General features: G+C 46.7%; 3 protein-coding genes across 3 annotated transcripts; 1 reads left to right on the forward strand and 2 right to left on the reverse strand.

Moving 5' to 3' along the window:
* The first annotated feature begins 9,713 nt into the window (after positions 1-9,713).
* F9 (coagulation factor IX) lies at positions 9,714-25,751 on the forward strand. Its single transcript, XM_075720672.1, has 8 exons — positions 9,714-9,780; positions 12,803-12,966; positions 13,572-13,596; positions 15,472-15,585; positions 17,330-17,458; positions 19,618-19,856; positions 22,132-22,249; positions 25,204-25,751. The coding sequence occupies exons 1-8, from the start codon at positions 9,714-9,716 to the stop codon at positions 25,749-25,751; spliced, it is 1,404 nt and encodes a 467-aa protein (XP_075576787.1).
* Positions 25,752-29,314: 3,563 nt separating this feature from the next.
* On the reverse strand, positions 29,315-87,905 carry MCF2 (MCF.2 cell line derived transforming sequence). Its single transcript, XM_075720382.1, has 30 exons — positions 87,806-87,905; positions 74,849-74,917; positions 74,171-74,285; positions 69,496-69,586; positions 62,124-62,243; positions 60,914-61,030; positions 58,791-58,940; positions 55,851-55,975; positions 55,261-55,375; positions 54,771-54,890; positions 53,394-53,585; positions 51,739-51,930; positions 51,417-51,588; positions 48,193-48,281; positions 47,535-47,623; positions 47,225-47,291; positions 45,273-45,388; positions 45,089-45,158; positions 44,642-44,734; positions 44,223-44,315; positions 43,105-43,230; positions 42,069-42,290; positions 38,384-38,476; positions 37,363-37,441; positions 36,771-36,834; positions 36,185-36,291; positions 35,990-36,102; positions 35,596-35,708; positions 34,046-34,146; positions 29,315-29,355 (listed from the first exon to the last, which is right to left on the reverse strand). The coding sequence occupies exons 1-30, from the start codon at positions 87,861-87,863 to the stop codon at positions 29,315-29,317; spliced, it is 3,312 nt and encodes a 1,103-aa protein (XP_075576497.1). The 5' UTR covers positions 87,864-87,905.
* An 8,169-nt stretch (positions 87,906-96,074) lies between these two features.
* Positions 96,075-142,476, reverse strand: ATP11C (ATPase phospholipid transporting 11C (ATP11C blood group)). Its single transcript, XM_075720373.1, has 29 exons — positions 142,435-142,476; positions 133,349-133,468; positions 131,391-131,480; positions 127,353-127,433; positions 126,240-126,347; positions 125,501-125,629; positions 122,927-123,030; positions 122,215-122,265; positions 120,733-120,797; positions 120,064-120,145; positions 119,549-119,699; positions 118,730-118,927; positions 117,090-117,251; positions 116,736-116,893; positions 115,729-115,800; positions 114,741-114,814; positions 113,937-114,040; positions 113,166-113,347; positions 112,343-112,606; positions 111,818-111,992; positions 111,019-111,121; positions 109,803-109,948; positions 109,363-109,422; positions 108,185-108,312; positions 105,492-105,627; positions 103,615-103,680; positions 102,670-102,773; positions 101,118-101,271; positions 96,075-96,351 (listed from the first exon to the last, which is right to left on the reverse strand). The coding sequence occupies exons 1-29, from the start codon at positions 142,474-142,476 to the stop codon at positions 96,235-96,237; spliced, it is 3,426 nt and encodes a 1,141-aa protein (XP_075576488.1). The 3' UTR covers positions 96,075-96,234.
* Positions 142,477-143,819: the final 1,343 nt, after the last annotated feature.

Genomic DNA, 143,819 nt, shown 5'->3' on the forward strand with positions numbered 1-143,819 from the left:
GTCTTGTTATCATGGGGCTAACCTGAAAGAGGAGTCAGGGAGCTGGATTAGCTCTCTAGAAAGCCAGAGCTCTCCTCTATCCTGGCTCTGGCACTTTTTCATTGCCCCATCATGGGCAGGCTATCGTACTGTCTCCATCTCCCCTTCCTCTTCTCTGTGGGTTCCTGGTGGAGACGTTTCCTCTCCCTGTACATTAGTACAGATGACCACTGTGAAGCCCTTATTTCCACTGAATCCTGCATGCGTTGATGGAGTGCATGCACTCCTGAAAAAAATTCAGGACTTTCCCATAAGAATAACTTCTTAAACATTCACTATTAAGTGATTAAAACAACCTAGCATGGACCTTCTAGCTATGGTTAACCCAACAACCTTTACAGAAGATAACCTTGCAGAGATTTACAATTGAGACCATTTCCTACCATGAGCTAATTTTCTCTGGGAACTCACATTTTAAATTAAGGTTTTCATCATTCCCCTCTTCCCAGGAGGTACCAGGCACGTCCCCAGGCAAAGCAATGCCAGCTCCATGTGCACCCACCATTCAGGGGGTTCTTTTCCAGCTGACAACTTGATGCAGACTAAATGTGAAATCCTATTCAATAATTACATCTTTCTTCACCACTGTTTACTACTGTGTAGAGAATGATTTTAAAGATTTTAAGCTTTTTCTTTTTTCTTTTTTCGAAGAAAGAAAAAGTGCAGGTGGTTCGATCAGTGCATGGGGAGATAAAGTTTCCTCAGATTTCCCAAACATCAAGTTATCATCCTCTGAAATTACAGGAGGCCATTTCCTCCTCTTAGCTAAAGCAAGAGAAAAACAGAATTGAAAACAGAACAATAAGCACCCAAGGGCCCCATGTCTGCAAATGAAGAACATGAAGCTCATGAAGAACTCAATTTAGGGAGCAACTTGGTGGATCTGCCCAGAGAAATACCACCATTGCTCCTACAGGGTCAAGCCATGAGAAAGAGCCACTAAATTTGTAGGGCAAAGGAGGTTTAAGGGAGGAAACAAAACCAAAGCCCAAACCCATTTCTAGCTGTACCACATAGAAGACAAAAGTGCGAATCATTTTTCCAAACACTGTAATCTGACTTGAAGGCCTTCTTTAGAAATGGCATTTGCTCTTTGTTTTTAATCAAATGGATTGTTTTCCTCCTTAGAGTGGGGCTGAGCCTTTTAACATTGCTGCAGAGCAGGGACACTGCTAATAAATATTTAAAGACTCAAAGCTTTAAGTGAAAAGAAGGATTTGTTGGATAATATTTCACTTTCCTTAAACTGTTTGTTCACCATTAAAATTGAAAATTTTAATTTTATGGTGATTGCTCAGAGAGCTGATGTTCAGACACTTCCTCAAGAAACCCGAGAGCCAGGAAGGTAGTCTATAAATAACTGTCTTGGAAATAAACTTCTGTGAATTGGACATAACCCAGATCAGATTTTCAAGCGTGTTGTAAATTACCAACAGCTAGAGCACAGGTCAAAAATATTTACTACCATTGAGCTTCATTCCTCAGATTCACCTCCCAGGAGTATTTTAAACCTGGAGCAGACAATAGGTTCAGTTCTGCTCGCCCTCAGCCCCGGGTGGTTATTTATTCCTGTGCTGACACAGCAGTATTGTCTCTTGGCCTCGCACTACTGCAAATGTCCATAACAACCAGAAGTATCATCTGAGTTTTCTATTATATTAATATGGAAAGGATTGCTTGTGATTGAGGACTGCTTACAATTAAGCTAACTTGAAAAGTACTACAGTAGCCTTAGAGAAATGCAGGAGAGCAGAATTATAAGGGAGGAGAGAAGGGAGAAAGGGAAAGGGAGGGATTGCACCATCACTCTCCCAAAGAGGAGACAGAGGGAGCTGACAGATCTCCTCCTTAAAAGGAGCGGAGTAGTGGCAATGTGGGATAACACATGCTATTTGAGGTGGCATTTTGTACCATGGTCATTTAGGCTGTCCCTGTCGGTGGAGGGTGACCCAGAGCACTGCCAGGGGCTCCTGGGGAGGTTCACTCCAGTTACTTGTGCAAGGCACAAATAGACTTGGCTTTTATCGATTAGCGCCTGAACTCCCTCTGAAGTCTTGACTCTATGAGTACATCTCTCCATTCATTTTTTCCAGGCTGCAAGTAATTAAGGTTGTTGCTTTTATAAAAAGTCCCACCTCCCCAACCCCTATCTGCTGTGCCTGTTGTGGAGCTCTCCTTGGACACACACAGTCCCTTCTCATATGCCTGGGAAGTTCCCGGAATGCTTCAGACACCGCAGCAAACTAACCAGAGAAAAATACTAGAAGGAAAAAGAGGTGGAGACCATTCAGAGGTGGTGACCTGGATAAACTGCTGAGGGGAGGATAGGTCCTCAGAGGTTCACTGCAGAAACTACCAACTGGGTTGGCATGAAGACTGTGAAGTCCTGCCAGCTGGTTTGCTTACTAGCCTGGTTTTACCCAAGGACTGAGACAGGCAGTGCTATCAAGGCTCCAGACTCCCAGTCACAGAGTTTTGCAGCAAGGTGGCCCATTAAGAGATGGCCAAACCCACAGCCCCATTCCAGTCAATCAAACTATGCTGGCATGAAGGGGTGGCAGAATTTGACCCTAGATCTACAAGAAGATCAAGACGAGGTCAGTACTTGAACCACTTGAGCAAGATGAATTGTTTTCCCATCCTGCATTCCTTGCATGGTGCAACCTTAGCTGGAAAGCTCAAAACCTTGAAGAGAAACACTCAGGCCCATATTCATTTATAGGAAGAGCATACGTAGCACTTACCTGTCAAATCAGGATTCATAGCTGGGAGCTGTGATGCTTTTTAGAAGGAGCACACATCACAAACATGTTTGCATGAGTTTGACATAGCTTTCAAGATAAAAAGCTGATGTGAAGAAGCACCCATCAAAAACCCTTGGGAGATGCTTTTTGTGATTTCTGACATAATCCTCTGCAGTTTCAAATTATGATCTAAGCCCGAGTTGCGGAACTCGCACATTTTTTCAGAGACAAGCCTAATTTAGAAAGAGTGTGTCATATATTAGACATCACATCTTTTAGCTGGTTGTATTTCCACGAATGTGAGATATTTCACTTGATTTAAGAAGCTTACAATATGCTTCAACTCACAGTATATTCATAATTAGTCATACAATCTTAATTGCAAAGAGTGCTAGCCAGACCAAAACAGAGAATTTTCCTAAGGTAGGATAAGGATGCTGCTTTTTAAGATTATTTTGTATTAGTTTAAATGCAAATCTTTCAGGACATCTGCAGTAAAGTTTAAATTAGCAACTTCAACTACAAGTTCAACAAGCGCAAATCTGATGAAGCACCATTGCATTCTGTACAATCACCTCGGGTTCCAGCCCTCATCTGCCCCTTTGCATCCTACTGTCCATCCATCCTCTTACTGTCAAGGCTCCCAACATCTTCTGAACAAAGCACAGCCCTGACACAGCAACTCTACAGGCACCAAATACATATGGGCACTGAGGTGTCACTTTCCCGTTGCACTTGGAGTGTAGGTGTGTACACTCGCCATGGAATCAACACAGGAAGGAAGGTACTTCAAACCCAGCCATAGCCCCAGTGTCTGATCTTTTGGGTCTCTGAGCCTCTAGAAGTGTATCTTTCCTGCAACTACAAAGTCTGTGCCAGACTTGGCAATTCAAGTTAGGAGATTAAATTCAGAAAGATGAACACCAGCTTCTGTGCCTGCTTTGCACCAGAGACTGGAAAACCCACTTGCAAACAGTCATGGCAGATCTTTATGTCAGCAGGTTCCTTCTATCAGGGAGGTGACTCCACTGTACACCAGTGAAAATCACCCCCCTGAAGCAACCACTGGATACACAACTACCACCCTTCTTGGGCACTATTTTGAAAATTCAATTAGTGCAGAGGACTTTGGCTAGCTCTCTTGGTGAATTTGGCTGCAAATTAACCTTCGTAGCAGAGCGCTGTTGGCTTTGTTAGAACTGGCAAGTCAGAGCATCCAACCATCCATTAGGGAATGCTGTTAGCCAGAAAAGTGCTCCAGGGCACGAGGTCAGGGGAATAGAAGAGAAAACACAAGTAGGTCAGACTCACTAGAAAGGCCAATTCAGTCTTAACTATTCATCACATCATATGCCTCTGATGGGCCTGGGATTTCAGGAGAAAAATTGCAGTTCTCCCTCTGGAACCAGAGCGGTGGTTTCATCCATTGTATGTGTTGATGTGAGCAGACAATGGAGACTATGAGGTCCCTTTCTCTGAATGCCAACTATGGACTGCCTTTGCAGTAGGTCCAAGAGTTATGGGGAGGGCTCTCAGCTTTTCCAGTTCCCTCCCAAATCAGCTGGAAGGGGTGTTCTAAGACCACATTTATTAAGCAGAGGACAAGCTTTGAATGCCCCTGCTTCAAGTACCTATGACTCAGGGAACTGGCTGGTGGTATCAATTAGGGATACACAGATGAGAAATATCCTTATCTCTTCTCTGCATATCCTCCCCTTAGATTTTAATGTTAATACCACAGACAGTTTTGTCCCTAAAGGGCAAGAAGGCAAATTATAAAGATAGCACAAAGAAAGGGAGGTGGAGAAGGTGAATAGGGCACAAGGATGCTCTGGTACAAGGAGAAGACAGAAACTGCAGATGGAATATGGTTGAGGCAAAGAAAATGAACAAGGGTATAGTCACAAACGTTGATGTAGAAAATAGGCAAAGGGAGAACACCAAATGTTATTACTTTAAGCTCAGTGTGGAGTTAAGTGCAAAGGCTTTGACTATGGTGGGTTTGGAAGTGCTGGTTGACACTCGTTTCACCCTGGTTTTAACTATCCAAAAATAAAGTTTGACATATAGCATAAGCTGTCAATCAAGGCTCATTCTCTAGTCAACAGAAGGGGGGGGAGAGAGAGAGAGAGAGAGAGAGCTGCTGCCTCCAACCACAGGCATCAGAGCAAGGCAAGATGAATCCTTTCCCATGAGTGAAGAAGGAAACAAGCTCCCTCTGCTTAGCTGGATGCCACTGGCTGGAGTTAACCTGTCTCTATTAAGAGAGTCCCACACCAGGAGTATTTCTCTAGGACACTACACTACTAATACCATCAGCAGATGGGAACAACAGGTTTGCTGGAGGAGAGAGAAACATGTCTCAGAGATCTGTTTCAAAGCAACCTCCAGAACTCACATTCATGTCAGCAAGCCTGGGGCAGGACAAGCATCTATCTCACACCTGTGCCTGGCCTATTACAGGAGTTGTGTCATCTCGTGCCAAGACACAGTGGCAAGCCAGCATTTGTGCTTATATTTAATTTAGTTCTCATTCTGTACGATGATGTTTGAGCTTGGTGATCTACCTGACCCATCAAAACCTGCAAGAGCTGCTGCCTCCTCTGAGCTCTGTTTCATTGCTTTATCTGGAGTTTGAAGTGAAGATGACAAAGTCTAAATTTAGAGTAACTTCAGCAATACCGTGCGTCTATCCGTGTTTGCACTCCGCTTTCTGAAAAGATGATGACGAAACCAAATCCAGATTTCCTTTTAATCTGGCCTATTTTAAATCAAACAGCAATGAAAGATATTAAAGCTGCTACTGTGAAACGTGCTGCTCCATGCATTAGTAATTGTGTTTACCTTCTACATTGGGAATTTTTTGCCCCTGTTGCTGTTTCTTACTGCCACTCAACATGAGGAGCTTTTATTCGAATGAGACTATTTCAAAGCACTTCTACACTCACGTAGAGTCAGGGACTTATTTACTTTCTAACAGTTATTTACTTCCCATAAATATTTCACAGCCACAGGATCTCCCAGATGAAAGCAGAGTTTGCTCTGTGCTCCTGTTCAAGAGTCTAATTAAAAACTGAATAAAATGGAAGGGATGGAGCTTAAGTGCTAACTGCGATGAATGTGTCTGGAGGGAATTGAGCAAGGGGAGCCTGTTTCTTGGCACAAGTATTGAAGCCTCTGCATAAAACCAGAAGAAAAATGCCCAACACAGGAACCGAAAGCCCTGAGATGGGTAGGGGGAGTAGGGGAGAGGCTTTCAGAGATGGGAGAGCTATGAGCCAACACTGCTCCTGCACAAACTGTATGTTGTCGTCACTGAAGAGTTGGTCCTGGGTGCTATTTCACATCACCAAAGCCAGCCACCTCCTTTTGCCTGAATACGCCTCGCACAGCACAGAATTGAAGTCAGCAGCAGTGTCTCCCTGCGCCTCCAATCCCTCCAGCCCGGAGCCACCGCCACGGGGACAAGGTTTCTGCATCCCACCTGTGAAAGCTGAAGACATATCCTCACCTGGGGTAGGTCACTAACACCACTGATGTCCAAATACACCTTAGTATCTCTAGAGGCTATGGAACTTTTAACAGAATTGGTACTTTCTGCTGTATGTTAATCATTACAACAGAATGATAGGCACTGCAAAGGACTCTATGGCTGTGCTGCCTCTATATTTGGGTAACTTCCCACAATCACTGTTCCAGAAAAAGCCAGGGACTTCAAAGTAATCAAATAAAGAAGAAAAAAAAATAAAGATCAAGCATTACTTTCCCTGTTTTTTTCAGAAATAGCTTGTTTGCTGTTGGTTAAGGAAAGATTACTTACCATAGCTGTCTAGAGGGCAAGGGCAAATTGCAATTTGCTTCGGGTTTTGAGCAAGGATTTTTCACTTGGAAGAGTGCATTTGGAGACAAGGGAGATTATGAACAATCCTTTAACAAGATCCTCAAGCCATCAGGCTGTTTAACATCATCGATCAGTGCAGCCAGAGCACATTTAAAAAAAAAAAAAAAATCTATCAGATTAAAATGGAAATAGCTTTCTTGTTCTGACTTCTCATAAACTTCATTTCACTTTGCAGCAGAAAGCTTCTCCAAAAGACAGGCAGTCCCCAAGCCCGAGGTGGTGGCCCTGCTGGGAACACACTGCCCTGCACCCCTGCCAGCTCCTTCTGCCTTTGACACAAACACATGCCCAGCAACCACATGTGTGTGACGGTTCTGTTCCAACAAAAAAAGGGATACTTGAAACAAAAAAAGCCCCAAACCTAACGCCTCAAACCAGAAGAGACATCTTCTAACAGCTCATTGCTACAGAAAACCTTTTTAATAGGAAGGAACATGACTTGGGTGTGTATTTTAAATAGCCTTCTTTTGAGAAGGTAGAACACTAAGTCAAAATATACCCAGATCCGATTGATGTCATCCACCTAAACAGCAAAGCTTTCATCTCCAAAGTGCTCACAATGGAGATTGCAATTCTGGAGATTTTGTTTGCAAAATAAATAAAAAGAAACACTTTGCTTTCAATTTAGTGCCCCAGAAGATGAGAGCAATAGTAGTAAACAATAGAAATTATTTGTATTAATAGCCTTGTTTATTCTAATAATGTTGGCATGTTCTGCAAAGATTAATTAGCAATAATGTGAATACTCTTACACGTGAAATATGCACCATAAACCAAAAATAATTTGACTGACCTATGTTCTAAAGTAAAATATTTACAGTAATGAGATTCTAATTATCCTTTATTATGGCAGGCCATTCTCTACACTCCTCTTTATTGATAGGAGATGTATTGTTTCAGAATTTTAGCTCAATTTATTTTCTCACATTTGCATTTTCTTATGCAGAGAAAATGAGAGATGATCATTACCTTCTTCACTTTGCATTCAATTTACATCAACAGCACATTACCTCATCCCAACTCATTTATCTACCACAGAAATTTGAGAACAAAAGCTACTGTCAGTGATGAATAAAGATCATTTCCAATGGAGAAAGAAGAAACAAGATGAATTATAGGTTTCAGGACCTTTTGTTTGCTCAAGAAAGGGAAAATAAAGCATTTTTTCCACCTAGGCAAAACAGATCTCACAAGGCTGTAACTCACATTCAGCATCTCATATTTACTTGCAGCTGATCGGTCCTTTCTGCATACAAAAGTAACTCCAAATACCCACGCAATCATAAACGTCTCTCCCATTTGCTGCACAAAGGAACATTTTTAATTTTTTTGGACTGAGTGCACAGAATTTATGGTTCATAAGCTCAAGCAAACACTTTAACCACCACCCAAGGGCTATTGTAGCCTCATAGCAACTAATAGCTCTCCAGCCTGCGAGACACAGGCACATCCAACACAGTACGTACTCTGCGTCTCACCGGATGGCGTTAGCCTGCTTGTGAGCACTCGCGGCACTGTGAAACGTGCTGTGGGATCCCCTTGCATTGACAATAGAATATCCATCTTGCTTTGCTGGGAACTAGTGAAACCTGTCAGCTCCCCTCTTGCAGCTCTTCTGCTTTCACAAGCCATCAGAGCCTGCTAGCCTCTGGCTGCTCTTCTTCAGCAGAGTACTAGAGCTAAGCCAATACCAAAAGGCAGTAGCACCACCAACACACTCAGGAATGGAGTTCTGCTTTAAAATGCCTCTGTCCGAGACCTTTTTGTAGTTGGGCAGAGCACTAGAAGCCCCAGATGTGCACAGGGGCAATGATGGATTTCTCTGCCCTGTGCAAGGGGGAGTGGGGCGAGAAGGAGAAACTGGGAAGCGGGTTTTGAGGAATAGGTCATTGGCACAAAGCCCACAAGACCTCCCCAGAGAGGGATGAGTGATTTTGGCATATTTTCCCTACAACTCCTCAAGGAAGGGGAGTGGAGGGATTTCTGACCTTTTCAGAAGTGAATGTTTCATTTATTTTTTTACAATATTCAGTATTTTCCCAAAAGCAATTACTCACCTTGAAATAGGTCTTCATACTAAGGGAAAGTCAGAAGGGAAGAAACGGGTTTTAAAAGTTGTAAGTAACCCACCATTAAATATGAATGGTTTCATATGAAAACTCATTCTTCCTTTTCTGTGTGAAAACCTGCTTTTCTTTTCCTATTTCATTCCCCCCATCTTCCCTCCATTTCAGTCCGCTCTTTGACCAGTGTGGATCAGGAACAGCCTGTGAACTTGCTCTGGGCAAAAGCTGCCATGCAGCCAGGAGCCTGCACACTCTTCCTGCTCCAGAGCTGCCATTTTATCAGCACATCCCTATGCCAGCCCACTGTCCAAGCCCCCAACTAGCAGGTTCCTTCCTGTGGCCTCAGGTACAGCACCTAGGAAAATCCATGTGTTTCCAGGGTTTGCCCCAGCACATCTGGATAATGGACCAATAGTCTCACTTCACTTCATCCAGGTTTTTAATTAGATAACCCACGTTGGACTGTGCTGGCTGACACAGCCCTGCTCCAAGGGCGCCTGTTCCCTGAGAGGAAACATCATCTGTAGGGTCGTCTTCAAGGGAATTGTGCCAGCTCTTTTGGACAAAGCATGGACCATGCTGAAGCCTTTGAAAATGCTACTGTGGATTTTTATATGGCCAACAACATCACCTGGATAGGAGCGGGAAATCCAGTGTTTTAAAGAGGTTCACTGAAGCTGAATTAATTTGTTCTTGTGCTGTGCTCAACCCCCCAACATGGCAGTAATATCCTACAGGGCAGAAGATGAGCCCAAGGACTGCAACCTAGCACGTTTCTTATACGTGGACATGCCCCCTCCAATAACACCCATGCTGCCATCTCAAGCTTCAGCAATGGCACATCTGGGGACCTTAAATTAAAGGGTTACCCAGAGTAAATAAACAAGCACTTGCACTTTGGAACTATTGACTGAGCTCCACCATCCGAACAATTTGTTAGCAAGAGGTTTGGACAGCAGGAAGATGGCAAATATCCCCCTTGTACTCTCCATTTGTCTTCTGGGAGCTTGTCTTGGTGCCGAAAGTACAGGTGGGTTCATTTAAAACCTAGCAAGTCCTTCACTTTTGGGTGTGGGGGGTTACTGGCACAGGTGAAGGGACAGTTTGTCACTTGACAGTGGGACAGCTTGTGCAGTCTCGTAAGAGATGAGAGCTCAGAGATTGCTGTGTTTCATAGCTCCTCTCTTTAAAGCTCCGGTTCTTTTCTTGGGAATGAAATAATAGCTTTTATGCTGATTTTACGCAGAATATGTCACAGGGATTAATTTTAAGAATGGAATTTTTCTTAAATTTTTGCAGCTTTTAAGCTTTCAGAGCTTGATTCAGCCATTTTAGAATGCACGCACACACACAGAGAAGTAAAAAAAGGGGAGAGTAACATCCACACGTCTGCATGTGCCACTGCTTTGTCCTGGAGTACAAACAAGTACTCACATCCATAAAACAGCCATTGGATCTGCCACTGAGAGAATTGTTTAAAGCCAAACCCAGCGTGAATTTAACAAAGACTGTAAGATGCAGCCAAAATTGTAGACAAGATAGAGTAGTTGATGGATGTGGGCAATCACACATAGTAATGCAGGCTGTTCCTTGATTTATCTGTAGCAGCAACAGTTCCAGCAGAGGCTGGTTCGCATCCAGTGTGAGTACTTGTTTAGTGCAAAGCTAGCCTTTCTTTTTTCATTAAAACATTGCAAGCAACAGGTTAGAAAATGGCCCTTTCCAAAATGTTTGCTTAGCAATGAAAAGTGAGCAGAACCTCCTATTGGTACCACCACCCACCCAGGTGTACCTCCTAGAAAATACCATACTCAGCTGGCAGGACAGGTCTGCGCCCACAGTCCCTTTGCCCAGAGACCCATCTCACTCTCTCAGATGCTGGTTCAGAAGTTGATAAGTCATGTGTGAGTATATTCTTGGTGTGAGGATGGTTTCCAGCAAGGGTGAGTACCATGCCTGTGACCCCATGGGGCCTGCAACCTTCAGTTCAGATCAAGTTTTGCTTGTAAAGCAGCATGTGAGATCAGTAAGCAACTGAGAATGCCTAGAGGGATCTGAGGGAGGCAAAGCTGCATTCATTAAAATGAGTTCTCTCCATTAAATGGGTTAATTACGGCAGGTGCCTGGCACATCCCACTGGGAAGAGGTGAAGGAGTGGGTCTAATGCAGCTGCCTCATTTCACGCAGGGCTATGTGCGGCTGTGCCCACATTGGGTCCCCCGGGCACATGGAGAGCCCAGCAGGGTTACAAAACCAAGGAAGGCTGCTCCATCATTCTCACCTGAGCCTTTTCTGCCCAGCCTGGGGACAAGCTGGAGGCTGCAGCCCATGCCATGAGGAGAAGGGGGCAGGTCTCCTCCAGCAAGGCTGTGCTCCCCAGTGCCTCCACGCTCTCAGCACCCCGCTCATCCGGGGAGGCTCGCTTGGGGGTGTACATTCATGTCCCACACATAAACCACAACTCTGCAGCCGGGAGGGGACCGGCCACCCCACAGGGGCTGCAGTGTTTGAAATAAGCCTGGCTTCTTCAGAGGTCACTGCTTGACCCATCAATATCTACCGCCAAACAATTAGATTAAGGTCAGGATTTTAATGCACTCCCTTTTTAACCAAAAACACACTAGCATGAGGAAGGCAGAGGTGCAAGCTCGCTGTACAATGATTAAAAGCACTGCAAAAACAATTAGTTCAGTCTCTTGCAGAGAGATCTTTAGGTGAAGGGGCTGGTTACACCGTCAGTGGCATGGCGTAAATCAGAGCAACCCGCCTGGGGCTCATGAGAGTTCAACAAAACTGATCCTCTGCAGGCTTGGAGAGGCGGGGATCTGCTCTGGATCGAGAGCAGAAGTTAGCCATGAGAAGGAACGAGCGGCTGGTACTTGGCCCTCACTCTCCTCTCTGCCCACCTGGCTGAGAGCCTGAACCCCTTCCAGCACAGAGCTCCCAGATAAGGGTCCGTGTCCAGGATGGCCACCAGCAGCTCCAAGAGCAGCTGCTCTACCGTGCCATCTGGTGACAAAAAGGGACATGACTGCGAGCACTAAAGGAGGGTGGAGAGAAAGGAGGCTGGGGAGGCAAAGCAGGAAGCTCCTCTGGGTGAATAATGTCTTTTCTAGAGTGGTGGGATGGGGGAAGAGTGCTCAGCAGAGGTGGAGTTCTCCAAGAGGTGGGTCAGGAGCAAACCCCACCAGGCAGCTGCCATGGGGAGGCTGCTGCTGACCCTGCCCCGACAGCATTCATGGCAGCACCATGACAGGTCTGCATGTCCTTGTGCCCTTCACAAGGCAGCCACCATAGGAAGGCTGGTGGCCACCGTGGACATCCCACCCAGACTGGGGGTCCCTGCAGCTCCAGCAGCTCTCTGCTGGTGGTTTCTGCCCAGAAGCTTGGCCAGTAAGTTGAAGGTGGATGCACACCACCTCATTGACGTGACCTGGCCCAGGGGGTGAGGAGGGCTCACATCACCCCTCCTGCCGGCAGGAAACAGTGGTACCCAGGCACGTGGGCAAGGGTGAGGAACAGGGAGAGAAGCAAATGGCCTGTGGCTTCCAAGGGCTGCAGCTGCTTGCAGAGGCAAATGGCCTTTCACAGCCAAAACAGGCAGAGGCAGCTAAAGCAGGACAATTTCTGTGTCCAAACAAGACCTCAGCAAGCAGCAGCATAAAAAAGCCTATTATTTTCCCCTCTCAAATAGCTTATTCTAGTCTGTGCATCTATGATAGGCGATCCTCACACCATCTGCTTTAGGGTATTTTAAGCATCAAACTTCAGTGCTCCTAATCACCCTCTCATCATCAGTTGTTTCTGCTTATCGACTATGTTGACTCTTGGTTCTCCAGATTTGATCCTCTAGATTGCACTTAAGTCAGACACCAAAGAGACCCCAAGTAGATGATAACAGTCCTGAAACATCCTCAGCCATGGAGCAACAGGGGGGTGAACACATGAAAAGGCCTTGCTTTCTGGGAGAACAGAGCCCTGACAGCCCATCCCAGTGGCGTCACATGATGGCGCATGCTCCTATCTAGCCCCTATTTCTTTTCAAATTGCAGTCTTCATCGAGAACAAAGAGGCGAGCTCGGTTCTGCACAGGCAAAAGCGAGCCAATTCAAACAGGCTGGAAGAGGTTATTCCTGGGAACCTTGAGAGAGAATGCATGGAAGAAAAATGCAGCTTTGAAGAAGCCCGAGAAGTGTTTGAAAACACAGAGAAAACAGTGAGTATCATAGAATCATAGAATCATTTAGGTTGGAAAAGACCTTTAAGATCATCCAGTCCAACCATTAATCTAACACTACCAAGTCCACCACTAAACCAATTAAGGGTAGAGTAATAATTTCATGTTTCTTGGCTTGGTGGCTGGATTATTTTTTAATGAAAGTAAAAACTAGGAATCGTTAACGTTGGAAAAGACCTCTAAGATCATCAGTCCAACCATCAACCCAACACCACCATGCCCATTAAACCATGTCGCAAAGCGCCGCATATCGCTGCTGCAAAATGGCAACATCTTGTTCCCCCCAGCCCACACCTCTATGAGCCTTTCAGGTGAGGCACGGAGCGGGGAGTAGGAGTGAACAGCAAGGGGAAAACCTGCAGGGGCCAAGTGCAGCATCTGTCATGCTTTATTCTCATTTGGGATCCATCAGTTGGGCTGGGGAACTGCTTTAAAGGTTTGATCATCACCGTTGGGATTACAGAGGTGGATGTTTTCCTGCACATCTTTTGCTTTAGCCTTGGAGCGATCCTTTCACTGTTTCAGTTATGTAGTGCCCAGAAATTAGAAATCAAAGGAAATCTTTTTTTTCTTTTCCTTTGCAGATGGAGTTTTGGAAAACGTACATTGGTAAGAGCTGTTTCCTTCATGTTCAAATGCATAATATTCATCTCTCCATGCATAAGTAGCAGATGTTTAATACACGGATTCCAGCATTTAGAAACTGTTTTGTGACAGAGCTAGTCAGTCATGCACCCTAAACCCTGCAGCCACCCAGCTTGGGCCTGTCCTGTTTGTTTACAAATTGCAAGCCAAAAAACAACAAAAAACCCCCTTAACATTTTCTTTCTTCAAGCAGTTTTTTTGAACAAACTTCAAAAACCTCACAGAACAAAACCAGTTCACACAGACCACTGGATCCACTGAGCCCAGGTCACGCTCTGGGCTTCTGGTTCCAGCTGTGCTATAGAGTAAAACACAACAGCAATAATTAACACCCCTCCAGCAAACAGCAAATGCTCCGTTCTCAAGCAGAGATCTCCAGATGAGGCACAACCTTGTGCAAGCACAGTGTAAATCCCTGGAAATGCCATATTAAAGTGGACCCTCAACATGATCGTAGCAAACAGCTGTTTGCAATTCACCCCAGTGGTCCCAAACCCTTGCTTCTCCACCATTTTCTTTCCACCATCTATTTCTTCCCTTTCAGTCTCCATCCCTAACGACTCCTCAGTCCCTTACCAAAAAGATTTCAATGCCCACTAAAATATCTGAAACTAATTTTAAGGACATTTCAATAAATGAACTGCTTTGTAGATTGGCTAAGCGCCCAGAACATCTCACTAAAAAGCCTTAAATAATTCAGATTATTCAGTCCAGACTCTAAAATAAAAAAGTTACATTTGCATTGTAGGACTGTCCTCTGAAAAACCAACTGATGAAACTCAACACTACATTTGTTTCCCTGCCACTGTAACCAATTAGCTCTTCAAAAATAATGAAAGCTATATATTCCTCTATCATCCAAACAAGTTTACTGTTCAGCTTACAAGCTGCTATTCCCAACACATGTAGCCCACAGGAGTTCAACCCTTGCACAGCACCCAAGTGGTACCAAGCTCTGAATGCCCTCACCAAGCAGCAAGAGCAGCCGCAATCCACACCTTATGTGCAAACCCCGACACCGTGCCTTAGACAAGACAAAACCATTTTGTCCATGTTCGCAAGCTGCCTTCTGCATTCCACTCCGTTCCGCAAACCACTATTAAGAGCCACGCTTACTGGCAGGACATGAACGCATCAAGACATTCCCTTTCCTCCTTGTCTTTGCATGATCATTTCAAAGTGCACTTCCCCATAATTTAACATCACGGACTTACAAAGTATTAGATCACTAATTCTGAAATACTTGGTATTTTTATTAAACCCTCAGCTTCTCAGCTGTAGGCAACTGTGAAAATAAAAGCCCTGACATGTAAAGAAAAATCTAGACCAGTTAACAGTAGTACAAGACTTAGAAATAAAGAGCAATGACTGAGGCTCTCAATCCCAATACACAGAGAGGTCTCCAAACCCAAGTGGACAGGCAAACCCTTCAGAGAACAAAGGCAGTAGTGTTAAAATACTTCAGATTAGGAAACCGTAACCACTCTTGAGGAAGCAAACCTTCTGACTTTGTCTAACTTAGCCAAGACATGAGGTCTTGTTGAGATGCATGAGGGGGACTGGAGTTCTGCTGAAACAAGCAGAATTAACCCACGTGGGACAGGGTACATAATTAGGACTCTGGGTAAAGTACTGCTACTGATGTTACCCCAGCACTGACGTTGTCAGTTGTGCACTTTGGTGTCAGGAGCTGACTTATGCTCCATTACAAAGAAGGAAGCTCTGCAGTCTTTTGCTCGTCTTTAACAGGAGGCTTGCACAGAGCAAGGCTCCAGCGCTTGGTCGGCACCAGCCATGGTGGAATCTCATGTTTGTTAATTCTCCTGTCTTCTCTCCAAGATGGAGATCAGTGCAACCCTAATCCATGCAAAAATGGAGCCATTTGCAAGGATGCAGTAAGTTCCTATGTGTGCTGGTGCCCAGCTGGGTACGAAGGCAGAAATTGTGAGATAGGTACGTACTGGGGGCTCGGTCTGTGGTTGTTCTGCCCTACTTGAAATCCCATAGGATCAAAGTGGGTGTAGAATTTCATCCTACTCAAGGGCTATTTCGGACACACTTTACCTTGCTGTAAGGCACTGTACGAACGTGCAAATTCAGCAGTGGGATTACAGAGGGACATGCTTGGGGATATACGAGCGGATGTCTCTGTCCTCTCCCGTCCTTGGTGGAGCCCAAGCCCCAGCTCCACCTCCCCTGAGCACCGAGATGCCTGCTCTTACGCAGGGTTCAACAAAGACTCAGGCTCAAGGTCTTTTGTTCAGCATGCTGCAGCTGCCAGCACAAATGTTGACACAGAGACCTTCCCTTATCTCCCCAGCACAAGCCTTTCCAGGGCTGCTCGTCAATCACAGACAACGTGCTCACCCACTGAAAGCAACACTTTTCCACCAACCCCGATGGGGCCCCCATGCTCTCACTCCTCCTCTCCATTTCTCACGCCAGGCTGGGCAGCAGGTGCTGAGAAGGGCAGGATTATTGCGACCTCCTCTCAATGGCACTCTGCTAAATTCGTAATTATAATTATCACCAGAAACCTTGATTCTGAAGGCAAACAAAAGGCAAATATTTTTCTGATGGGTTGAAGAGTTTATGAAAACCAAACAGCTGATAATTTAAGCAAGAGGGATATTCAGCTCTTATATTTATAATATAATCAGGGGCTGCGCGACTCACATAATGTGCTAGACTCACTGCACTAATAAAAGATTCTCTTTCTAGTTGTGCTTCTGCTCTGGCAAGAGAAGAGCGTACGTTAAAAAGAGCATTTCAAAGCTGCATCAAATTTAAATAGTCTCATTGCAGATTTCTCGTGGAAGTGAGACAGGAACAAAAATAGCACTAGAAGTGAGGCGTGAAAAGGAGCTCTGTAAAAATAGTAAATGATGGCATTAAAATGGCTACAGGAAGGGAGGTGTCCTTGAGGAAGTAGGAGTGGAGTTAATCTGCTGTGAAGTTATTTGAAAACTCACTGAGAATTAAAAGGGTGTCTGTGGATTAGTGGTTTCCCACCTCCAAGAGACAGCGCTCCCACCACAGAGGAGTACGAGGTGGGGTGGGAGAAGACATGCGCAAGTCATGGGATTCTCACCATGCCTCACGGTGGGACACGTTTCATCAAACGTCCTGCTGAAATGGGTCTTCCACGTCAGTCTGTGATGATTTTTGGTGTGTCAGGAAGAACTTATGGGTCTGCTTGATGTTTTCAATTCGGAGTCCAGCAATAATCCCGGGACAAAGCCCTTCTTGGGTTCAGGGTTTGCTCCCATTTGACACATGGCATTCTCTGCTAGCATCTGCACCGGGGCTGGATTGCCGTAAGCACAGGGGGGAGGAGAGCAGCACGATGGTGGGGAAATCATGTGGCTCATAACCAAATATTTGCAGAAGTCCTTTAGGGTCAGGCTGCCAAATTTCAGACAGCACGCAGTTGTTAGAGGCAGGAGGCTGCACCAGGGCTCGGCAGGACCTCTCAAAGGGCTGTTCCTCAACCTGCCTTCTTGAAGAGGTGCCCAGCGCTCACGAGCAGGGACGTGATTTGGAAGGAGGACACTCTCCTTGCAAAAGAGCATCATTTTCCATAGTCTGGAACAACCAAAGCAGGTTATAGGCTAAGTCCAAAGGCCCAAGTCCCAACAAATCTCTGACCAGCTGTATTTCAAAAGAGCTTTCACGGTTTCATTTTAATTTCTTTCAGACTTCACTTGTGCTATTAAAAATGGAGGCTGCAAGCACTTTTGCAGGCATGACCCGCCACAGAAAGTTGTGTGTTCCTGTGCTGCTGGCTATACACTTCATGAAGATGGAAAGTCCTGTGAACCTGCAGGTTAACTTTTAAAGTGTTTTTAAGAGATTTGGGTGAAAGTTTCCAAGGTCTTGTCCTGGATTTAGATACATGAAACTCATGGAAATGCAATAACCTGTTAGAAACCAGCCTTGTTTTCCTGATTAGCAAATTAAAGAGCCTGACCTTGCATTTTCCCAATGGCAGATGTGGGGTCAGGCTTATAGGATGCAATTTAAACACCTTTTTTTTAGCCTAGGCGGGTGGAGAAGGAGGGTAGTTGTCCAGGAATTTATTCACAAGGCAAATGCTCATTTCAGATGGCTGCTCACACAGGCACCCCTCCCACTTGCAGCCATCTTGTATTTCTAGATATGGATCAGTAGTTTTCTGAAGGCAGAAACGTGATGTTCAGCTACACCAGCATACGTGGTGTATGTATGTATGGTGCATGCATACATGCTGGTGTCCAGCCAGCCAGAGCTTGCTCCCCTGTTCTTCCAGTAGGAGCTACTATTTAGTTACTGATCCTATGTCAAGGATGCTCTGGGCTTTTTCAGAATAAAAGACAATCTTTCTTACTGTGAATCCTCCCGGTGGTCCGTTTCATGGCTGGCCATCACACGGTGTCTTATAATTACCTGAGCTGGGTGGAAAGCAGTGAAGCTTTGTGGTGGTTCCGTCCTCCCAACAGTGTGTACCTGCACACGAAGACCCTCACCAGGAACTACACTCTGGTTTAGCTGCGGTATTGAGTGGGGTGGAGAGGAAATGCATTGCTTGAGGTTGCAACTTCATAAAGGGCTAAATAATAGCTGGTTCTTGTTATATTCCCCAACTTTACCCTGCTCCTAGGCTGTTACAATATCTCTAACTACACCAACACATGCAGTCCCAACCCACCACAACATAGCAAGTTAATTGGGCATGAACATCTCAGAAGCACATCTGGCAAAGGAAAGGGGAGATTGTATAGAGAAATACTTTGTCATCTAAGGTCAATTTAACATTTGATGCTATCATATTTCTAACACCTGAGAGTAACAGATTTGCATGCCTATGCTAGCATGCAGGCACCCGCACAGGTGAGTTAGTTTCTGAAGGTCCAATAGCTATAGCCAGGAATGCTTTGAACTCCTGAAAGCGCTGACTTTCAGCAACCATTGTAGGAAGTATCTTAAGCTGGGAGTTTTTCCATTAATGGAGATCATTAAGAGCTCAGGCCTGTGTTGCCCAGCATGCTGTATCACTTTCACTGGACCAGAAAGTTTTACTGTTAGCAATAAGACCATCTTTCAGGTTGGGTAATTGCCCTTCCTGCAAAAGCTTAGCTTTTGTTGGCTCTGAAACCTTCATTTCCTAGTCTAACCTCACAGGTAGCACTTTCCATCACTCAATGCTTATTTAAGCCCTATTCCTAAAGTGGACTGGTTAAGAAAAAAAAAAAAAAAAAAGAAATCTCAGTAGGCCACACTTACATCTGATTTTACACTAATGTTTATTTGCACAGTACTGTCAAAAGCTTTTCAGATGAAAGACAATGCCTGATGCTATTTACTATTTTGACTGCCACTATCAGCAGGAATTCGGCACACACTGCGTAGGAGAGAAATGGGAAGAGCTCGTCTGAAATGAGCCTACAGATGAGGTCTTCATTAACAGGGAAAATCTACAACTCTAGAAGGAGTTTATTAATATTTTCCTCACCTTGGTGCCAAGCAGGATTATCTGTACAATTGGCAGATATTATTTCCTGCCCTCTCCCAGCTGGACTTTTATTGTACTGGAGTTACTTGCTGTAGAAATGTCAGCCAAGCACCCGGCTGCCTGCCGCAGCAAGCCTCCCAGGCACGCACCTCAGCATCCTGCGAAATAAAGGCACAGCTGCACCGTCCCGTCAGACGTGCAATCTATCTCACAAGCTTTCTTCCTTTCAAAAACTGTTCAGAATTAATTTCTAAAGCCCAGAAACAATTTATGCTTTTGCTACTCTCACATATTACCTGCGCTGCTGCTCAAAGGCACAGGCATCTGTTTGCACAGAGAACGCACGAATCGGCCCATGGCCCTGTGTCTCCCATGTCAGTCCCGAAACAGGGTGCTGAGACAAGGCAGCATTTGCCTCCTCGTCTGCTCCTTCAGTTGCTGTAACTCTCGATGTGAAGCACAGCCAGTCATAACCGTGACTGTTTCTCTCGCAGTGCCGTATCCCTGCGGGAGGATCACGGCTCCTGAAGCAAAGAGCAAGCTCACCCGAGCCATAAACACCTTTGAGCACTGGAACATCACTGCCGATGACCACGATGATGCTCCTGATGAGGTGCTCAGCAACATCACCGAAACCAGCACCGCCACCACCCCGAAAATCATACCGATAATTAAGACGGGCACCCGGGTCGTTGGCGGTTCAGACAGCATGAAAGGCGAGGTGCCTTGGCAGGTACTGGCTACTTCTGCAGCTCTCCTGTAACCCCAGCAATTGCTCTGTCTATTCATTTCCTTCTGAATGCAGGAGCATCTTACTTGTACATACCCAAAGCCCATCTCTGAGGTTAGTGTAGCAATAGATCTTAAGACTAACAGGAACACAGCTGCTTTCTGCACACAGTTTTATGCCACAGCAACAAAACTTGCCTGGCTGAGGGTCTACCCTGGCAAGAAAGCTAGAAGTCAGAGTCACAGCAGCTTTAGCTGGTGGGGCACAAAGGATCCGGTTTTGAGCTATAGCAACAGATTCCCCAGCAGTCCATGAATTTACCGGGATTAAGCTGAAGGCTGAGGGAGGGGAGCTTTGCAAGGAACAATGCAGCTCCATTTTTGGCTCCATCAGTTTCAACAGATCCATGATAATTTATATCAACAAAGGATCTGTCCTTGTACGACATCTACCAAATCCAGCTGTTCTTTCTTTATCCAAGCCTACATCCTACTTGCAACATCCTAGTCATCTCTACCTCACCAAAAGTGACATCACAGGCAAGGGAGGGCTGCAAAGAAACCTCCTCTAACCCACTGCTCTGCAAATACTTTAAAATTGGTGTCAAAAGGAAAATTAGCTCCTAGCTTGGGTCCTTTTCAAAGTCATCCACTGCCCTTAAACTCTACCCTGGCTTCAGCGAGCGCAGAAATCTCAGTGGCTGAGAGTACAAAATAATAAATTCAGATGAGGTTTTAGGAATGGCAAATCTCTTTCTGTTGCAAGCTCTGGCACGGAGCGACACAGGTGACGGAAATGAAAAGTTGCCCACACAGGGACGTAAACGCCCATTCACGCAGATCAGCCGATCCCTCTACATCTGCTGAGGGATCGATGCAGCGAGCAGGGTGTATGCAGATAGGTCAGGAGCAGGCACCTGCCCTCCATTTCAGAGCTAAAAAAGCCAGTAATGTCTGGGGACACGGACAGGCACCAGAAGCAGCAGCAGGAGGTTTGCTGGGAGGTCGTGTTTTGTGTCTGAAAGGAAAAGGCCATACCACTGCCCCAGCAGAGCTTTCCAGCACAGCCTTTTGTGGGACAAACCACAGGTGACGCTGGCACCCACCACACGTTCACAGAGAGTCAAGAGGAGACCCAGAAAGTTTAATATGAGAAACCAGTATCCATAAAGAAAGTAAATTCACAGGCTACAAGCCCACCAAGTCTGACTAGTTGGCTGTGCTCATGGAGACCTTTACCTCACCAGGCACCCCCCCAAAAGTCTTGGTTTCCCTTTTGCCAGCTGGCAAATGAAGATGCTCAGCCTGTTGGGGTTCAGGCAGCAGCCAGGAGGGGTGCTGCGTTCTCCCTGGGGTTTGGGGGTGGTTGTGGGGCTCAGATCCCAGAGAAAGGCCTTACAAACCACATCACTGTCTCCTCTCTGGCTGCTCCATGGGCAGTCTCACACCCACAGGCACGCGTGGGTGCCGGGCTCTGCGGCGGCAGCCGCCACCGGCAGCCTGTGCTGTCCTCCTGCGGCCGGGCGGCACCGGCAGCCACGGGCGCCTGGGGCAGAGCCCACGCAGGACACCGGGGATGGCGACGGCTGCAAGTGTGGAGGCACTCCGGTTCATCGCCGTGGGCAAGCTTTGTCCTCTTCCTTATGGATATTGAGCTCCTTAAAATGCAGCCGGCTCTGCCTAACAAGGCGTCAAATGAGTAAATACATGGGAAGTATGAGGCAGATAGACAGTGACAAGCCACGTCGTATGAAAGGAATGCAACGGGTGAATTATATAGAAATCCCTCTTTTAAACACCGTCCAAGTCAGCTGATCAATTTAATGAGAAGTTTTAGCATAAGGGATGTCCTGGCTTGTGCCCCATAAGTCCTGAGGCAGTTAGATGCCCAAATGAAATGGGCAGTTAAGATTCTGTCCCTAGTTAACTAGTTAAGCCCTAGTCACCACCAAAACACTTCTAGGAGGTATGTGTGGAAGCGCTCATATTTTGGACACTCTGAGTTTTATGCTGAGGTTTATGCTGGGGCTGCCTGCCCTCCCAGCCTGGCAGCGAAGGGAGGAGAAGTACAACGGGGTACTAACACACGTGCGGAGCAGTGTTGGCCATCCTCTGCGACAGAGCGGGGAACGGAGGGGCAGGGGTTCCCCGAGGAGCAGCACCTGCTTTGTACGACCTAAACACAGCCCGTCCTACAGCCAAACAAAACCCCTGCGCCCACTCTTCTTCCCCACCAATTTACACAAACGCACGGGTGTGATTTCCTTCTGCTCCCACAGGTTTATCTGGTGAACAGCCACGGGGTGGGCTTCTGCGGCGCGTCCATCATCAGCGACAAATGGCTAGTGACGGCAGCGCACTGCCTGCAGCCAGGCGACAACGTCACTGCCGTGGCAGGTGAGCACCTCGGGCAGCATCGGGCCAGCGCAGGCAAGGGACGCGGGGCAGGGCTTGCACTGGCCAGGCAGAAGGCACCGCACAGAACCCTGGGACCCATGCCACCGCGATGGGCAGCAACGCAGCACAAGTTGCTTTAGGGCACGGAGGCCCCAGATCGCAGCATTTCGGCAGCCTGGTCTCTGCAGGTACCACCCCCTCCAGTGGGAGCAGTGAGCTGCGTCTTGGTCCCAAAGCCACAGAACTGCTGGACCATGTTGCAAACACAGCTCAACCCAACCGCAGGCAATTGTCTCACCCGGGCCAGACAGAGCCCCAGGCTGCTTAAAAGCCCGGTGGGCTGCAGTTAAGATGCTGCTTCATGAGCTGGCGTGATGGATTTTTATCTCTACTAGCCACATAGGACCTCACTAGGGATTTCTGCTCTTCTTGGGGGTCACACTAAGTTTTTACACAACACAGAGAACGGATTCGCATGGCTGGTGCAAGAGGGGCACCAGCAACCTGACTAACTCCTTGCAAGGAGAAGATGAAGATGACTACTTTTTCTCCTAACTTCTTTAGAAGTAAATAGAATTTACAGATTGAAGTAGAGAAACCGGGCTGGCATGTGGGAAAGCGTGCTTTTACAGCAGGGTGTCTGGAAAGTTAGGCCAGACTGCACAGCAAGTGATGCTGCTCCTTTACAAAATAAATGTATCTCAGCTGAAAAAATGGTGTTTCCCCCGACTCTTGGTACCCAGCTGTTCCAGACTGCCTGCTAGGCAGCCTGCTGATAACTCAGCACGGGGCCTTGGCAGGCCTCATGGTGCCATGTTTCACAGCTGTGGCAGAATCAGCTTCCCCAAATTATTTGTTGCTGCCATGTATGAATATCTAGTATAGGAAGGTTACACGGATAGGTACAGGAAGGGAACGCTGATGTGGTTAGTAATTGCTACAAGCAGCACTGAGGGGAGGCATGGAAGCATCACGCTTTCTGTTTAAACACTATGAGATGTATTAGTGACAAAAATGACATTCTACCTGAGCCTTGAAGCACTGAGTTTAAATCTACAGAAACACGCTCCAGCTGCATCTTCATCTTCCGTGCTAACGTGGCCAAGCTCCTGGGTGTGCCCGGTGGGACCCTAGAGACTGAGTGCTGTGGGGCTGGGCACCCCCTGCCCGGTGCTCGCAGCTTGCACGCAGCATTTTTTGCCAACTTTTTGCTATCTACTTTCAAGCAGTTTTACTGGAAAACACAGCACAAAGCCCAGCTTTGCACCCAGTAACATGAGAAAGTACAAAAAATGCCCAGTGAAAAAACAGTCTCCCTCCCCAGGAAAGCTCTTTTCCACCTGGACCGGTTTGCGTTTGCTGCATCTGCATGCAAACTGCCTCTCCTTTCGGGCGCTCTCCTGCATGTCACACACCCCTCCACTTAGGATACGTTATCAGCCAGGTCCCCTCACACTGCCTTCACAGCGCTCTGCAGCACTGCTGGGTTTCCAGGGCAGGATTTTGGACCCGCAACAAGTCAAGAAAGCAGAACACAATTTTGCAGAGCTTCAGGGACTGTTGGATTTGTGCCTGCACCATGCACACTGCATGGGCAGCATCTGATTCCTTCATGTCCATTCATACTAAATGTTCAGCTTTATATATAGCATCCTAGGAGGCCCCAAAATCGATAGCAGGGGATGGAAGAAGCATTCACCACCACCCCCCCGTTCCTTCTTTGCCTCTCCACTTTCATCGCTGAAGCATATTTTCAGGTCCCCAGCAATAGTAAGCAGCTATAGCATAAAAAAAACCCCTCTCAAAGTCTCCCCCATAGCTGCCTTGCATTTACACTGTAGAACCACAACCTGCGAGGAAGCTGACATTCACACTCTGCTGCAAAAAACCCTCACAGAGCACATCTGCAGCACCAGCCACCAAACCCGCCTTCATCAGGCACCAGCATTAACGTGCACGCAGAAAGCTGCCTCACCTCTCTCGCTGGGCTCCGTGCCGCTCCTCGCAGGCGGATGCAGCAGACACAGGACACTGCCAGGGCCAGGAGTGCCGCAGATATTGCTTAGAGGAGATCGTACATTCTGGAGATTACAGCAAAGCATGTAGAAATACCGCAGCAGGGGTTAAACGCACCCTGCACCTCTTGGGCTGCCAGAAAGCAAGCGGGAAAAGTCATCCTGCTCGCAAGCCTTCAACACAGCCGGTTCACAGGCAGGAGAGGGGATTCGGCTACAGGCAGACCCAGACGCTGCCCGTTTGCCGACCCGAGACCACAGAACATTTTCCCTTCCCTCTACCTGTTACACAAGCCGGGAGGGGAGGTAACAGGCTGCCAGCAACTCAATCACAGGAACCCGAAGCTGCCGGCAGCACCCTGCAATCCACCCTGCAATCGCAAGCAGCTGAGCCTCATGCGGGCAGCAGGGACCCAGGGACACCTGTGGGCATCGGGGGGGGGGGGGGGGGGGGGGTGTGACATTTGATAGCCCCCTGGGCCCCATTCTGCCCTGTGGCTGTGTGATTTTGGAAAAGGGGCAGGTCAGGTTTCTTTTCACTAATAAACCATTTATATTCAACAAAGATTTTTAATTCTAGAGGCTTTCCCCCTTTTGATGCGAGGGCAACATCCCTTTACATCTCTTTGAGGCTGCTAAATCCTGAGAACGGCCCCATTGCTGATAACCTTGGCAAAAGCATCTGGGCCTTTGGCACTCAATGTGCCCAGTGTCACATCTGGGGGTTCAGAGGAGGTGTTGCCATGGGGGATCCTCCAACGCCCGCCGACAAGGAGCAAGCAGCCTTGCCAGCACCAGGCTCCCAACAGCCCGAGGCTGGGGCGTGCAGCGCTCATCCCTTTGCAACCACCCAGCTGGGCTGGTGTCGCGTCGGGATGGCATCGTCAGGGCACGGTCGCCGGTCCGGCCACGGAGCCCAAGCCGCGCTTGTCTCTGCAGGTGAATACAACACCAACGAGGAAGACAACACGGAGCAGCGGTGTAAAGTGGTGAAAATCCTTCCCTACCCCCTGTACAACTCCACGATCAACAAGCACCACAACGACATCGCCCTCCTGGAGCTGGACCAGCCGCTCAGCTTCAACAGCTACGTCACCCCCATCTGCATCGGCAGCCAGAAGTTCACCAACGCCCTGCTGAAGCACGGGATGGGGACGGTGAGCGGCTGGGGCAGCACGCTCTTCCGCGGCCGGCCCGCCACCGTCCTCCAGATCCTCAAGGTGCCCTTCGTCGACCGACCGACCTGCCTGAAGAGCACCTCCACCACCATCCTGAACAACATGTTCTGCGCGGGCTTCCCGGCCGGGGGCAGTGACACCTGCGGCGGGGACAGCGGAGGTCCCTACACCACCGAGATTGAGGGCACCTGGTTTCTCACGGGGATCACCAGCTGGGGTGAGGAATGTGCCAAGCCAGGTAAATACGGCATCTACACCAGGGTCTCCAAGTACCTGAAGTGGATAAAGGAAATCACGAAGCTTACCTAACCCACGGGAGGTTATGCCGTGCTGGGGATGGACTGGTTTGTTGAAGAGAGACCGTAGCATCCTACGTGTTTTTCAGAAATCATTGTGCTTTAATAAACATTTCTAAGTGAACTAATTTCTGCTCTTGGAAGGCAAAAGTTGAGAGAAGGCAGTGGAAATGTGGCAATAAGGAAATAAAAAGCCTTTTTAATTACCCATGACTGCATTCCTGAACGCACTGGCACTGCTGAGATGGGGTAAGTCCCCAAATCCCAAGTGCAGAGGCTGGTGTGGACGAGCTGGGGCACGGCTCGCACATGCCCTGGGCCAGCGTGCCACCAGCACGCCCACAGCTGCCGCACAGCCCCGCGGGCAAGGGGACCCCGGCAGGCACCAGGTGCCTCGGGCACCAGCGTCCAGCATCGTCCCTGTAGCAGGAGCCCGCGAGGGCAGCGAACGTGTGAAACATTGTGCCCGCAGCACTCTCGGTCAGACGTTTTCACGTGAGCCAGGCTGAGATGGATCGTGGGCAGCAGGAAATGCTCCTCTTGCTTTAGGCCAGCATAAATCGGCTGTACAAATGACCTAAAATCTGTATAAAACTCAGCTAAAGATAGTGGCAGGCTTTATGCAAATGATTTCAGTGCAGCCTTGTTAGGATTCTAAAGAGAACTGCTTAGTGCTCATTACCTGTTCTGGTCTCCGTGTTAATCATGTTAAATTAGAGACTGCAGCCATGGGCGCTGCCAGTGGTGATGGAGACGGAGCATTGCCCTCCCCGAACGAGCCTGTGGGATGTCCCCTGAGTGCAAGACGGCGTGGGACACCCGTGTCTGGTCTGAGCGGGTGGGAGAAACCTCGCTGGGAGGAGCCTGCCCCATGCCCAGGGTGGGTGCTGGCACCGAGGCACGGGGAAGGGGAGGTGGCATCCCGGGGAAAGGCTACGCTGGGCAGAGGTCCTGTGCCAGGCTGACTCAAATGGGCTTAACGCGCTTCCCAGCTTCAAGGGAAGGCAATAATCCCAGAGGAAAGGAGGTTTACCTCTGATCAGTGCTGGTTTGCCTCACAGCTTCTCCCATGGAAAACTCCAGGGGTGCACGGGGAAACAGCGTGGCCTTTGGGAACTGCACCCTGCGATGCCTGGCGCGGGCAGCTCATGCGCGGGCTTTGCCCCGCTGCAGGCAGCGCACAGGACCACGGCACGTCCCCAGCGGCAGAACCCCAGTGATGAGGGTCTCCTCCCTCCCGCCTGGTGAGACGTGCCCCCAAGACCACCTCTCCCCCCACACCGCCTGCAAAGGGGCTGTTGATGGCTGCACGGTCCCCGTGCGCCCACCCGCAAACACGGCCCCCGGCCTGGGGACCCCTCCTGGCAGCGCTGCCCGGTGCTGGGATGCAGGGGAGAGTGGTGATGGAGACGCCCTGAGCCAGGGCAGGATTTCAAGAGCTGCTATTTCAGACATCAGTACGAGTGCTAAGGTGCCTCTCCCAGTTTCATTGCCACTACCTCCAGCAAGAAGCTAATCGGATCATCTGCCACTGCTTATTTTAAAATCAAAATGCATGTAAGAAGGTTGTATTTGCTCCAAAGAAATTCAATAAAACCAATGCTGTGAGAATTTTTTTTTTCCCCTCTAGAATTATACCAGACGTGTCTTTGGACAGAATTACATACTCTCGTATGAATTTATTTAACAAGTTTTTAATCTTTAAATATAGATTTAACACATTTTTTTACAGGTACATATACAATATAGTTCATTTAAACTTGCAGTCAGAGAAAATTCTCTACTGTAATTTATAATAACATATACATGAAGAGCCTAGTTCAACAGCATACTTAAGGTAACATACCATGTCGTGTGCAAAGTTTCAAATGTTAAAAATCTCAGACTGTACATTCAGATTTGCAGAACTTATCAACCTCATAAATTAATAAAAGCTTAGATTTAAAACTATGGAAGACAAAAAAGATTAAAACCATTTAATATGCAATGTGTGCTATGTTTGAGACAAATATTTACAGTTGTACCTCAAAATGTGTACTGTTACCACAAGAATTGTTACCACTATAAACAGCCCCGACAGTAACTTAAGAGACTCCTACTTTTCCACCTACCAAGTGCATTGTGACCAATTTTTAAGTAGATGGAAATAACCTTCAGTGACTTAAAAACTCCCTGCTCTGATTCCAGTGGCTGAAGAATACTGGGATCTTTCTAGGTCTTGCAAAGTTGCTCAGTTCAAACTCAGCTGGTCACGTTTTTGGGGGTGTACGGGGTTTACCTGCAATACTGGCCACCCGAACTGGAGAAATGCCCACCACTGCGTGCCAGCGCGGCGGGGAACCCCCCAGGCCACCACAGCCATCAAGTGGTTCAACAATTCCTCCGTACAAAAATGGTCACCAAAAAAACCCCCACCCCGGTATGTTTTAACTTAACAACTTGGGACTGTGTCTATGAATCCATGGTTCACAAATCAAAGTCAGATCATAAAGGTCCCTCTTTAGTCCACAGTATAAAACGTTTCATTTTGACGGGACAGTAAATTCACTACCGCATGCATACTATCAACCCTGTTCTCAGCACAGCCAGATGCTCTTTGCACACATCTGCTTAGAAGTCAAACCACCTGTACCTATGTTCTACAAAAGCAAAACTAGACAGAGAAACACAAAAGTAAATTATGAGTGTTCAATATTCTTTCTCAAAAATTCAATAGATACATTATTGTTAAAGATGCTGAAAAGTACAGTCTTATCACAAGAACATCCTTAGTGCAAACATGGACATTAAACTTTGATTTATGGCACATGTTCCAAAAAGTACATACATTTCATGTAAACTTCAACACTTGCTAGATACAGGTTTCAGCCTTGGGACACTTTGGGACCCTAAGTGATTGGTGACAACCCTGAGTTGTCAGTTTGACCTGATCCAAACCTCACTGAAATCAATGGGACTGACTGCAATGGGCTGGAGTCAGACCCTAAGTGCAAAAAGAGGATCTTTAGCGTTATTGCATCTTTGCATGTGAGTCAGGCAGATGATGCTCTTACAGAACATTACATTCACATAGCTGAAGTAGATATTTAAGAAAAATCCATTCATAAAATCAATTAAGCAGGACATACAGCTTCTTTGTTTGGTTTTGGGGGTTTTTTTTTTTGGTTTACCAAAACTCAACTCTTTTATTTGCAACTTCAACAGTTGTCAGCTAATAAGTAGGTAAAGCCTTCAACCTGTAGAGGAAATTTCAAGCATCTAAACAAAGTATCAGGAAACTGTAGTGTACTTCTTTGATGAAACGTGATGGATGTCATGGAAAAACAGCAGGTAAAATTAATAAAATACTGTACTTTCCACAGGAGAAAAAAAAGAAAGAGCAGAGAATGGCTTCCTTTATGACTATGAGAAGCTGCTTAGGACCCCAGTCCCGTTCAGTGCAGATGAAGCTGTGGAGGTCTGTGAATGTGATGAATAGTACAGGACAACTCCAACTATTGTGCTATTTCTCTGTAACACTTAGTTGAAAGCTTCCAAAGAGCATCGAAAATAGGATGCTACTAGTTCACCCTCAATTCAAGGGGAACTAAACTTTCTCGTGTTACACAGGGCAGCATCTATAAAGTAATGAAGATTGATGTTAATATTAAAGCATCTTATTCCAAGAAATACATTGTTCCCTGTAATCATGTAACATTTGTATAACATAAAAAAAATAAGTGCACTCCTGCAGTTCTCCCTAAAAGCTGAACTCCCACTAGCTTCTGTGAGAGCCTTGTCTAAGGCAGGACCGCAGGGTTTGACTCATTTCCATCATCTATCACTTGATTATCGCAGCGCAGCCAGCTGATATCTTCTCTAGACGCCTCATTTTGTCAGGCTCAAAATGATTTTCTACAGCATTACAAAATAGCAGTTCTGTGAAGCTGGCTGGCATACAAGGAGACCCTGCTTTACGTTTCAAAGGCCAAAAAGAAATCAACATTACCTTCAATGGACCCTGCATAAATACAAAAGCCTGTGGCTGCAATCGTTAAAGTGCATGAGCAATAGTGCAGACAGCTGCGCTGCATCTTCAAAACTACAAGCGGCATTTGGAACAGAACTTAGACAAAACTCGCGCATTTCGGCTAACATGCTTACGCCAGCCTGCAAGAGCTCCAGTTCAGCCACGTACGATACTCTTATCGGGCAGATTGAAACCACGTGGCCTAGGGAGCCATGTAAAGGGTTGCCTCAAGCTCCCCACAGTCGAGAGGACGATCCCCACCGCCCTGGGCAGCAGGAGCAGAGGACGTGCAAGCTCGGTCCTTCGGGCACTACCAGCGGGCGAAACCTTTACTCAGCTTTATTGCATGAAGAGCACACACAGGGGATCCCCGTAAGGAAGAGATAATTTGGCAAGTGGGGTGTTAAAACAAATTAGGGGAGGGTCTGGCGTGTAGAACAGGAGCCTGCGTCCTCCTTAAACCAAGCGGGTGTGTGCGCCTGCCCTGGCACAGAGCATCCTTCCACGCCTGCCCCGAATGCTCCTTGCCTTTGGGCTCAAGTCAAATTCTGCCGTAAAACTTTTTTGCTCTTTAAAAGAACTTGAAAGTTGTAGCAATATTCCTTTTAACTATATAATCTAGTAAGTAAAGGCATTTATCACTGCTTCCATTTTTCATTTGAATCCCTTTTTTATTCAGGCTACTCTATTTCATGCTCCCTCTAACAGAAATCAGTCTCACGCAACCTCCACGCAGCGAGTGGAAATCGGAAACTTGCCCTTCTCTCTGCCCAGCTTTTAAAGGTCAGGTGAAAAAAGCTGAAAATGCTTTGGCCCCATTTTGCTCTGACGTGAAAATTCGGGAGCAAGCAACAGGTTTACTTTTGCTTGCATCCGTTTATCACTGCTGAGAGAAAAGAAGAGCAGGGACAGAGCTTCCCCCTCAATGAGAGGGGAGGCTGCGGTGCTGCTGGACACGAGCACTGGGTCGCTGAAGTGAAACCGAGTCACACATCTGCTCTGGGTGACAGCAAGGACCTCATCTCTGCCATCCCCCCTCTCCGTCTGCCATGAAGTGGGTGCTGCAGCACAGCTGAGAGGCGAGATGCCTTCTCCTTCACTGACACAGACACTGCCAGGGCTGTAAATCACGATCTCTGGCACGTTAGCAACCAGGGGACTTGCAGAAATATTTTGTCTCCTGCTCCGCTGTGGAAGAGGAGTTGGGATCATAATGCCGCAGGCCTCACCGCCCCCGAGATGTGCGTCTTGCACAAGGGCAATGAAGAGATAATCTTATATGAATTAACAAGGAGGTGCAAAAGTCAAGTCAGTTGACGAGGCAATGTCTGACCACTTTAGCAAGGCAGCTTAAACTAGCAACACACGGCTAAATCTCAGCAGTAGCTATTTTCTGAATATTGCTTTTTCTGAGCAGAGTTCTCTCCAAACCTTTTCCATTTTGAGATGTGTGTTATCACCTGCAATACAAAACTATTCCTATGGCACACACATAAAAAAATCCACCGTGGATTTGCACAGGAGGCAGAATAAATCTATTCAGAAGAAAGCAACAAGGACTAATCTCAGAAATTAAAGCTAGAGGCACACCAGAAGGAAAACTGGTTTTCAAACTGACCTCCAAGCCAGCCATCTTCCTCCCAAAAAGCCTCCTGGCTTATATCCAGGACAAGATTTACCAAAAGTTTAATAAGGTTTCCCCCACACACCCCTCTGCAAAACAAGATTTGGACCAAAATACTTGCTTTATCAACAGTTACATGGCATTGCCAATAGTAACCTCTCATCTATAAGGAAAACTACCTATGCATCCGTGTGAGGAAAGGAAGCAAAATCATCTGTGGATTCATTTGGATGTTGCAAGTTCAGCTTTGCACATAGGCTGTCCCTTGGCAAGCCAGGTGCAGGAGCATGGTGGATTTGCAAAGCTGGCAATGGTGAGGGAGTGGGGCATTGATCAAATACTCATCTGATAACTTAAAATGGGCAGCAAAAAGTTCCCTGTAACTTCATTATGATTTGTACTGGCCCAACACTGGAATAATTAGCAGGAGGGGAGAGGAATGGCTCGTAAGCATGCAGGTACCAGCCATCCTGTGGTGGGAGATTTTTGTCAGGGCCACAGTATAAATCTAAGAAAAAATGTTAAGGTAAGGGAACCATTTCATCTATTCAGCTAAAGACTTTGCACTGAAAAAAAAACAAATCCCAGATTTGTATGAATTCTGGTTATGAAATTCTGTGATTGGAGCTAGATTTTTATTTATTGTGGGGACTTGGAGTGAGCAATAACAGAGGCACTACCTGCCGCGAAGGGCCAGGACTGCCCTCCCCCAGCTCTGAAGCGACTCCGGCACACTCTAAGCTCTGGGGGACCCCACAAAATGTTAATCAATCAAGTTTACCCTGCTTACGTGCAAAACAGCATTTCGGCACAAGCAGCTAATGATATGTGAGGGTTATGGTGCTCCCTCCTGCCCCTACTTTGCTCTACAAGCTTGGCTGCCTAAGTCTCCCTCTGCTATATTGGAGCAAGAGCTCCATCTTCTGAAGAAGCAGAAAAGAGCCCAATCCAGACTGCAATCCTGAGCAGTCAGTGGTACAAAGTCACCTGCAGCATAAAATGACCAGTCCGCAGTGGAAAGGGAATTGCTAAATGCAAGGTACTGTTTGAAAATCAGTTTTCAGAGTGCAAGTACATTATGGCTATAAGGAGTTGTCACTAAAAAGCTCTAGGAATAGCTCTAGGAAATAGCAAGAAAACATCCTACCTCATCCTACAACACTGCCTGGAGCGCATGTAAAATTAGAATCACGCCTAGAGACTGCATACACGATCAGCAATTGCGAGAGAGAACAGAGTTAATCTTAACAGGGGAAACAGAGCCTCAGTGCTGCGACTAGACCCTGACAACATGACTGCAAAGCATCTGGGCAGTGGCATGAGCTTACAAGAGGTTTCTGTGGTTTTGCCTTGTGAAATTCTCCTTAGTTTGTACTCAGAAACTTTGTAAACCAGCCTGGAGCTGCGAGTCTCTAGGCTTTGGAGGATATGAGTACTGGCAAAGCAAACCAGTGTTCAAAGTTTGCTGGCACCCTGTTTTCAAGATGCATTTATGGCTGGAGAAACCTCCTGCACAGGCTGCGGTCCAGGACCCGGCGAGATGCGATATCCAGACTTGCTGAGAAGACAACACGTGGTGCTCCAGGGTGGGAGCACACCAAGGGGAACCCTCTCAGCTGTGCTGCTAGCCCGCTACGAGCTACCCCTTACGTAAAGTCAGAAAACCTCCAACCTGTGAAATTTGACTGCTCTGCAACAAAGGGGATAAAAAAACACCAACCTGTATAGGAAAGATTTCATTGAAATATACTGGAAAACCATCAAGAGCTGACTGGAATTTTAAGCCTTTCAGAAGGCTTCCTTCATATTCATCAAAACAATAGATTTTGACAAGAAGGAAGTACTTAAAAAAGAAATCTACTTGCAAAATTTGTTTCATATGGCCATAACTGGTGGATTCTTCTTTTTTTTTAATGGACTAAATCTATGTGGGTTTCCTGAGCGGCTCCCATGGCAAACCCTGGTCTCCCGTTTCCAGTGGACAGCATGGTGATGAGGCAACATGTGGAGCGGTGATGCTGCATACATGGCAAAGGCGACAGGTTCCTCTTAAGGCATTTTCTTGTGTCATCTGTTATGCTTCCCTATCTATTTCTATGTATATTTACAGCGAGAAAATGAGAAATACGATTTTTCAGACTAGAAGCCTTCTGCTGAAACCTGCTAACCTGTTTATAAACTTTATTCTAACAATGAATTTACAAGCAGGCAGCAATGAGGGCAAGAGAGAGGCTGCAGAAATGAAGTATTGCCTTGAGAGTTGTGGGGGTCAGGCCACGACGTCTTTTGCAGCAGGAGGAGATTTTGCCTAGGGACCTCCTATTCACATGGGGTTTGAGCTACAGCAGCGAGTAGGCAAAACAGTCACGGGAATCCCTGATCAGACTCCGTCTCTTCTCCCCAATCTTCTACCCAGTGCTCTTGCAAAGAAATCTACATTTTTAAATGCTTGGTTTTAATTTACTAGTGCCTAAAGTCACAGAAATGTCTTAAGGTATTAACAAACAAAAAAAAGCTTAATTTACTACTTTTGCATGGTTTTTGGAGTAGCTGCTTTCTTGTTTTTCCTGCAGAGGCATATGCAGCCAGATTTAGTACATCAAGTGTAACGCAAATGGCTTAAAAGACCTGATTGGAGTTATGAAATATTTCTGCTAGGTGTGCTATATGATACCTGCGACTTTGGCATTCCGAAATCTGCAGTCACCGACTACTATCTGCAGACTGTGGACAGGAATCCAGCCTTCTTTTCTTCTGTTTAGGTTTTTCACCAACCTTTGAATGACAACGGTATTAGTAAAAGAAACAAACCAACTGAGGAGCAGTTTGGTATGGGCACACGCTACACAGCTGCTGGTGCAACCAACAATTTGTTCAAACCAGGGAATCATTTTAACAGGAGCTGGGCATGCATTTAAAGTATTCTTCCCACCTAAATTTAGGAACCTAATTAGAAAACCCAAATTGGGAGGACAGTTGCTTTGGGCCCCTCTCTAGTCAATGGAGAGGAACAGGACTCTCCAGAGCATTGAGTTATCCTGCCCAAGACCTGCATCGCTCTCCAGAGGTGCTGGTTTCCCTCCATTGACTACCAATAGAGCCAAGGGCAATTACTTTTCTCAATCCTCTGCTACTAAGCTAGACTGGTAGGATGAATTTAGTCAGGGTACTATAAGTAAATTCAAGCCAAGATGTAGGCAGCTGGAAATACTCATGCTCATAAATGACATTTCTCAGTCTCACTCATGCAGTGAAATCTGCTCTAACAAATAAATTTGGTGTGAGAAATCTTTGCCTGGCACTGGCCGAAACCACCGCAAGAGGTGCTGAGCATTCAGCAATACCAGGATGCTTTACACCTTGCTTTTGCTAACAACAAACTGAATTTCCCTTGAAGTGCAAGGGCTGTAGATGTCAACCAGGAATCCTCCACAGGGCATTTGTGTCTGTGCATTTACGGGCTAGCGCCTGCACATATCTGATTCAGGCTCCTGCTAATATCACCCTCTCCGCATCCCGAACAAGGTATTAGCGCGCTGCGCTCTCTCCTACTGAGACCCTGGGCTGGCTGATGAAAGCTAGTCAGAAATCAACCTGGAAAGGAAAGACAGCCAGAAATCTCAGCCAAATTGCTTCAAAAATCAGAGGGCACACTGCTCTCCAAGATGACGAGACGAATGGTTCAACAGGCAGGAGGCTGGGTATGGTGATTTCCCAGGCAATGCTCCCAGCCATAAGGAGAGAACCAGCTGTGAAGCGTTATGTTGCGAGCCACAGCTTTAAATACAACAGAAAGCTGGTCCACAGCCATTAACCGGTTAACACTCATACAGCTGTTCAAGGGAGGAAAACATCTCGCAATTACTCAATATTGCTATTAATAAGCCCAGAGGAACAAAACCAACAGCTGAGCTGGGGTGGGCAAAAAGCTCTCACTTGAAGCATCACCCAAAGCAGGGAGGGCGTGGCAGGAGGGGCTGTGAAGGTGCTGGTAAAACACAGCTCACCCGGACACCCATGGCAAGGGAGGTCCTCACATGTTTTCCCAGGCCAAGCCAGTGCGTTTGGCCTCTAGTCTTGGCAAGGCAATGAATTCTCCAGCTTTCTGGAATAGTCTAAAACTTAATCAGAAGCTGTAAGAAGCGTATCGCCAGGCAAGCAAGCTTGCACGGGGCTGTCCTGCAGGCTCTGAGAGAGAAGGCAAAGTAATCCTAAAATACCTACCACTGTCCCTCACCATCTTCATGCAAAAGCTGAATTTCATCCCCGTTTTTCACCAGCAGGTCCTCTGATCCCCTCCTCTTGCAGTCTGCAAGGGCTTTATATTTTCCTGGAGACTGTGGTAGTAAGAAAAATTATCTTATTTAGCTACATTTCATATCACGCAGCTGTTATTTCTGACTGCCCCAGGGAACATAACAGAGCCTTATCAGCTACCTTAATTAAAATAATTTCAAGAAACTGTGGCTGAGCCATCTCCTCATTCCCCAAAATTGAGATATGGAAAATCTGAGACACATGGACACGATACATCCATTATCCAGTCAAGCAAAACAAAGCAAGATGACCAAAACCGGCAGCACCCCGAGCTTTGGGACTACTGCGCCTCTGTACTAACCAGCTGGTTCCCGTCCTCCTCTTCGGTGTCCGAGCAGTTGGAGAGGTACTGGTTACCCGACCACTCCTCCAGCCCCTCGCAGATTTCCAGGGACTGTGACATTCCCGGCCAGCCTGCAAGACAGCATGCAGCTCAGGTTTGGGGGTACCCCAGCACCCGCAAAGCGCGCCCCGAAGGAAGGGGAAGGGTCCGTACTTCTGTGGGGCTTGTTCTGCGGGGACAGGAGCCCACTGTCCAGCATCACCGGGCTGGTGCGCTCCGAGTCGTTCTCTTCTGAGCTTATGGAGGCTCTCTGCTGCTTTCTGAATGATTAAAAAAACAGAAACCCATCTTAGTTTTACTTTATGAATGAACGTAAACTCCACAAGGTTTTGTAAAACAGGGTCAGAAATAACAATGGTACTTTTTAATTTATGTTTCTATAAAAGTAAAGGACTTTGTGACTGGTTTTAATTTTGGGGGGAGGGGAAATAAAATTGCTGCAGTATCTCTTTCTCTGAATCTGAGCACCATCTTTAATCTTCGTCTCCATTTGCAGAGGAGCTGCAGCTCGGGCTGTGCTGCCAGGTGAGCGCTCGAGCGTGGCCCTTGCAGACCCTGTCCCCAGACCACCGCCACCAAAGGACCAACTGCAGCACATCCCTCCTGCACCTACCCAGAGGTCTCGGACAGAAATGGGGTGAGGGGAATAGCACAGAGCCAGGATATGGCCAGAAGGCACTGGGTGCCCAGTGGCGGGAGGGTACCAGCAAGAGCCTCTGGTCCAGCTCCTGGGACTCACCCATCGCTCAGCTGGGAAGAGAGTGGGAGCTGGTCCGTGCATGAGCCAGGCTGCTGCTTCTCCACTGCGGGGAGGTCAAACACCAGCTTAAAATCCGTTTTTTTAATTAGTAACCATCACGCTTGAAGCATTATTTTAAAAGTTAGACCTTTTGTACAACCCTAATGATTTCTGTTTAGAGAAAAACAGACCTAGGGACTCTTGCAAAGCACAGACTTAGTTATGATTAAGATGGTATGTTAGCACAAATCCAATAGTGAGCATTCCACTGAAGACTCTAATATGCTTAAAACTAGGCATCTGCTATGTATCTTGTTGAATTAAGCCTATGATAACAAATGCGAAATAATCCCCAAGGTAATGACAAAAAAAATGTACTTCTGTAATTCATTTTCACATAAGCACCTGGCCTTTACTTCTCTAAGTTACGTTATTTCTCTGTAATGTAAGACGTCACTTCAGTATTTTGCTACTAGGCTTCTTCTGAAAATCAATTCTCTGGTGAGAATTAGTGGATATGAAGATCAGCAATGTAAAAATAGGAAAGGTTCTGCTGCAGAGTGAACGCCACAGAGAAATTGGTCAAATGTACCTTTTATAAGTTCCTGCTGCTTGAACAAAATTTTTCTTATTTCATTCAACCATGCCATCTTCAGATCTACTGTTTGGGCCTGGAAGAAGAGAAAATTGTCTGAATTTTGAATTAAGATTCATCCATTATAATGTATGAATAAAATCTTACTTTTCTATGCTGTAATTATCTGAAATCCCCTTTTATCCAAAGCCACCACTACGTTTTAAACATTCTTGATCTTTTAAAATTGATGATGCCCACTACATCCAGGCAAAACACAGTGGAAATTGTGGAACCATCACTACAACGCAAGGAGTGCAGGCAAAAGCACACGTGTGCATGCATCTTATCTCTTTTACAAAATACCTAAAGGGCCACATCTGCCTTTTGAATGTATGTATACTTGGCTACATACATCCGCTTTATGAATTTAAGTTGGCTACAGTGTTGTAACACGGAGAAAAAAAAGCTAGGCAGAAGACTAATTAAAAAAAACATCAGCCAACAATATTTTCACACTGGGTTTTCCTGTGAACACCCCGTTAGGCAAACATTTCACCATCATAAATTTCTATTCAAAATGCTACAAAAGGCAAAAAAAAATCAGGGAGAAATCAGGTCAATCGGGCTACTATTTTGTAGATGAGTCAAAAGACTACTGGAAATGGCACCACAGAGGCTCAACCTTTGCTCTGGGAGCAGTTCTGACATCTAACTGTAGAGGAGCACATGTGGCCCGTGTCTATTAAAGCATGAGGCCCATTTCCCAGCTCAATTCACACAAGCTATTAAGCACAGTAAAACTACTGGTCTGTTTGAGATTTCATCTGGAATACAAGGCTCTATTTCCAAGGAGCAGTTCTGTCTCCACTTTAAGATGACTTCTAGTCATCATCCAGTTCTGGACTGGACACCAAGGACCAGCCACTGGGACAGCTCCGTGAATGCTGACATGGGCAAAGAGGAAGAAGAAATGCAAGTTAAATGTCTGATAATCCCGTGAGGATGTACAAATATCCACATTTTTGAAGCTACAAACCTGCACAACGTAGACCTCTTCTCGCCCACTATACCAGATTTCAAATTTTCGATGATCTCCTTTCACATTCTCAGTTATTCCAACTGCATTCATCTGCAAAAGAACCAAAAAATTAAACATACTACAAATCTCTCCCTCTTCCCTATGTTTCCAGACATTTTGCAGCATGTTAAACAAGCCTGTTTTCACCCAATTTAACACATTTCTTCGACTTTAATTTCAGTAGCAACTGAAAGTCATTATCTAACTTATCCTCCCTGACTTTCCGCCAGCTTGCTGTATTTGCAAAAGCTTTCTGAAACCAATCAATGGACCTTAGGGGTCTTTTCATTTGGGAATCAGCAGGACTAACTGAAAAGTCATCTCGTACCTCTTTCAGCATGAAATTTCTCAGGTGAGGCACATGAAGCTTTATAAATACATGGCCCATTATTTTTCCACATTATTTCTGCCATATGATTCTTTATTTACTCACTGAATTCTGTGTTTCATTCTTTCAGCGATCTTTAAAACCCATTTGTGAAGCCCTCAGCTCCTTTAGGAATTTCAGTTCAATGTCCCTGACCATCCTTGTAGTTGAGACATTATCCCGAGGTCTCCAAAAGAAGGGTTCATTTTTGGATATACAGCCCGAGCTGCCATAAACCTGGCTTTCAGGAAACACACAGACTTCAAGCTAGACGTGGCTGAATGCTGCTGTACCTAGGTACCCGTTATCACAGACCACTTTTGAAAAGTTGGGTGGAAATGCCAAAGGCCCAAGTAATTCAGGATCTACACAACATGACCCAACTGAATCAATAGCTAAAACTATGATTAGAGACCAAGAAACTCTTCAGCAATGGGAGACCTCTGACCCACCTGCTGGAAATTCTTTAATACCTGATATCGTATAAACCATCTTCTCCCTTAAAGCACAGTTTGCTAGCAATTTATCACTGATTAACCGACAGTCAAAAATAGCTAAAGTACCCCACTTTCATGTTTTGAAACAGATCTAATAATAATGGTATCATCTATCATAAATTATTGACACAGACTGCATTAGATAAATCAGTATAGATACAAATAAGTCCCTAGAAGGAACATCTGTTTAACACAGAATCATAGAATCGTTTAGGTTGGAAAAGACCTTTAAGATCATCCAGTCCAACCATTAACCTACACTACCAAGTCTACTCTAAACCAGTCAAGGGTAGACTAGACTAAACCATGTCCCGAAGTGCCACATATACCCATTTTCTGAACACTTCCAGGGATGGTGACTCCACCACCTCTCTGGGCAGCCTGTTCCAATTCTTGACCACCCTTTCCGTAAAGAAATTTTTCCTTATTTCCAACCTAAACCTCCCCTGGCGCAGCTTAAGCCCATTGTTCTTTGTTAATATGTGCATCCTCAGAGCTTTTGGTCTGAATGACTATGAGGATTTACAGATTAGGTCACCTGGGCAAACTTTCTGTTCCTAGTTACTTTTTCAAATGTTGGCACCCATTTGCAATGGCTATGAACAGCCTCAGGAAATAGGAAGCAAGTTGCTAATTAGCTTTCCTCGTTTCTTCACTGGTATGAACAGCAGAGCTCTTATGAACTTCTGAGAAAGTGTTTGCCTCCAGAGGCAGAAAGGCCCATCACTGCACAGCAGTCAGTATTTCCTAGTTATATTTTATTTTTTAATTTTTAGATTTTTTTTTTTAAATTATTTTATCCTGTGCAGTATAGTGCCATAAAGCCTTAGAAAGGCAGATCAGGCTCCATTCTGATTTTATGAAAACCTAAAAAACTTGAAAAAAATGATTTATGAAAGATGCTGAAAGGGCAGCCTAGAGAGCGCCGTATCCATATTCCAGAATTTCCAGTTCTGTGTCTTCTGGCATGGCAATTTATAGAGAAGCTCCTACAAAACTGCCCAGACATCAAGATACTAGAAATTACAGGTGATCTACTATGAGGATGCGAAGGAAAGTGCCAGGAATAGACATATTTAAGGTCTGTTCATTCCTGTTAGTGGATTTTGAAATTCTAGTTCCTCCCCCTGACCAGGATTTACTGTGCCCCAGCTGTTGGTTCACTGCAACGCAGACAGAGGTGGGTTAGTGTAAAGCTCTGGGCTGGAGTTCATCTGCATCACCTTCCACAGTGGTAAGAGGCAGACTGATTTACCTGGCGTTGCACTGAGTTATGAACCTGTATCCTCTAAGTTACTGAATCTCAGCTGAAGAGATATTTACCACTGGGTATTTTACATAGTATGTGGAATATTATCCTGAGGGGTTCTTTGTTTTACAGACGTCCAGTTACACAGCTTCAACCCAACAGCTTGCTTTAATTCTGAATCCCCAGAAAACATTCTTGCAAAGAAAAATAATTTCCTGATACTATCACGAATGAAACAAATGTCAAGCTCCAGAAACATGATTTCGCCCTCAGGACGGCAATTCTGAAGACGTGCGTGTACAGATGTAATCCTGCAGCATCTATGGATTCTATAACCCCAACCCCTCAGCGTGGCAACACAAACAACTGGAAAATGAGCCCTCTCGAGGCAAAGAAAAACCCCGGCCCCATTGCCTGGACTCCTGAATACGAGATTTTCTCTCTCCTCCGAGCAGGCTTTCCCCACACCACCTCTTCAGTTCTTTCAAAAGCATGTATGGTAAAACAAGTACTGCAGGGAAAACAAGCTCTCCAGAAAGAAAATGATGATGCTTGGGAAAAACATTTGAGTACCTAAACATATGGCCTGGGATTTGGTTTGAATACACAATTTGTAACATGCACTGGAGCTGAACAGACTTATCTACTTTTACATGGCTTTCTGAATACTCATGGCATCTCTCTCTCCAGACCCCGCTGAGATCAGGGACCTGCAGCACCCGGGCCTGAGGGCTCTGCCTCCAAGTGCCCAGTTTTTTCCATTCTAAGATATACCCATATTGGGGTTTTATTTACCAAGAAAAACAAGGCAGAGTACAGAGACAAAATGCTCATCACACGCAGCATGCCAGAAGGTCTCGTATAGAGGAGTATTTGGGGATTTTTATTGATAATAGTTGGCATTTATAGGCTTGGGACAGTTGTTTATGTCCCTCATACTTTGCCACAGGCTACTCTCTTCATCTGATAATTGTACTCTTAGCTGCAGTTAGAGCTGCCAAAGAAGAAAGGCAATGAGAGAGGAAGAAGAGTTATCTCCACATCCTCCTGGCTGGGAAACAGGGCTCAGGAGCAGCCAGGCTCCTCCAGGCTGTGCCCCAGACAGACCCCAGCCCAAGGGGAGGGGACCAGGGGTGTGAAGAGCTCCCTTGCTCTCCCAGGTGGGCTGGGCAAGATGCAAAGGGCCTCCCCAGTTTCATGCCCTCGCTCCTGCTCCTGGAAAGCGGACTAGGGGAGGGGGGAAGGCACGTTCTCATCCCCGGGACTTGTCCACAGCACCACTTCCCTGGCAGATGCCATCACATATGTGACTTTGAGTCCATGGGCTCTCCCAGCTGCTACTTCAGCTACGGGGGTCCTTACAGCTTATCACAATCAACAGCCTTTCATGGGCCTGGCACTCCATATGGGGCATTACAACCCTTAATAGCAGAAAACAAGCCACTGTGTTAGAGGAAAAATGGTCTCTGGGTCTGCAGAGTTATTGGTTTACAATATACATGGCAATGGCCCCAACTAAAAAGTCCTTACTTTCAAAAAATGCTTAAAACTGTAAGATGAGGTTTTGTCATATCCATCTCCATGCTCCTCTCGCTTCTTGCAGAAGACCAAGGCTTTCTCGTACAGGAACAGATGCCTCTGCATTGGCTTGAACCTGGCAAGATCCTTCATTTTTGTTGGACCTTTTCGGTGTCCTGTCCAAACACTGAAAGATCCTTGCATCAATACTTTCCCCAGTTCACTCAGGTCACCCTGTTGAGAGTACGACGTATAAAAAAAGAAAGAAAAAGACGTCAACTAAAATGTAAGAGGACTGTCCAAACAATGACAGGCGATGGGGCCAGCCATGTCCCAAGGCATGTCACTCTCAGAATAAGTCTTCCTGGAAGGATCAGATGATCTTTTGGGATTAACGGCATGGTGCCAGGAGGGGAGCAGAGGTCTTGGACGCAGGGCTGCAGCTAGTCTATGTGAAGGGATACAAGTCAGTAACTGGAAGAACTAGGAAAACTCTCCAGCTCCTACAGAAGTCCAGGTCAAGGGCTCTGGCTACTTCAGTGGGAGAGGGCAGATGAGATTTGAGCCTGAACTGAGGTCTCAGAGGATGGACTTCTCAAGCAGGCCAGGACTGGCACCAGTAGCTTTGGAAGCCAACCCCTCACCCTTCTCTGAAGCCCTAGGAAAAACAACCACTTCAATGGGCAAGGATCAAAACCAGCCTCAGAGAGTATTTAGTTAATTGTTGAATGAGAAACGCTATGAAGACACCCCAGGTGAATTGTAAGGTGAGCCATGAGAGAACTAAGTTGCATGCTGGAAAAATACTCTCGAAAACCACAAGGTGGCAAGTGTGGGCACCATGCAACTTGGCATGTCCTTTGGATGCGGATATTTTTTCCAAAATCCTGCAATCAGATGGAAGACTGTCACCTGTAAGAGCTTCCTGATCCCATTCACTTTGTAGCTGTTCTAGTATAGTTTTTAGCTCATACATTCTGGGACACTATCCATTCCCAATGCATCATCTGGCCTTGTGCAAGGTCTCTCATTACCCAAATCTACTCACATCATATCCTGTTATTGAAATCTGATGCATCGAGTCATTGACTGACTTTAGCAAATCCAACATTGCAACCAGAGCTTCTTGAAGTTCCTGAACTCCATCACAGCTCGTGCTGTACTTTAGCAACTCCTGAAAATAGAAATGGAAGAGCACGTGTTTGCACTTGAACAAAGCAGATTTTTCCATCTCACCCAAAGTTTCCTATGCCCAAGAGCAACCTGCACTGCCTGAATTCTTCATATGTCACCAGAAAAAACTTGCTCTAAACCACAGTCAGTATGAGGTGTGGAACAGATCACTGAAGCACGGCCCATTTTTTCTAGGTTTCCTTAGGGATGGTGTCAGCTTATAGAGCGGCATCACGCTCATCTGAGTTCTTTGTGTTGTGTTTTCCTGCTTGGTAAGAAATGGAAAATAAGGCTCAGGTTTTCCATCAGCTGCCAATATGTCATATATGCCTTTAAATGAGGTTGCAGCAGATGATTGTCTTCTGACTGGCAGACACAAGGAACAGATTTTATAAAATCCAGAGCCTTCAAGTCAATAAGCAGAAGACAGAGTTGGGAATTACACCACTGATACAAAATTAGTTTCACTTCAGACCTCCTCTGCCCACTTACAGCTTCTTGTGTAACTCATCCCTCATGCAAGAAGCTGGAAGGTGGAGCTCAGAAGCCACCACCCCACTGTCGTTCACACTCTGGAAAGTGGGAATAACAGCACTGCCCTGCCTCAGACGGGGGACACAAGAATAAATGCATTAAAGATTACAGGCACTATAACAACCTGAGGAGAAGAAGAGATGTATCAATATAATATATTTCATTCATCATACTCTTATGATCATCTCTGGTTCAGTTTTCTTAGAAGTGCTTCTGTCATTTTGCATCCCTGAACAGATTCAGTCTTTCTCCCCATAAAAACAGCTTGTTAAAAGCACTTGTTCCTTTTTCAGGTATGCAGATTTTCATCCTCACTGAAAGTCACAACAGAGGGCCAAGATAAGCAATATGTAATCTAAGGCTTGGTGCTGATTTACAGGTAACCTTTTAGTGAAAAATAAAACAAACCGGAAAACAAAGGTATCTCCTGATGTCCTTTCAAAGCCAAATATGAAATACCTTCAGAAGTAACTGGTATTTTGTCAGGCGCTGCACTGGTTTGAGCAAATAGGAATCCAGCCCAAGTTTGTGCTCTAATTTTCTTTGGCATTCCTGGAACAAAGAATTCGGATCAAGTAAGTTCTATACCAACTATAAGTAGTTATTCCAGCAGCATGACTAGTATGGTTTGATAACTTTGAAGATTTCATGTAAAAATGTCATATGGTGCCTATAACTTAAAAAACATGTAAAATAGTATAATGAATGGATCTGCCTTAAACTCCTTGTGTACAAGAAACTCCAACCGCTATTTTTGTGAGGCTTCCATGCAACGGTAAACAGAATATGCCACAAAATCACTGGGGTGCTGAGGAGGGTGTTTAGGACAAGCAAGTGCCCCAGGATGATGTCTGCCCTGGTAGAAAAAACCAGCTCACCTGGAAGAAGGTGCTTTCGGAGCATTGCCTCCACAGGGACTCCGACCGGGGCTTGTTCTGGCAGTACTTCTCATACATCTGGAAATCCTCTCGCTGTAAGGCAAGCCAAAAAGCAAGTCACATGCATGCACGCAAACCTGCTGGGCAGTCAAATAAGGTGAACACCCAAACTCTAAATTTGCATTTATCTCCGCTGCCAACTGTAGTATCTAAAAGTCTTGGGTAGAAGAACCACTGCTGGGAATCACAGCAGACCACAGCATAGTCATGACTGCTGCCCTCCCCCTTCTGCTGCTGGCCACGTACCTACGCTCCCTGCCTTGCTGCTGGTATTACGTATCAGAAGCATCTTACTCAATTGACATAACTGAGATATTGCAGAGTGCGACAAATCAGGAGAAACATTGGCCTTCAAGTCTGCTTTATACGTGAAAATGAGTCACCCACCCTGTCTAGGAAACAAAATCCCACTCTCTCGGGTGCTCCCAGGCAGCTTTCCAGACTGTGCAGGAAAATTCTGCAAGAGATGGGAGAAGAGACAAAATGCAGTGGTGAGCAAGGTACAGCTTGGGTATTTAACCATTATAGGAAATCAGCCTGACAAAAAGGGGAAATAGAGCCAGGATCGTACTTGTTGTGGAAGTCGTATATCTCAGGCATGTTTCCAAAGAGGACATCCTTCCTGTTCCTCAGTACAGGAGGCATGAGGATGAGCATGGCGGGGTTATCCATCTCAGCTCTGTAGCCCTGAAGGATGCAAAAGGGGCTCATCACTCAGTAGCTAAGGCCTTGGCTTGGCATCTCCTCGAAGGCCGATGACAAAGGGACGTGAACAGACTTTCAATACCATCTGCTTTGTTTCAAAGTGCAGCATCCCTTTTATTTCCTTATTTTTGTCCCTAAACCCCTGTCTTTCAGTCCCTGGGCATGTGGGGGTTGCGGTCCTGAAGGGGATGGCTTGGGATGGCTCCCACAGGGCTGGCCAGCACTGCGGAGATGCTCTCTATTCACTAAAGGCAAATCCCAGCCACTTTCTCCTCGCTATGGCCTGACTGCGGGAGAGGTCCCGGAGGAATACCTGTCTGGGTTGAACACATCTGCTGCTACGACTGTGGGACACAGGAGTGGCAACGTGTTTGTATGGGGTACGCAGTTACACGCAACCTCATGAGAACCAGTGCACGAGGTGACTTGTTACAAAGCAGAGACAGTTTGAGATCAAATACCAAAATCAATGGGCTTTTTGCTCTTGTACAAGACCTGCTGAGCCCTAGGGTCTCTCTCTCCTCGATGCCTCAGGATTTCTGTCCTCTGTGGCTCCACCTGCCTCTTGGAATCACAGCCTCCCAAACTGGGGGGGAGCTGGAAGGGACACCACTGCACTACAAATTCTTGGGTAGAACTAGGGAATAATGCAAAGCTCCCCTCAGTAACACCACATGACTCCACCAACATGGGAACATTCACCAGATATGGTAAACATCCTAACTGTAGGGTAGGGAGAAGGCATGGCCGGAACTCAGGACTGTCACTGCAAAGAAGACATCAAGAAGGCCATTAGCCACAGCTCAAGCTGGCCATGCTAGTCACCAAGCGTTGTACAGAACCGAGGTCCTTTTAACACGAACAGCAAAAACATTTGCAAAAATGTATTCAGTATGTACGGCATATCTTCTTTGACTTTCCAAATTCATCTCTCACACTCACTATGGTTGGAATCAGTATTCCTTATACTAAGCAGGCATTTTGTAGTTGATTAAGGATGAAGTAGAAGATAAGTATCTGGAAAATTAGTCATTTATATTTAACCACTGCAAGCAGGCTTCCCTCTTTAAAGGAAGTACTATCTTCAGAAAACTTAAGTCTATCTGTCCATTTTTCTCTATCTAGACTTGATATGCACAGTAATAAATCTGCGTACTTGCCAACCACTTTATCATATAGAGTGTGGTTCAACCAAAAAAAACCAATCAGTGCAGGGCAATTACGTGTAACTACCTGCAGTCCAACAGATTTATATCCTGCTTGCTCCTGGGTGAGAGAAATGCTAGGGGAGAGAGCTATTTAACAGCCAGCTTGTTTTGTCCATCAGCAAGAGTTATTTTGGAATAAGGCAGAAGTGTCTGAAATGGCACTATGAGAAATTATAATCTGGTTTCTAAAGAAATGAGCTTTATATGTTCACGAACTTCACAGTATTGAGACAGAATCCTCCCAAGGATAAACCACAAGCTGCTTTCTTTTGCCTCCAAAAGGTAAAAGAAATTAGGGAACAGTTAAAAATAACAGCTTTTCGTATATTTTTTCCAAGCACTGATAAAACTAATTACCGGTGCTTTTGTGTACAAACAGAAGGCTTCTCCCTCCTTCTAGATGAAAAGCTCATCCTGGCACCAACTGTTCCTGCAGATGCTTCCAACAAAGAAAAGCTAGGGAGAAAACTTGAAAATTTATGACTAGCTTGGGATCTAACAGTTTGGTAGAAACCTGCCCCATCACATTTTTGCTTTTGACAGAGTGGCAGGTGCCCTTTTGTACAAGTCACTGGGGAACAGTAATGAGCAGTCTGAAGAAGTCACTCACCGTCAAAACAGTGAAGAGTTCCTCTACGTACACTCTCTCAGTTTCTATAAGCTCATTTATGACATGGCTAAAGTAAAGGAAAAAAAAAAAGTGTATTATTTTTATGTCTGTAAAAAACGCACATGCAGTCAGCGTGGTTCAACTAGCCCAAAACATAGTGCGATCTCATGAACAGCCAACACAGGGATAATAAAACAGGTAAAAGCACAAGAGATAGCACCTAGGTCAGGTTGGAGGAACACATGGATGGGGCAAGGACTGGCAGGAAATAAACATCATTTTGAGTGATGTAAATAGGGTGAAAGCTTACCCTTTTAGTATATCTAAGTTGTCGTCACTGTCTGAAATAAAAGACTGCAAGGAATTCCGTTTTTCCTGATAGTCATGCATTACTTCGATCTGGAAGAGAAATGGGACGCACTGGGAAGAGCTGCAGGGAGGTCAGTGCAGAGGCAGGCCAAGCCCAGCCCCTGATGTCGGCATGGGAACTCCTTGGGGAAGGATGAAATACGCTTCCTTTTAAGAAATCCTTTGTGACACAAAACTTTAAAAGGGCATAGCGTATAATGGGTAGTCAAATATTCCCAGAAATTACTCTGCTACATAAAATCTGGAAATACTGGTAACATAATTCATTAGTGCAGAGACCAGAGAACAGTTTCCACAGGGAAAATACCTGTGGATGGGGAGTTTTCCTAATATACATCACTGTTATGCAAAGAAAACATTCAGGGAATAACACACAAGAAATCAATATCTGTGACTTGGAAAAACAACCCAAGACAGATCGCAGGTGCTGGGCTAATCCAGCTAAACCATATGGATATGAAAGGGGGTTTGGGTATTTTTGTTTAAAAGGGGAAAAAAAAAAGAGCATCTTAAAATCCAGTCTTAAGTACAATCACTTTTTAGAAGGGTTTCAGTTTTTCAGTGTATAAAACTCATTCAGATTTCATAACAACTTTTACCTTGCGAGAACTTAGAGTTTTTCTTGATGTTTTCTTCCCAGGGAGAGAGAGATCAAATGAGAATTTCAAACTGGAATTAAAATCCACACCTTGGGTAGAAAAAACCCATAATTATTAATGTACCTCTATAGTGAAGGAGATGGTTCAGACAGAAACTAATAAGTCACAAAGAAAAATGGGATACATTTTAAGAATGAATAGTTAGTTAGCTAATACTACAAGCAAACTGACAAAATAAAGGATATCTCAAGCAACAATACTAATACCAAATAACACAAGTCACACAGATGGTCATAAAGGCCATAAAGTAAAAAGTAATCAGAAAAAACAAAATGTCCATTAAGTGAATACTGTAATCAAAACCTAACAAAGTCTGTGAAGCCTGTGCAAATGATAGAAAACAATAAAATCAAATAAACTACCAAAAGGAACATCACCTACTGGGATACTGTTTTAAAGTCCTTTTATGAACGTAGGGCAAGATGCTCAGCTGGTATAAACTGTTCCTCCACCTTGGAAGAATTTATTGATATTGTCAGTAAATAATTACAAGTTGTAATACTTTGGGTTGCAGAGGTAAATTGGAAGCTTAACAATAAAACATCAATCTCCCCAACGAGTTATGTGGCATCTTTCAAATACTTCTTACTCCTGAATCATCAATATGGCAATTCTTCACCAAAAGGGTCTTTTCCCCCAGCATGAATGGCAATAATTAATTTCACAGCATCGTGCCAGCTCCAGCCTCAGCAACAGCTCCACGTGCCAGGCTGCAGCCCCAATGGCTGCACCAGATTCTGAGATGGACCAAAAATAAACACATTCTGATGCGCAATATTCACCTTATTTACAAACAGAAAAAAGAGGCTAGCAAAGTAAAGAAAAAAAAGTAACTGAACTAATGAACCATTCCATTTCCATTAATTTCTAAATTAATTCCTAATTTCCATCAGGGTGAAAAAAGGTAACACAGCACATATGAATGCAGCAGCAGCTGTGTCTAGAGCGACGGTTTGAGCAGTGCTGACGCTGAAGAGCCGCCTTTTGTGAAGCAGAAGATGTAGGGAGAAAAATGGATGGAGAGGAAGGCAAACCCACGTGGAGAGCAGGCGCCCCATCTGCAGATGGGGCTGCTGCAAGGTAAAGCTATTAGATATTACCACACCGAGGCCTCAGACCTCCATGTGTGAACACACCAGATGAGGAGAGAGGTCTGGATGCTGGAGAGCGGATCAGAGGCATGCGTGGGGTGTGACCCATCATGGACAGGAAGACCTAAAAGAAGTGAGGACTTGCCAGTGGCCCTACTGGGAGACTCCCGCTGGAGGGAAGGGAACATGGAAAGGAAGTTAGACGGGAGACGGCCACCAGCTGCAGCTGGTGTTTTCTTGCAAAAGCAACTTTACTCCAGCACCCGGACTCCGCCACAGCCTGCCACACCGCTTCTGCACATCTCACTACATTTTACGGCTCAGGACAGGATAGGTTTGCTCTTTTTTCCCCCAAAAAAGTGGTTTCAAAATTAGAACCACATTTATCAGACAGGCTTCAAATCTAGGGCAAAGATGAAAGAGGAAGTGTCTGTCCTCAGACAGAAAGAGAAGGGGGGGGAACAAAAGAAAGAAAAAGAGGACAAAAGTGATGTGCTCAGAGGTGGTGTGGTTTCAATCCACGCCATAAAACCCATCCATCTCAAAGCACTCCCAGCGGAGCCCAGCATGCCTCTTTGACACTGCACATCCCGCCAGCAGGCCCGCAGCAGTTTGATGTTTTGTGTCAAACAGAGGCCCTATTAAAAAGCTCTCTTGGCATGATCTATCCAAAGAGAAGCCTTTTGTCTTTCCCCGCTTGCTGGTTATGCTCATTTCAACACACTTGATCATCTCTTTGAAAAAGACGATTAATGGAAGATACCTGCGCTTTGCAGGCAACTGAGGGCCGTAGCTAGAAAAAAGTGCATCCCATAAAGGCGTGAAATAAGTCCAGCCAACTGATGATGGTCTCACAACATCCCACGGAGGTGGCCACCCATTTACACCTTCTCTTTAAGTTAATAAATCCTCCTTAACACTTTCTTGTTTCTAGAAAGCTGGAAAAGTTACATTAGGTAAAATGGGGAGCACTCCAGTTTAAAGACTCAGAGATTTTTTCCTGATTGAGGAAAGGGGTTCAGATGGCCATGTGGTTTAGTGAAGGTGGCATCGGCCTGAGGAAAAGGAAATTTGGGATTTACGTGCTTCGCTGGCCTGCATTTTGAGCAGCTTAGTTCCCCTCACTGCATCTAGCTTCATTCCATCCCTCCACTAGCTTGGTTTTTTACACTAGTCACTCCCTGACTTGGAGCCACTTGTACTGTTTGCATGACACCTGCCACAATTCACCATAACCAATATTCATTAATTCATCATAAAAAAATTTGTGTTAAAACACAGATGTTTAATTGCTTTATACAGTCAGATCACTGAATTTAATATTCCCACATAACTCAGCATGTCCCTAGTTTAAAATATATGGACGTTACCTTGGAATACTTTTTAATTCTGATACATACAGCACTGCCAAGGATGAAAGTTTTAATGTTATCATTTAAAGCTAACATTGTGCCACATCCCATTACCACAATCAAGGCAGAACATTCGGTGACCTCAGTTCACCAGAATTTGTACCTTTATGGGCATTAATTATTCCACAATTGGGATTTAAGGAAGACATTCTCAAGGAATCAAAGGGAGTTAAGCATCCAGCTCATTTCTGTTCATGAGATTTGAGCTCCTCATTTCTCCAAACTCCTTTGCAAACATCAGTCTAACTCTGTGTCAGTTCCAGCTCAAGACAGTTATGGAGACTGCCACAGAGAATAGGTATGCTAATAAATTTATAAACCTTGCCCTTTTTCCCTGTAGTACTAATTCACCATTTTTCAGCCAAGTAGGATGCTAGTAAAGCAGAACTGGAAGTATGTGCTGTTTACAGCTTTCTTTTTTCACTGAGTAGGAAGTGAAAATAACTACCAAGCAGCCAGCCCCATTCTTCACACAGGTATGGGAAGCTAGACACAAAAATTGGAAAGATAAGTAACCATCTCAGGTACATTTAGCATTATACAACAACTCTGTATCAGCCAGCAAGGTCTAGCTGGTTTCTCAAAACAGTCCTTAGCCTTACTCTTCCTGCCTCAAAGCAATATTATAATCTGAAAATACCATAAACTTAAAATATTTTACCATGTTTAGGAGAGAATAATGGTGATTTTGATCTTGGTGGATTTTCTGGCCGAGGGGCTACTAATTGGACGGGCCGCACGTGTTTATCCAACAGCTTCTTGAAGCAAGACTGCCGATTCTCAAACATGCTTCGAACATTTTCAAGCTTGACCTGCACTGACTGTATCTGGCACTGTAGAGAGTGAAAAAGACTCCCGTGATCAAATAACTACCATTATTTTGCACTTTGACCCAAAACAGAGGACTATAAAGCTGACAACACTGCAGCACAGTCCGATCTTGCTCTTTACTTGTGTAACAAGGAACTGGAGGGGTTGCTTACCTTCAATTCAGATGTTAAGACTGACTCAAAATCATAGTGTAGGGCTTGGGGATCATAGTTTAAGTAGGCTGAAGAGCTTTCAAGAAATCTTTCTATGTCCTGGAGAGCTTTCTGAGCGCCTTCTTTAGACTGGCACTTATCCATCTGCTGGTTGGCGAGCAGGTAGGCACCTTCATCACAGCACTGCAGAGCCTGGTTAACAGCACAAGGCAAACACAGGGTGCGAGACCATCAGCCACACCCCTACTAAATCAAGGGCCCCATGAGGAATAAATATCATTTACCGGATCTGTATTTTCAACATGGAGATAATTAGTACTCCTAAAGAGCTCAGCAGCTATTGCATTTTGATCAGAAAGTAGAAAGGCCACATTTTTTCTGGAGGATGACTGCAGTCCTCAACACACCCAGCCAAGACGCGCTCCCACTTGTACCTGGATAAAACCAGTGGTATTGTCATTATGTTGTGTCATTTCAACAGCACTATTTAGTGCTTAGTTGAACCAAATGATAAGCAGATCTTTATTTCTCCAACTCAGAAAGCTGAAGGGGGCACTACAGAGTTCACAATGAGACAGGTGGATTTCTTGAGATAAATGCCTGGCTCAGTGCAGACCTGAACTGCGAGAAATTATCAAAGTAATTGCATTCACGTTTCAAAAAAAAAATAAGGATTTTAAATTGCATTTTAAAGTTGTACATTTAACATGCACAGGTAAAGCTGAGCACCAGGCAGGAGTTCAGTTGGCACTCGCACACTGTGGTGTGCACCAGTGTGAGAAGATGCTGCAGCCAAGAACAAGAGGACCTCCAGTGCTGTGAATGGGAAGGGAGACCATGGAGAGCAGGACCACGGTGTGCTCCAGCAGAGCCCATGAGCTAGACCACCAGCACCAACCAGGACTGCAAGAACCCCAGGAGAGGACACAGCCCTGCAGCTTAGAGGCTGCCGAGGTATTGTCCGCCCCCACAGGTTAATGCCATATTGAAGTGGAGCATACAGAGAAAAAAAAAACAAGTTCCCTAGTCCCGCGAAACAGTGAAATGGAACAGGGTCAAACTTCGCTGCTTCTCTTAATGGCCTCAAGCATATTACAGTCGTGTGCCTTCTGGCCTAATTAGCATGAATTTCCCTAAATGATTTTTTGATGCTGATTAAGATATCAAAGAGCATTGGAGCCACATGACTCCACTTCCATGCTAGCACACAGCAGCTGCGCCTATCTACCAATCTGTCACCTCATTTTACAGTCAGCTATGTTCATGCTTAATAAATCGCTAACAAAAAAAGGCTGGAGTTTATCTGAAAGCATTACCTCTATGCAGGTATGAAAACCTCAAAAGGCAATTAATACATGGATGCATCATGAAAGCATGAGCAACAGCAGCAGCTGAACTCTGGTGTTCTGAATTGTCCCCTGGAGATGCCCACCTCTTTCTGCTCACTACTCACAGCACCAGCAGATACCCGTTTGCTAACTTAACCAGCTAAGTGAGGGATGAAGTGCTCCTCCAGCCTCTGGGGAGCACTCTCCTATCATGAACTGTTGAAGCAAAGCTGCAAATTCCAGATGCTTCCAGCTATGAAGCGGAGAGGCTAACCCTACGGACAGGTAACTATCTACTTCTCAGGGCACCGTGCCTCTGAGCTCTACCTGCTGAAGGCGCATATGAAGATCCAAGGTCTTCTGCAGCCGCATCTGCTTCCTTTTGATCTCATCAGACAAGACATCAGAATGGTGCCGCAGCTCGTTGCATTGCTGGCAAATTAAGTTGAGTGCGTAGTGATGATTTGCTGCTAGCTGGTGTCCATGTAGTATCACCACCTGAGTCTTCCCTATCAGATCCTTCAGTGAAAAGAAGAAAATGGATTGCACACTTACTGAAGTAATGCCAAAATATCTACATGTAACAACATGCACTGTCTCGTCTTACAAGATTTCAGGTACCCGTGGAGATGACTGCCATTAGGAGTAGCCAGAACGGGTGGCTTACACAGGATAAAATGGCACCCATCATCTGGGGAAAAAAAAATTTTGCTATCCAAAAGGAGGATGAAGAAGAAAACAGTATTTTACCAAACTAGCAATGCTGTGAATGGCTGCTGGCAAGGTATTGCTGTCATCTCCAGGAACTGCACTCTAAAAAAACCGCACCTGATGTCCACTTTAGGCACACTATGCTCATAAGCATGAAAAGGAATTTGAGCAGTTAAGGTTTATGGTGAAAATAAACCAGGCTCTTTGCAGCAAAGCTTGATGTGAAGAACATGCTATCTTGTCGGCACATCTTGGTCAGTGTAATGGTTACATCTTCTCCAAGGCTGGCTTTCTGCTGCAACTGCTTCCCTGTTGCACCCTGTCTGCCTGGCCTTTTGTTCCTCCTCCTTCTCTCCACAAACATTTCTTCCAAATGGCCAAAAAGCATTAGACCTTTCCCCTAGGACTCTTATTTTCAAAAAAGCCTGTGGGCTTTGTGTCCAGATCCCTCAGGATTTCTCCACTGACCCTGGCCCACTTGCCAAGCATATCCCTTTACAGAAGTCACATCCTCAGTTGGGCTCCTGTGAATCATCTCTCTTCACTCTTCTTTCCCCTACATCTCTTAGTCTTCATCCATATGTTATGTTCAAATCACAGACACGTCAAGATAGCAACTTTTTTTGCCTCTCCATGTGCCTGGTAACAAGTCTCTGCCTATTAGCACTGCTAAAGCACTTAACATATAAATAATTCTTCTTCCAGCTCATTAACTCCCACGCCTCCCCTATGTTCAGGCATTTATCTGTTCTGGATTTTCACGGTGGCTCAGCAATTTATTTTAACTATGATAATTAAGTACCCTGTTCCTGGCTTTCAGAGTGATCACAGCATTGCTGCACAGAGCAAAGACATGAAATCAATCCTTTTGTGCAGCCACTTACCAATTAATTCCATCAGAACCAGGTAATTTCAGAAAACACCTCCTACCACAAATACAGAATGTGTCTCTTGTGTTTCATTAGTGCCTCTTCCTGTGAAAGATTATCTCACCTGAGCCATACCATCAAAATGACCCAAGTCCTTGAGCCTCTGTTTTACTTGGGGGACACTGTCACCAGTGTCGGGCAGCTCCGCTTGCTGACCCATTAAAAATTCAATGGCATTCTTGACCTAGACACAAAGAAGAAGACTGCTGCAAAAGGATACAAAGCACAGGCAGAAAATCATTCTCAGACCAAAATTAATCACACTTTAGCTAAGACTGCTAAATCCAATAATAAAACTAGTGTCCAAGAACTAATTTCTAAATTCAAAGATGCTTCTATCAGCAAAATCTATGCGACTGCAGGGCAGTGATACCTAAATTAGCTCTGAATGAGGAAGCACAGTGGTCTCCCCAAGCTAGCTAGCCCTGCCAGAATCAAGGAAGAGCAGCATAAATTAAACAGTCTCAAAATAAAAAGCATAAAAACTTCTCTGCTCTCCCCTCCTTTTTGTCTCCAACTCTTCCTTCTGCGAACAGAAGTGCATCTGATCATACCTCTTGAAAACTTTGCTCAAACTTCCACAGTTGTAAATATTGCTCCATTTTTAACTGGTGTTTTTCCCAGAAGCCATCAAAAGCAGTCTCCATCTCATGCAGCTGACGAAGTAACCTTGAGCACAGAAAAATGACAGGATTGGAACAATTTGCAAACACAGGACAAGCAGAGATGGACAAGCCCTAGAGATCACCTATTCAGGTCTTCTGGACCCAAGCTCTCAGGAGAGGTCAACGGACATGTATATATGACTTGTGAAGATCTCAGAGAGAATTTTAATGAAATCATCACTGCAGATGACAGCACCTGTGTGTAGCAGTTGTTGCCATCTCCATTTACCTGAACAATATTTGGGAGCCTGGCATGGGAAAACTCTGCTCCACAGCCTCAATGTATCAGTGGGGGAAAAAATCAGAGCAGGTCCAAGTCATTTGACTGAAGTCACCCAACAACTTGAAGAGTCTGGAGCAAAACTCCAGTATCTTTGTCTTTACCTGTTTGATAAGTGACCTAAACAACACATCTACACTTAAGTAACTTGAGTGTTTCCACTCAAAAATCAAGCAAATTAGGAACATAGTGCACTCACCGATTCACAGTCTCCCAGTCCCCAGGCCTCTCGTGGTGTTGGTCCTGACTGCAGTCCCCGGAGCCAGGCTCTTCAAAACTGCTCAAAAGCAAGTTTCCCTCTTTTGTGACTGCTGTAATATCCTCCTGTATAATGCAAAACATTTCTGATTCAGGCTACTTTTTTTGTGAGGTAAGGATAAGCCATTTCATGTTTCTCCTGCCTTAGTTTCCCTGTATGAAATGAAGCACCAGTCTCCATCAGACCAAAGGACTCCAGCAGATGTTTTAGTCCCCTTAATCTAGGGTTAGCCCCCGGAGCTGGAGGAGGCTGAACCATGGACCAGTCGCCAGACTGGGTGGAAACTGGCACACATGAAAACATCAGGCCACAAAATGATTCAAGAGGCAGGAGGACAGCACTACCACAGGTCTCTCTTGGTGAGCACGTGGGTTTGTGATAGATATCTACCTACAAGTTCATGTATTCAAGCAAGTATTTCTGCAGCTTGGAGACTGCTTCTCCATCAAGGTCAGCACAGGAGGTTGTAGGAAGAGCATCCCATAGTGAGACAAAGCTGGGACCGAGACCATATGGCACCACTTACTAGAGCCTCTATGTATAGAGGCAAGTCAGCACTTCCAATACAACCTCCACTTAGGGAAAATTTAAACCCTTGGTGTCTTCATTATCATCAGCTGAGGTGCTTTGTGCTGTGTGCAAGCAGGTGCATTTAGTCAACTATTTTCAGAAAAAAGAGACCAAACACAGAGGTGAGAAGGAAGGAGAAAATAGATGTGGCTGATGAACTGAGTTGGAAGAAGCCCTGAAGGAGAGACCTGTGCACGGCTCCATTGGAGAGCCAGCTCCTGGAGGAGTAAGCAGCCCATCCTAGGAGATGGCCAGACTTCCATTGCAAGAGAACCGATGGCAAAACCACTTTAGGGAGAAGATTCAGAAAGCACAGACTTGCTTAAACGCCTGCCTGCCCCAGACAGCTCACAGCAACCTAAACATAACAGCACCTTCAGGGCAGCAGCCCAGGAGCAGAAGGACACGGCCGCAGGAGCTTCTCTTCTCCCACACACAAAGTGTCTGCTGCTGGTTTGCATCCTTATCACTAAAACTTCATGGAAGATGACCGCAAGGCAAAAACCCCATCTCCTTTTGATACTACCACATCCAGGAGACTCAAAAGGGAAGAGGAATTAAGCAGCATGCTTTAGACCGCAAGTGACTGGTATTTCATCATCTTACATCTCACTCTCCAGAGCCCTGTGTTCGCCTTTTGATTCAAAGCCTTTCATTATACGTACGACAAAGTAGCCCAACTGTCAAACAGGTGTTAACTTGATTTTTTCCCATTCAGTATATCAAAGAGGTTAATTTCTTAGTTACTCTGTTAAATTAATTTCTGTCATTTTTTCATTGTGTGTGCAACCAGCTTCTGTTCAGTATCACAGCTACATAAATTATTCTGATTGACTCATTATCTGAATTCAGGAATCAGCTGTACCAATCCTGGGGTTGTCATGAGAGAGACAAGGATCCCATGTCTTGCTGTCACCACAATCTGTGCACAGTTTCTCATCTGCTTTCATCTTCATGGTGTTAGAAGGAACAAAAGAAAAAAGCCAACAGACTTCATTTCAGTCAAAAGCCAATGAGTGGTTTTGATATTTGAAATTAATAGATAAGGCATTAAAAGCAACAGATGCCTTGTACTGAGCGCTGCTGTGCTTTATATGCAAATGAAAACACATGATGTCTTTTATTTCTCCACATAGTAAAGTGTGTATTAGTGACTGGTTTATACACAGGACTACCTTGTATAACTGATATTTGCCCCCTACACTTTGGCTATAGTCCTAAGCATGAAGTTTAAGTCAGTCAGTCATATTGCAATATATGCAGCTGCGCTTTTATACTACAGCTCTCTTCATTGTCAAAGAAGAAATAAAAAAAACTATTGGCAGTACCTATAGTGATGCTTTCTATACATATGCACATACATTTATGCCTACACACAGCACACTTTGGATATCATTTTGCCTATTTTGTACAGGCAGCCTTCTGGGAGCTCACTGTCACGTGAATGACAAATGATTATAAATGAAAATAGACACACTTCTTTGACTTATGTAAACAAATCCTGTCATAAAGCAAAGGAGCTCATTCTTCAGCCGCACAGCATGGCTATCATTTCTGAAGTGAGGGTTTGGGGACAGATCTGTGCCGTCCCCAGAAAGATGCAGGAGCAGCAAAGACAACAGCTTGATATAGCAGCAGCTGGCTGCACTAAAGCTTCCAGTAACTCCTATAATAATTGCAATCACAATCACGAATAGTTGAAAAAAAAATCTTAAAATATTAAAGACACAAACACTAAGATGAAGCACGAAGGTTCACATGAAGACAGGGATCTCATCACAAATGCTCACAAGAAATTGTCACCTTGGATGCTCTCCAGCACAGTTTCCTTAAGTCCCCCCGGGGAAGCCGCATCAGGCGGAGGGACATGGGGACAAACCATCCCCCCAGACCCGCTGATGATCTTTGCATGCAGCTTCCTCCCACCGTGGGGGTGAAGCGGAGGGAACCCCACCAGGGGCACGAACCCACAGGCAACGAAGGCTCCCACCCGCCCTCCTGCCAGTGAGACGTGCAAAGCCCGCAGGAGGAGCACGCTACAGGCACCAACTTCTGCAGCCAGCAAGGAGGCGGCAGCTGAGACAGTTTGCTGGATGCTGGCAGGGTGATTTGCTAGAGTGGATGGCAAATGTAAGGGTAACATACAGAAATAGTCAAGCTGTGTTTTATTTTGTCTGTCAACACGTACACATGCATGGGAGGGAAGAAGGAGTGGGCACCAAACAAACAGGCAGTCAAACCCCAGAAATCCCATCTTGCTGTGCAAACAAGGGGCTGGAAACATATGGTGGAGCTGCTGCTGAGACATACCTTGAGCTGGTAGTACTTTTCTGTGCGCAGGGCCAGGATGCGCTCAATTGAATACATGTCGTCCGGTAGCTCGGTCTCTGCCAGCTCTGTGCCAAAGGATTGTAACATCTGTGCAATTTCCTTCACGGTTAGTGCAAAACTCTCTATTGCCTGGTAGGAAAGGATAATTGCAGTCAGCTTGGGATTCAGGATATTCCTACAGCTCTTTAAGAGTGTGCAAAGAGCCAAGTCTGAGATCTGCAGGGGAGCCCAGCAGCTTGCTCTGAGCGAGGTGGGTGGGATGTCCACTGCAGACGGAGCTGATGTGTGCTGCGGTGCATGAGCTAGTGCTACCAACACGTGGCCAGGTGGCTTTTAGTGCAGCTGGAATCCACAACAGGGACTTAAATAAGGACAGTATTGGGCAGAGATACCTCATGCTTTGTTTTCTGCTGCCTGTTCTTGTGCACTCTGAGAATTTTCCTAGCACATATTGGAGGTCTATAGTAGAACCCAGCATAGGATCCATCTCACATATTCCTGTAATTCCTCTTCTATCTTCCTTCTCCTCTGGTTAACCCACACTGCGAACCACCTCCAGGCAGTAAGGCTTTGGAGGTGTGTTTGGTTTCTTGGTGATGGACGTTTCCAGCTTTGCAAGCCCAAACGGCGGGTTACAAGGCAGTCTGGCACCACGGCCACCTCATCCACAGCTTCACCAAGAGGACAAAGGAAGAAGCTAAGCAGCGTGCTGGAGACAAACTGGAGACAGTGGGATGGAAGGGAGTGCTGCTGGTACCTCCGCAGCACATCCCAGACAGCCACCGGCAGCTCTGGACACCAGACAGCTCCGACACCATGGGGTGAGGTGGGGCTCTCCCAGCCCCACTCTTTGCTCTGATCTTCTCACCGGTTGCAGGAGGGGAAGAGCATGAAGCTGTTTGCGGCCTGGACTGTGACCGGACAGTTGGATCAGCAAGGGGCTTCCGGTCTCCTGCTCAGCTGGCAGCAAATCACCGCAAAAGCAGAGGACACAGCTTTGCTGAGGCTTGAAAACTTGTCCCCTGGAGGACACACAAAGAGCTCCAGCTCTGCTCTTGGGAACGGGGTAATAAACTCAAATGTAACAGATCGCTTTTATGTTTTCTTTAAACAGCATGTATTTTCCATGGAAATTTCAGGAAACGTTTTATGAGCACACTACAAGGTCATTTTGAGAGAGGTTCTTCATACGGACGCTTATATACCATATGCAGCTATGGTCTAGAAACTCATTCTTTTCTTAGATTAACCCTAACATTTTTTGTCATTCATTTTCTCATTTTTGCCTCCAAGTGTGAGACCTATGCCATTATCACTTTAACACATCATGCAAAAGAATAAAACTAAGAGGCAAAAATTTGAAAAGTTCATTAATTTGGCAGTGCATCAGTGTAAAATGGCAAAAAGCTAATGGCACAAGCAATAGCTTGAGTTATTCCAGCTACAATGTCTTGTGCTTTTGTCTTTATACTGAGCTCCACATCTGCTGGTGTGGATGATGTTGCAGGACAAGGGGCACTAGAATGTCTGGTTTTCATTATTTGATTTGTTGGGAAGGTAACTAGGAATCCAACCTGCCGTTAATCTGGGAGACAAAGTCACAGTGAAAACTAAGAGTGTACAGGAAGTATAAAAACACACAGCAAGGCACGGCTCAGAGAACTAAATGCCTGATTCCTGGCAATATTAAAGGAAAATTCTTGCAAAGAAAAAAAAAAATAGCAAATTTTCTGAATTCTCTGCACTCAGTCAGTATGCAGAGAGCAGTCTCATTGCCCTGGTTCCCAAATACATTTGTGATGTTAATCACATGAAGCAACCATTATTAAAAAAAAGCCTATTTGGTATCTACTGTTAAGGGAATTTTAATATAGACTTAAGAAGACGGATCTTTCAAAAGGAGCCTGAGGGAGTTAATCATCCAATTCCCTTATAAACCCACCAGGTGCCTCACGCCACTTGACTCCTTTGCAAATCTGATTGAGGAAAGGTAGTTGGCTTCAGGGGTTACTTTCAGCTACCCATTGCTCATTGCCTTACAGAAAACCTTCCTCAATCGATCCCAAACACCCAAGAGCCCTGTGCTCAGCCCCGGTACGTACAGTCCTGAAGATGACCCACTCGCTGTGGCAGTACTCCAGGGTGCCTCCAAACTCCGGGGTTAATTGCTGTTCATCAATGTATGTCAGCAGGTCGCTAACCGAGCTCAGCATAACAACCTACAAACAAAGCCACACCATTAGTTGGTTGGTTGATCATCACTTCTACCCAAGTCATACATAGATCAAGCCTACAAATCTTTTATGTATCTAAAAACCGGGTTTGCTCTAAATATTGTTCTACAGCATGGCTTCCTTCTTATGCTTATGGCTTAACAGGGCTTTTATTTGATGTATTTGACCATTTTTGTAAGCCAACTCTGATCTCCCAGCTGCGTTCTTCCTTAAATGCAAAGCACAGTGAGATGCTGCAGTACCTGACTGCAGAACAGAGCTGAAAGCAAAAGCAATGCAGGTTTTTGCAAGGGATGACCAGTAATCTGGAAAAAATACATATATTTTAATAAGTTATGAAACACTGGCCAATTTATATATACTCATGAGTTTTTGTGTGTCTTGATCTGCCCTGGGATAAGTCATGAATTTTCAAAACTGTGCAAATGACAATCATTTTAGAGTGAAAAATGCAAAGTTTGTGAAAATTATATTATTTCCTAAAGGAAAACATCAGTTTGGTTTGGTTTATGGGTTTGTAATGCGTCAACCTTAGATTACACAAATGTACTTCTCTTAATTATTCTCATTATGTCCTATAACCAAGGTGGCTTTAGAAGTCTTGGAAACTTTGACTTGAGAATATAAAGCCATTTCAGTTGCTATTATACAAAGAAATACCAACATGATGCTAGTATGGAGTTTACATTGAGATGAAAATGGCGATTATGGGTGGAATTCATAGCAAAAGCTTCACTAGACATGTCTTTCAACTTTTCAGACATTAAACAAATTCCTGGGCATGGATTTATCCTCCACAGAGGCATGCAGCCTACACGGGGGTGAGGACAGGCTGAGAAGCCCACCACCCACTACCACGGACATGCTCTGTGGGGAGCAAACTATGCACAAGGGAGATGAAAAATGCTACAGGAGAGATTTGGTGGAGAGAAATTTGGCGGAAATAGGGCATCACTGGGAGAGACACTCCAGTTACTCTTCACACAGGTGCCTGCAGAGTGCGACACTGACACCTTCCCAACCCAAGGTGCGTGGGCAGCCTCCGATCACGCGCAGGCACACCTCTGCACGCTCGTACCGGTAATTTGAGCAGAAAATCCTCCTGACTGAACCGAAATCCAATGTCAGTGAAGGTGCGCTGGAAAAACCCCGTGGGACGAAGAACCATCACTAAGTGCAGGTTCCCTGGGAAAGACACCTGCAAGGAAACAGAGACAACATTCAACCTGGGGATGTGGCAGGTCCAACAATGGCTTTCAAACGCCTTGAAAAGAGGAGAAATTGTTCAGATCTTAGTATTTTTTTCTGCTCGCCCTGATAGTCTTTTCTTATTTTCAAAACAGGAGGGAAGTGGTTTAGAGATATGGGACATAACTGCAGGAGGGTTGTCCAGTCCCACCTCCCTTTGGAACAGGCAGGAGGTTCAGCCATGCACCTTGGTGGGCCACTTATTATAAACTTTAATACTATGTATTGTGTTCATCATTGTAACCTGGGGAGTGAAATTACGATTTAGCAAGGAACAGAGGGCTGGGGCATCAAGGGGAATGACAGACAGATTGGGGAAGCAAAATTTATTGCCAAACTCGCTAATCATCCCATAACTGCATCAACCATACTCTTCTTGTCCCTGGTAATTATCAGGCAAAGTTTAATTTGTGGTAAGAATTTGGAATTTCCTGTCTACGCTGCTGGAGCCTTTTTACAAGCCTAAGGTTGGCAGGTGCGTTTTTAAATAGATCTGTGAAAAGGGTGCTTGAGAATGAAAAAGAATTTTTAAGAAAGTAGGATTCATATCATTAAATTATGGATAAGTGCATGATGCAAAGAATTGGGTTAATTAAGACACGCGATTTTCTCTGAGATCCTGCCAGGCCAGGTTAGGTTTCTCCATATATTCCTCCTTAAATTATCCTCCTCTGTTATCCTCCAAGGGTGAGAGTAATGAATGTGTTTAGGTATTTTGCACAGCAGGGCACAAGCCATGCCTTCAGAACATAAACATGCATGCGTGTTATTCAAAAAAGCCATGAATTACAGTTGAGATCCGACATCCATGAACTGCACTGTAACTCATTTGCTATGTTTTCTTGTGTGGGAAAGGTCAGGTTGTGGCTTCCATTGCCCACAACTCCACTTAGAAATGGACAGTGACTTTTAGGATCAAATAAGCCACATAAATTCAATATATTGATCTGCTCTTATTTTAGGCAGAAGCAGAAAAAAAAAAAAGCAATTAATATGAATGAAATGCCAAATTCATACCCTTTGGAAGTCAACAGGAATGGTGCCAGGGACAAAGATTTGGCATTAGAAACAAGAGCAAACCATTAAATAACGGAGACGTTTGTGCTGGCTCCAGGCCCGGGGTGCTGTACCTCTGTTACACAGCACCTGGTTAGCACACAACGTCTCTGAAATGGCTGCCAGCCCCAGACACGCGGCGATGGCTACAGTCACTCGAGACCCAAGGAACCAATTTCCAACCCCATCAAACCTGCAGATGGGCCAAAGGTATAAACGTGGCCATGCAATCACCAGACCGTCGCAGCTCTGAGACAGGTCTTGCCCAAGAAAGTGTGGGTGAGAGGCTGCAGGAGATCCAAGTTCAGCTTCCTGCGTCAATGCCTGTTTAATTAGCTCTACAAGGAAGATCAGCTCTCCTGCAAGACAACCACAGGCAGGACCTCCAACAGCCCAGCTACTAGATGCAGTTCTGAAGAGAAGCCCGTGTTGGAGACCCTGCTCAGCTCAGGATTTTTAAGTTCAGCTTCCCATATTACTAGAAAGAAAATCATCCACAGGCTACTGGGTATCTCTGAGAAGTTGGAGTGGTTCCTCACTTTGAGAAGAATCTCTGCCTGGGGTGCAGAAAACATTCACTGAGGAAAGCACCACCAGAACTGGCACAGGCTTGTAGACATTTTGAATGAACTGAAAATTTACAGCATTAATATTTCACTGGAAAGTCTCTGGCAAGCTCAACACTCATCCTCCAGCGCGTCCCAAAGAAACTGGCTGCCTCTCCCACCTCACCGCACTGGCTCTCTGTTGGACCCAGTAAACGCTGCTATTGCTTTTCCCAGGCCTGTTGGCTGACCTGGCTGGCACTTGACACTCTTCATGCTCTGGCACGTCCCATGGCACTAGGACATCCCAGGGAGAGACCTGTCAGTCTGCATTCACGGCAATGTCGTGCCCGTCCTTGCAGAGCTGCGAGTCCATCCTGTGTCATTCCCTCAACGCCCACCCTCGTGTCACTGTTTGCCTCATTTTACATTCTCATCACTTCCCAGTGGGCATTTCTCTGCAGACAGGACGACAGTAGCGTCCCCCAACAAGGTTTCAAAGACATCACCAAGGAGCCACCACGAGCTGCAAACCTCAAAGGATAGGATGCTTTTGCTCCAAGCCAGGCCCTGCACCCCTGGCGTTAATGGCTCAAACTGACTTGAACCAAACCCTTGTGAGGCCAATGGTCTCACCATGCCTTACAGGAGCTCGGAGGACGCAATTTTAGGTCCTTCTGCATGGTTATGAGTCCACTGTAGGTGAATCCAATGGTGAAGTCCCACGGAGTTTGGGGAAAGTCACTGTTTCCAGCTCAGAAACACAACAGTGTGTTCAGGTCTCTGAACTTTAGGCTCCTACCTTGACCCCCTCCTGAAAAATGCATCAAGAATATCTTTGAGAAGAACAAACAGCCAGAGATACATCCTCCCTTGGTCTTATCTCATTATCCCCCTCCACCCCATGTCCCCTTTAACTCTGTCCAGCACTTCAAGCACAGGTGAGTCTGCTTTTCCCTCTCCTACTCCTTCAAGTCCTTTTTGACATGCACCCTTCGTGCGCAGAGCAGGCTCCCTGGAGAAGGGGCCTGGGTCTCCAAACCATATCGCCCTATGGGAAGCTGTAGACTTTGGTTGTCTTCTCCTATGAGCCCTTGGGCAGGAAACCCACAGCTGCAGGAAGATGGGACTAGCGATCAGGAGGCAAGCAGAGCCGCCTGCCAAAGCCACACTGCAATAGTGACAAGGTGTGAAACGCCTCTCTGAGAGCAAAGGTGCCTTTGGACGCCTTTGGTTTCGTGAATGCAGGATGCCAACATGTTCCACACGGCATACAAGAAGAGACCATAACCTGGCACTCAAATCCTTCTGCCACATCCGCCACAGGAGCAAATTCTTCTTTGATACAACTTTATGTCCCATACACACACAAGTGTATTCCTTTAGCTCCTTGATACGTTTCACCACAGAGGTAGCTGAGTTTCCAGGACAGGTAATTTGCTTTCTGTTCAGTTTAGAAAGTGTTTGAGGATTTTTCAGCTGATCTTATACATATCAGATCAAGGTCAGCACTTATGAGTAGCCAAAAAACCAAGAAATACAGTTTTGCAAATGATACCTAATATATTTCAAGCATGAAAAAAACCAAACAAGCCAAAAAATAAGCTTGCAGAAAGACAGCCACAAATCAAACCATGTCCTGTGCCCTCTTACAGACTTAAGAGAAAGGATGAAAATGTTAAAAATATATTTTCATATATCTATATGAAAAGATCAATAATTCCTCAGGGATAACATTCCTGAAGGGACTACATCTTTTTTAATCACTGCTACAATTCTAGTTCTTCTAAGGGCTGATGTATAGAGAAGTTACTTGCAAACTGAACTCTAATGATAGTGAAGGTACTGCTGGGAAAAAGCCCTTCCCTGTAATATAGTCAAGAAAGCAAAGACAAAGAGGTCCTTAATCTTGCCTTATGTTTTATCTTGCTATTTATAACGCTAAATAGACTCTTGTGCATTTGACAAACTGGGTTTTATGTAACAAAAACACGTGAAAGAACCCTCTAAAGCCTTTGCCCTCTGCTATTCCTCTGCAGCATTGTCAGGAAAGACAGAAAACTACCGGCGCAATTCCACTAAATCAGGCAGTTGGCAACATTTCACTACTATTAACTATCTCACTGACCAAAGACCGCGCTCAGAACATTCCCTCCCTTCTGAGGACACAAACGCGTACACCTTAAGGCCCCGGTTCAGCAACGTGTTTAAATACACGCTCAACTACAACCACGGAGATAGCCCTGAGACAATCAATATAGATGAACTGGGCTAATGAAGCACAGGGAAGGGCGTGCATTGAAAGCATCACCGTTACTACCTCCTTAGCGAATATCTCATCCTGATGCATTTAATGTGAATTCTCCTAATTTTAGGAATGCAATTTTCAGAGAATATTCTTCCCTGCAGTTCACTGGCACGTTCATGAGGTCGGAAATCAATAAACGTAAAGAAAAAGTAGCATCTGCCAGCAAGTTTGTTTCTGAGCAATGGAGATTGAGGCTGGCGGTCCTTAGGCAGGTGCTGAAGTGAATGACTTTCTGCTGTCCCTTAAAGGAAAAGTCCTACAGCAAAATGCCAGGTACTGCTAATTCGAGCTTTCACCTCCCCCAGAGCCGAAAGGAAAAGCCCAAAGCGCTCTGCTACCTTCATTCTAGCCGCCTGCATAATTAACCCCCACGGATGCTGTCAGCACCGCCGGCGCACGAATTCTACCCAGCCCCCCCCGCTCTGCCAGAGGCTTTCCCTTACGGTAAGAGGAACGCGGAGAGCCGAGCCGCGCCGTTCCGGGCGGAGAGCCGAGCCGCGCCGTTCCGGGGACGCGCTGGAGGCAGCACCGCGGCACCGCCATGCCCGGCGCCCGCCAGGAGCGCCCGGCGGCTCCCGCGCGGCTCCATGGCAACCGCCCCGGCCGCCCCCGCCGCTGCCCCCGCCCGCCCCGCTGCGGGAAGGGCCCTCACGGGGCCGCCGCCCCCGTCCTTGGGCGCTGCGGGGCGCCGGGCCCAGACCCTCAGCGCAGCCCCGCCGGCCCCGGACCCTCAGCGCAGCCCCGCCGGCCCCGGACCCTCAGCGCAGCCCCGCCGGGCCCGGACCCTCAGCGCAGCCCCGCCGGGCCCGGACCCTCAGCGCAGCCCCGCCGGGCCCGGACCCTCACCGCAGCCCCGCCGGCCCCGGACCCTCAGCGCAGCCCCGCCGGCCCCGGACCCTCAGCGCAGCCCCGCCGGGCCCAGACCTTCACCGCAGCCCCGCCGGCCCCGGAGCCTCAGCGCAGCCCCGCCGGCCCCGGAGCCTCAGCGCAGCCCCGCCGGGCCCGGACCCTCACCGCATCCCCGCCAGCCCCGGAGCCTTACCGCAGCCCCGCCGGCCCCGGAGCCTTACCGCATCCCCGCCGGCCCGCCGCCCTCCCCGCCGCGGGCTCGCCTCCGCCATCGCCCCGCCGGCCGCCGCGCCGGGCCGGGCCGGGGAACGGGAAGCGCGGCCTCGCCCCGCGGCCGGGCAGGAGCGAGAGCCCGCAGCCCTGCCGGCACCCGGCTCCCGGCTGGCAGCCCCGCTCTCCTTCCTAGCGCCGGGCTGGCTTTAAGGTGGAATGCCAAAAATCATCCTGCAGACGAGGCCAGCTCTTTCCTTCGAGGATTGGGCTCTCGGCTTCGAGCTTTTACCCTTCCCTTTCCCCCGCCTGCGATTATCCCAACGCTACGCTTTACGGTTGTTCACGATTTTTGGCGGGGGGAAGTAAGGAAAGATGCTCCGGCCAAAACCTGAGGCTTGACCCTGGCAGTACGGCCTCGCTTCCCAAAGCAAGCAGTACCGGCGTGAGCCTGGTTTGCCCGTGCAACTAGAGACAGACACAAAGAGTTAATCAAGGATCTGTACAGTCTGGTACAATTTTTTTCTGGATCAGATGCACGACCGCAGAGCTGCAATTGCATATACATATGCTGAAAAAATAGGACACTCCGTGTGTTTCAAATTCAGCTTATTTGCACTTCTTTATTCCAAAATTATACAAAGATCAGAAAAAAAAGATTTCTTTATTGCAGCATGGGTTATGGCTTATGATTGGAAGGAAATCAAGATTTAATCTTTTGTGCTAGCTGCACAAAGGCAAGTCCAGTCAAACACCTCCTGGATACAAAGACAGCCCTTTAGGGCCAGACCCTGTTTTTAAGGCAAGATTCCCAAGTCTTAAGATTTAGCGGATGCAGGTTTCCCGCTCCTCATTCCTCTTTGCACAGAGCCCCTCCACATTATCTACATGGACAGCCCTGATGCTACAGGCGAAGTCACTTCTCTATGGGGACACACAGCGCATACAGGTACACAAATAGGGTGTATGCTCAAAGTATGTCAAAATAATGACATTTTCTTATTAAACACAAAATGAATGACACTTCTGTAGAAGCTAGAAATGAAGACAGGATTTTTTCACAGTTGAAACTTCCAAACTATGCAAAGCACCATCCTTAAAGGATGTTCTTAGTACTAGCAGCTCTTCAAATGCTGGCAGCAGAACTGAATTTTGATGATCACTTTAAAGAACTACTTTTTAAATGCTGCTTCTGCTCTAATGGTTACCATTCTTGGAAATTCAGTTTATAAAATTCAGGAAAATCAGAATCCAAAACATTGACAGCGGTATCTTATGTACACTGCAAAAAGGTAACCCTCTTTCTTCTCCTGGATGCCTATGAGCAAAATGCCATCAAAGCCTACATACTTGTAATGCCAAGTCCAGCTGGACCAGTACTAAATACTTAAAACAGCAAAAGATCTAACTTTATCAGATCTGACCAGAATCAGGTAAGAGCTTTCTTTCTCAGTACATACTCTTTACTTCATTCCCTATCAGATGGGTCAACACCTTTAACTTCAATGATTATAAGCAGAAACAAAGGCAATAATAATACACCCAGAATATTTTCATTGACTTATCCACATGGCATGGTCTAGTTGGGAAAGCATTTACCAATTAGCTCCTACCTATCCATGCACCTATAAACGTGACTTTTCTACACCTGCTTGCACTACTGTAATACCATGCTCTGATTTCATAAAACACAATGGATTGCTGAGTTGCAAAGAGCTTGCTTTTAAAATACGTTCAGAATCTAATGATGGGTAGTACATAAACATGTGTAATAGAAATTTAAAATACACGAATGCATACATACACATTTAAAATAGATTTTTCCACCCATGTGCACATACAAATGCTCGTGAAGCCTGTTTTAAGAACCTAACACTTCAATCACTGACAATTAGGTAAAATGTAGTCTCATTAACAATGTCTAGAAAGAACACATATGAAGCCAAATTCTCCACCCATCAAAAGCATAGAATATGGCACAAAACACATTTGAACCACTATGAAGAAGTACAAAAACAAGCAAATGAATCAGTTAATAGTCAAACAGCTCATTTACGCACTCAAATGGGGCATGGAGTTATGACTGAATTAATTATAGGGCCATAAAACAAAACACTACCTAGAGAGAAAGCGCAAGCATCATTGCTCCAGGTTCCCAGTGTTTTCTGAAAGTGATGCATAATGGGCACGATGACTTAGTACATTAAAAGAAATTAACATTAAAGAGGACTCACAGATATTTTTTGGAGAGTCATTTTGACCGATGTCCATGTGTCCAATCTTCTATCCAGGATTAGGATAAATTTGGTGTCAGACTCATGTTGACTATGAGAGAAGAAAATACCAAGAAATCAGATAACATTTTGAGGGAATATGACTTTGTTCCCCCCCAAAAAAACAAACCCAAGCACACAGAATGCAAACCACATTTTGACATTTCCAGAGTTGCTGAAATTCCCTTTGAAAAAAATTTGCCTGAGCAGACTCCAGCGAGAAATTTGGGAAGCCCACCTTACGGTTAGCCCAGGGTTATGCATCACCTTTGAAAAGGGCATTGTGTGGCAGATGGACACACATTGGTCTTGAGAAAGGCTCTGCAGAGGTCGGAGGCAGCTGTGCTCCTGCTGAGCAGCTCAGGGATGACCAGCACAGCCTCCACCAGCCGCTGGCCCAAGATGCACATCCCTGCCCTCACCGTTGAGCTCTTCCCTCTGAGGAAGCTTGCTACCTGCTTGCCCAGGTTACAGCAGCCAAGCGATGACTCCTGGCTTGTTTTGGCACAGGCAACAGAGGTGACACTAACCCCGGGAAGGGTGATGCCAGCCTGGCAGGGGGAGAGGGGAAGCTGGTGCAGAAACAGGCTCTTGGGGCTTCCCCAGCACTTCCCGAGGCCCCGCTTGCGAGGCAGCGATTGCTAGGAGGCACTTTCCAAGACGCTCTGGTTCATTTTGCAAGCGCAGGCTTCCTGACATCCCTTTTGACACCCAAATCCTTTAAGTTGCTTTGAAATCCCCAGTCTTACCAAGCAAGCGAGCAGTACCGGGGATGCCCAGTCTGGCAGGTGACCTAACACGCAGGTGAGCTCCTGTCTGTAATTCAAATATTGCCTTCCCAGGCTAGCTGGGTACAGCTCAGCCAGGCTCAACCCATGACAACACACACTCCAGAGCAGTCTGAATTACAAACTGGAATCACGTTTGCACACAGGTAAGGGTACACCAGCTTGTAACCAAGTCCTGTGATATGAGTGTATTTACAGGATACCTAGGTAATATCGACAATATTTATTTTGCGGATGCTGAAACAGGATAGCCATGTCCCACGCCACGCTATCCAGGAGTCTCAGTGCTGTGAAGAGGCTCCCAGTATATGGGAGAGAGCTGGGTCAGGTATCTGCACTGGGCATGGCCCCACGCAGGCAGCCTACCGCAAGCATCGTCTTCGGTAATTCTTGTGTTTGGCAAGCGAAAACACGTGGGAGATTACTCAGAAGTATCACATGGCAGACAAGACTTGGCAACTTCACTACAGAAAAAAAAGGCACTTGAAGCCAGCGCAGGAGCTTTCATTCAACACACATCTTGCTGCTCTGGTCTGTGATAGCCACACCTTTGACAAATAGATTTTAAAGGAATTAGCAGTTGTGCTGAGAGAAAAAAAAAAAAAAAAATCCCTTTGGCTCGTAATAATAATGCACTCCCAAGCTGTCCTAGAACTGTATCGTATGGACCTCCAATGTCGCACTCAAAGTTTAGTGCATATTTATACACTGCCATTGAGGCGTACCAGAAAAAAGCAGAGAAAATGAATAGCAGATTTTACACGTGGGTCGTACACAGACCTTCTGCATGTAATAAAGTCTGAGGTTACAGACTGTGATCTGGATCAGGCACAACTTTTCAGCCAAAAACTTTTTTAGCTAAAATAGTTTGGGCAACATGAGATGATTCTGCAGGTTTCTGTCAGCTCTGTTGACCCCCACCATGAGTTAAATGACCCGGGCGCATGGGAGGGGGGCAAAAATGATCCTTTTGTTTAAGGCAAAAACAAAACCCTTCGGTTTTTCAGCACAGCCTAAAACTTTAAAAGGTAGGTCTCTGTCCTATGAAAAACAATTCTCCAACTCTCCATGGTATTTCCCAACAGGCTGCAATTGAGAAAAAAAAAAAATCATGCTCGCACAGCACTGCTGTCATCGTAATAAAACCTGAAGAAAAAACCCAGAATTCAAGTAATTTAGAAAAGGCAGCCAGACTGTAGTGCATTGTCAGTTAATAAAAGTATGCCAAAGTATGCCATTTACTCAGGACAAAGTTATATTCAGAGAGTAGCCTCTCAGCATGTTAATTTACTTTTATCAGTTCCCTTACAGACACAAAGAAGAAAGTTCCCAGCTGTTCAAAAGCCTTGAAACCTACTGTGGGAAATTTTTAATTTATTCTGGGGCTAGTGGAGCAAGTCTGTGACTATTTGCAACCCAGGCCTTGCAGGTTTATCAGATTTCCAGTCCTACGATGTACCTTTTAGACGGACAATAAAAATAAATCAATGCTTTCTCACCAAGGGGTGAGTTCATTCGCATCCAGCAGCAGAAAGACGGAGACAGATAACCAGATCAACGATTATTTCTCTCCGGGTACTTCTTGTCACTTTTTTTTCTTACCCTTAATTTTGTATGTGTTGCAGGATGCACCAGACTAAAAATAAAGACTTGGGATGTTTTGCAGGAGTACTTGAAATTGGATCCTGGAGTCTGCAGTTGTGAGATTTATCACAGGACTGAGAGACTCCTTGCGGCTGGCGGCATCAGAGCAGGACCTGCTGCCTAATATTTAAATTTAGAGGTATTTATAGCCAACAGCACCCTTCGCTGTTTCATTACTCTGTGTCATCAGCCATGGCTCTAAATCACTTTATACTTCACCTCCCGATCTAAGGGAAACACGCAGCGCTTGTCTAAATACCGAAAAGCTGGATAGTCAAACAAGATCACTCTTAGGGTCTCCTTTCTGCAGCTGCTGGGGTCTGTCACACTTACCTGTGCCTCTCCTTCAAGCGCCCCATCGCACAGTGCTGTTCTGCAAAGCCAGCCCGCAGGCAGGCAGCCCCTCGGCAGGCAGCCCACCGCGGGCAATTTGACTTGCGTGCGCGGGGCGTGGAAGGTGGGGACACGTGACTGATTTTTTCTGTACAGCTCTTCCATGCAAGCACTTTCTGCAGCTGCCTCCTGCCTGCAGCATGGTTGCCAGGAATCCTAAAGTAAAATTAACTTGCCTACAAGACTCATCTTCCTCCTGGCGCTGTTATTAATGCACTCACCTTGCAGAGCGAAGAGTGGCTTACAGCATCCATCTCCTTTATCTAACAATTATTTCCAGGAGAAAAACGCTTCATGAAATTCAGCTTCCCAAAATACTACAGACCTGACATCCCATGAGGTTTCCTCAGTCTAGTACCAGTAGGACGAGATGCAGTCCTTGCTGCTGACTGCATAGGAAAGGCTCTGTGCGTGTGGTTTTGATACACCCATACCCATCCACAGGTATGTGCTAGGGAGGTGTCGGTGCATCCACAGCTAACGGCCACGCAGGTCAAATATTTACCTCTTTTAGGGACTTTCTAGCCCAAAGCCAGAGCCCTGATGCCATGCTGCGATGCCACTGAGGGACACATACCCAGGGGTACCACCACACACCTCGCAACCCTTCCACCCTCAATTACGTGATGCTCTTCCTTGCTCCCTGACACCACAGCCTTTTCAACCCCAAAGTGTTAAAAAGCACATGTTTTTAAGACGGTCAGGTATTGAGGCAGGTTGTTATGGTGGTAGGAGGAGCAGTGAAGCATGATTAAAGTGGTTTTACTAATAACATGCTGAACGTGTTTGAATCACCAGCAAGCTTGCAGCTCTCATTAGTTCCTTGATTGAGTTTGACCTATTACAGGGACAGCAAGATTGCTCATCACGCTAATGCCAGGGTGTTCACAGTCATATGAAATAAGAAGCCCTGGAGAAACCGGGCAGAGCTGGGAAGCACAGCTGCACAGATACGGGCAGCCCACAGCAAGGAGAAACCCCTCTGGCCGGCACACACCGTGGCCCGCTCCTGTCCATGCTGGGACGCTGCTCTGTGGGCCAGGAGCCCACAAAACTTCAGAGTCCATCCAAAAAGAGGACAGAGGAACCAGAGGCCCTTTTTTTTCCTGCAGAGGTGGCTAAACACACGGTACTTCTTCCAAGGCAGCTGCTGATGGAAAGCTCCCACCTAGCTGCTGTCAACCTGCTCTCCCTGCAGGAAGAAATTTGCCAAATCAGGCATTATTCAATGAAATTAAGCATTCCAGGTAACTGAGTCACCAGGCTCAGCAGCAAGAAATAGGAGGGCCATTAATCTAGGTACACAGCCCTGCATGTGGCACAGGCAGACTGCCAGCCACTTAACCTCGAGACACAGGCGGGTAATGGGAGCTGCGGCATGCTGCTGAGCCATCGCGGGTAATGGGGACCCCAAACAGTTTGTTCCTGTAATTAGTCTCTTCCTCGGGTTACATTTCTCTTTTTCCACAGTAATGACTCTCTATTTGTACATGTCACAATATTATTCTGCAGTGGCATGGCATATTTAAGCGGTGACACATGTCAAAGCTTAAGGAAAGCTTGCTGCTAATTAGAAACTTAATAAACTAAATTTATGATACACAACAGACAAGTCATAGGGATGATGTCCACTTTTTACTCTGCAGTTACTGGCACATTAAATACCACGCCTGGACACCATAAGGGTTTGGCTTCTCCCTCCTACTTGCTCTGAGAGCTGAAGATGTCCCTCACCCTGAAGATCCCCTGCCTGACTCAGGCAGGACCGACACCTCTGCCATCACAGGCAAGAGTAGAAGGGAGCCACATACCTCGGGACTGACGTTAGGTATGTTAAGACTTTAGACACGATCTCCTCGGGCACCTCGTTGAAGCGAGCGTTGTCGGGGAGGGTGATAATCCAAGCCTTGTCTTTCCCTCGGCCACCTGGAATAAAGGCGAGGATGCTTCCTGGGCGTGCTTTCGAGGAGGGCCAGCAGCAAAGCCCAGGTCCACCAGTCAGGTCAGAAAACATGCTGCCATCGTTATAGAGGTTTTTTTACATCACCCGAATAGCAAAATCAGGCCAAATCCTGCCTCAGATTTCAAGCCCAACACACACAGGTGGTAGAAAAAAACGTATTAGGTACCAGATATTTCCTTTATTACTGAGCATACTTTACACAGGACAGCAAAAGAAGTCAGAAATACGAGGACAAATCTGCACAGTGGTCTGGAACCTATAGAAATACATGTCAAAGCAGAACGCTTGTTAATGTGTTGAGTGTTTGAAGGTAAGAATATTTTACAGTATGGCTTGAGACAGAAACCTAATATGCTCTTTCAAACTGCCTCAATGTTTTATTAACAACATTTCTAGTGGCACTGGAGACTACCTGATGGATAATATCCTGTGTGGAGTATCAGTTTGCCAAATACCATGGAAATTCGTCTGGAGTATTTAATTACCGCAGAGAGAGAGAGACACTGGAGCAGCTCACCATACTCACCAGAAAGAAAAGCAAACTCTTTCATCAGATCATCACCGATGTCCTTTGCACAGATGGGTATTGCAGTTTCTGGAAAAAAGCAAAACCAGCAATCAAAAAGGAAGGAAAAATCCAAAGCAAACATATTTATCAATGCGTTAACCCAAAGGCGGGACTCGAACCAAGTGCAGCTTCCTTAAATTATATATGAGATATGGTAACAAAGGATACATAGTTCTCCTAGAAACCAATGTTTCTAATGACTCTAACAAGGCAAATGCCATAATTCAGTAGCAAATGTATTCTATCGAATGTACTCAGGAAGAACTGCCTGGGAGCTTGAGTGCTCTTCACTCAACAAGGTAGATCCAATGTTAATATTTGTATTTTGGAGTTACTAAATTTACTCCCCCATTTTGCAAACTCTCCCAGTGCCTCCTAGCCTTGGTAATACAATGGGCTGAGGTTTCTGCTGGGAGCAGCTGCGTCCAAGGCTGCCGCACTGGGAACAAGGTTGGGTTTTCAGACTTGTTATAGTCTTTAATTTTGACCAGATAAGCTTCTGAAATCATGTTTTCATCTGGCATGGGGCCACATGCACTGGAAAGGCTGTTGTTCATACATTCAGTTATTAGATTTCATTTTAATTAAATAATGGGAGAGGCTGTTTTAATACCATATTTAGCATACTGACCATTTCAGTGGCAATGAAGCACATCGGAACAATATACATGATTTTACCTTTCACTGGGAGAAGGAAACAAAAACCAGACTCAATAAACACAAGAGGAGCTTATGGCCGGCAGACATTTTTCTGGATTATCTATAAATTAAACATCCTTGTTCCTGCAAATAAATGCTTTAAAGCACATCTATCCAGATTAAAGTCCTTGTGCTTTCCAATAATTACATTTTAAACACTGATTATTCTACAGAGTTGGTCCCAGGGAGTAATCTTTTGGCTGTTTTAAATCACATAGGCTGCATACTTCAGCACACTCCAGCGTAATCAATATTTATTCTATTGCACTTTTTCCAAAAGCTTTCTGGGTCATTTCTACTTTATCTAAGGATTTTTCAGGCCTTTAATCGGCTGCACGGAGCTGCAGCACAGCAGCCCAGAGGTGCACGAGGTGGGGGTACTCTGCCTCCTGCAGTCCCCGCCGGCCGCGGGCTGCTCTCTGCTCTTCCACGCACGTGCTGCCAATTTTTTCCTCTTGTAGATAAAAATGTTATTTTTGTTTGTTAAGGATCAAGTCTCAGCCCCACTGGCATCTACAGAAACATTCTTGATTTTAACAGGCCCCAGAATTGGTCTCGGTAAGAAAGAAGTTTGTTTTGCAAAGATATTTCAAATATTTCTCTCTCATTCAACTGCTTCACCTAACTTGAGGACAAGAAGTAGCAATAGATTTCTTCTCTATTAGTTGATACTTTTTCCAAGTCAATAATTTCATACTGATAAAAATCACATTTAATAACTTAATAAGCTCCAGCACATGAAGATGATGATATGAAACATGCGGGTCTTTGAAAATACAAGATAAAAGCCCACGGCGGTGCGCACATATTCGCCTCAGAAAGGTGCGGGGCTGTTCGGCAGCTTGGCTGCATTCGCAGTCGGGGTGAAGCCTGTCCCCAAAGCCCGCTCACCTCGCCTACCCCTGCCGACCGCCTTCCCCAGAGATGCAGCCACTGGCAAGGCAGGCAAAGTTCTGCCCTGCGCTGTAACGCCCACGTGTGACCCACGTGCTCAACAGTAAAAGCACAGTTACAGGTTTACGGTAAATGCAGCTTTTGTTTCCGGTTCTGCAGTGATATGGGAGGGCAATGCTGGTTTATTGATAACTGTCCAAGAAAAGGCTAGGAAAAGGGGGTTAACCTTTGCATGGTTTAAAAAAAAAACAAACAAACAAAAAAAACACCTAATTAAAAAGTTTCACAAGACATTTTCTCACTGAGAACAACCTAACAACTTGCAGCTTAAACTAAGCTGGAGACCACCACAGCTGGGAAAAAAGTAGCATTTTTCCACACAGATTTTCAAACTTTGCTTTCCAGGAAAGAAATATCATCTCAAAAATGCATGCTTTAACCCCCGAGTCTGGTGCTTATTCCCTCACATCTCTCTTAGCTGCAATTTCCCAATGACCATTATGGAAACTGCAAAAAACAGCTGATGTTTTAATCCTACTTGTGCTGGGGGGCTGCAGTAGGACCCGCTGTGCCGTGCCCTCCCCAAATGCAGGTGCAGGCGACCCCCGTCCTGCACAGCCCGCCAGCTAAGCAAGTACCATCAGGGCCATGCCAGCAGGTGGACCTGGCATTTTTGGGTTTGAGGTGCAAAGCACCATAGGATGGGCGTTCCCACCACGCTCGGGAACAACCTGAGGCGTGACCTGCTTTGGGAGTCATGGTTTCCAGCGAGGACCTTGCCCCCCAACATTTTATTCCATGGAAAGTTTCATCCTTGACTTCGGCACAGAAGTGGAGGCACAGATTCCTACAGCACCCTTATGGCCTTGAGTTTCTTGCTTCTCAAGCGACAACATTTTTGGAAGAGGGCACTCAGCACCTTCAGAAAGTCAGGCCCTTCCGAGCAGTCCCAATTTGAGCACCCAAAATAACTCATTTGAGGAAAAACTAGGCAGGAGTAGTTTACTTCAGGCAGTGAAGGCTCGGGGAGCATTTCCCTTACAAACCCTCCCCATCTCCTGCAGGGTAGGAGAATCCAACAAGCGACGGAGGAGCAGGACGGCTGCCCTTTGGTAAGGTCAAGGCACAACAACAGGCTGATTGTGATGCCATGAGAGCCGCTCCTTGGCCAACTCATCACTCGCTCTGCGTTGGCCATCGAACTCAACCTCCTGGGCAAATGTTAGGGAAAAAATCAAGTGCTGGCATCGAATTTGCAAGCGTGTTGCTGTGCCTGCGGCACATCGGTTGGATGTTACTATAAACCCTGTACAGAAGCATGACCTCTGTCCTCAAATACTAATCTCTGGAAAAAGAGCAGTGAAAGGCAGTGGGGCACCAAAGATATCCGCCTCTCAAACAAGGCTTCAGTCAGTGTTCATCAGCAAATTGAGTATTTCTTATTTGAAGGACACTCTTGGGACAGTACAGGAAAAGGCCCCAGGGTACTGCCCAGCACTGGCTAGGAACAGCACAGCCAGCCTGCGCATCTCGCTTGGCACAAGGCAGAGGAAGCCAAGGTTTCATGCAAGTCCACTCATTTCTCTTAAAAAGAGGCTTTGTGATCATCAGCTACTATAGACTAGAGCTGCTGTTACAAAATCAAGCCTGAGCCCCCTGCGTTACAGCATCCCAGAGCACTTTACAAACGCCGCTATCCCCGCACAGTTGGTATGACCTCAGGCTTTAGGGTCTTACTAAAACCAAGCAGCATCTGGATGACAAATTGTCATAACAGCTTAGTAACATTTTTTATATAGGCTCTGAGCTGGATATTTGTAAAATGCTGCTGCAATTTTTACATTCACAGACTCCTCTACAGAGAAGATCGTTGCCATGACACAGAGTTTCGGAGGATGAGTGAAGCCAAGCAGGGAAAAGACAAAAGGGAAATACAGGGCTCCCTACCCTTCCAAGAAAAACTAATGTGGCTCAGCAGGAAACCCTGGTGAATCTGTCCTGTCCCCATCATTTGGTTTACACAGTCCAGAACATTTTGCTGGGTCCTCTCCACAGGACCATATCTCAAGGCCATTGCACAGACTGCAGTTGTAAGGATGCTCATCATTAGAGATCTTCCCTTTCAAGGCGATTCAAGCACAGCGGGAGTTTCACATATGGTGGAGGTCTGCAGTGACATTCAGAGAGGGGACAGCTACAGTCTGAGTCCAAATTTCTCTCATAAAACTCAGTTAAACTCTGAAGTGCTTTGCTCTTTGGTAACTATTGTTTTGTTTTCTTTTATTTTCCAAACTTCACAGGTCCACAGCATCTGCAGACAGCAGCTGTGTAATGCATCTGCCAAGCTGATGTAAGAGCACCTTACACTTCACAACACTGACTGAATATTGTTTGCAACTATAAAATCCATTTGGAGATGGCTTTGTTGTGAATGAAGAATAGCAGCTTTTCATGTGAGGGTTGCTGCTGTCGTCTAGGAAACAAAACTGAAGTAAATCAAATGAAAAGGGTAAAGGATCACATTGAGCTTCTCCATGATCTGCTTGTTCTCAGCTGCTTGTCCATTTGGACATCTACATCCAATGAAGCAGTGTCAAGGGAGCCTGCAAATCACCACATTTGTAACCTATTTCCACTTCCCTCGGTGACTTTCTGGGCTAACCGGGGTCATCAGCCAGCGTCTGTCTCAGGTTGTCCCACCACAGGAAGGCCCACCTGCCTCCAAAAGTTCCTTTGAGACTAACGACACCCGTAACGCAGACCTACGTAAACCACAGGTGTTTGCAGGAAGGTCCGGTGCTCAAGGAGCTTCAATGAGCCGGGTTTCTCCTGGCTGCCACGGACACTCCTGTCCACGGCCAGCGTCGGTGTGAGCCTCCCAGAACAGCTGATGGAGCACAAGCTAGGCTGGGTGTGGGGATTAAACCATCCCCATCTCATCTGCTTTGCGCAGGAGTGGGAACAGAAATCCCTTAGAGCAGAGTGCCCCAACCATGAACCCTGTGCAATGCAGAGAGCAGCACTTTCAGCTTCTCCGGCTGAATTTGCTCCGCTTTGAAAATTAAATATTCATTGGGGCAAAGAATAGAAACACCGTCCTGTATCTGAGGAGAAAGACCAACGCACCACCCTGCAATCTGTCCCCCTAACTCAGTCCGCATTGCTATACCCACTCGAAACACTCAAAAGGAGGGACCCTGCAGCCCATCGCTTGGGGCACTCACTTTGGATAAGGGAAAGAGTTTCACTTAAAAATTAGTTATCTGCAAAAGCCGACGAGCTCCTCCAGGAAGAATGACAGAAATCCATCCCATAGCAGCAGTCGGGGCACAGCTTGCTGCAGGAAACCCGAGCCTCCCTCGCCCCGGTGCACATCCTAGCCGGTGAGCGGCTCAGTCTCACCCTGCTTTCACGGAGCAATTTCAAAAGACTCCGGATTCAATCCAGAATCGCCAAGAAACATCGCCACTCTCCCTATCAGCACACCACGTCCAGAAAGCAAGACAGAGGGATTTATTAGAGAAAAAAAAAATATTGTTTTATACTGTTTGCAAACTGCCCTACTGTGAACGGCACGCTTGCATGAGGTCCACGCAAAGCCTGTCCAACAGCACGGTGCCGAGTGACAGAGTGCCTGTCCCTGGCTGCAGGGAAGGAGCAGGGCAGGAGCACGGAGGCACGCAGGCAGCTGCCCTTACCGCCCGGGCACCGCTTCACCCAGTATCTTCCCAAGGATCACACCCCACCTGCGCAGTCTCCAAGCTGTGGCTTCCCTGACAAGCTTATACCTGGAGTCAGATCCTGATTTCCACATCACCGGATCCACCCTCCCGCATCTCCGCCTTGCTCCGTACCTGCCTGGGAACAGGATCCGACGCTGCGTACGCGCGGAGCAGGTGTTTACACAGCGTTCATGGGAACGGGAGCCGGGGGGGCTGGCGGCTGGCCAGGCGGCACAATGCTGATGGAGATACCGTGCTGAACGGCATGTTCATTAGAGAACGCGTAGCAGAGAATAGGACATTGTGCTCCTCAACGAGGCCTGCTGTATTCACCAAAAGCTTATTTACAGGACCTGCTCTGAGCAGAGGACTGACAGCCAAGGTCCTGAGGCTGCTTCCTGGCTTTGAGACTAAACTCTTTGGTAGCCAGGAGCAAATCGTGTCTCCCGCGGCTTCAGTTCCTCATTTGCCAACGGGAACAGGCACAAGTGCCAGCAGGACACAATGTTAGCAAAGGGCCATGAGCACGTCTGACGACAAGAGAAGAAAAGACCCCTGCAGCCCCCATCCGTCAGGCCGATGTAGGTGTTCACGTCTGTACGAGTTGTGCGAGAGCTGGCCTCAAAGGGCGAGAGTTAAAAACCCCACTGGACTAACCATTGGATGACGTTGGACTAACCAGGACAGCTGGGTAAGAAAAGGTCTCCGCAACCCACAGGACTGGTTTCTGAATGCACCAAAACCCAGAAGATCTCAGGATTGGACGTGAAGTCCACCAGCCAGGACTTGGTGACCTCCTCCCTGGGGACCTGAGGCCAAGGGATCGTTTTTCCCTACAAGTGAGTTTGCAGCATGCTGGCTCACAGGTGGTTGCAGGTCCCAACCAGGACTTCTAAAGATTCATAGGGCAGAAAAGCAGAGGGGCCTGCTAATAAGAGACATTTCTACTCAGTTCCACCAAAGTCACCCAGAGCTGGGGGTTAACAGCCTTATGCTGCAGTTACACCTTTATAGCTGAGGTAACAGCCTGGCCACAGATTTAGACATGTGGGGACCTTTTCCCTGCAGTAAAGCATAGCCTGCATCAAACAAATTTCCTTCTCTCCACACCCCAGAAGTTCAGCTGCTGAAGAGACTTAGAGACTTGATCGTGCAAAGAACTGCTGTGGTCCTCTTCTGCATTTGCAAGTGATCGCAGGTACGGTGCAGAAGCTATATATGTAATCATTAGTCATTTCTAACAGCAACTCCGAGCTGCACATGCCCTTGTATCCACCAAAACCATGTTCAGCTGCTCATGCATCCTGCCCTGACACACCTATGCTCTTGTGGAAGTAGTTCCAGCACAGTCACCGGGGGTACCTGTTGCAAAGATGAGGCACTGCTGCTGTCCAGGGGAGCCACGCGGAGCAAATTCACCTTTAGCCATCTCAGTGTAAGAACAGCAATTTCTGCTGCTGCGCTAAAACCTGGCACATTCAACAGTTTGCAATTCCAGGTGGTGCAGCCATTCCCCGTGCCAAGCGAGCAACACAAAAGACTCGTTAAAATATTTACGGCAGAAAGCTTCAATACACTTGACTGCTGCAAGCCCCTTTGTCCCCCGCTGCCCGCGGGGACAGCTCGCACCTCGCTGCGGCCGGGGGCTGCGCAGAGCATCTGCACCCCGCCGAGCCCCGGGCTCAGCCTGCAGGCACCTGCTTTGTAACGACAGCCAGTCGAAACCAGGTTTTCATTTGGAGGGAAAGATTAGCAATTAGATTAGGTTTACAAGTGCCTACTTTTCTGGAGGATGTGATGTACTGATCCTGAGGAAGATGATGGGGCTCCTCAGCTGGTTCTGTCAATAGCCTGATGGCAAACCTCCACCTGCCACACGCGAATCTCTCGGTAAATCCTCGACTTGGCAGAGGCTCTTGCAAAACCCACTTCTACAGGGTGCCTGAGCTGCCACCTCAGGCATTTCCTGGGAAGAGCATCAGCACAACATGGGGGACAAGGGATGGCAGAGCCATGGGAAGAGCTGCACCCCAGGAATATGGTGGGAGCCATGGATGCACAGGCTGTATTTAGAGGGAGCTGGTGGTTCGGTGCTGGCAGCACACCCTGGTCCCCAGGCTACAGGTGGCAGTGGGGCCATCCCAGGAGCTGCCAGGAGCCCAGTGATGCTGGCAGCCAGACATGGGTGGCCCTCGGAGAGCTCGCCGCGGAGGCGGGTCAGCAGCGAAATGCCTCCTTCAGAGCCAGACGGGACGGACGCACAGCAGCAGCCGCCACGCCATCGTTTCAAAGGGATCCGGCGCCTGCAAAGCCGTGCCCTGCGCAGCACAGCCACCGGCACCGCTCCCTGGTACAGCCGCCACCCTCCACGGCCACATGGGCACGAACGCAGACCCCTCTGCCCGACTGGCTGCAGTAACTGTCCACATGTGAGCACGCCCCAGCGAAAATCATGATTTAAACTTCACCAGAAGCATCGTTTCATGTCACAGATGGGAAACCGAGGCAATCACATCAGGCAGAAACACATCAAAAACACCCAGGGATTCAAAAAGGCTGTGGAAAGCCCCAGGAGGGTTAGTGCATCACTAGGCGTGACGGGTCGGTCACCATGCCAGGTTCAAGGACTCCTTAAATTATCCCTTGTCAGACTGGGGAGGATATTTTAAGGAAAGGCTCACTCTGTTTGCAAGCTCTTTCTTTTACTTCTCCCCGAGCGCCTGCTCCGGCACAGCGTAGGAGGCAGGATACGGCACCAGATGGTCCTCTCTTCTGACCTAGTGGCTGTGCTTCTCCGCCGAGGCCTTGGGGGGCTTATCTGCCGGCGATGCTTCAGCGCAGACACACATCCCCATCACCCAAACCTGGGAGTATGCTCGGCTAAGAAACCATACAGGAAAAAAAAAAAAAAAAAAGTGAAGCTTCTATAAAACTTGAATGACCTTTTCAAAAGGCTTAGATTTATATACACTGAGGATAAGAGTGAAAATGCAAAAGAAAATGCTGTGAAAGAAAAAAAAGATAAGAAATAGGGAGAAAATGTTAACTCAGCACAGTCCAGGCTTGCGGGCCATCATCCAGGCAGCGCGCCTGTCCCACAGAGGAATGTCCTCACGGGAGGAATGTCCTCACGGGACCAGCTGAATCATCACCTTACAATAGGAGCTGATGGCACGGCCGAAGAGGGATCGGATGGCAGCGCGTCCAGGCGTGCGCAGAGCCACCCTGGATCAGGCCCCGTGGCCAAGCCTGCGAGCCCTGGGACAGGAGCCTCCCGCTCCCGGGCATCCCTCCAGCAACGCCGGCGGGAAAACGCCGGCTGCGAAAGAGCAGGAGCACCCAGGGCACCGGCACGGCTCGGCTGCGGTCGCTCACTGACACGCAAAACCGGCAAAACCTCCTTCCTGCTGACCACTGCCGGGAGGACGAGGTGCAGCCAGCTAAGGATCCCAGACAAGGTGCAGCCAGCTAAGGATCCCACGGTCATGGGAACAGTCATCCTCTGATACAATTTCGGGAGCTGGAGCGAGCAGAAGGGTCCCTGGGAGCTGGGGCTGAGCCGTGCTGCCAGCGAGGAGGAGGATTCAGGGGAGGTTAAGGGGTCCAGGGTGTCCCTCTGTGCTGGGGACCATGGAATTTGGGGGCGGGGGGAGAATCTCTTCCAATGGAGATTTAACAGCTGGCAAACTGTGGAAGTTTTGCTCAGAGAAGGCGAACCAAAAGTAAACTAAATGGCAAGAAGGCTTATGTGTTATCTCTTATCGCTGTGGCTAATCTGCTAATGCGAGGGAAGAAAACACTGGATGCTCTGATGTGTTCATGTCCAATCAGAAAAACTATCTTCTCATATCACCCTGAACTAAGCAAAAATCAGGAAAGATAAAAGCCAGCTCAACTATACATGAATTTCCGTCTATTGCGAGAAATGTAATAAAGTTTCTCAACACCCACCCTTGTGGATTCAAACTCAGTGTGGGAGTTGAGGAAAATCTAGTTTCTGGCATTTCTAATACTGAGGAGCTTCAATTTTCTCCTATTCCCAATATCAGTCACTCCTCCCTTACGGGAGACTCAAGAAAGAGTCTACAGGTGGTTGCACACCAGCACCGGGGCACGTTTGCCAGCTCTGCGTCTTTAGCATCTGCCACCCGCGTGCACCTTCCCAGCCGCCACCGTCAGCCTCCAAAACAGAGCCCATTCAGCACGAAAGCCTTCCAAAGCCGAATTAAAACACGCACACATCAATAACTTTCACGTCATTCCATACCATGCGAGCGTTGCCTTTTCCAAGCCAAATTCCAGCTTTCTGCATAAAGTAACTCCTGGCAGATGTAACAGCAGTAAACCCTTGGGCCCCGTTACCTGCCTAGGAACCTGGAATTAAGTTCACTGAAGTCACCGGAACAATTTATTTGCTTTCACAGCCTATATAAGCCAGGAAACTAAATCGTACAGCCAGGTTCCCATGATGGCATCACCTGGAAACTCTGCTGCAAAGTGAGGGAAACTAAAAACTATTTTCCTGAATTGAAAATAGAAATGCTGAATTCTGGCATCCCCCCGTTGAGCCAAAGCGCATCTCCAAAACCAGCAAACCGCTTTCCTGCGGCAGGAGAAGGTCAGTGGCATGGAAAGTGAGGGGAGGAGGATATCGCTGGCGCTCGCTGTCTGTCTCACACCACCCAGCCCTTGGACAGACACCCACGGAACAGCAGATGGATAATTGCACCGCGCCGGCAGCTCTGCCAGTGGGGGTTCCCAGGGAACAACCCTGCCCCGGGCGCTGCCGTCAGCCGGAGCTCCTGACTCAGCCCCGCTCTAAAACCAAGTCTAGCATCGCCCGGGAGGAAAAGGGGTTCGGAAGACAGGGCAGCCCCACCCAGCCACTTCCATCACAGCTCCTATTGCTCCCATTCCTCTGCCCCCAATTTTGCAATGGCCTTCAATTTTACGGCATTAGGGAAGCTGTCAGATGGGATGATTGAGGCTTTGGCAGTGGAACAAGTTGAAGAGTGTGGGACCCGAGCTGCGCTCGTCACACGTGCCGAAACGACCACCGTCACAGCGACAGGCATCAGTCAGCACAAAGTTGCCCGTTTGCAGGATGAGGTTGAGGGCACTCGCTTGGTTTGTGGCTCCGGGATTTCCTTGCAAGTCCTACCTGCCAAAACCAACTTTAACAAAAGGCTCCTACCACAAGCACGACCAGCGGCCATATCCGAGCTCTGACCTGCCCATCTCCACACAAGAGAAGCTCTGTGTCTCCAAGCATCCTCCAGTTCGGTGGCAAAGACAGCGCTTTGGAAGACTCTTTCTTTCCCCCACCATATTTTACACTGCAGTTGCTTCCCTCCCACACAGCCCTGCTGTCACGGCACTTTTGTCCTGGTAAATGAATGATAAACCATTAAACTGCAGTTGTAGCAAATGTGATGTAGGGAGAGGAAGCACATCCCACGTACTACTGACTGCTCCCAGACTACTACTCCTCCGTGGTCCACCCAAAGAGGTCTGGACCAGCACAGAGCTTTCAGAAGCTGCTGGCCCTGTACTCCTGCAGCTCTCTGAGGAAGCCCAAGCCATTTTAAAGACAAGAATTGCTGTAAAAGGCTTGGGATTTATATGGGCTTGTACCTCACTGTAAGGCAGACATGGGGGAAATGTCACCTTCTACTAGAAATGACCAAGTTTCCAGCGTGAAGGGAAATGGTTAAAACATAGTCCCGGATCAGGCTGGATGCTCAGAAATGAGCGATGAGGACAAAAACCTTCTGATTTATTTTTAATCTCATGATTTGGGGAACTTTACTCAACTTTGTATCTTTTTCAATAACTCATTTTAAGAATCTACATAGATGTCAAATCACGTGTCCAGATCCTGAAGCTATAACCGCACAAGCGTGCCTTTGTGGAGATATTTTGATTTCGTACGAGCATCATACAAAGGTCATCTGCCGAGAGCTGGTTAGAAGACAGGGCTCATGCCCACGAGGAGCCCGCTGCCCGCTTTCACCCGGTTTCCATTACACTGCTCATAGAAAACATTCACCATCTGCGTCCCCGTGCCTGTGTCACCCGGCTCCTGTTCGAGCAGCGTGGGTGTTTCATCGCCGACACCAGCGCGAGGAGGATCAGACTTTTTTTTCTTAATCGCATCCGTTCAAGCAGCATCCTTTGCTAACTGACCGTGATCCCCCTCTGCCTACATTTTCCTACCCTATTTGCAGGCTGTGGGCAAATGAACAGCTCAGCACGGGTACGGCGGGCAGGACAGCCCACAGCAGAGTAGGAGGTGTTGTGGTGGGCACCATCCCAGAAGAGCGTGTACACCAGCATCTCTTGAGGGGCAGGTGACACATCGGTGAAGTCCTCACCTCTGACTTACCCCCCCCCCCCCCCGCCCCGATAAATTCCTCCCGCACCCTAAATTGCGCTTTGCAAAGAGGTCAAGGAAACTGGAATTAGACTGGAAGCTTTTTCTGGGTCAGTGTGCCTTTCTTGTGCCTGGCACGGCTCCAAGCGCACCACCAGCCGTGAACGAGTGAGGAACGACGAGCGCCTTTGCCTCCTGACAACACATGCATCCTCCGGCGAGGATGGAGTCACCCAAGATGCCACTACCTTTCCCGGATTATGAAAGACCTCTCTGCACAAAAAAAAAAAAAAAAAAAAAAAGAAACAAAACCCTGTTCTCCCCACAAGAAAACAAAATAACAATAAAGCCAGGGCTCCAAAGAGTTTTTGAGCAGATCGCTGTCCACCAAAGGAAACACAGCTGAAGCAGAAGAGCAGCTCAGAGCCTGAGGGTAGGGGACCAGACTGCGTTCGCTTCTCACATTAAGGGTGTGCGGCCGTCTAACCACAGCAACACCATCGCAACTCCGCGCTCCCCAGCGCAGCCCGGGTTTCAGCGGTGTTTAAAGACCAAGGAACGCGGGAGGGAAGAGGGGTTGCCTAACAGAGGCACACGCTTTACACCCCTCCACTGCTCTTCCACTTCAGAAACTGGGGAAGGGCACATCAGTCATCAGGCTAAGATGCAACTTCCCAGGGAAGACTTCTTCAGTTTTGGCCACGGGGAATCCGAGAGGGGGGCTAGCGCTGGCGAACAGCTTTCTGCTCACCGAAACCCATCTCCTTTCTCCCAAATGCACTTTGAGCGACTCATTCCACCGGTACAAAGGCCATGTCAGCGGCACAACGAAACAGCTTCTCCTGAAAAACCGAGGCCGCTCCGCCCCGGCGATGCGATCCGCCACAGCAAACAGCACCCAGAGACCCCGACGACCCCCGCGCAGCGAGCGCCGCCGGGGGTGCGAGGCGGCCGGAGGGAGCACGGCGATGCCCCCGCCCCGCACCCCGCACCCCGCACCCCGCACCCCGCGGGCAGCGGGCTCGGCCCCGCGCCTCGGCCGGGCACCGGGGGGACCCCGCGCCCCGCGGGCACCGCCCGGGCGGAGGAGGCGAAGCCGGGAGCCCGGCTCCTTCAGCGGAGGAGAAGGGAGCGGGATGCCCGGGCACAGCCCTTCGCCACCACCCCCCCCCGGCCCCCCGCGACACCCGGCCCGGCCCCCCGGCTCCGGCAGCCCCCGGCACTCACCGGCGGCGGCGGCCTCCAGCAGCGCGGCGGCCCGCAGCAGGCGGTAGTAGCGCTCCATCTCCCCCGCCGAGGTGCCCCCCGGCGGGGGACCGGCCGGCGCCGGGGCCGGGGCCGGGGCCGGGGCGGGGGCCGGGGCCAGGGCCATGCCCCCCGGCAGCGCTCCGCCGCCGGCAGCGCTCCGCCGCCGCGGCCGCCCGGGCGGGGCCGGGGGAAGCGGGGGGCGGCCGCCGCAGCCGCCTCCGCCCGCCCCCCGCCCGCCCCCCGCACCGCCTCCCCCCGCGCCCTCCGCGCTGGCCTTTCCACCCCCTCTCCCCCCCTTGCTTCTCCTAACCCCCCCCCCCTTTTTTTTTTTTCCCCTTAAAATTCGCTGCTACTCTCCAGTGTCCCCCGGCACACGCCGCTGCAGCCGGAGCCGCTCCCTGCCTCAGTGCCTATAGCACTTCTCCAAGGGAAAGGAAAAAAAAAAAAAAAAAATGTTTTCATCCTCTGCAAGCAGCATTCTAGCAAATTCCTTGAACAATATATAAGAACGACTTTAAGCCATGCTATAGCCAAAGCCGGCCAGAGCTCTGAGCGCACCACCGGCCTGACCCATCCGCCTCAGTTTCCCCGATGCTGGGGTTCAAACGATGCCAGCTCATTCTCCGCAGGAGCCTGAGCTGCCCGGGAAGGCAGCACGGAGAAGTGGATGTTCCTGTTCTTCCAAAACAACCTTTTAATTACGCTCCTTACTATAATAATAGCAGCCTTTTTCCAACACTTCAGCAGCCAGGGCTATTAATTTAGGACCCATGGTCTAACAGTGGTAGTATGAAAAACATCATCTTTTGGCAGACCGTGTCCCTTCTTACACTGACACAGAATTTTTCAAGGAAAAACTACCCGTTCAATCAGTGCTCCTCATTCGTAACACAGCAGATCCTCGTAATGTAGCAGTTTGAATACACGATTTTCTGACTGGTCGTAAAGCACGTCCTGTGGGACAGGGAGAGCTCATGTGCAGTTACTCATCAAAAAAGCCAGCTCAGGTGCACAGCGGTAAACTGCGGTTATGAAATAGCCATATGCAAGGCTACAAGCATGGAAAGACAGCCATGCTGCATCCCTTCTGTATTCTTTTGGCAGGAATGCTATTTTCCCTGAACTGCAACAGCTCATGCAGAAGTGAGGCCCATCCAAGTGCTGAAAGTCTCTTTTTTGTTCTACTGCTGCACAGAGGATGCTCTGCTGTAACCGGGACTTGCCACCACTGAGCGATACATACCCACTATAACACCGGCTTCGGGAAGAATAAAGCGAGCCAGTAGAAGATAGAGCTACGTTATCCCTAAGGTTTGGCAATCAATCCACCTCATGCTCTCTGAACAGAAGACAAAAAATGATTAAGACCGGATCTGGATGAGGTCTTGGCAGCCACTGCAGCCTACCCGAGCCCCAGGTGGGCTAGGCTGGACCACGGCGGCGGGTGCCGGCAGGAATCCCGCACATCCCAAGGCTGCACCTCCTCCAGCCAGTTCAGCTGGCGCAGGACAACATCAGCCAGCTCTCAGCACAGAAAAGCTGCGGTTGCTCAAACTGCAGGATAATCGGTCCCAGCTTTTCCTTACCATTGTTCCCTTACAAGCCTGCACGGCCACAAAGATTCTTGTTTTGGAGCCTGGCTGCTTACAGCCCCTCCTTTCGGGCACGTCACGATGCCCAGCTATTCCAGCAACGCGTTCAGCAGAGGCACCGTCCAGCTGCTCCTGTTTTACACTGGCAGGAGCTGCTGGGCACGTCTGTCTCCTCCAGAGACGAGTGCTCCTCTCTCCCGCCCAAGGAACGATAAGCTGAGATAGAGGGAACAAGGAGATGGATAAAAAGGAAACAATGACAGCCAGAAACACCGGTATTTCTTTTTCAGGGATTTCCCACCCAGGGCCCATAACAGTGTTCAGCGCTCCGAGTGGCACATACACATCTGCCTGGAAGGGAAAGAGCCCTTTCAGGGAGCTGGGGAAGATCCTGCCGGCACCTGCAGCACCTCTGCTTGCAGAGTTTTATTTCATGTGGGTGCAATTCCTTACCCTTAAATCTTAGGGAGGTGTAAGGAGAATTCCTACTAATTTCAATAATTCCAGATCAGAGGCTGGAAAAAAAACACTTCAAATTCAAAAGCCTCCTCTTTCTTTTTTCTTTTTTTCCCTTTTTTCTTTTTTTCCCCTTTTTTCTTTTTTTCCCTTTTTTCTTTTTTTCCCTTTTTTCTTTTTTCTTTCTTTTTCTCTCTCTTTTCTTTCTTTTTTTTTTTTTTTTCATTCCCAGATAAAGGCTAGAAGTTTTTGTTGGGACTGGTGCCATGATTTGGATTTTAGAAATCACCCTTCAAAAATACCTGTTTAGTCAGACAGGAATGCTCCATTTTAGGCAGCCACAGACATCTGAGGCCTCACAGTGATGCAGTCACCTTTTGAGACTGATCTGCATAATCATATCGGCTATTTCTCCCCAGCATATGTTTTTATTATAATTTGGAGAAAACATAGGTTTCATTTCTGCAACTTCCAGAAGCTGCTGCTTTCATACTTCATTGTGGGACGGTGCAGAAAGCAAGGGCTGAGCAGCGAGTCCGGCTACGGCTGCTCCAGCCCCACCGCGTCGCTGGAGATACCGCTCGGTCAGAGGCTTCTGAAAGGGTCCTGATAAATGCCCATCTGCCACCATCAGCTCAGCCCATCCCATCTCCCAGCCTCTCCTTCAGAAACACCCTCCATCTGACAGTTGCTGGGGAAAAGTTTCTGGTTAAATAGGATAATTGTCACCCTCATTTCAGCCCTCTGTCCCAGCTCTCACCCGCAGTCCTGCGGGTGCCAGATAATTTCTCCACGATACAGCCCTGCTCTCGTCACTCCAGGGCTCAACTGTTGCAGTGTTTTTCCCTGGCTGGCCCAAATCCCATTTTTCCTGCTACACCACCTGGAAGGCTGCTGCAAACACCTTTTGCCCCGCTCCATCACGTTATCCCCATCAGCTTTTACAGGCAATTCCGCCACTGATCCTCTCCTCACCTGCACGTCTGCTTCGTGGCCCCTGCTTAGCCTCTGAGCCCCAGCCGCGATGGGGAGCAGCCGCTTGGTCTTTCATGTCCGAACTCCAACGGGCAAAATGGGACAGAAGGGCTTTAATTTTTTTTAGGGTGGTGCCGGGAACTGGAAAAACAGAGCTGGCTAAACATAGTTTGGAGTCAAACTGATGTCGAAGGGAATTGCTCACCTCTGGAATAAGCATAGCGACATCAAAGTGCTTGTGCAGAAGAGTAATTAAGCTCTGGTTGCTTTTCGTAAACAGGGATTTTAGGATTTCCCATGCACGAGGCAGCATCACCCCCGATCCCAGGGTACCGTCCGGCACAGGCTCTTTCCAGGCTGGTCCGGGAGGAGCAGAGCCTTCACAGCCCGGCAGAAATCCTGGCCGCGCTGAAGCCAGTTAAGCCTGCGCTGATTTCATCAAGACCAGGAGTTTATGTCACCTGCTATGTCAATGTGAAAACGAGAAAGGATTCCACTCCGCTCTCCCACTCTCGCTTTTTCTCTGCGTCAGTCAGACCCGCCTTATTTATTGTTGCAACCCCTGGTTTTGGAAGGGAACGCGCACGCAGGTGCACACACGCCCTTTCTCCAGGCCACAGCATATTTTCCAGCTTAGCAGGTTATCCCCAGACGTGTGAAGATTTAAGAAGCCAACCCCAAGCCCAGCAGCGAGGACGCTGCGGACGCATCTCCTCCTGCGACGGCCGCAGGGGAACAAGGAGGGACGGGGACACCGTGGCCCCTCCGCCAGCCAAGAGCCCTCACATGCCAGCAGCCTGACCTTTAAAATAATTGCTGTCCTTGTTAAAAATCACCTTACAAAATGACATTGCTTCTCCTTTCTAATACGAAGGGTTACACGGGCGTTTAAAATGCTAATTTGGTGTTTTCTGAAATACCTCGTGACCCGGGGCTGTCTCCCATCGCTTACATTTACTACTTTTGTCCTGTCAGCCTGGGTAGCCAGCTCAGAGTAAAACCCTTTCCAGCTCTTCAGATGATTTTCACTATCACTCACTCAGGCTATTAAGATTCTCAATGCATGTATCTGGTTTCCAATAGTACAAGCTGCTTCTTAAAGGTTATAGTTTGTTTTAAATAGCACAGCCATCTGTCCTCCGGTGGCTGATGGGAGCTGAAGAAATCGAAGCAGCCAAAACAGAATTTTTCAAACTGTCAGTTTTTCATTACAAACATTTCAGTTTGAATCAGACCCATGTCCTAAAAAAAGAAAAATTAAGTCTATATATTTTTCTTGTGTATTATACAAACACCGAGTCTTACTTTAACAGTTTCATCAATGCAAATATCTGGCCTGGACTTCACCAGCTCCAGGCACTTTGCAAACCACAGAATAGTCCTTATTTGTGTGCTTCTAGTCTTTGAACTAAAAAAATACTTATTTATTACAGGGAGCCACAACACACAGAACCAATGCACAGCATTAAGAAAAAAGTCTCCATGCACATATGGAAGTCAGGCACATGGACCTGCATTTTTTTTTTTTTTTTTTTTTTTTTTTTACCCAATTCCTAAATGTCAGCTAAAGCTCCGAGTTCAACTCCTCTACAAAGTTAGCTCAATTTATTCACTTAATTCACAGGACTGACTTCCTTAATTTGACAGATTATTTTTCAGGGAAATGGGTTTAGAGCACATAGGCTAGTTCCATGCAGCAGCTGTTACCATCAGAATTGCTAATAACTTGCTGGAAAAAGAAAAATATGTAAGAAGCAACCAGTGTTTCCTTAGGCAAATGCCACTCCGCATCGGAGAACTGAGTATGGCCTTGCTGGATCACCTACCCCGCAGCGAAATGCCGACGGTCCCCCTCGTACTTGTAAAAGCCCACGTTAGGAACTATCGCCTGGGAGCGTCCAAGGAGACAAGGCAGACAACAAATATATATTAATCAGAACAACATACCAAAGTTTATTGATTACTTCAAACAAAAGTTTTTGTAATGAAAAAAGAGCAAGTTGCATTCATAAAAGGTAACATTCACATTCAATTTCCTTTATATAAAGCAACATAAATGTATAAAATTGCATTTAAGTGAAAAAAATGTAAGGTTGCAGTCCTTTTTTTTTTTTTTTTTTGTAAGAAGCTGAAAATGTATCTTCTCATTGCCTGTGTATAATTTACACCTCCTATATACTACATGGTTTTAAAAAAAATCCATAGCTGGGAAATTGGATAAACGGTGCAGTATTAGGTAAGTTTTTCAACTGTGTGTATACAAATTCAATTTTAAGCTTTTATGCAATTCCAAGTAATTTGTAATATTCTCATAACGATTAGGATTAGTTTTTGAAAAGTAGCTATGACTACACCAAATTCCTCCATTATCACATAACAGTTTTAGAGGGAATCTTAATTACTTTTCTTATCTTTCAGTATCAGTAGCCAGTGATTAAACTTCAATGAAGAATTATAAAAAAAAACCCAGCCTTTTTGCCTTCAAGTTTTTCCACCGATAAGCCTGTACTGACCTTTTAGTTCACTGGTGAGCACCGCGACAGTGCAGCCTGTATTATGGTACACGAACAACATCAGAGCATCGCTGTCAGACTACAGCCACTTCAGCATCCTGCTGGCTTATGCCTTACCATTCCTATCGCCACTTTTTCTTCCCTTCTCTAACCCCAAAAGGGGTCTCCTGTTTCCCCCCGATTTCCCAAGTCATCCACAGCAATAGGAATTTCACTTCTGCCCTTGCTGAACAACAAGGATGAGCTCTTCTGCAGGTACAGGGCAGCCCGGCTCTCCTGGCATCCCCAGCACTACACCAGTGCGCTAGCTGACGATCCAAGCCCAAGAAAACCTGCATTTTTCCCAAAAGAGCTGCTATTCAAGACATTTCACATTAATTCCAACCTGCCTGTCAGCTCACGAGCCTTGGGTTTGAACGTACAGCTGTTGCAACGGCTTGCTCCATCCCGAGACAGGACACTCGCGAAGAGAAAGATTTGGTTCTCAGAAGGCTCCGTCTTAAAACAGGCTCTAGAAATGAGCCCGTTTAAGTGGCTTTATTCGGACAGTTCACACATCGCACATACATGGCAAGCTTCACTCTGTTCCCACTAGCGTCACCAGCAAAACCTCCAGCTGAATTTCATGGGAACAGACTTTGACCCTAAGAGCAGAGTACGACACAAAACAAACTGGGAAGCCAGGCGTCAGGCTTGGGACCATTCGGGCTTGGAATGGTTTTGAATCGCAGGAATTGGGCATTTCAGCGCCCGCATTTTCAAGGTTATGTAAACACAAGTCAGCAAGTGTATATTTAAGGAGAAAGGTTAGATTTGGCATGTAGAGCGTATCTTCATTGTATTCATCGCATACTTGATCTGTAGGCACCACATTTTAGCAAGAAAGGTTGAGAACGGGACAAGGCCTGCATGTTGAATTCTACGTCCGTGAAATGAGCTAGGAAAAGGAAAAAAAGAAGAAGAAAAAGAGAAAGCTTTGCCCATGGGACACATGCTGGAAGCGCAGCCCCTTACTTGCATGCAGCAAGGAGTCGAGCCGCGGTCGCTAACACGGTGCTAACGAACACCACTTGCGTTGGGGCCGGCGCAGCGCGTATAATACAGTGGTCCTGTCCATACGTCCCCTCCCACGCTGGGTGATATAAGAGCAGCCACCAGCCATAGGGACTGTACGCACCCCTTTGCCGCTCAGGTAAGGCCCATTGCAAAGTCCTTACGATGCGCACCCAAATTTGCCTGCAGCTGATCCGCATCCCGCTTCCGCCAGAGTCGAAGACGGAGCTCAGGGGTGGCAGCCAGAGAGCAGGACTCGATTCTTCCGAAAATTAATAGTCCACAGTTCAGAGAAATTTGATGAAGGGAATGTTCCATCTAGTCCCAAATTGTTGTTTCTTTGCATGTAAGCGACACAAAGCCTGAGAGAGCGGGAGCCAAACCCAGGCGCAGCGTAGAGCTCGTTACTTCTGAAATGAGACTCGAACGCTTCTCACAGTAGTTCCTGCGCAGCGCTCTGCGGAGCGCCAGGGCCCGTCAGCACGAGGGGGACCTTCACACCAAACGGCAGCAGCACGCAGGGTGCTCCGTCGCTGCTTATTACTTAATGTAACAAAAAAAGCTGCTTTTTCCACATATGAAGTATCAGAAAATTTAAAAAAAAAACACAAACAAAAAATTGAGTGTCAGGCATCTCACCTCTGCTGTGCACACCCTAAAGAGAAAAGTTCCCATGACCGTGGTACAGGTAGATTTCAAAAGACCATGCCAATTTAAAAACCAAATAAAGTGTAAAATGAAATCAGGTTGACGTATTCCTTTTAGTTTTAAACTGGCTTCTTTTTTTCTTAGTGCAAATAACTCAAGATGCAGTTTTATACGCCTGCAGGTTTACAGGCACAGCCCGTGTCCCTGGGATCAGCCAAGGACCGCGCCGTCACTCAGGCCTTTAAAGTGTTGAAGCAAATGCACAGGGCAGTAACGTAAGCACAACCACAGCAGCCCGGCCAAAACGGCTGAAAGTCTGGCACAGCCCAACTTTTGAGATTCTTTCCTCCCCACGAAAGCTTCCTTCCATCACGAACAGCCACAACACGAGGGAAAATGACCTTTTCTTCACCCTCCATCAGGAATAAACCCATCAGCAAACCGGCCGCGGGAGGATGCTCAGGTGCTTCCCAGCACCGCGGGTCTCCACATGGATACCACCGCTGCGTACGGACCGCAGACCGCTTCCAGATGTACCCAGAGGAGGGGTATGTGACTGAACGCTTTGCGCCATCGGTGAAGACTTTCTCCCGAATTTTCAAGTATTTCTGTCGTGGGCAGCTGGCAATCCATCGCTGGGAGGGGGCAGCCCCCCGCGGAGGGGGCGCAGCCCCAGCACCGGGCGGGATGCTTGCAGGGCTGCATCCGGCTTCTGCATGAAAGGAGCAGGCTTTCCCCAGCGCCTCCGGGGAGCCGGAGGGGGCTGTTATTGGGTGTAAAGTCTGTGCTATTTCTTTGGTCAGGCAGAGAAAGAGACTTCAGCAGCTCTCTGCTGCTCTCGGACAAATCTGCGGCAGGCAGAGGAAGCCCCCGTGTGAAACGGGGCTGGCATTGCTCTCTTGCACTCCGATTCGTGCTGTTTTACATGAATTTCTAAAGATGCTTTCTCAGCCTCCAATGACATAGAATTTGGTAGAATTTTTTTGGGGGGGTGAGGGGGGTGGGGAAGCTACAAGACCAAAGACAAACGGGTACCGTGGGGCCAATGCCCTGGCTACTGCTTTATCAGCACGGCTGCTTACTGTACTTGGTAATATTGAAGAGAACTGTCAGGTTAAAACCAGGGTTTTCTCCTACAGCATGACAATATGCAGTGTTTGTATGGAGCACTTTAAAGTATCCTGAGAGGATATCTTTCTGCCAAATTAGTAACAGCATCTTCAGTCTTCACATAACTGTTCTCTATGCGTTTGTACGAGACTAACATAGGCAGATCAAAGGGGCCAGTCTGCAAAAAATCAGAAGGAAAATGCACGTGTACCGCAATTGTTACATTCCCAAATTCATAAACCTTTTTCTGTGTTATTTTTAGAAAAAAAGACTTAGAATTTTATAGAAGAAGAAGGGTTAGACCATGATAAAAGTGCCAAATTTCATTCACAACCAGATCACAGGATGGTAAATCAATTTGCACAACCTGCAAAAGGCTGCACAAAGTCTAAAAGCGACATCTGCCTAGCTGTCCCCTGCTTTTCCCATTCTGCCCCAGTCCAGCCGCCTCCCGCACCAGTCTGCGGCAGTGGAGAGCACCACCTAACGTCTGCGGGGAAGGGACAGCCGCTCCGCTCGCCAGCGATGCCCGGGCAAGCAGAAACACGGATTTATGCCAGATACATTTGGAGCTCTGGCAAGCCTGGCTGTCAGACCTGCCATTCCAATTAAATGGATTTCTTTAGAAGCAGGTGTGGCTACAAAGGTTGGAGAGGTTTGCAGAAAATTTGCAGTTTTATGTTTGCAGCGGACACCACACAACTATGTAACACCTCACCTAGAGGTGAAATTGTGAATTCAAATAGGCACTTTTACTTTTTTATTCTGCTATAGGCTTACTACAATGTTTAAAATTGAGTAAAGTTGTAGTATGATGCTCTCTGTGTGTGTATACGCATACAGACACGGAGACATGCCTGCCGTACCGTCTGTTGACATACACAGACAAGTACACATGTTTAGTTTCAATCTATGCAGATGAATTAAAATATATTTATTTCTATCTGACAGAACAGCATGCACCCTAGAAAAAGGGATTTTGGTATCGTTCAGATGCAATACTGGAATCATTTTAATAGCTGAGATTTGAATACTTCATTGTAAATACATCAAGCGCCAGCTTTTATAACCAGTTAGTGCGATTCACTGACTGCATTCTCAGACTAAGTTGTCTGTTAATATTAGACTAAAATAGCAGGTATATTGAAAGATTTGTTCACATACTGCGAAATATTTCGGTTCAAGCTGCAAAATATTTCAGTTTGAGAAGATCTGTGCACATATGGGGTTCTGAAAAGGCTGGATAGGACAAGGTCCCCAAATTAAAATGCATCCCAAGCATTGCATCTCCATTCCACAAGGACAGGTGCCCCACACCGATAGTCAAGAGGATTACAAGAACCGGTTTAATTGATTTAGGGGGTTATATTTGGTTAATCAATGCCTTTTAAAACCATCCCAACTCCTTTGGACAGGGTACCTGTTACAACACATCAGACTCATCTGAGAACGTTCTTAAAAGAAGTGGTCTGACAGAAGGTCGGGCCGACAATGAATCAGGTACCCTCCTGCTCCTCTGCAACAGCGAGGTAAAAAGACTTACAGCACACGCAACGCTTGCCCTGCCTAATGGTCGAACAACATAACACACACACATACACACCCCTTTGTACAGCTAAGTCACATCATAAGGGATGAAGCGATACACGCTCCCTAAATACCACAGTGATTAATCCTGGCTGTGTTTTGCAGTGCAAGAGGCATGGAGGGTATTCCAAAGCTAGCCCTGCTTCCTGAAATGGTTAACTTCAGGCTCAGAGGTTTATGCTACAGGTGCTTTCAAGGGAAGAGGAAACCATCCTTAATCTCCACATAACCGGTATTTTTAAAATAGCGAGTAATACTGGAGATCTGCAGTGAAACCCAACGCTAGGGACATGTATTCAAGGGACTTTGCTGTGCGGTAGCCCCACCATCCCCGTGGTCAGCAAGTCCAAGACTATCCCTCATCGTGAGGGTTGAGCGCAGTGGTTTATTCACTTGTACAAAGAACAAGGGTAGCACTACCAAGTGCGATGGACTGGGCAAGATGGGCACTTGGGGAGCTCCTCCTAGATCAAACAAGCCTGAGCTGTTTGCCAAGTCGTCCGGAGGATGATCAAAATTGAGTCCACTTTGTCCCACGCTTTAGAGAAGTTTGTATCTAGTCCACAAACACAAAAAACTACAGCGGGGAAGGAGAGTGTAACCAGCATTGGCTGCGTCCACCTCACTCGGACATCCCGAGCATGACCAGCTCACCCACCTGAGGTGCAGGAGACCAAAGGGGAAGAGACAGATGAAATATTTAAGCAAAAGATTTAAATTAAAGCAAGGGGAGCGGGGGGGGGGGGCAGGGGGAAGCAGGGTTTTGCTGGGTGAGCAAATCTAAACATGGGTTTTCAGGAGTTAGACGTTAAAAGGAGGAAAAAAGCAGCAGAGCAAGCAACACATAGTGACTCAGAAAGAAAATCACCTTATTCACTCCAAGAAAAGCTGTGATTGCTGGAAGTTTGAGAAAGCATGAAGATAGTGGATGTTCCTGAGGAAGGAAGGCGCTTCGTTACCTAGTTCACAACAGCACAAAAGACAGAAAATTGCAGTACAAGAAAGAGAAAGGCAGAAACCAAGGAAAACACAAAAGCACCTTGCAGTTAAGAAAAAAAAAAAAAGCAAAACCCAAAACATTTCCACACAGAAAATTGAATAAAGACTGAGCAGAGCCAATGTGTTGTGTTATAGGGAACTCGGGGTGAAACCTGGTCCCATTGAGGTCAAGGGCAAACGCCCATGGACCTGGCCTCAGTCCATCCTCCCCTTCCAGAGGGACCCTCAGCTACCAAGTTGGGGGTTCAGGCACCTAAATAACATCCCTAATCTTGTTTTTCATTTAATGCTCTCCTTGGGAAACTGATGTTTATTTTTCTCCAATATTAAGGTCAGAGTTCTCAAAAAGGGTCTTGATTTGAAATCATCTACCTGGTCTCAGATACCTTTAAAAATCAGGTGACTGACTTCAGTGTCTGACTGCTGACACAGTCATCTAAAGCTGGTATCTGCTTCAGGCGTTTTATAAAGCTCTTGCTGAAAATGTACATTTAAATACAGCTCAGCCTGTGTTCAGTTTGGTATGCGCTTATAAAGAGACTTTTTTAGCTGACACTTATTTTGCTAAATGATTTCACAAGAGCCTTTTTTTAGCGTATATATGGCACTCTTGAAAGCAAGTATTACGTGAGGGAACGGATCTTCCGGCCATCAGCTGAAGGCAAAAATGGGTCACCCCTCAGGTGAGTTGAGCTGGGGCTTGGTAACCCCCAGGTCACTGTTCTTGAACTGTCCTATGTCCGCAGCTGAGAGCGACTCACTGCCAGCCTATTCAATAGGGGCACCAAGCTAGAAACTATTAAATCATACTTAACTGGAAGAAATTACATGGAGCCTCAAAGAATTCAACCATACTTCTCTTACCATCTCTATTGCTTTCAATTTTAATGGTTTGGGGGGGATTTTTGTCTTGCAGATACATGTTTTTCTTCACTGATACTGTGCCAAATTTGTACTTCAAATGTTAAGGGAGAAGAAAACCTTTACTACTTCATTGGATATATATGGGGCTTTTTTAATCAAGATAATCATAATTTTTAAATAAGGATCAAAGATAACAAGTTATCCCAGGTGAGGAAAGTGCATTGAAACCTCACGGGATACAAGAGCTTCAAGGAGAGAAGCCTGTTTTGAACCTCAGTATTTGGAAGGTCATCCCATGGTTTCCTGGGATGCGGTCAGACCAGCTGGGCTCCAGTGTCCCGGTACCGCGGTGCTGGTCCGGGGCACGGCTGGCAGGGCAGAAGCCACCTCTGCACGCTGCTACCTCTGCACTGGCCAAACCCTGTGGCTGCCCCGCTGGGCAGGGCGATGGCTGGCTCCAGCCACCTGCCAGGGAGCCACCCTGGCCAAACCCACGCTGCCAGCACCCGCTGGGTGTCAGCGGGGGCTGACCCCATGCCGGCAGCACTGTGCTGGCCAGCATCCCTTGTGCTGTGCTGGCCAGCGTCCCTTGGGCTGTGCTGGCCAGCGTCCCTTGGGCTGTGCCCTACGGCTGCCTAAGGACGTGCAAACCCGACAGCAAGAGGCCAGGGCCGGCTGGCAATACGCCGCGTGCTGACCCGAGGCAGGACTTTGCTGATGTTGCAGGGGGAAAGAGAAGGGCTGCAGGAGGGAGGGGAGGCGCAGGGAGCGGCGGAGGCACGGCCGGGGTGAGCAGGGGCTGACCGGGGGGACAGTGGGTGCTGCGGGGACGTTCAGCACCTCTGGGCAAGCAGAGCACGAGGGGCAGGGGTGGTCTCGGCATGGTGCGAGTCGTGAGCCCGGCAGTGCTGGCATTCACCATTTGCAGGAGTGACAAAGAAAACTTTGAGGAGATGGTTTACACTCCTAAAACGAGCTCTCCTCCTCAGCTGCGGAGGAAAGCTGTTAAGAAACCAGACCACTTTCGAGGAGAGCTAGACACCGCAGGCTAACGCCACGGTATGAGCCCTTGGTTATTAAGGGCAGTGGGCAGATGTGACAAGACCTGACCCTGCTCCCCCTGCACCAGCACCTGAGGACATACCCAAGAGGAACATAAAAACAAGTAGCTTTTTTTCAGGACACAGTATGGTGAGTCTGACGATCAGTTCAGGTTAGAAAAGGGTTACTGTACTTTTATAAGAGACAGCAGGTTTCCATCCAGTGAAGGCAACTAAGGAAAGGCATGGATTGAATCTCTCCTCACTACAGATCTAGGCAGTATTTTTAGATGAGCTTCTTGACATTTCTGGCATGTGAAAGAGCAAGACAAGACTCTAGAAAGCCCTCCTCAAGACACAAGTGGTACACAGTATCATTACGGGTTCATCTGGTGCTTGAGAGTAAGAGAGGTCTTCCTAAAAATACTGTGCGATACAGCATCTTGTTCCTTACCTGATGATTTTTTTCTTTTATATTTTTTAAAACTATTAGAAGAATTTCTGGGAAAAGGCTGATAAAGATCAGGAGGATTATTGCCAGCCATGTGGAAACAGAAGTCAGCATATGGGCAAATACAAAATACATTCTTTGCTGCTTCAAGAAAGGCCTGAAAAAGAAAGGACACAAATAAGTTCTGGTTAACACGAATTTCCCAAGAAGGTTAGAATCAAAAGCAGATTCAGATCAGACTATTAGCAGTAACCCTCCCTTTCAGATGGAGATAGAAGCAGCCTGCACAGAAACGCACTGTCCATCCTTCTCCCAGCACGTCCCCTGCCCTCGGCTGCGCTAGCTCTGGAGGACTGTCCTGTCACCTTGCATGATGTATTTTGCATCTTCCACATCTGCTGCATTTCGGGTGGGGAGGGGTTTGAATACTGCTGCTACCACTGAAAGATAAATTATTCACCTTACCAAAAACCAGCTCATTTTATTTGAACTTTGGACTTTGCTATAGCTTCTGCTTTGCTTTTGATGGTGGAAATCCAGAGACTCTCGGTCCCGATAGGTTAGTTGCCTCTTCCTCTCTCCCTTGATGATGGAGGGGAACCGACAGATGCTTGCAAAAAATGCCTCATAAATAACTGATGACAAGGATCCCAAAGCAGCTGTTGCTTAGCATTAACCCAAAAATATCGAGCTGTGCAAGTTAAACACACCAGTAGAAAACTCACATATTTCAGCATAGAGATCTGGCTAGATCGCAGATCTGAATCTATTGGTTAGGAATGCTGAAGAGTTAAACAAACCCTGTGACCCCCAATTAAAATATTTAAATCAGTTCCACATCCTTGTGAGCAGGCTGCTGGGTCAAGGATCTAGCCAATAACCTGTGGCACTAGCCCACGGGAAAGCAAAGGTGTAAAATGGGAGATGCTGTCTATTGTGGATGTCAACATGAATGTCTACTCCAGCAGAGGAAACAGAAAACTAGTAATATTTGTAATGTACTATTGCTTGCCTGCTTTTGCAAGACATTAAGGCTAAAATCCTGGTCGCACTCAAATCAATGAGAATTTCTCCTCCTACTCAGATTCAGGTTTTCAGCAGCAGGATCTGCGCTTTCTCCTGCTTATTTCTCCCCCTTAAGCTGCCCCAGAGTCCCGGGTCCTCTTGGTCTGCCTCATCTTTTCTTTCCTTCCCTATCACTCGGTTTCTTTCCACCATCAATTTTTCCTTTCTTCCCCATCCACATGCACAAACAGATCCTGAAATATTTACCCTGGAACCTCCCAGTGAAGACAAGGGCTTCAGCACCAGAAGTGCTCCCGTGGGCAGAAAAGCAAACCACCTCTTGCCAAAGCCAAGCACCTGGATGGCGACCAGGGTGTTGTGTGCTTTTAGGCTATCTCTTGGGTAGAGAAAGGAGCATGGTTGCAGACACCCTGCCCTCCATAAATCTCTGGATAGCCCAACCGAGGGGATGCCGCAACCACATGCCCCCCAAAGCCAGCGCTGGGCATTCCCCTAAGAAAGCACCATGGAAAGAAGAAAAGATACTTGCCAAATGACTCCTCCCCAAAAGAATGAGAAAAACACATAGAAGGCAAGGGAGCCCCAAATCACAAAGTGGTTCATCCACGTCCAGAATCGGGTATCTAACGCTAGCTGTGTGGAAAAAAAAAAAAAAAAAAGACAGACCAGGCATTAGATGCAGAGTGTACTTGATTGTATTTATATGAAATTTCAGACTGCTTTCACAGTAAGCTTGAAGGTTCCCTAAACAGCTACTTCTCTGCATATGTGCACCAGAGAAAATATTTTTGGTATCTACAGATTGGCACAACATCAATAGAGAAACAGCATGTTTCTAATTGTAACTGACACTTTTTAATAGAATAAATTTGATGCAACCTCTGATGCTACAGGAAAGAAATGTCTAAAGGTTACAGGGACTGTAATTGCCTCCTGCCACCACCTGCTGTCCCAAACCAAACATAAAACACCTTTTGTAAGGTCTTATGCAAACTGTTTGTTCTGGAAAGGTCCATGAAACAAAGCAGATTTGCTATTATTATTTGATAGATGTGCTTTTGTGATCCCTTCAGTGCTTAGCGGTGTCTGAAACAAGGTGGACAAACTCAAGTTCTCTATTGTTCCTCTCCTCTTGCTGGAACTGAACACCAAGGGGTGAAAGTGTGGGGGAAAAGTCAACCATAACCAGCTGGAGTCCTCAGAAGAGGGCAAAAAATACAAAAATAGTTTAACCAAAACATAAACACTTATAGACCAGCACAATCCAGGAATACAGACCACAGAGTACACAAAGGACAGTGGTCAATAACCAAGTTCTGCCTCTATAGAAAAAGAGAAGATTTAAGTGTGGTGTGAAACATATTCATAGAGACTTCACCTTCAACATGTTTACTGCACAATTTTATAGCACATACACATGCATTGGAAAATGACTGCAAAAGGAAGTGACTGAAAAAGGAAGGGAGATCCTAACCTTCAGAGTGACGGTGAACACCAGCACGGTGAAAACAATCGTCCCAAAGGTCCAATTCCCAAAAACCTGAAAAACACGTTACATTGCCACAGGCGTCTCGGTCCATCTCCTTGGAGAGGCACAGAAACGATGATGAGGACAGGGGTGCAAGCAGGGACCGGAGAGGAAGGACGGGATGGAGCAACGGCTACGGGGGATTGATGCTCGACTCGCCGCCCGCTACGCTACCCTGTGCCATGCAGTGCCACACGGACGGGTGACCAGAGTTGGGACGGTGACAGGTACAACCTCCTACTAACAGCAATGTCGATCGAGGATACAAGTCATCGGACCACCTGTATTTCATGGTTTCTTGGTAATTTACTCAGTCTCTGCTTTCTCGCAACACCTCTGCTCATCGTCTCGCTTTAGTCCCATTTGCAGAACGCACCAATGGGTATTTTTCCATCTGGTTTGGTTTGCGGATACTAGTGACTACGCACAACAAAGAAAAGCGGATACTGTATATAAATCCAAATGATGGCAATGAATGGGAGGGATGCTTACCAAAGGCTGTCAAGATCTGAATGCATACATTAAAACAGAAAGTGAAATGTAAAAGTTTTCAAAAAATGCAAAAAAATTAAAGTCAATAGGAACGAAAAAGGAGTCAATCAAACATACATGGATATTATGAACAATTGCTGGTAGCAGTTCTTACAGGCATAAGTGTTTACAAAACAGGACATAACCACAGATCTTATTTTAGTGCCACATAGACTTGACCTCTCAAGGCATTTGCAGAACATATCAGTGCTTCATGTTTTTTTTCAAATACAACCAGAATGGCTATAAATACAGAAGAGCACTGAATCTACAATACAGGGACTGACTACTTACAGCTGGGGACATAAGTGTCGACATCAATGCAATGTATGCATATACATACATAAATTTCATCAGCTTTTCTCCAAGTGTTAGCTGCTAAAAAAAGCTAACTTATTTTCAAGGGTCACGAGTGATGGGGCAAAGTTTTCCATCAGCTGAGACCTGATAACATGCTGCATACCCCCTTGGGGAAAGGGTCCTGAAACAGTCCAGGCCACCATGCATGGCAGCTGCACTGCACTAATGCTTTGCTCTGTACTCAGTTAACCAGCAAAAAGAAGAAAAAAAGAAAAAAAAAATTTCAATCTTTTCCCCCCGCTTCCCCTTTCTGCGCAAGTTAACCCGGAGCAGCTCCCACACCTCGCTCGCGTGGCAAAGCAAGCACTTGTCCCGACACAAGAGGCATGAGCAAGCAGACAGCAGGGTGAGGAGCAGCAGCCTGCTCGTTCTGACAGCGGTGCTAACTTACGCTGGCTTCGAAACGGTAGCAAAACCCCAGCACCAGCCGTCCCCATTGCAAAGGGAGGAGGGCGGCTGAAATCACGCCCCAGAGCCGGCGCAGCACACTAGCAGCCCTGTACCATGTCTGCACTGACAGGCAGCATCTTATCGAGGTGGGATAATTCAGTCGCTCATCACCAGCCAAACATGTGCCAAATTTCACATGGCACGCTGGTGGGAAGGACGGACACTGCTCCCACCCTTGGCCAACGCCTGGGACCCTGCCGAGAGCACTGCGCAAAGCTTGCCCGGTTGGAATAAAGCTGTGCTTAAGACTAGTTATTTTACCTAGTGAGTATAACCAGCTCTGCCCTGTTTCCATGGCAATTTGAAAAATGTTTCATTTCAAGCATTTGCTGCAAAATAACACAGTAAGCAAGGCTACACCGTCGGACAAGACTCAAGACACACCGCACAGATTAAGCGTGTAGATATTCCCTGCCAGGTGTATAAAAGAGGTAGTGCACAGAAGAAACACTCATCTTTCTCCTTTTTTTTGGTAGCATTACCTTTCCATTATCTTCCAACGATGAATTTTGAAAAAGAAAGTAAACCCCAAAGAAAAACACGAGTCCCTCAAAGGCACCCAAAAAGGTCCAGTACAGGAATGGCTTCCACTGCAGCATTGCATTATCTGACACCTTCCTGCCAAGAGACAGAGGAACAAGAACATCACTGTCACGTTCAGGATGCGCCGCAAAGCCCCCTGCAGCCAGGTGATCAGTGGGCTTTGGAGCAAGCCCTTACTGTAGGAGACAAGGAGGTAAAACACATAAATATCTGCCAGCGTACAGGATATAAACAGCATTTGCCATATACAGCTGCTAGTCATGAGAAATCAGACGAGGTTCAGCATACTAATTTGTTTTGTCCTTCTCCTCTAGGTAACTTGGATTAAAATCCAAGCCAGCCCAAAGCAAACAGCTGTAATGCCGTCCTGAGCCTCTCCCACAGCCCCGGCACTGCCCACGCTATCTAACATTAACTGCTGAATTTTAAAACCAGGGCGATGCTAAAGAAGAGCCGTACGGGATGCAGCAGATCTGTGGTGCGTTTCCTCCTCTCTGTTGAATGCATGAACTCCCTCTTTGAGCAAAGCTCTGCAAGTCCTGTTTCTGGAAGTGGTGTTTTTCTGCACAGGCTGAAAATAACCTCCTGAATCGTATGGTGGGTGTTTTTAACATGGGGGTTGTAGCAAGAGGCTCTTGGCTGAATATAGGATGAGATCTGGCACAGAGGCAGCAGCAGCAAATGGATGCGCTATGGGCAGAGCTCTGCAGGGACTGCAGGCGAAGCCCAGGGAGAGGAGAGCGGCTGTCAGGGTAGCAAGGAGTTAAAAAAAAAGTTTCCTGCATCATCTTTTCAGATTACTTTCTTTAAAATTTGAAGATTGATGAGGGATAAAAGCATGTTTATGACAAAACCAAAAATCCCCATTCTTTTCTCATTTTTCTTCCTAACTACTAAAGCAATACATCCATTTTCAGCAGGATGCACCTTGCAAACTGGTGTGATGCTGGGCTCCCATAATTGCCATTTCTAAAACAAAACCCTAATGAATCCTATGCACAATGTTGCAGTGGCAATGCTCTAACATACTGCAATTTGCATATGAGTAAGGAGCACGGATAAACCAGACTGTAAGTGGGTTTTATTGCAAGGAGAGAAAATACAACCAACTTCCTCACTGTGAGCTCCGTTTTGCATTCACATTTATGTCCTGCAGCACTCATCGTAAACAGGCTTTTTACAGCGCCTCAGACTAGAGATCTGCACTGCAGCAACTCAGCACTTCATACAGCAGAGGCACAGCAGTCCTTCTGCATTCAGCAGCACATGCACAGTCATGAATATTCAAACTAAAACTATCTGCCTGCACAATTCATCTGTTTTCCCTCAATGGACAGACCCCAGAGATCAGGCAGCCCACCAGGCGAACGCACAGGGGCCTGCTGTTATTGGCCTATGCCGCACAATATTCAATTACCAATTTATTTAAAGATACATGCGGTGGCATTTTGCCATACAAGTGGAGGAACACAGAGGTCTAATCAATCATGGATCCGAGTACTTCAGAAGCACCCAAGCCCCCTTCCCAGTGCCCTTATTGCATTTGCTGATTTTTCTATACCTGAAGATACTGCGTGAAAGTTGCTTTAGGTACCTGCTAATTCCCTTTGTGGTCCCTGCAAAGGCATCGCTCTTGGCTTGAGCATGGCCTTGCCGCACATAGCTCCTCCATGGCTGAGGAGCATCGTATGATGGTGACAGGGCTTGCACAGGGCACCAGCCAGAGCAGCCCCGGCCTCGTCTCTCTCCACAGGGGTGAGATCAGCTCTGAGCTTACTGCCAGGCAAGGGAATTAGCAACAGCGATGCATGAACAGGGGCTTCCTCAGAAAAGCAACTTCCTTAGCCCTTGCTGAAGGGCTGCACCCAAGCACATGTGCATGGGCGGGGGGAAAATGGGAAGCATCTCTGTTTCCGTGGGAGGCTGGAGCCCCCAACCAAAGAAGGTGCAACCAAAGAAGGAGAGAAAGCAACCAGCAAAGCAGGGAAAGGCAGCCTCCTCTTAAACTGGGCTTTCCATGGGCAACATGGCAGAAAACTCTGAGTGCGTGGATTGAAGAGCAGAGTTCCCCAGTAATAGGCTCTGATATGGGGATTTAGCCTGTGGAGGGGAAGCCTGGGGGAGGATATCTATTTAGACCAGCTGAGAGACTACCTGCCTGAGCTGGGCTTCAGGAACATTCATCTTTCTGAGAATGAATGGATCCTTTTTTTCTCCTGAAAGCTAGATCTCCCTTCCATCCATTACATGCTCTATCACGTGCTTGGCTCACGCTGCCTGGCTCAAAGCTAATGTGAATGAATGGTCTGGCCACACTCACTGCTCGATTTTTCTTACGGATGAAGAATTCCACCTACAGTTTATTTTTGTATAGATACACAGCAGTGCAATTTGCTAGACCAGATTCTGTTAGGGAGCATAAGTAAGTAGAAATAGGCAGTAAACAGGACACTGCTCAGCTCTAACGCAGAAGCAGCAGAGCCAGCAGGGACAGAAACAGCCTTTTCTGCAGTTAGTGGCAAGCCCATCACCAATGCGGGACAGGCACACCTGCTTACACTCCTGCACCAACAAAACTTAAACCGTGGTTAACCAAGTTGTGCCAAGGCTTACCCGGTCCAGCACTACTTACACATACAGCTGTGGATCCGAGGTCAGCGTGTCGATGTTGATATGCTGCTCCAGGAGGCTGTAAGCCAGGATAGGTAGTGATGTGAAGCAGATGTTGTACATGGTAAGATAAGCAGCATCATACAGTGGCTTGAAAGAGGAAGAAAGGGTAAAATGAGATACAGAAATTCCACTTTAAAAGTCTCCCCACAAAGAGATTAAAAATTTCCAGCCCTTGCCTCTGTACATACCCTACAGATTCATCCCCTTGTCATAGCCACCCAGGACAGTTTCATTTGATAAGGGTCATGCTCTGTGCAATGCCAGGCAGGCCAAGGCACCTGCAGGCTGTGTGGCTGGGACCCCGCTCCCACCGCTGGGAAGTTTTGTAGCTGGCTGGTCTCATCTCCAGCTCATTCTCCAGAAAAACACGATTAAACAGCCCTTATCATAGCTTTTCTGTAGCTGTTCTTGTGCTGCTGTTTCTATTCATATACTTGATGTCTCCTGTGACTCTCTGAAGATTAGACTGATTTAGAGGAGCTATGGCTGCTTTTTTTTTTTTTAAAAAAAAGTGGTTCTGCCGAGACAAGCAGAGAATTATGTCCTATCATTTACTCTTCCTTACCATTATTTTTGAGCCCAAATAGACACAAAAACCCATAACTTGACACACAAGCCAAGTCTCCAAGCACGTCAGCCCACCCGCCACACGGATCTGTCCTTCTGACGCTCACTTGGACTAAACAAGGCTCTGATGACACTCATGATGTGTCTTTTTTTAAAGGCTGTCATAAGAGAACAAACTGTTCTTCCTTTTGAGAGATACCTTTAATGCAGGGAAATGCAGCAGAGGAGAAAAGAACAGGAAGGTTTTGAATATTTTTCCTCTTAAGAGTAGAAGTAGCAAAATCAGGTGCTGACAAACCAGCTAAACGCCTCTCTCGTTACTTTAGGAAGGTGTCCATCTATGTTTATGGGTGGTGGATGAGAAAAGAAAGCAAGCAGATTTCTTTCTTTTCAGTTATGGGTCTCAAAAATATTATGCTGCAGATACGGTGCTGAACAAGGTCAGTTCCTACTGTCCTCTGAAGTGAGGTGAGAAAGGGACAGGACACCAAAAGCCAAGTCTCTGCCAGGAAGCCTCATTGTGCCTCTTGTTTTTTATCCTGGCTTTATAGACATGTTACTGGAAGTTACCTGCTGTGAGAATCCACAGAAGAACTGGTATAAAAACTGCGGTAAAATGAAGCAAAGGTTCTAGGGAAACAAAAGGCAAATGGTTAGCAGGGAAGCGCTTCACTTCTCAATCTAAATCCAAATAATTTTTCCTGTTATCAGACATTAGTGTCTGATATTACCATATCAGACAAGTTAGGGCATTGCTTTCTACCAAGAACAAAACTAATCCAATGAGCAGTTAGTATCTGCAGAAGACACTGGAAGAAAGTCATGCCCACATTCCCCTCTAAGCACTGCTTTCAATTGACAGGCACACAGCAGAGACACAGCCTGTTCCAGGGAAGGAAAACAGAGCTACAGAATATCTTATACATTTTTTTTCCTGTTTACTATTTTTTTTCTATTGTCAAAGAAACCCATAGTATAAACAAAGAAATAAGCTGCACACGCATCCTTACCTTATAGAAGAAATACTGTACAAGGTGTGCTATTCTCACATAATATAAATGCCCATGTGCTAGTAGCAATTTTCTTAAGTGTTTAAACTTTGGCACAGCATAGTCGCTGTTTCTGGAGGCCTGCCGTCCTTCTTTGCCTTTTATACCTGGAGACAGAAGTGTGGCAAGGGGTTAATCCATAAGGGACTGAAATTTGGACCGATGCTACCCACTAGGTCTGTTCACACCACTCATGTCTCAAGGCACGATGAAGGCCATATTTCCTGCTCGAGTGCCCCTGGAGAGCAAAACACTAACGTGCTGCAAGACTCGGCAGACCTGCCTCTGGAGTTTTTAAGCTATATTTAGGTTGCTGTCTGAGTTCCCATGTAAGAGAGCGTGGTGAAGAGTATCTAAGCAAACCTGATAAAAGATAAGGAATTGGTTTCCCCACGGGCTTGCCCGCATCTAACACAGCCTAGTTATTTCATTGCAGACGCTCAGCCTCCCAAGAATCCCTGCAGAGCAGAGCTCAGGAAAGACAGTTTTGTTCACTCAGAAGCCACAACCAAATGAACTGCACTGGGACCCCATTCATTAGAGGGCACCACAGCATTTCCAACAGCCCCAAATAAAGAGGCTGCCCTTTCTCTTCCATCGACCTTTCTTTAGCAGTATTAAAAAAATCTCCAGTGTTTCCTGTATCTCTGACACCAATCTGTAGAAAGCAGGATAATTTCCAGCCTGATGTCAGTCGTATGGACAGGGCAGATGCAACATAACTGAGCATCAGCCCTCGGGAAACACATGCGGGTCCCCAGTGTTGAGTTACCAGCAGCTGTAACCAGTTAGCCCTAATAAAGTCTGGTATTTTCATTGCACTGCCTTTGCAACAACTGCCAGTAATCATGTATCAGTTTGCTACTTGTGCCTTTTTTTTTCCTAGCCAGCAAGCAACCTTTGCCACCTTGAATTTGGCCACAGTTTTTGAACACAATCTGCAGTTTATCACTGATAAAGAGAGTGGTACTATCAAAGGTGAGCAGTATATGATGATCCCAAGCATTTAACTGGAGTCAAACCCTGGCTCCAAAGAAAGCAACAGGAGACTTTCTGCATTTTTCAGTGGGATCAGTTTAGCCATGTGCAGTCAGAAATACTGACTGCACCTCAACAGAGAACCCCAGCAACAGCAGACAGGTCTTAGGTGTCAGATGGGTGTTACCAGGAGTCTTACCTATTCCAACATGTGCTTCCAAAATCATACTAACATCATTTGCACCATCCCCTATGGAGAGCGTTATCGGGCTCCCTTTTGTGTTCTTCACCATTCGCACAATCTAAAAGATTTCCAAAAAGGATAGCAGCAGAAACCAAAAATTCAGTTAAAAAGCCTCCAGAGACACCCCACACTCCCCCGCTTGCAACAGCCCCCCAGGACAAGCAACCAGGCTTCTGCAGCAGCAAAACAACACCTGGAGAGTTCAGATTAATAAAGCCCCTCGTTAGTTCCTTCCCAGTCACCAACCAGAGCAAAAGCCAAGATCCAGCTGCACAAGGCTGAAGGACAGCATTGAAAAACAAATCCCAGGCAGCAGCATCCTGCCCTTCCCTTCTCCCAGACCCTGCTCTCCCAAAGATGGGACCTCTCACATGTTTCAAGGGGCAGGAAACCCTCCTGTGGAAGAGGGACAGAAACATGCCTCTTATCAGGCTTGGATACCATCAGCTGGCGTGAGGAAGTCACAGACTCCACTTGACAAATTTGGAAAGGAAAAAAGAACAAACAGGAGGTTTTGTTTATTTCTAATTGGCTCAGGCTTGTGGCTTCCTGTGAGCATATTGAACAAAGGTTTTACATTCAGATTTGCAAGACTGGTGTGTTTCCATCACACCCTGAAGCTCAGACAAGGCTTACACATAGCCTGGAGAAGTCCTAACTGATTAGGACAACCAGGTCAAGTCCCAGCCGATGGATTAAAGTGCATCACATCACCTAATGATGTGCTTCAGATGGTTAAAGGTTGAGTAAATACCTGTGCTTTCTGCAAAGGAGCCATCCGGCAGCAGAGGACTGCAGTACACTTCAAGCAGATTTGTAGAAATATGTTTTTGTAATTACTAGAACTGGAGTCCTGAGAAGGGTTGAGTATCAGCGACAGCGTTGAGCCATCTATAATCAGGCCGTATTCTTGACTCAACGTCCAGCTTCTGCAACACAATGAGGAACATGTCTGAAAGAAAATCTGATTTTAAGAAGTCAACCTAGCTGCTTATATCATCTTAGTGGAAAAGAAATTGCTTTTGTATTAACCTTCTTCCCATCCCTTTTGTGGAGCTTAGCAATCTTAAAAAGCTTGGATTTAACACACGCCCTTCCCTAAGAGAACTGTGTAATTAAGTTCAAAACCAACTAATACAGAGATGATGAGCAAAGCAAAGGAGACAGCTGCAGTGTCTGCGAGTAGCCAGTCCCCAGGGCCACAACACGGTCCTATTTTTCTATAAAGTTTGCATCCGCATCCCCAATGCGCATGAGCTGGGTCCTCTTGCTCACTTACCTCTTCAGGCCTCCCCGGTTTTTGGGAACGTCCTGAATCAGCTTTTTATGGTATTCCAGCAGCAGCTCATGGAGCCGATCCTCCTTTCTTTCGCTCTCGCCCACCGTTTTCGCCGTCAGCTCCAGCAGCTCGGTGCTGGTCTGGAAGAGCCTGCAGGCGTAGCAGGCGGATTTGGCAGTTTCCATCTTGTCTCCCGTCAGCACCCAAACCTTCATGCCAGCTGCATGCAGAGCTTCGATCGTCTCTGCTGACTGCTCCTGCAGCCTGCAAGCAGAAGCAAAACATCACTCCTCAGGCTGGCCCACACTTAATCCATATAACCCTTATTTGGCAGGTAGGAATTACCAGCTCCAGAGAAGTTAATTGATTTTCCCCATGCTGGAGAGACCACTGCCACAGGAATAAGGATTAGAAGTCAGCAATCCCAAATTTTGATTTGCAGGGAAAAAAAAAAAAGTCACTGCTTTATACTGTGAGACCTAAGAGTCAAGACTAAGAGTTTAATTTACACATGCAGTTACTGTAACTGCATGCGAAACTGAATTTGTTTTGATGTGCAAATTACTGCTGCATGCTTAATTCACTCTCTAGAAGTGTGAGTACTTCTGTAGTTTCATTAATAAATCCTAATTCCTACTACACTGGCCAATTTTAGCAACTAGGGCACTGTGTAATGGGTCGTGCCACAGAGTAATTAATTGCCCTGGACACTTCCAGCATCTGCCTGGCTGCTCAGTTCCACCACAGCGCGTCAGGGCCACGACGCAACGTCGGGGAGAAACTGCAGGTACCGCAGTGTCAGTGGTGGTGGTCACCTCTTTACCTGTCTTCTACGGCAGTAGCCCCAATCAAGTGCATGTCTGCTTCTGTGTCTTCAAAAACCTTTGCCATCTTTTCCTCCCTGTCCTGCAGAGCCATCTTAGCTTCATTAATTTGTCTGTCAATTTTGTCGTACTCCTTCTGAGTTAGTTCTTTGAATGCCACGCAAAGCGTTCGGTAGCCATCCTGGTAGGGGGAGGGAAAGAAAATAAAGTGGACAAGTGCCCTAAAACTAGATTTCCTACAGCTCCTCACTTTAGGGCTAGTGTTTTTCTCCACCATCACTGCTTTCTGTCAATGACAATTTGTTGGCTTGAGTCAAAAGACCCATTTCTCTGTGTTTATACTAACTTCTTCCCACCAGAATAACTGTGGTTATGCTTATTATGTGCATGTAATACGGCAGAGAGAAACTAAGAGAGAAGGACCAGAGCAGAGAGCATGCAACCAGCAGGGAGAGCTGGGACTGGCTGTCCCCAAGCCAGGGACCAGGCATTTCTCCCACCGGAGAAAACAGCCTGCTATTGTTATTTCTATTTTGAACTTGCTTGGGAGATGCTCAGACACAACTGTGATGGAGACCATATAAGTATATCAAAAGTCAAATAAACATTGGAAGCCAAAGAAACAGAAAAGGAAAGAAGCCTGGCTTCAAAACAATGTGAAGTGACACTCAGATTTTCAACGCTTCCCTCCAAAGCAAGGTCGCATCCCTATTTTTGGAATAAGGCTTTCCTGACCCCAGGAGCCAGCCAAATTCCAGACGCGTGCTCACCATAGCGTTGCGGTCCACGTGGACTTTCGTTTGTTGGATTTCTTCTTGCTGCACCCTTGGAAAAATAGAGGAGTCTGCTCCTTTACAGAAGAGAAGCAACTTTCCTAAAAGCAATATAAATAGTTTATAGCATTCACAAGCCACATAAAGACTTTAACAGATTCAACAGCCAGCAAATGATGCAGAGGGAGAAAATCTGGCAGGACTAAAGGAGGCACTGCTAGAAGCCTGGTTGCCTACCAAAAGTGGCCTTGCAATAACCTGTGCAAAACCTTGTTTGACCTCAGCTGCGATATAGGGTATCCCTACCTGCCCCTGAGCAAACTTTCTGCAACAAGCTGGACAAAGCAATTTTTTTTTTCCTATTTAGAAACCTTGGCAACCTTTTGGAGGAGAGTAAAACCAGCATCCCATACCTCACGGGACTAACATTTGAGAAGGATGGTGACCTCTGAATTTTTGTCTGCTATCCCCATGAAAACCCAGCCCCGCTCAGGGGAAGGTCACAGATTTCCCTCTGTAGTTGTACCTCCAGGCTGGAACAAGGCAAGCAGGGAGCTCTCCGTGGGTCATTGTCTCCATCCCTTTCCCCTCCTTTTACCTGCTGCTGGCCCCCAATGGCTGCTATGGAGAAAATTAACTCTATCCAACCAGACCCAGTACAGAATTTAATTAGACCAGCCTAGAAAAGCTAACAGCTTAGCCTCTCTGAGTTACAGCGCATGGCATTATGCACACTCAGTACAGGAATAAAGAGGATGTGTTTTATACTCGTGTACGTCCAGAAATGTGTTTTAACTGTACCTGTGGTGGTTCTCACAATGACACTCATACGACGACGGACAGGATCGAAGTTCAACACATGGAGAAGCTGGTACCTTAGGAAAAAAAAAAAAAAAAGAACAGAGCTTAGACTCAGTAAAAGAAAAATAACTGTTTAAGACAGAAAATCACTAACAACGAGCTGCAGAAATCAATACATCCTACAAGTCGCAACACCCACTGGGCAATGTACTTTTTACAGCTACTGCACAAGAAAATGGAGTAAAAAACACTCCAGTGCTGCTTTGAGCATGGGGCCGAGGGTGTGGGCGCACACACGAGACCTCCCACCAGACAGCAAAGCTTTGGGTTACAGCTTGTGACTGTGCTCCCCTCACTGCCCACCCGTGCACCGAGCCCCCAGGCTGGGCAGCGGCTCAGCAGGCAGTGACATCGGCTCTGGCATTTAAATAAGAAGTTTCCCCATAAGGGGAATAAGAAGCAAAACTTGCTTGTGAAGGCAAGCTCTTGGGGAGTGCTGGGATTAAGATTCTCAGGCATCCCACGAGCTGTTAGCGCAGTGTAAAATCTAATTATTTTCAGCCTGGGAAGGGAAAAAGTTACAGGGAAGGGAGCCATATCACACAATTTAGGCTTAGACTATCCCGCTGCGAGGCCCAGCCGCTGTCTGTACGGTCAGCAACCACCCCGTGAATCCCCGGAGCCATCTGCGCAGCCAGGCATGGATGAAGGACACATGTAAGGGACCGCACATGCTCCAGGGACCCAAATTTAGGCATCGCTAAAACCACCAGCAGATTTTTGCAAGCCAGCCTTCCAGCCTGCACCTTGCTGTGCTGCGCTTTGTAAAAAGGACAGGAGTTTTTGGGCAGGTCAGCACAGTCTGACAGTCCTCATGGAACAGCTTTGACCTTGCCAGGTTGGCCCCGTTGACCAAACTCAACTAAGCCAGGCAGGAACCAGGGCAGCACTAAGGGCCTTGCTCCTCGGCAGCCCCTGCAGCACTTACATTTCAGTTTCATTCTTTTGGTTTCGTATTTTCATGAAATCATTTTCAAGTCCTAGAAAAGTGAAACCATACCTGTCAATAAACAAAAGGACAGAACAACGTTGAAAACACCCATTGGCACATTATTATACATTAACAGCATTCTCGTTTCACCTTCTGTAGTGCAGAAGAGAGCAAAGAAGTTAGTGAGTCTGAGCTAAAAAGCTTGACTAGATGTTTGCTTACTCCATGCAGAGCCTGCTATGATGTGCTGGTACTGCTCCCATGACCTGGAGAGCTGGGCACTGCAGCGCACCAATGCTGAGAGCCTCTGGACATGGTCCCCTGGGTTTCTGGCAGATTTACAAGCCATGAGCAAGTATATACAGCTGCAACAGCCTCCATCTAAAACCTAGGGGCTGGCAATAGCATAGAATCATAGAATGGTTTGGATTGGAGGGGATCTGAAAGATCACCTAATTCAACCCCCCTGCCATGACCAAGGGACACCTTCCACTAGATCAGGTTGCTCAAAGCCCCATCCAACCTGGCCTTGAGCATCTTCAGCAGGATTCAAATGTGGGTTTGATAAAAGTAACCCATCTTATTATTTTGCCACGGCATGCCAAGGAAGCAATATGGCTGCAACATGCACATGGTAACTGGTCTCCATTCCTTGGGGATTAAAACACACGGCCATGGGGGCTCCAGCAAAGAAGCCTCTGCTCCAGCCAGGCACTGCAGCACCTTGGGGCTGCTCTCAGCAGCGAATGCAAACCACGGCCTCCCAAGAGGCTGCTCAGGGAAGACCCTTTGTAGAGCATCCCCTTTTACAGGGAGCTCATTTAAACCCATAGGCTCACGTTGCTTCACAGGGCTGCAGGTGAGGCCCAGCGCTGGTATCACAACGTGCTTCACAGAGAGATGCAGTCTTGACCAGGGAAAGGGGTCTACCACCCTCAGATAACCCTCACCTCCTTCCCACCAGGAGAGAAGAAATTAAAAACCCACTATCTTCGTATTCTTACTTTTCTGCGCCTTTCACCAAAGCAATTTCATCTGGGGAAGAGGAGATATAGGTGTATTTGCGTTCTGGATGTCCTATCAGCCCATCCACCTGGTCTGCTTCCTTGATCCGAACGGTGTGGCACAGGCAGAGGGCTCGCAGGAACAGCTCCTCGCGGCTCTAGGCAGAATGAGGGAGGGCTCGTTACCAGCTTAATGCCATGCACCAAGCCCACCTCGCAGCACTTGGTTGTGATTTTTGTGTACGCATCTTTTAAAACAAAACACACACCCTTCCTCCCCAAGCTTCTGCTGTATTTGCCCAGCCAGTAGCTGACCACAAAACTCTAACAGTCATCAACAAACAGATTTCTTACTTTTTCTGCTTTGGCATTGTGTTTTAGGTGTCCATCAGTCTGAGAGAAGCCATCCACCTCTGAAATGCAGTCTTTGTACTTGTGCCCGTCTATGCAGCACTCGATGAACTCCATGCTATTCTCTGTCAGGGTCCCAGTTTTGTCCGTGAAGACGTACTCCACCTAGAAGCAAGCAGGCAGGCTGCCTCGCTGCACCCCCAGCCCCACACGCCAGGGAAAGAGCCCCTCAAAACCAAAAAGGCCGGGGCATTTTAGTGCATCTGTGGCAATGCTGATGAGTACTTGTGTTGCGGTTTAACCCCAGTCAGCAACTAAGCACCACACAGCTCACCCTCCCCACTTCCAGCAGGATGGGGGAGAGAATTGGAAAAAAAAGTAAAACCCGTGGGTTGAGATAAAGGCAGTTTAATAGGACAGCAGAGGAAGAGAAAGTAATAATAATAGTAATAATAATAATGGTAAGAGAATATACAAAGCAAGTGATGCACAATGCAGTTGCTCACCACCCGCTGACTGATGCCCAGCCAGTCCAGCGATCGCTGCCCCCCGGCCAGCTCCCCCAGTTTCTATACTGGGCATGCCCTCACATGGTATGGAACAGCCCTTTGGGCAGTTTGGGTCAGCTGGCCTGGCTGTGCCCCCTCCTGGCTTCTTGTGCCCCTGGCAGAGCGTGGGAAGCTGAAAAGTCCTTGCCTAGTGTCAGCACTGCTTAGCAACAACTAAACCATCAGTGTGTTATCAACATTATTCTCATCCTAAATCCAAACCACAGCACTATGCCTGCTACTAGGAAGAAAATTAACTCTATCCCAGCTAAAATCGGGACAACTTGGCTCTATCCTAACCTGGATCCCCCAAAAGACGCAGGTGCCCCACAGGAGTTACACCACTGTGTAGTTTTACTACTTTGCCACTCAGAGCAGCTCCTTTGTTTTTCAGTGGTCTTTGCATGGGTGGCAGCAGGCAGCTCCTGAAGACTTAAAATCTGTTTCCAGGCTCTTCACTTTCCCCTCATCCTTTTCATTGGGTCCTTTGCTATAGCTCCTAGCACTTATATAGCTGCTGCTGCAGCTCTGCCGCCTCCTTTGGGGGATCTTCATTTTGGTACTGTATTTAAATTAGATAATTGCTACTCCAAATTGATTTTTTTCTTTTTTTAAAAGAAAAATAAGAAAGCAGGAGGCACTACTCACACCCCATACTCAGTCTCTGCTAATGTAGATAAGAAAGGGAAGCCCGAGCTATCTAGTTGCTCCCACCAAGCCAGCAGCAGCGTGGCTGCACATGCACTGCATGCCCAGAGATGACTGGGCAGACATTTTTGTTAATCCTCAAAGAGACAAAGGATTTTTAATTTTTAATTGAAGCAGTGAAAGCAAACCACCCTGACATGCAGAGCGCCGCGCCTGATATTCCCCAATATGGAAGCAATTGGCATGACCCAATTCCTGCTCTTTCATGCACTATTTATAACCTTATCCGTTTCACAGAGCAAGTAGAATCACATTAAAGTGCCACCAAACCGGCTGAAGCTCTGCCCTAAGGGGCCTGCGAGGGACTGTCACACAAGGGTTCCTATCAGGAAGGACACTTTCGTCCACATTTTCATCCAAGCAGATGCAAACAGGGCATGTTCTGACCTGCCCGAGCTCTTCGTTGAGGTCCGAGGTGTTCACCAATGCCCCCTCTTTTATTTCTTCATCATACATCTCCTTGTCCCAAGAGATGAAGAAGGAACCCAAGAATTTCTGCATCTCTACTGTAACATACATGGAGACCGGGATAATAAAATTGAAAAGGACCATAAATGACAAGAAGTCTGTGAACATCCGCAAGACCTGCAATGGAAATAGGAGAAGATGCAGTCAGGTGTAAGTCGGGGCAGTTTACAGCAACACCTCTGGGGTTTTAGACAGCTTTTCTTCTAAAGTTAAACAGGAAAAAAAACAACCTGAAAATGAATATAGCTAAGATACAGGGCCAAATTCCATTTTCCTTCACTGTAGAAAATCTCATTGTCTTCTGCAGATCTATGAGGGTATAACATGAGAGTGTGTCTCACTGCTTCACAGTGACCAAATGGATATTTTATTCAAGTATATTCCTCTTAAGAATATACTGCTACAGGCTCATTCTGATCTCAACTAACTAGAAACAAGGAGCAATTTAAGTTTACCTACTAAAAGCTGAAAGTTAGATCAAGTTCAAATAAGGATCCAGGCAGGTTAAATTGGCTGCTGCATTTATATAATATTTATTTATTTATGCTTTGCCCTGCTCCATCACCGAGCATGAGAGAGGCAGGAAAGAAATGCAAACAGCAGGAGAGCCCAAAGGAAATGACAGCACTTCCAGTGAGCAAACAGGACTCACAGGGCTGGCAGAAGATGTTATCAGATTAAATAAAACTGTCAGAATAAATAAAGCTGGAGGAGGTCCTGAAATACAAATCCGCTTACCTTGAACGTCTCTCTCTCTTTTTTTGTCTTTTCATTGTACCAAGGCTCATCATTAAATGGATTACTCTGCCAGACATATTTCAGAGTCGTGCACACAGTAGCCTTGCTCAATAGGATGCACAAATACACTATCAAGAAAGCGTTGATAGATCTGAAAAACAGGGTTCTTTTTTAAATTCTTGCAGCTATTTTTATATAGAAAATCATGCAAATAAGCAGGAACAAGACTTCCTTACTTTTAAGAAGGGAATTACAGAACAACTGCTTTTCACAGTGCTGATATTCAGGGTCAGTTCATATATTTTAACATTTCTTAATTTTGTTTTTAAATTAAAAAGCTACTAAATGATGCAGCTTCTTGAAAGATATGCTTAATCAAATATACAGATTTTCTATGCAATCAGAGAGCATCTGAAACAAAAGGCAGCAGATTAGGGGATTATTTCTGTACAAGTCATCATGAAAAAACCCAAAACCCAGCTTTTACCGATTTTTTGCTGACTATAAATACTCACTTTTCTACAGCAGACCGTTTCTGAGATTTCCCTTGGTAGTTCAAAGCCATTTTCGTTTCCATTCCAGTATAGACTGCAACTCCTACAGGGTATTAAAGCAGGGCTCATAAGGGACTCGCAGCCCCGGAGGGACCTAGCTTGCACTTAGCCATAAGGGGCATCAGTGTTTACATGAAACTCAAATCCAACTGAAGAAGAGGCATTACCCAAGGACTGTTCAACTACAAAAACCTCCAAGGCTGCTAATTGCACATATCCCAGCGCACTGAGCAGGAGCCTATGGATCACATACAGTCAGAAAACACATCAGTATTCTGTAACAGCCGTCACCCTCAGTCACTAGTGGCTGGGACTGTGATCCTAGCACGTTTTCAGCAAAGGATTGGGGAACAACTCCCTGCCCTTTGTGTCTCAAGCAAAAAGAAAAGCTTGCTCAGGTGCATTAACACAACCTGCACAGCTTGGCAGCACTGCAGATACAACCAGTATCTCCTAATTTCACCCTGTAAACTTTGTAATCAGCTTGTGTACTGAATGCAAATATAAAGCCCTGGCAGACAGGAAGTAGAGAAGTTATTTTCCATCTCCAGATTTAGTGATAGTCATTATTTATCAGGACTATTTAAATAAATAATAAATAATAATAAATAACAATAATAAACTGTTCACCATAAATCTTCTTGGTATTTTTGAGGGTAGCACCTTTCAGCAACAAGTTTTCAGGACCCAAAGACCTAAACGTAAAAGAAGTTATAACATCACATCACTCAAAGAACATTTGAGCTTCTTCATAATTTAGACCCAGAGGTAGATAATAAAGCTAAACAGATGTTCTTTAGATCCGATTACTTGATTTGTATGTTAAATTGGACATTGCTTGAGTTTGTTTTTCTCTTTACATACTTATATTTCCCTTTTGGCTTAGGCAAACTATTTTTGGTGCTTAAAGTTCCAAATTTAATCAGGAATTATCAGTAACACTTTTGAGGAATAAGTGCAAAATGTTCAGATCTAATATTGTCCTGGTTTCAGCTGGGATAGAGTTAATTTTCTTCCTAGTAGCTGGCATAGTGCTGTGGTTTGGATTTAGTGGGAGAATAATGCTGATAACTCACTGATGGTTTAGTTGTTGCTAAGCAGTGCTGACACTAGGCAAGGACTTTTCAGCTTCCCATGCTCTGCCAGGGGCACGAGAAGCCGGGAGGGGGCACAGCCAGGCCAGCTGACCCAAACTGCCCAAAGGGCTGTTCCATACCATGTGAGGGCATGGCCAGTATAGAAACTGGGGGGAGCTGGCCGGGGCGCAGCGACCGCTGCTCAGGGACTGGCTGGGCATCGGTCAGCGGGTGGTGAGCAACTGCATTGTGCATCACTTGTTTTGTACATTACTATTATCATCATCATTATTTTCTCTTTGTCTGCTGTCCTATTAAACTGCCTTTATCTCAGCCCATGAATTTTACTTTTTTTTTTCCTGATTCTCTTCCCCATCCCACTGGGAGTGGGGAGGGTAAGCAAGTGGCTGTGTGGTGCTTAGTTGTTGGCTGGGGTTAAACCACAACAAATATGTTTTGGTACATATATAAAAATCTGATTTTAAAAGCATTGAAAACCTGTCCATTCCAGCACAGTTGATCAATGGCACCAAAGCCGATGGCTTATTTTGCTCCCATTCGTGTTTTTATTTCTCTTCGAAACCCTCACTCGTGACCCTTCGTTGCTTCTAGGGTCCAGGGAGATCTAACACAGCACAAACACGGCCAGCACCGCTCCGGTGACAGCCATCTGGTTTTGATGGCTTATAAACATTATTTGCTTATTCCCTCCCCACCCCCAAAACACTCTGATTGATGTTCACATTTCTGCTTTCCCTTGAACAACAATTTTTTGCAATTGCCTGGTAAATTTGTTCCCCATTAGCAGGGAAGGACATTACCAGGTGGTCCTGTACTGCTTCCCCAAAATCACAGGATGGCAGAAGAGCATACATGGAGAGGTTAACTCCAGGCCTCCCTTAATAATTAAATATTTGGAACGGTTAAAGAAAAACAACCATTCCCTAATGATGACAGCACAAGTTCAGATCCTTGAAATCTGATGTAGATGCCCAGCCTCTTTGAGGAGGGCCACCAAGGCAGCTGCAAGACCAACCTGGCTATGGGCTCTTGGTTGCTTCTGTAGATGATAATTCTTCCAACAAATCTGCAATAAAAATGAGAGAAACTTGTATTACAAACCCATTAACCTTATGAAGATCTACTACAGACATACTAAAAAAAGCCTTTGACAGAAGATGGAAACAAACACATCAATGGGTGCATTTTAGATTTTAACGCTCCAGAGGGGTTGCTGTGCTCAGGACAGATGGAAACCACAACTCCCCACGGCCAGGGGTGCCCCCAGTTGGCCCCCAGCAGCAGAGCAGCAGTACCTGACTGTGCCTACACACCCCAGCAAACCTCCTTCAAGGGATTTAACCACAAAGACAGCTTACTCCTGGAAGTCATTCAGCCCAATGCATGCTACTTGGAAGGTAGACTGGCCTAAGAATAGGCACATGGACCATTACTACAGCTGAGCTGACAAAAAATGGCTCATTACACCACGACAAGCATTTCACCAGGGAGGTTTTGCTGCAAAGAAACTGAGTCCTGAAGAAGCCTGGTGTTGACTTTGCCATGCTCATATGGAAGCAGCCCGGCAGCTTATCGCTGCCTGACAAACCCTTCAGTCTCTGATGAAAAGAAAATGCCCTTTGCTTTGCTGAACTCTAACTTATCAGATCCCCTAATCAATGGTGCTCCGGTGTCTACAGGGACACCAGGCAGTGACAGGGCAGGATGGGTAGGAGGAGCAGACTCACTTGTAGAGGTCGGGCTGCGGCTGTTCACACTCGATCGTGGCGGTGAGGGCATCGATGGCTTCGTCCGTACAGAGCACGGTGGTATCCCGCACCGCGTAGTGAGTCTGGGCAGAGAAGCAGAAGCAGTGTCACCACGAGCCAGCAGCAACGCAGCCCGTGTGTTACCCTGTTACTTAAAAATACCACCGAGCAAAGGCACATCAGCACCAGCAGCTCACCCGAACCCTCGCCCCACTCCCACAAAACAGCTGAAGCATTTCTCAGCTAAAGAGTGAAGTCAATAAGCTTAAGAGAAACCATAGCGGGAAAGAGCTGCTGAATATCTGTTCAGTAAGGCATGCATCAAAAGCAGAGAATCTTTGTTTTTCCCCCCAGGGACTTGCTGCTGCCCTGGTTGGGGTTGGGGGGGAGGCTGCAGGTGCCCCAGGGCAAGGGGGCTCCCAGGGACCGCCCGCCCGCCCGCTCCTGAAGGTAATTAGATGCCAGCTCCAGCGCCCAGGGATCAGGCAGAGTGCTGGCAGACTCCAAGCTATTTTTAGCAGCTGCTGCTGTGAAGGTTCATCTCTCACAATTAACTGGAAAGCCCACGAAGGATCCGCTTGCTGCCTTCCAGGCTCTATTTATAGGAGCTACTCAGAGCTCCAAGTCACGGCGGGCTGCACGGCAGGCTGCCTTAATCCATCTTCATAAACAAATTCATTAAAAAGCTTCCTCCACTCCTTACGTTTGCATTCCCCTCCTTGCGCATCCTGGGAAAAACTGTTATGTTACACACGCTGTAGTCGTGACATTATAAATACCCACCTTCACACCATTTTGGTAACCTGCCTGGCTTTTTGTCTTGAAAGCAGATGCACAAACGCACACACATCTCTGGTATAAATCACAACCTTTGTGAAACAGAACTCAAAACCGTTCCTGCAGTGCCCAGCACCAAACCCAACCCTTGCGTGGGGTTCCGCATCCGCTGCTCCTGTCACCATGGACACTGTGCAATTACCGAGTGATACTTCAAAGCTGCCTCCTAATCAATTCCACAATCTTTACATCCTCAGTCCTTCAGTGTATTTAGAAAACACATGTTCTTTTAGATAATGTATGACTGAAGATTCACACTTCAAAGACAAAGCCCTGACAAAATCCCTTTTATAGTTCTGCTCCAGTTTCACTTGACCAGGCATCTTTCCCGTACCTCGACCTGACATGCCCCAAATACCAGAAAAATCCCCACCAGGCATGCAGCAGATATCGCTGCAGATGAGGTTTTGTGTGTACCTGAGTGTGCCTCCCTCACCCTCCTTTTGCAGCAAAGCCTGGTTCCTAACATTAGGCCTATTTCCCCAAACAGCACTTGTTTTTCTATTCCCCCCCACTTCCCCTTCAGGCTCATCTTCGTCTTGTCAAGAAACAGGAGACAGCTCCCAGTCACCTACAGAAATCCACAAACCAGAAAAAAACCCACCACAGCGCTTGATATAGAAATTCAGCATTGCACTTGCAGACTCAAAAGTTAGTAAGAGCCAAGACTCTGCAAAAGTTATGTGAACTCATGCATATAATACACCTGACACAAATAAACAATTGCCTATTTAAGATGCTTATCTATTTTTAGCCTCACGCCACTTCAAAGCTTCACTCCTCTTCAGTAGTAGAACCAGTGTGGTGCACCAGCACTGCATCAGCTCCTACACAAGATTTCCAGTACTGACTAACAGCCACCCATAAAGAGACGAACCACAGGCCCCATACAATACATATCAGATCGACAATGGTATTCCCACCCACTTCAGAGTGTGGCAGAATGAATCATATCATTTTAAAGTATCTTCCAGCCTTACTACTGCAGTTGCTAGTATCTGTATAAAGATTTATCAAACACAAGTGCAACCAAATGTTCACGTCTGCTGATGTATACAAGCTTTTTGTTGTTGTTGCTGCTGCTTTCCCCAGTTTAGAGAGGGAAGAAAAGACAATAAACTGAAGAGGAGATTCATCCTGAGCAAGACCGATACCAAATTTCACTGCTTGATTCAGGGAAAGGGAGAGAAAAAACCCAGAAGCGATGTATTTCTCACACTGGTGAAAAATTCCCCAAATGAATCTAGACATACTGCCTCACAAAGTCCCTGCTCTCACTGGAAAAACTCAGTTAAGTAACAGACACATTGGCAAGTACTAGAAAGGGAGCTGAAGCAGCTGCAGGCACTGCTTTACTGACGCACCAGACCTCACGAGGAGCAGGGAAGCCTCAAGACTCTTCCCGTGATGGGCAATAAGGCAGCGAAGCTGTATCGATAAATATCGATACAATTTGGGGCAGCACCAGCAGAAATGGCTGTTGGAGACAAAAAGGAGGAGAAACAATCCCCCGAGGGCTTTGGGGCTGATGCACTGGGAGCGGACGGAGGGAAGAGCTGTAAATACAGCCACGTGGCCGCGGGGATGGGCTCCGTGGGGGCACCCTCCAGTTAAGCACACCCACCCCACGCAAGCGCCGGCTTCAGTGGCAGCTCCAGGCACCCCGAGCACCCCCGAGCACCAGCTCCCGAACGCCACCCCATCCAACCCTGTCACCTTGAAATTGGACTCGCCGTCGAGACTCGCTGTAGTGACGTAACAGGTCCCGTCAATGCTGCTTGAGGCCAAAAATATTAAGTCACAGGGGAAGGTCTCATCCGCTTTCACTTCTACTATGTCTCCAACCTGAAAGAAAGGAAACATTTACATGAAAAGCCCTCTCGGTTGCTATTAGATGGTTATGGATTTAGCTTCCCTCAAAGCCTAAGAGAAACCACCTTGGCTAAAAGGGAGATCAGGGTTCAAAGGGTGCACGGGTCCCCACGCATCACTCCACAGCCCCATAGGTCGATCCAGCCCAGCACCAAATCAGAGCGCCCGCGTGGCGCAGGCAGTATTTATTTCTCTGCTAAATCTCGATGGAGCAAAAGAGTCTGTACTTGTCTGAAGTGCAGTGTGATAAATTAACGTCAAAACTAGTGTACTTTCCTGGTGTCCTTGGGAGAGTTGGAAATAGAGGAGGACTGCTTGTCCCAGAGAAGTGCAAAACGCTGACAGATCTGTCACTTGTCAGCCCCGGTACAGCTTTTGTGAGACAGCTTTTCAAAAGCAATCAAAGGCAGCTTCGCTTCTTAACTGGGAATGGCTCTCTACGCATGTCGTCTGAAGGTGAGCATGCCGGGCAGCTCTAACCTCAGTACATCCCTCCTCCCCTGCCCTCGCCTCCGTACCACACACCCTCGCGTTCCCATCAGCTTCAGCGATAACCACACGCGAGTTCACTGTTAAGAGTTACCTTGATTTTTTCACTCTCCTTCTGCACTTGCTTTGCATTTTCAACAATGAAGACATTGCTTTTGTTCACTTCGTTGTCAGCTCTGTGCCTCAGCCAGTCCTCATATCCCTAAGCACACAAATACAGGCAATACAAACTCGTAACGAAGCAAGTAAACTAACGAAAGAGCATGAGTGGGGATGGAGAGAGAGGGAGAAATTTTAAAAAATGAATAAATTAAGGAGGCCTCCTTCATGCCTGACAAAACATCAACCACAGTAGCTCAGACTGAATCAATTTATTTTAAAAACTTCACTATGCATATTTGACAGATTCAGAACAGATTGAAATGACACACAAAAATAATCTATATGCAACGCATGCAACGAGCAGCTAAACTACTGTAACATGTTTCTATTATTCTCAGTGTTGGCAAGAACAGGCTGCGAATATGAATAATACACTTAGCACCCCGCAACTCTTTCCTATGGTAACGCAGGACAAGACTCTTCCTCTTCGGTCCTCACTGAAAGAATAAAACATTCAGATTTGAAGCAGATGGATTTTACTCTAGCTCTCCCTTTCTGGCCCCTGCAGAAGAAACTTCTTTGATTATTCAATCCTTCTGTAGAGTAAATTTGAAATGGCACATGTGTGTACGATGGGAGGAAAAAGGTCTTTTAACACTGCAAGAAGATGAGCACTACATATTTTTGGGACTAGCTGAGTGGTTGAACAGAACCTGTCCTTTCTGTTTACCAACATGGGAGCAGAGCACAGGCTATATTTGGAGCATGTCTCTGCATCCTGCAGAGACTCGGAGAGCATTTCTAAAAAGTAAATTCAAGTAAAGCCAGAACTACAGCAGTAACCTTTATTGACCCTCACGGCTTGCTTACAACACTACACGTAGAGATGTTTTACATTGCCAAAACAAGGGAGAGACCAATAACCACACTGAACATGCAGCCTCTCTTGAAAAGCACCAATACGCCTGTCTGACCTTCTGAGAAGGGTTCACCAAACCTACCAGCCCATTTCGGTAACTTCTGAGTACATTCAAATACATGCTCATCATTTTCTCTACCACATGTCCCAGAGAGCATCTTCCTCTCCCGACACTGACACCTGTACCTGTTTGATAGCTGTGACAGTGATGACAAAGAAGAGCGGGAGGCCACTGGTCACCGGGCTGGTCGGGGTGTCCACTATCACCTGCAGAGAGGAAAAAAAAGTACTGCTGACAACTGGTTTTCAGGCAGCAGAAGAAACAAAAACTCTGGTAACAGGGGAAAAAGGGTGCTCAGCCCACTGGGGGTAAGTCACAGCCCAGCAGAGGAGGGAGGGGAGGAAGGGGCACACAAGAAGGACGGGACAGACATCTCCAGGAGTGCTGGACAATCCCTCCTTCTGTGGGACTGTGGGATGTCTGCAGGTGGGACAAACCCTAATCAGAAGTAGCTTAAAACCTAAATTTCACCTTGCACTACTGGGAAATAAGAGCCTGGATGAACGGGCTGCTGGAGATGGGCTACATAAACGCAAGGACTCAAAGTGTGGATGCCAACAAGCCTGCTCCCACCACGGGATGTGCTGGAGAAGACCGAGGCAGGGAAGGAGGATGGGGCAGAGGCAGCAGCAATGCATGGAGTGAAAAACACCTGCATTTCTCACTAAGCCACAGGAGGGCTGTTCCTCCTCTTTGGCAGTGAAGATGAGGCACATCTGAACCCTAAAACATGGCTGGTTATGAGGGAGGACAGTAGCAGTTGTCTTGAACCACTGACACTCAGATTAAAAATAACACACATCAGCCCAAATTAGCTAGGAAATATATTACAGAATGGAACATGAATATTTAAGTAAAACAAGCTCTGAAATTTGGAATTAACAGCACAGTTGAAGCACAGAGACCGCACGAGGGCCTTGGGGTGGATAGCTGGATTCTTCCCAAGTTCAGTGCAGCACCCGAGCTAGCGCTGCGGCAAACACCAAGCCCTTTCATTGTTAATTAAACCTCCGGGCTGTGGGAAACCGCTGCTTCTTCTGACTGTATCATGACTTTGCCCGAAGGGTAACAACAGCAGAGCAGGTTCATAACTGGGAGGGAATAATGTAAGAGGAGGAAAAGCTGCACCCTTGCCCCACCTTCCAAACCAGGGCACACAAAATTGGCCATTTTTCCTGCTGTCCCTGGAGAGGACGGGAGCACGAGAGGCAGATGGTGAGGGCTGTGATGAAAGGGATGGGGAAGCTCAGCAGAAAGGCTTTGTGTCCCCACAAAGGGACTTTGTCTCCCTTCACTTGTTTGTGCTTCCCTGGCATGCTCGCAAACAGCAGCATCTGTATATTTATTGTTTTAGGCTTCCCATAAAATGCTGTGTTAAGGACAGGATTGCTCTTATTAGCTGGGAGGAAGCTACGTGGAAATTTTTAACTCTATGAAATGCCATACACTGCAATTTTACCCTGCACTATTGGATCCAAAGAGAGAAGAGCCAGAAGATGTTGAAGTGGAAGAAATACACCATAAGAAGCAGCCAGGTAAGTGGCATATGAGTTAAGTAGCATGAGGGTAAACCAAGATAAACACAACAAATATTTCCAGGAACACAAAGCATTGGCTCACTCAAAGGGGTGTAAAATGTTTACAAACAGAAAGTCTGGTAGAAACCAGACTTTGGAGGAACAACCTTGAGCGAGGATAGTGCCAAGTGTCATGCAGCATGCGTGACGGACACTCACTGGAGTGGCATCGTTGAAGTTTAGGCCACTCAGCCAAAAGTTATCTCGCAAAAATTGGACAGACCTCAGAAATACAAGAGGAACTTTGGCTTTTAGCTGAGAAGGGCAAGGGAGAGGACCTCCTGTTCCCCAGTGGGAGAGTTATCTGCACTGGACAAGCTGCAGTTTTATTTGTTTAAACAAACAACACAATTTCTGTCCACACAAATGCTGTATTACAAATGCATGAACACGAATATTAGATGAAGTCCCCAGAATAACTCATTTATGTATTTGGAGATTGCATTCCCTGCGCATCCCACAGCTGGATACTGCTCTTCCCCTTTGCAGCTGGTGGAAAGCCAAGGGACACACGAGCAACACGCCAGAACATCAAAGGCAAACTCCTTTGAAGCTATTTTTGAGCTGGTTTAGGACTTCAACAGCTTAATTTGGATCCACTTAAAAGTGACAAAGTTCTCCCGTTACTTAATAGTTTCTTCCTAACTCATTGTTTAGGACACTGAAGACCAGAGTCCAGAAGTCATCTCCATCAATCAAGAGGCACATTTTTCATTCCTGGCACCTCCTAAATTAGCTTACTGCCATCAGCTTGGTCTGTCTACAAACATATCTGGACTACGCTTACTCCAGGCCAGCTGTTTCCACCAGGAGTTTACTCACAGTTTCCTTTGAGTGTTGCAACAGATGAACCAAAGAAACAGCTATTTGTATCCCTGTTAGTGCTCTAATAGGTGTTTTATGTTTAATGCATATATTTTCTCTTCCTCTCTCTAAAACAAGAGCTGAGTTTGGAGTCTCGGAGTAATAGACATTTTGATAAAGGGTTTCAGCAGCAATTCTATTAAAGTAATTTAAAGACAAGCACTAACATTTAAGCTATAGATGCCATTTATCAAGGTATAACCCCGGATATTTTAAATTAATGAAGTTGCCCGGAGTGCTTTTTTAAGGCAAGTGACATCTCCAGAACAATGAGCATCCAGAGGCAGTCAGTTACTCTACCGGGCAGCAAGTGTGTTAGTGCTGTCGGGTTGTTTTTTGTTTGGCTGGGTTTGTTTTTTCTCTAATAGAGCATGAGGGTTGCTTCCTTGTTTTAAAGGTAATCACAGAATAAAACCAAGGAGGAATAGCAAGGCTCTTCTCTCACCTGCATATCCCTGTGCCTAAAATGCGTAAGTAGCTAAACTGCAACCAGCTTTGTAAGTATAATCAAGAATATCCCATATTCTTCACGTCCAGAGGGTCAATAGATAAAATGTAATACTGCGTCACTAAATGGCCAGCTACACAAAAAGGACATCCTGACTCCGGGGCATCGCTTCAGTTCAAGGCAAATTACAAATCCACTCTGACAAAATGGAGCAATGCCAGTGAAATCAAGTGGTGGAGAAGAGCCAGCTGATGTCGGGGTAAATTGGCCTTTCACGTAACACTGCCAGGAGGAGCCATCCTTGGCTGTTATCTTGGGATCCCCCGGTTCTGCGGCAGCCACGTAATGACCGTAAGCTGTAGCTCTTTACTGTAAGGACAAAACATTTTCAGCACTCGCCTTTTGAACATGCAGCCTAGAAGAGAGTGATACCCCAGACCTGAACCACCAAAACCCCAGAGAAGTCCTCTAAAAGCAGGCTGTTTGCAGTAGCTGCATGGTGCCATTTAATTTGCTGGGGTAGAGTTTTTGATGACTATTTTCAGCCCTAGAGCAGGTTGTCTGCTAAGCCCCAGGCCTAAGTACAGGATTTAAAAGGTGAGTAAGTGCACTGCAGTGATTCTCCCAAGCTCCCTTTGCCCCAGTGCATTTGGGCAGCCCACTTTTCTTCTTCGCTGACAGAACAGAAAATGACTATTCAGGTTTGCTCAGGATTTGCTCCTTAACCAAAGCCACAAAGCAGAGCAGAAGTTTGTCCATATACAAAATTTGCTATTTTCTCTGTGTAGGGCAGCTTCCTGAAGCTTCACATTCCCAAAGCTCATGCTATGCATTTTTGAATTTTACTAAGTACGGCCTATCTCTTCTGCTTGCCTTGAAACACACTGTAACTATGATATACAGATATCATATAACTTGGGAAAATACATAGTTATGCAGCAGAAGTAATAAAGATGACAAAAAATTAGATCTTAATTCTGTAGCATCAAATGTATTTTCACCAGTTGACTGATCTTAACAGTTAAAGACTTAAGATAGTTTTTAATTGTCTCAGCAGTCATTCAAACATCATCTCAGACAGGCCCAAATATTTTAATTGTTATTATGCCTTGGATGGTGTGCCAGAATTATAACACAGCTTCCAATTAAAAAAAAAAAAAGAACCAAACCACTTATAAGCACCAACAGAGTAAGTTTTGAACCTCAATTCTTGTTCAAGCTGTGCTTACCATCAGTACGTAAATAAAACCCACCCTTGGCACCAAAGCTCTTACCTGCACGAGGAAGATGATGAGGAAGTAGAAGTTGGCAATTCTTCTAAACTGCTCAAAAAGGTTCTTCGGGAGGAAGTTCCAGAGGGTGTACTGCGGGGAGAGAGGGGGTTCACGAACAGACCAAGGTACAGGGCTGACTGGGGACTTAGGCTACAAAATGGGAAGTATTTGCACAAAATAGAAAAGGAGTTTCCCCTTTAACCCAGCAAGGAGCACGGCAGCAAGCTGTCTGAGCAGCCTTGGCGTGCTCCAGGCAAAGGTCCAGGTCCCTGCTTTAAAACCAGGAGCGCGATGCAGCTGGATGCCGAGATGCCACCGAGCTCCTGCTTCGGCTTCCAGCACTGGCTCTCTCTGCTGGTTCATTAAACAGCTGGAAGCTTCTCTCAGTTACGTGAAGGTTTTTTTGTTTGTTTGCTTTGAAGTAGGCGGCTATTTCTCTTTCGTCAAAATAACACAAACCACACTGTTGGAGATGGTGAATGGTAAAAGAAGATAAAAACAACAGCATCTGTTTCAGCAAACAACTTCTAGATGGACATTTGTAGAGACATGATTTCATGAACAGGTAATGCACAGTGCAGAGATTTTTTCTTCCCCCCCCCAAACAAATTCCAAAAGCTATCTTAGAGTTGGTCTTCTGTTACAAAAAAAAAAGCCATGTTGCCCATACAAATTTGTTATTACGTTGTGCTTCATTATCATTTTAAGAAGGCTGCTGAATCATTTGCTTTGGAAAACCATGTGGAATTTAAGAACAACATGGAAAATAATGGGTTTAATATCTGATCTTTCAGTCTGCCTCAAATAAACAAAGAATAATGAGCAGCCAAGTCTCAAAACCAATGTCCACTTAACTATAAAAAGAGACTGGTCAGGGATTTAGAAGACTCCATGCCTAGCAAATATAAATGGAAAAAAAGAGCAAGGACAAAACATTCAAAAATAAATCAGGGAAGAATTAAAAGTAGTGCTAAAACAAACCATTTTGTCAGAGAGGGAACTGAAACACGGGAAGGTGTCCTTTCTGAAGGACCCTCTTGTATGCCAGGGAAACGTCAATGGGAATGCTACACAAGTTAAACATGATTAGGCTTAAAACTTTTCCCCTATATAAATTCAGAGAGCTCAGAGATATAAAACCAAGTAAGATCCAAGCTGTGTAAGAAAGAAGGAAAAGCCCCCTTACACCTCAAGTACAGTAAAACTGAAGCCTAGCCGTATGCTGAGCATCATGAATCCTAAGCAATGTAATGTGTATCCAGCTGTGTTGACAATATGGGATGCCACTTGTTTGATATTTTACTCGAATTGGCTTCAAATCTTTTGAAATAGCTTCATGAATGTCATGGAAAAATCTAAGCAGAAAGCAGACGGGTGTCATCACAGTTTTCCACCACAAACAAAAGCTGCATTAATACCATATGAATGTTTCCCCTTTCATCCAAAGGGATAAACAGAGCATGGTTATTTTCGTCCTATCTCAAGAGAGAAAAAACCCATGGAACGAACAAAAAAAAAAGGGAATCGTATTCTTCTGTCCATTTATCAAGAAAATCCCCACTCCCTTTTGCAAATCTGAGTTGCTGTAGTCTTGTGATGTATTACACTTAACCTGTCCTTTTTCCATGATGGGAATGCCAGAAAACATTAAAAAACCCTCACCCCAAAAAACCCACAAAACCAAAGCGTCCATGTGCTTTGCTCTCATCCAAACTAGAAGGAACGAACTTGTACACACCCTCACTGGGACTGATAGGAAGAAAAAAAGACTAATAGGGAGACTGGAGCTGTGGTGTAAGGTATGTACCAGGCTGCTCCACTTGCGAAGGGACCTTTACATCCACCCTTGAGGAAGTCAGTTTCTCAATTCGGAAAACCACTATCAAATAAAATGAGGATGAATACAGGAGCAGGGAATACATGCGCACACTGCACCTGCGGGAGCAGAGCAAGCTCACCTTGGAGGAGACAATCCTGTTGTCACAGAACTTCTGTGCCACGTAGGCATCTGTTTCCGAAACTGGACGGTGCCCGACCACCACAGTCCGCGTACCAACCCGCTTCTCTTCCCCAGCACACTGTCAAGGCAACCAGGAAAGAGAAAAATTAGCTTTTAGCTCAAAAAAAGTCAGATATTTGGATTAATAGCTTCCAGCTTCTGAATGCACCATGCTGTTCATTGGAAATAAGGAAGCTGGAACCTCAAAAATTCACTTCTCTGCCCCAGCAAAAGCACAGAGAATGAAGAGGCACACGTAAAGTCATTTAGCAAAACCAAGGCAACGCCGAGCCTGCAACCCGGGGTCCCCATCACTGCTGAGTCACCGACCCCCCAGGACCATGGACCATCCTACACCCCACCAGGACAGGTCACCACACGTCCACCGTGCTCCTGCCCTACGCAGGATGGCTGCTGCCTATACGTGCAGCCTGTGCCCGTCTGCCAGGCAATTCTTCCTTCTTGAAAGAGAATATATCTTTATCAAGCACTTCAAGTCATTAGGCATGCATGCAATTTATCTTCTACATATCTCTTCCTACTCCTGACCTGGAGAGTCCTTCAGCCTTGGGTTTCTGCAGCGGCTCCAGGCTTCGCCCCAGGACCCCAGGACCTCACAGAGGACGACGGAAACTGCACCCTCCTTTACACTTGCTCTCCTGTCAAACCCTCAAGTCCACCCGAAATGTCTCGCCACCACACTGGTGCACACAGACTTGGGATTTAGCTTAAAAAAAAAAAAGTATACTTCTGCTATTTTAAAATCTCAGACAAAAATAGAAATAATGGAAATAATGAAGCAAACAGTTTCATCTCACAAACTCCTCAAAGACACATGGGGTGCTGGGGATGCCAGCTTGTCTTGCTGGGGGTTTATTTTAAAGCAGAATGAGATGTCACAAGTGAATGATAACCTGGTGTCACAGGAGCTTGATGACAGCCCCTCTGCTTCGCAGCAGCCAGGGGAAGGATGAGGGGAATTGCAGCAGAATAAACTCAAACAGAGGGGAAGCAGAGCGGCTCCATGGGAGGAGGGCATCCCTCACACGAAGCCACGAGAGATACTTGCAACCGGTAACATGGGGCTCTAGCAGAGACCCAGCCATCGCCGCGGTGCTTGCAGGCTTCCCAGGGGAGGTCACGGCACCCAGCAAACTAAAGACAGATCCCCAGTCCAATGGAGAGCGTGTTAAAATAACACAGTAAACAAGGTACCTGAATATACTGAAAGTAACAGTGCTCTTCTAGTTAAATTTAACTCTTAAATACCAAATTTCCAACTTCCTATAACTTCATTTAAAAACACGTGCAAACTTGTGACGAGGCAGCGGCAATGCAGGTCCCTGCCAGAGCCCGCAGCCCTCGGGAAGGCTCTTGGGTGGATGGGGCAACACCACGGGCTCCCTTCCCATCAGCTTCCAGCTCCGGGCTGCCCAGCACATGCAAGGTCCTCGATGGATCAGTAAAGTCTATTTTTAAAAGAAACAAAACTGTGCAGTAGTTTGAAAAACAGCTTTCTGTTCTGCCCATGTTCCACCTTGCATATAACAAAGCGTCCCTGCCACAGGTGCTTGCAGCCAGGGGAGGAGACCTGGCTGGCACCTGGAAGCATTTCGCAAGACTGAACTTAAAATTATAAAGTTAATTTAAAATGCCCACTAAGAGGAGATGGAGTGGGTGAAAAAAAAGGGTGTTCTCAGGCCAAGCTAAGGTTTTCTTAGAGTTAAGGTTTTAGATTTTAAAACATGAGCAGGGAAGACATTTGTCAATGTTGATGGTTCAAGGGCATTTAACAGGCAGCAGGGCTTCAAAAACACCAGCGGATACTGTTCATACTCCGCTTAGTCTTATTAATCCTCAACCCTAGAGCTTGTTTGCTTTGAAACCCCACCAGGGCAGGTGCCAAAAATGTTAAATCCCTATCCCACATCAGCTGACCAGTACAGGCTCAGCCTGCTGCGGGTGGATGCTCCCTCGGTCCAGCTCAGCATCCCGGTTGTCCGAAGGGTCCGTCGCAGGCAGCTTGTCAAGCTGCAAGCAAAACCCAGCTAGAGAAAAGGTGCTCTGAAAACAACCATGCTAAGACAGCAAGGCCTGGGATTAGCATCTGCTTAGGGAAAGTTAAAAAAAAAAATTAAAAAATAAAAATCTAAGCCAATCTAATCCATGTACCTGGAGCAGCAGCAAATGGATCCTGTTGCATCAAGAGCAGGGTCTGCCCAAAGGGACTGGCAGCTCTTCCTTCCCCCTGCTCCTCACCCATGTCTGCAGCATCTTTAATTAAAAGAAGCGTTTTTACCCTATACCTAAACCCGGTTCGCTGTGCTGACTGCTCTCACTACAGCTGTCCTCAAACCTCCAGCGGCAGTCGCTTAGGGCAGAAGAAGAAAGTTTCTCGCACCCCTGCGCTGCCCGGGTGCAGAGGCAGCAGCAGCCACCAGCACCCCTGGCAGCTGCCCCCCCCTCCGCCGGGCACAACTGGCTCCCCAAACACGGATCGGGCAGGCGCACGCTCCCAGCTAGGGAATGCCACCACCCCAGCACAGGCTGACCACCCTCCCAGCTTCATCATCACCACCGGCAGCAAGCAGCACGGCTTCTGAATGAGAAACTAGACCCAAAAAAGGTTCCCTGATGTATCTGCTGCATTACTGCTTCATCCACGCCACGGCAGCGCCGGGGAGCAGAGACAGACTGTCCCCAAGCCTGAAGTCCCCGTCGCATCCCTGGGCAGGAGCTGGAGCCAGGTGTGCCTGGGGAACATCCCTCCAGCGCGGGGAGGAAACGAGAGCTTCCCCTGCCCGACCCACGCTGCCGGCAGAGCGGTGGGAAGGAGCGGAGGTGAGGGCTTGCCAAACACACGCATTGGCGCAGAAGCAACAAAGCTCTGGTTAAAACACTCCTGGAAAAATATACACAAGTTTTTACTCTGCAAGACTATATCCACAGTTAGCTATGGAAAACCTGGAGCATGGAGCACGTGAAGCCCCAGAGCAGAAGAGAACCCAAATCCCAGGTGTGGTGTGTTAGCTGACCGAGCCCCACCACATTATCGCCACCAACTCCTAGGTGGGCTTTCACCCCTCAGCTTCCCTCAGTTATTTATCTGAAGCATCTCCTACGGAGATGACGGCAACGCCCTCCACGGCGCATCAGAGCCCTCCGCGGCGGCAGCACGTGGAGAACTCCTCTCTCCGTGGTCTAACCAGACTCCCACCGCCCCCAGCGTTTCGTTTCCCATTCCCTGCCCGTCCCACACGGTCACGCAGCCACACGAGCCACATGTCTCCCTTTTTCCACCTCCCAGAAAGCAAGCGCACACCACAATGACACCCGCGGCCAGAGGCGTTGGCTCAGCTCGACAATTAAAAGCTCTGGTTTTGAGAAGCCCACCTCAAAGGGCTTGCCGGGTTTGCTAACTCTTAATAACGGCTCTCAGCGGAGACTTAAGAGGAGATTTAGGGAGTAACTGCCAGGCTTTTGGGACAATTATAAAATATGCAGATTAGCAGGGAGAGGATTTAGATGACTTTTCCTGACCGCCTTTCATCAAAAATTTTAATTCTGATGGAAGAGAAAAAAAAAAAATAAAAGAAAATATTACTTGGATACAATTCAAACAGCCGCCTCGTTGCCTGGTGGGATTTTATAAAGCCTGTGCTACAGGGCGCAGGAGTCAGCTGGTGCAAGCAAAAGCCAGAGTTTCTTCTGCTGTTTAGAGCCGGGCATGCCAAAAGGATTATTTAAGAAAACAAACAATTGCATCCTCCCCACATGCATTTTATCACCTCCCTCTGCCTGAGGCATGGTGTTTGCAGGAGTGCTGGGAGAACCAGAGCTATCCGTAGGGATTAGCGGTACCAGACTGCCCACAGCCTCGGGACCGTGCGGTGGGAAGCTGCACTGCATCCTCCCACCAAGCCATGAGGATTTGGGGATGCTGGTAGTGACCCCCTTCCCCTCTCTGCCGTACCATGCCCCAGCAACCCAGAAGAGCTCCCAGAAGCTGGCAGACACAAAGCAGCACCCCAGGGGACACCGCACACCCCGGGAATAGAGAGGAGGGAGAAAAGGAGGTATTTTTGAGAAAAAGCCACTATCCTGTTTGCATCACTTGAAGACCAGCCCCAAAGATGCAGGTCTCTCCTGCAACATTTCAAGCTTCAGTTCCGGGCTCCTGCTCCACTGCCCCACTGTCTAACCAAGTCCATCCATGAGACAACCTCTCAGCAGGGCATGCAAACCAGATTTCTCCTGAAGGAGCTCAGCTGGAAGACAACAGCCAGAGAGTCAAACAGAAGTCACAGGAGATAAAGATGAGGCTAGCAAAGCTGTTCGGCCAGAAAACCTCTTCCCAAGTTGGCAGCTTGCTATCTACCTTTGCTTCCCACCTCAGGCAGGACCAGGCACCCAGGCTGCAGCGATAAATAACCGCATCGTCGCCACCGATGCGGGCACGCATGCTCTGCTGCATGCAGGGCAGGGCAAAGCGCTGCTGCTGCAGTATGGCCTTCCTCATGCCATGGAGAAATCCAGATATGGAACATATTACTGTTAAATATTTTGACGTAACCCAACCTTCTGGTACTTTCAATTTTGCATAAAGCCCACTTATTGCAAGAAACAGCAGTTCTGAAAAGAAGGCATTAGGGATAATGGCTATATTCTTACGTTGTCCAAATTTAAAAAGCCCACCTACACACATCAATATGCCCATGGAAGGTGAGCTGAGGCTTGGCATTTTGCTACAAACTTGTCTTTGAGGAGTGAGGAACTGGCACAATTTGAAGCCATCAGACCAGGGCTAAAAAAGTCCACAGATGCAACTGATGACCCCACATCATTTATGACTTGAAGCTGTTGGCACATTACATAGAGACAGCAGAATTATGTTTGCAGCCCACAGCACTCCCCAAACTCTTCACCTGAGTTTGGGCAAGCCACCATTTGTGCCTCTTCCCCTCCCCATCTGTGCCCTTCTCCCACGAACATGTCCTGCCCCAGAACAACAGCTCCCACCTGCCTCCCGGAGAGGCTCCTCTTCACCCGCCCTCCCAAACTTCTGCGAATCCATCACAGCACTTGATAAAAGCTGCAAACCTGGGTAAAAATTAGCAAGCCTGGGTAAAAATTAATGGAGTTAGACTGAGTTCAACAGGAGAGGTGAACCTGTGCTCTGCAGCCACCGTTGACAAGGAGCCACTCTAAGTGGGCTATTTCTAAGGCAGCTGCAAAACACGGTGTTTAATTATACCCCCCATATGGAAAACAAGTGTCTGTGTTACCTGCTGGCCCCGTTTCCAGAAAAAAATAGTGGCAGAAAAAAAAAAAACCGCCATTTGATTTACTATAGTTTCAGAAAGCACCTAAACCAGAACTAACTAATCAAAAGAACTCCTTTCATGTTTGCTGAAGATATCTTCAAGCCACAAAGTAAACACAAATAACTCATAGAAAAAAGATCTAATAAAAACCACAGGCATTTAAAAAAAAAAAGTCATCTGCTAAAACCAGAGATAATTATACGGTGTAACTACAAAGCTCAAACATTTGAATGAAATCACAGCTTATATTAAATATATGCAGAAGAAAGATTAAATCACATTACTTGGCTTAGATCTCATGAATAGTTTAAAGTCTAATCATTCCCGTATTGTTCCGTTTATCATAAAAGTAGTAGACGACCTGATTTACAAAAAAAGCCAGCAAAAATAACACCACCTCTCAAAACAGCCTGTTCTAGCTCCTGTTTCTTTTAGCCCCAGAACAAGAAAAACATATCCACAATTTAAAAAAGCCTCCATAAATTTACCATAACCTCCCCAAACCATCCAGCAGTCTCAGAAAGTCACTCAGCACACCGACCTCACTGCCCAACCAATATAGTTCTAATTGAAATTTTTCTTGCCAATTTTTCTATTACTCTTTGTCCTTACCCATTTCTATGCAAGTACAAGCAATGCTTTGAGAAAACCCTTAATAATTTAGCAGCTCGAACTATGCTTACCCACACCGACCACATTTTTAGGCAGATCTGATTTATAGAGAGAAATCCATCGATCGGGATCAACCCCACCACTCTCCCCTAAGACTGTTGGAAAGGATCGATAACATGCAAAGTCCTCGGGGAAAAAAACAACATTGCATTTAAAATATTAAGAGCCCACAGGTTCAAGAGAAAAGGCTGAAGGTGAGCACAGCTCTGAGCTCATTTCCCACCAGAGGGGACCTTTGCTGCTCATCCCTAAGCGGAAGAGGGAAAGCCAGTACCTTGGGAAAGCAAAAAGTTGAAATTTAAACCAGTATCCCTTCTCCTCCGTTGAGGCTGAAGCTCCTACTGATAGTCCGAGCAGAGAGAGAACAGTATCACCAAGGAGTGACTGCCGGGGGCAAGCCGGCTCCAGCCGAGGTGAGGGCAGCAGCAGGGGGTAACCTCGCGAGCCCTCAGATCAAGCAGAACAACGAGCAAGAGCAAAAGAGGAGCCACAGGAAAAGGACCAATACTTTTTTTTAAACCACGGTCCACACACGATGGAGCTCAACACCCAGACCTCGCCCCTGGTCCCCGTTGGGGATGACAAAGCGATGGATGATGTGCTCTAGCAGAGCATCATCGACCCAGATCGCACCATCCTTAATCCATCCTTAATGCAAGTTGAGGTGGGTCCAGCGACACATGGGGCCCCTGCCAGAGCCTGTCCCCATGTCCCCTTTGTCCCAAGGAGGTGCTGCCTCACCATATGGGCTTGCAGGAAGGTCACCTTCACCAAGGACAATGGACTGGAGAACAGCAGACCCAACCAGGCTGAGTTTCCTGGAAGAGCTGACTCACCCAATAAAGCCACGGAAAAAAGTAGAGACATGGTGGGGCGGGGAGAACCAGGGAAAGGGCTACTTGAAAGATTTAAGAAGGGTGGAGAGAGGAAATACAAGGGTTTTTTTCCCCAGATAATAAATTTACAGGAGTGCCCAGCCCTCTCCCGGACGTGGGGAGTGCCACACACAGGGGTGACAGCCAAAAAGAGCTTCTTTTGGTGTGGGGTTTCTTTTGTTTGGTTGTGCTTTTCTTTTTACATCTGAAGGCAGTCTAGCCACAAATCGCGCAGTACTGCATCTTCCCAGCAAATACGCCACATCGTCCCTAATCACAGCTTCAGTTCAGCAGAAAGTCAGGTTCACATATGATGCAGAAAGCCCAACCCAGACTGAAGCCAGTAGATATCGACTGGGATGGCATTACTTCAGTGCTGCTGTTTTGTGGAAAATCTGTTGCTCCTGTTCAAACATAACCACCAACCTTTGGAAGTTTTCAGGTTCTCAACTCTTTTTCCCTGCCCTGTTGGCAGCCGGGGTTACGAAACCATCGCTCATCTTGAAATGCAGGCAGCATATTTTTATTTTTGGCAGTCCAAAAGAAAAGTTCGACCGGCACGCTGCCAGCATATCAAATTCAGGCTTATAGGAACACTTCAGACTTGAGAACAGAAAAAGGACTTTGAATAAGCGCCCAAGTGTTTTGCAGAGGTCACAAAGCAAATACAACGAGGTCTTCCTGTCTTCAAACCTCTTCCTCCCTCCTTTCCCCGGCTCAAGCTGTGCACATATGTCTGCTCACTGGCAGCTATTTCAGCAGGGCAGCAAGCTTTTCAGAGCAGTGATTTGCCCTGGCAAAAATTAAATTAAGAGCAAACTGGGAAAAAACCTCCAAGTTTGCAACTGTCAATGCTTGCATCAGCCAGCAGAGCTGTAATTTGTTGGTTTTCCCGTTGCTTTCTGGTCCTCAGAAAGCCTGAGCTCTTTGGTTATGGAAACAAAAAAAAACCCCTAAATACTATGTTACGCATCCCAGCTTGGCCAGACATTACTCTGACCTCTGCCACCTACAGACATTTTGCCCCTTTCTCAGTTTTCCCAGCATTTCAGAGCCAGGCTGCCGGCTGATCGGCAAGGAGCTCATTTCCCAGAGCAGTTTCCTCCCTTTCCCTGGGGAAGCGAGCCCACCCAGCCGACCACCCGCCGGGGGCAGAGGCTGCAGCCCCCCCTGCCAGGGTGTGCATCACCGCGGCACCCCAGAAGCATGGGCTGGTGCCCAGGCCTGCCCAGCCCGCATGCCCCCGGTCCAGCTCTCCCCAGGCAGGCTGTCTTACAGCCACCCCAGGGACGGGAGGGCAGGTCCAGGCATCACGGGGTGACCGAGCTCCACGCCGGCATCACGGGGTGCCCTCAACCCCTGCAATGGGTACCCAAGGTCCAGGGTCCCAGCCCCCCCATGCCGCTCGCTCACACTGGCTCAGATTAAGTTTTTCTACTCCAAAACAGTAAAAGCTGTGATTTTCTAACCCTCCCCTTGCTGAACTGCAGAGAAATGTTTCCGCAGAATTAGCAGGAGATAAAAGGGGGAAAAGAGGGAGAAATCACTTACTTCACCGCTTGCTCCGCAACCAGTATCAGCTCCACATGCCCCAGACCCCATTCAGAGTATTTCCTTCTCCAGATACCACAGTAACCAACAGATTTATCCTTGGGGCCGCAGGCACAGTTACACTAGGATACTGGATCAGTGCAATCCACCCAGTCAGGAGAGAAACCCTCAACACGTGGCTTAGAATTGTTTATCTTCAGGAAATCCTTTTGGCTCATGTTCCCACCAGGCTGGGTAAAGTAGCTGCAGCAAAGCACACGCTGCCCGGCGCTGCCCGAGCACCCACGCTGAACAAAGCCAGTGGCACAGCAGCCGAGTTTTGCAGCGGGAGAGAAATCTGCTTATCCACAGGGACCTGGAGATGGGGTTTGAGATGGCCCTGGGATGCTGAGCTTGGTGCACAAGGGGTTTCGGGCACCATCAGCTGCAGAAGCGAGCCCATCCTGTGCGGGAGAACAGGGCAGAACCCTGGGAGATGACTCATGGCCATCCCCATCCCATCCCACCGCCTTCCCTAGACGGGCACTGGGATAAACGCGTTCCTGCTCTCACAGTTGTCAAGACAAGCGCCTTCAGCCAAGGTTTCCTCTCTCTGCACATCTTGCTTCCCACCCTCCACTTACTGGAACGGTACTTGGCAAGTGGAAGGTCCCACTTCCATTCATTCAACTGCACTGGAAGAAACCGCCCCGCGGAAATTATGTACTCCACAATACTAATCTGGCTGATGCAAGGACGACAGCCCTCTGGGCATTGCAGCTAATTTTACTGCGTTCCCTCCCTGAGCAAACATTTATAAGAAAAGGTGAGCTGGAAGGAGGTAGGGCGGGGAGGGGGGCAGGACAGGACCAAAAAAACAGAAACACCTTCCACAACTCAGAGTGAACAAAACCAGTATGCAAAACACCATCCTGTGAGGAAAAAAAAAAAAAAAAAAAAATCAATATTGCATTTGAAGCTTGGCTTTGCAGCCCCTGTAAGAGCAGAGCTGCTGCCCAAGCCCTCCCAGCCCCGAGCAGCGCTCAGGACCTCACATCACCCCTGGTCCCAACCTGCAGCAGCCGCTTGGCTTTGTGCAAACACTGGGGAGGAATTGCACAGAAATCATAACAAAAGATGGCAGGGCTGCTCGCAAAGTGGATTTTTTTTTTCCCCCCTACATTTAATTTCCCAGCAGTGAGATTTTTTTTTTTTCCCCTCTTAAGCCAATTGAGACTCAGGCGATGGAGCAGAGCATTGCTGCAGTCCAGCGGTACTTAATTTTTATTAGTGCTGAAACGATCTTGGATTGCAATACCAAAGAAATGCTTCAAATTGTCTAGTCTTGCATGTTGCACATCTTACTTGCCTTTTCTAGATCCTGTACTGTACAAGAACAATAGCATCCCTCCGTTTTGCAAATCAGTGCATTTGCCACAATATTTCAAACAAATTACACCTACCAAGTGAGCATTGCCTCTGTTTTCCCACTTTAATAATCTTACAAGATCTTATTAAGGTGTACAGCATACTTTAAAATAAGCTAGACATAAAGACTGCTTGCTGACCCTTTGAAAATACACAGCTAGAAATTACCAAGCCCTCCGCATGCCACCCTATGAAAGCAGGGCTGGTGCCAGACCAAGAGCGCTTTCACCTATAGATCCTGCAAAATTCAGCTGAAATCACAGAGCAAAAAGCCCGCAGCAAAGCATTGCTCATCCAATGCCACAAAAGAGGCTGACAGGAATCTTGTTCAAGTTGTGAACAAAAATAATGAGCCCGATTTGCTCCCAAAACACCCGGCTACGATAGCCTCGCAGGTGCTTACCCCTCCTTTTTGCTGCAGGAGGAAAACAGAAAGCCCTTTACAAACAGCCGGATCAAAAATAAGTGCCTTAAGCTTTCATTAAGGAGAACAGGACAAACGTCTCAACTACAAACGCTATCAATTACGGCTGGATGTCAAGAGCGGGCATGCTTTCAGACTAAATTGGCTTCGGTTGGAATTCCATCTCAAAGCAAATGA

The sequence above is a fragment of the Pelecanus crispus genome, chromosome 13 (genome assembly GCF_030463565.1).
Source record: "Pelecanus crispus isolate bPelCri1 chromosome 13, bPelCri1.pri, whole genome shotgun sequence".
Lineage (NCBI taxonomy): Eukaryota > Metazoa > Chordata > Aves > Pelecaniformes > Pelecanidae > Pelecanus > Pelecanus crispus.

Excerpts from the sequence above, each read along its gene's own strand:
- F9 (XM_075720672.1), top strand. The coding sequence starts at position 9,714 with ATGGCAAATATCCCCCTTGTACTCTCCATTTGTCTTCTGGGAGCTTGT. Across the intron at positions 12,967-13,571 it reads TTGAAAACACAGAGAAAACA|ATGGAGTTTTGGAAAACGTA; the intron begins GTGAGTATCATA and ends TTTCCTTTGCAG. Across the intron at positions 15,586-17,329 it reads AGGCAGAAATTGTGAGATAG|ACTTCACTTGTGCTATTAAA; the intron begins GTACGTACTGGG and ends AATTTCTTTCAG.
- MCF2 (XM_075720382.1), bottom strand. The coding sequence starts at position 87,863 with ATGGAGCGCTACTACCGCCTGCTGCGGGCCGCCGCGCTGCTGGAGGCC. Across the intron at positions 58,941-60,913 it reads AGTGGGTCATCTTCAGGACT|GCAATAGAGAGTTTTGCACT; the intron begins GTACGTACCGGG and ends CTTTCCTACCAG. Across the intron at positions 45,389-47,224 it reads AACTCTTCACTGTTTTGACG|GGCTACAGAGCTGAGATGGA; the intron begins GTGAGTGACTTC and ends TGCATCCTTCAG.
- ATP11C (XM_075720373.1), bottom strand. The coding sequence starts at position 142,476 with ATGAATGGAAGTGGGACCTTCCACTTGCCAAGTACCGTTCCA. Across the intron at positions 120,146-120,732 it reads AAATACCAAGAAGATTTATG|GAGTTGCAGTCTATACTGGA; the intron begins GTGAACAGTTTA and ends AATACCCTGTAG. Across the intron at positions 105,628-108,184 it reads TCGGATCCACAGCTGTATGT|GAAGGTGTCAGATAATGCAA; the intron begins GTAAGTAGTGCT and ends GTCTCTTGGCAG.